Source organism: Capra hircus, chromosome 8, assembly GCF_001704415.2.
Source record: "Capra hircus breed San Clemente chromosome 8, ASM170441v1, whole genome shotgun sequence".
Lineage (NCBI taxonomy): Eukaryota > Metazoa > Chordata > Mammalia > Artiodactyla > Bovidae > Capra > Capra hircus.
In genome coordinates this window covers 42,424,522-42,568,700 of record NC_030815.1, presented here as the reverse complement: position 1 = coordinate 42,568,700, position 144,179 = coordinate 42,424,522, and the positions used below count along the sequence as shown (strand labels likewise).

Below are 144,179 nucleotides of genomic sequence, written 5' to 3'. Positions count from 1 at the left end.
TAGTGAACCAAGAGGGCGTGTGGGAGCAGCCCACAGGAAGAGGCAATTAAGGGGTACATTGTCTTTGAAGAATTTGAGAGCAATAATAACACTGACTTATCACCAAGCACCAGCAACTCTCACCAGTGCTATGGGGCAGACCATGGCCGCCTCATCGCCCTCCTTGTTACCCCACCTTCCTTACTCACAAGACTCCTGTTACGTGAGACAATAGTTTCCCTCATCATATAAGCCATTTGGAGTGTTTTTCCTGTTATTTAAAGGAAAAGACACTGAGCTAGACATGGGACAAAGTAAAGTAGCCATCAAGGAGCTCGGAATTTCATTAAGTGAGGTATGGGGTAGACAGAAGTATTTTCTGGGGTGAATGTCACACTTAAGTCAAGCACTGATACCAGCCAGCTGTATGGACAGGAAACACATTTTGAACTGTTAATCCTACAAAGCAGAGGGTTGTTGGAGGACAAGAAAAGTCTTTTCCCATGTATATGCATATTGTAGTTATTTTACCTGAATGACTCAGGGTAGAAAATAAAACACAATTTCTGAACTCAGAATGGACTTGAGGCCACATTGAATAATTCAGCAAACAAGACAAATGGGTGGCGCATCTTTGTCTCTGCTGCACACACTTGCTTTTACTTCTCCTTATCTCCCTCCCAACATCTCACCAGTTCTGTTCACTGTCAAGTAAGTTGATGACCATTCAACAAACCCCTGTGGAGAATCTAGTGGACTTCTGGCACTACACTAAACACTGGGTGAGATATCGAGATAAAACAGTCTTCCAGAAGCTCCTGCAGAGGAGGAAATGGAGCGTCAAGATTGCTAAGTGGGACTCAGAGCAAGTTTGGTCCAACTTGAATGTTCATGATCTTTCCACTTGGCTACTCAACTTCTAAGAAGCACAGAAATATCTGACTTGGTCCTTCCTTCTATGAGCTCATAGCCAAAAACCTATGCAATCTGGGAAAAAATGGGAAAAAAAGAAAGACAAATATACAAGTGACAGGTATTGCTTAGTCCTGCTAGAAGTTAAAGAAACTAGATACTGCAAGAGAAGATAAGCATAGCTGATAACAGAAACACTTATGTTTTGTCCCTGGGCAAACACTTCTGGAGGCATTTGCCTCTTAAGCCTTACTTCCTTATTAGAGCTTAACTTTAGTAAATCATATCAATATATAAATGCTATTGATTCTCTTATGGGTCACATTTACAATAAACTCTGAAAACATACATCTCCTTTAGGTTCTAATGTTTTTTTTCTTCCAATGTTGTTTTTATTTTGATAGGAACAAATTCTTACAAAAACGTTTGTAAACAGTAGAGAAGGTGAGCTTCTTTCAGGCAGGTATCTCTCCTGGTGTCTCCCAGTTTATTCCTAAGTGTACCCCATGTATTCCTTTATCATAGGACAGCAAATGCTTAAATAATAAAGTAAACCATTTTGTGTTTTTCTGGAGAGAGTAGATGAGTGAAATGGGAGTGGTATAACTGTTTACATTTATTTTATACCTAATTTTAGGCTGATTTCAGAATTTAAGTCACCCAGGATTTTTAGTTGTGCTCCTTTCCTTGACTGAGAGCATTTGTATTAAGAGAAAAACATGGTTGGGTTTGAAATTATTGTTTCACTGACTATCACAATGTTTAGAAATAAAGATTTGGTAGGAAGATAGAAGCCATTTTCTATTATCTAAGCTATTTTTATTTTCCTATTTCCATCATATATATATATATATATATATATGTTCAAGAGTTGTCTGTACTTAAAACAATCTTTACCCATTCTACTTAAAAGACAGATCTGTGCTGACCTGCACTACCCTACACAGAATCAAAAAATCTCAGAATTTAGAAGGATCATAGGAAGATTTCCCAGATTCTAAATAAATACCTAGGTATCTTTTCCAAATACCTCCAATCTTTGCTTCAAAACTTTCAATAAATAAGGTAGCCTTGTGGAGGTAAGAACAAAATTGCCTTAATAATGAGAACTAACGCATGTAAGAATTAAAGATTTTAAAATTTAAAAAATAAAAAAAATTAAAAAAAAATAAATAATAAAAAAAGTAAAATAAAAAAATTAAAAAAAAAACAAAGCAAAAAATAACTGTAAGAAAAGAGATGCTTTTAAAGTCATATAAAAGAAATTATTTTATCAAAGTCTTAAAATATATAACTGTATTCTAGTTTTCATTCTAAAATCTTCCAGAAGAGTGATGTTTTAAAAATTATTTTCCTAAAATGGTGCAAATTATATTTAATCTACAAGTTGCTAATCATTTAAAGATTTAAATGACATAATCACTAGTCTGTAGAAAAGTTGTCCCTTTTTTGTTGTTGATGACATACTAAAAAAACTAATTGCAAATAATATTGTTTAATAAACTTATTTTAGTTGAAAAAAAAATAATGAGAACTAAAAAAATTTGGGGTGTTGTTCGCTTTTGTACTCTAGGAATTGGACCCACTCTGGCAACTTTGTCCAAAAGTGATGGACTTTTAGATAGATAGGTCTTCTTATAAATCTTCTTTTTCCCAAGATAAACACGTTCATTTCCCCCTCTGCCATGATTCTGCCCTGGCCCACAAAATGGGAATTTTTGCTCTTCTACAAGTATTAAGAATTGTTTTGCTTGTTTCCTGTCCCCTCCATCTTCTTCCCAAAGAGCTGAGTAGAGCCTTATCTAATACGGGAGATTGATACAAGTCCTGAACTTCAGAGGCTGAGCCCCTGATTGACCATCTTTTCTGCAAACATGCTAGACAGATGGTATTCACCCCTGTTCCTCCTTCCATGTAATAAGACCTGAATCAGAGCCCATGCTGCCTTACAGAGGCACGGCTGAAGGGCCTTCTCCATTCTTGCTCTGTCAAGTAAGATATGACATCTGTACTTAGTACAGGTACAGGCAGGTCCACAGATGCTCCTTGACGTGAGCGAGTTCAGTGTTTGCTCCCTCAGTTCACTCCTTGCAAGCAGAGCTCTCAAAATCCAATGCTGCAGTTCCAACCCATCTCCATGAAGATAGTTTTGCCAGCAATAAAAATGATAGTTCAAGCTCCTCTGTTTGTATTTTTCAACTGCTTCCAAATTAGAAAGGAGAGGGGATGCAATTCACTTACAGAAGGAAAAAATCCAGCACGTTACTTTATACTGCATCAATCATGGTTTTTAGTTTTTTGAACATTCTCCACTTTGTCAGTCTTATCAGTCCTGAATATTCATTGGGAAGACTGATGTTGAAGCTGAAACTCCACTACTTTAGCCACCTGATGCAAAGAGCTGACTCATTTGAAAAGACCCTGATGTTGGGAAAGATTGAAGCTGGAGGAGAAGGGGGATGACAGAGGATGAGATAGTTGGATGGCATCACTGGCTCAATAGGCATAAGTTTGAGTAAACTCCTGGAGTTGGTGATGGACAGGGAGGCCTGGCATGCTTTAGTCCATGGGGTCTCAAAGAGTCAGACATGACTGAGTGACTGAACTGAACTATCAAAATAAGATTCCCAGAACTGAACAGAATATAATCAAGTGTGGATCCCCAGGCTAGAAAGTTCCTTGTGTCCTAGATACTGAAGCTTGCTGAATACTTGGGCCATAGACCCCTTAACTACACAGAGCCTGAGTACTTTATACAGACATCATATTTTACCTGCCCAGAGTTAAAAAACAGAAAATTGCTCCTCCAAAAACCCAAGGAGTTACCCCCAACTTCCCCTCTACCCCATATGGCACTTTCAAATTGGCCCCCTTTCAATCACGAAAGCCAGGCATCAGTAGGGACTTGGATTCCCCACTATAGAGACCTCCAGACAGGAAGGCTGTGAATAAGATCATCTGTTACTAAAAACTACACAAGGGAAGGAGCAGACCCTGACATTGTCTCACCTCCATTCTTTCCAGTTCCAGGTGATTGAAGGAAGGAGTTTCATTTAGTTTTCAAACTGCAGGGAACTGGCACTCTGGGAATGTTTTCTGGGCTCACTGTACCCAAGGCAGTCATCTGTATCCAGGAAGCTGATCTTTTCAGTTACTCACTTGATGAAAACATTTTGTGGAATAACTTCTCCGCTAAGTAGATTCCTTTAATGAAACAAACAAACATGTGTATGAGGTCAACGGGAAGGAATGGCTCCCTGTGATCAAGGAAAACTCCCAGGCTGTAGCTGAGCACCCTCACAGGTGGGGTGGGGCAGTGGTAGTGGGGAGTCTCTCACCTGACTTAGAGATTCCTGCCTCCATCGTCTCTACCCCTGGAAAGTTGTTCATATCGGGCCTCCCTGCTGCTGCCACAGTCAGCTCCAGAGAGGGGCCCCTTTACATAGTTGTCCTGATTTGATTCCCCCTAAAGCAGAACTGGGACCAAAGACTTGGATGCAGTTCTCTACCCAGGGAGAGTATATGAGGGCTGGCGGAGATGAGAAGAGCCAATGAAGAGAGTGTTAATGTGTGAGTTCCTTTTGAGGACACCTTGGATTCAAGCCTAGAGAATACCCTCTAGAGAGTCAAGAAACACACCTCTGAATTCACTCACCAGTCTGAAGAGCCTGGGACATTTCTCCACTGTCTCCCCTCCGCCATGGATATAGGGCTACCCTGTCAAGGAGGTGCTTCCACTGGCCATCCAGGTTGCACCTAATTGAATGGAGCAAGCTCTCTTAACATTAGAGAAAGGCCTCAGCAGCAAGGAAGGATGACACAGGAGGCTGTCAGCATGCTAGACACCATCTGCTCCAGGATCTGGCCTAGCAGATACAGGTGGAGCATCCAAGCCATCTGCTCTAACACCTCAACAGCCCAAGTGTTAGGGGAACAACCCTTTTTAGCTTTTCATTAGCCCAGATGAAAGGGACTACTATTTAAAAACCTAACCCTTCCAAATGTTCTGTGCTATATGCTTAGTTGCTCAGTTGTGTCCAACTCTTTGCAACTGTAGTCCACCGGGCTCCTCTGTCCATGGCTATTCTCCAGGAAGAATACTGAAGTGGGTTGCCATGCCCTCCTCCAAGGGATTTTCCCAACCCAGGGATCAAACCCAGGTCTCCCATATTGCAGGCAGATTCTTTACCATCTGAGCCACCAGGAAAGCCCAAGAATACTGGAGTGGGTAGCCTTTCCCCTCTCTAGGGGATCGTTCTGACCCAGGGATTGAATCCGGGTCTCCTGCAATGCAGGAGGATTCTTTACCAGTTGAGCTACCAGGGAAGATTTAATAAGAAAGAAAGGAAAGGAAAGCAGATAATGTAAGGAAACACACCAGACGAGGTCTTGAAATACTTTTGCTGATCCCCAGCAACTACACACTGTCTCCATGGATGGCACATTTTTACAGAGCCTTGCCAAACTGCCTACTGCCCTCTAAGCACCAGAGTCTGTCCCCTACTGTGGATGCACCTTACCTCCTGCCACCTGAGAATGTTCCATCAGGTTCTTGACAGCCTTGTTTTCAAGGTCAAAAGGACCATAGCAGCCTTCTTCCTTCAGTGGTTTTCTAGTCAGAGAATAAGTTGTGCATAATTTTCCCTGCAACAGTTTATGAAAGTGTAAGTCATTAACACCACGATCTCCAGTGCTCACCCCCCTGAGCTTGAATCCTGGCTCTTGACATGTTGTGTGACCTTGGGTGAGTTTGCTTAATTGCAAACCTCAGTTTCTTCATCTATAAAGCAGAGATAATGAGAGTCCAGTCCATAGGCTTGTGAGGATTTAATGACTTAATATAGAGACAATGACTAGCACATAAAAGCACCGTATAAATGTTGGTTATTATTGTTATTATTATTAGACCAGAGTTTACATACAGGGAATTATCATAATAAAGTGACCTTCCACAACAGAGACACTCTGTAAAGCTACAACTATTCAGTAGCCACATCTGCATCAAAAATTAGTACACGGTGTACATAGTAATAAGATCTTTTTAAGGGCAAGAGCATTACCTAGGCTGGAGTGAGTTGATAGGGTTCCCTCTTCCTTCTTTTGCATGTATGAATTTGGCCAAGGCTAGCAGAGTCTTTTCTTTTTAACTTTTTATTTTGTATCGGGGTATAGCCAATTAACAAACAATGTTGTGATAGTGTCAGGTGAACAGCAAAGGGACTCAGCCATCCATATACGTGGATCCATGCTTCCCCAACAGCAGAATCTTTTCTGGCCTTTTCTAACACCCTTAAGTTGGAAAGTAGATACTTGCCAGGTATAGGACTATACTTGCCATAGACAGAAATACCTGTCTTTGAACATAGCTGTCTCCTCTGTGGCTTCAGATAGCCCAAACTAGAACCTTTCTTTGAAGCTTCTCAAGGAGAGTGCTGTGAGGTCATTATTAAACACTTTCCTGGTTAGACCATGTCTTTTTCCATTCTGTCCATTTTATAGAAGTTTGTGAGCGTCTGCCTTAGAAAAAAGATAAATGCACTCAACTTCAGTGTTTTGGCTACTTGCTATAGCAAGTGTGAATGAAATGGTTTCTGGATGGTATAAGAGTTTCATCTTTTTCTGTGTCCCTTACATAGATAACTGAATAGTTAATTTATACTCGGCTAAGAATCCATCCCTTATCTTCTTTTCTCTCTGGACTTCTGTTTCTGGGAAATTACGGTAAAGGCCTAAGGAGTTGCTTCAAGTTGACAGTGAGGTCCCAAACCTTGGATCATTCTGTGTAGATGCCACCAAAGGGAGCCAACTGTGAGAATAGGACGCCTCAAATTTGTATCAACCTAAGTCCAGCCTTCTCTGTCCTGTCTCTTCTTATCACAAAACACAAATCACTCCACTTCCTCTGGTACAGAACAACTTGACCTCTACCACCCCCTGGTGGATCATCAGAGTATGCCAGGTGAGTCGATTTTGAAATCGCCACGTGGGCCCAAAAGACTTAGAGAATCAAAGACTGCCTCTGAGAAGCCTTCCACATTCTCATTCAATGTACTGATTATTTAGAGCTGAAACATAATTTGCCCCCAAATGGTGCTAGCACTTTTTGCCTTTGTATTCCAACTTATTCTATTATTCAGACGTGGCATTCTTTGTTGTAATTGCCTGGTTACTTGTCTGTTTCCCCAAATAGACTGTAAACAGTAGAAACCCCATAGCGCTAAGTGGTTTTCTTGAGGTCATGCAATCAGAAGAGAGTCCCAGTATCGAGATCAGGTTTCTCTATGCATGGTCCGCTGTGCAGCTCTGTTTTGTGTTCTGAAATAGCTCTGTCTCAGAAGGAGCATTGAGAGAGTGGAGTACCCGGGCTCTGAAGACAGAAATTCTGCTCAGGTGAGCTCAGTCACTCACCAGGCCAAGGTCCCTGAACAAGAATGGTGGTGTCTTCAGATGATGGCTGAGGCCCCTGTTCAAATCTAAATGTCCTACTTGAAAGGACTCTTATGAATTAACAGTTCAGACAGAGAAAGAGAGAGATTTATCCATTCATTCCACAAATATACATTTGTTTAACAAACATTTAATTCAGTATCTACTGCATGCCTGACTGGATGCCAGGTATGCAGGTAAACAAAAAATAATTTATGTCTTGATTTTAGTGGGTTCACCGGGCAACACCTCTTACTAACGATCATGGATAAACAGAGCACGGATCTATCATCAGCACACTATCTTTTGAAGAATTCCCTCATGGCTGTGCATGTGTACGTGTCTATGTGTGTTGGGGTAGGTGGGAGAGGGAATGCTGGTGATAACTGCCACATTCAAAATCACTGTCTCAAACTCCTGAAACCAACAAACCCAAATCAACAACAACAAGACAGGTTGGGTGCATCCAACACAGGTGTCCCCTCCCTGACAATGTGCTGTTTCCAGAATCAAGCCAGTTGTTGCTTCTGCCTAGATGCCAATAAGAGTGCCCCATTAGTGCCAATTTGTTTTTTGTAACACAGACACCTGTCACCAAAGAGCTTGACAAAATATAACCAGCTTAGTCACTGTGGATATAAACTGGGCTTAAGCTAATCAGCTCGAGGTAAACAGGAAGCCTTCAAATCCCACTGCAAACCCTCCCAGGGACCCAGCCCCTCTGCCTGTGGACAAACCTATGGTGCATTTCTGACTGATGGCAAGACACCAACTGGCAATTGATTTTTTTTTCTCTAAATGCAAGTTATCAGCCTTTCCTTCCAGTCAGCTGCAGGCTCCCCCCTGGCAGTTCAAGACTCATAGGGATAATGGATTATCTTTTCTTTTAATAGCAAACCACCTTCCGCTGAGATGGAATGAAAGTTGCTGGAGAATGAGAACAGTTTTCACCAAGAAGTCCTTTAACACTCTTTAGGAAACACCTCTAGTTCAAGTATTTAAAAAAAAAGAAAAAGGAAAAACCCTCAAAAACTCACCAGGTTTCTGCTGTGTGACTAAACCAGCTACCAGGGTTGTGCTGGTTACATCTGAATTAGCCCTGAGTGACAATCACTTTCAAATTCTTTTCCACCTCATGCCAGCGGATCTGTTCCCTGGGTGTGCAATTGTATGGGGCAGATGCCTTCCAAGGAGTTCTCAGACCCAGATTAAGAACACATAATGCATGGACAGAGGAGCTTGTCGGGCTACTCTGTAGGATTGCAAAGAATTGGACACAAATGAGCACGCACACACCACACCCACGTATAATAAGCAAATGAACAAGGAAGACATTTTTCCAAAAGCACACAGGCAGGAGACTCAGTATGTCCTATCCTTTGATAGAGGACCCATCTAGCCCATTGCATTATGAGGAGCAGAAAAGTCTGGAATCCTAACCTGCCACAGAAGGGGTTTCTTTTCTCCTCACAATGCTGTGCACTGAATGGCAGATTTCGTAACCTTCATTGTAAGGCACCTCTCATTATGAGAAACCAAGCACAGAGCCCGGCTTCTAACTGGAGTATTTATAATGAAAATGGATTATATGCATCCTGTTTGCTAAGCAATTATCCCAAGGCAGGGATTGAGTCCAGATTTTTTGCCTCGCTGCCTGAGTGGCAGGCCATGAATAGATAGACAGGTATTTGCATGCAGGGTCTCTGACCTGGAGAAAATGTCAGGAGATTGAGAGCCTACAGAGAGAGCTGTAGATGCATATTCTTTTGAAACGTGGCTGGGTTTTGCAGTCTATTCTTGGAAAAGGCAAAGAAAGGGGGAAAGAGTTTGAATTTGCTGTCGCTGTTTAAAGCTATCCTCCTGAGTCAAAGTGAGACCATTTTGCTTTTCCCACCTTAAGTTTTTCATTAACTGGGAGTGACTCTGGCCCTTACCTTCTCAAGGAGATGAAATGAGTTTTATAGAGTCGATGCCAAGTGGTGCCTTCCCTGGATGTTTTATAAAACCCAGATCTGATCCTCTTAAGATAGGCACTTTTTTATGAGAGAAGGCATTTCTCAGATGCTCTAGATCTAAATTTCCTCTCCTCCTCTTTGACTTGCTCAGCTCCTGCCAGGTGCCGACCAATGTCCTCTTTCTGATGCTAGTGTACTGTTTCAGGGCTGTGCTTCCAGGCTGAAAGGAACCCTGCGCTAGTGCACACAGTACTTTGGGATCCTGAGCAAGGATCTGCCAACACCTGTCATCTCTAGTCTCCCTTCACCCACCCTCTTCCTCCTTTATGATGAACTTGCATGCTGAGATGCATATTGAGAGATGGCAGTAAAAAAAAAATATATATATATATATATATATATATGGACAAGGACCAGAGGGTGAAGTCTTAGAAGATAGGTGGAGACTAACAGAGGCATTGCATCCCTACAGTGGGGTAGGGCCGCTCAGCTCCTAACACCTGTTTCACAAGAAATTACAGTTGCCTGGGCAATGTGTGTATGTCTTTGGTGTATCTATACAGTGGAATACTACTCAGCAATATAAAGGACTAAACTACTGATAGACACAGTAACGTTAAAGAATCGAATTCATTATTCTAAGCCAAGGAATTTAGACACAAAAAGCGCATACCAGAAAACTCTAGGGACCAAAATCTGGTCGAGTTTCCAGAACTAGGAATAGAGGGAGATGCTGACCTAACAGGTTGACACGCCATCCCAGTTTGCTTGGGACTGTCCTACTTATATAGCCCAGAAAGCCTCTATCCCCGGTAACCACTCGGTCCCAGGCAAATCAGAACAGTTGGTCACTCTGGATCTTGACAAAGAGCTAAAAGGGAAATTGCAGGGCGGTGTTGGGGCAGGGGGGAAGTTGGGAGGAGGAACTGCAGTTTTTAAAACTCCCATAACTATGCACTTACTGGTAAGTTTTACTCTGTGTAAATTATACCTTAATTAAAGGCTAGAAAAAGGTCTCCTTCTCTTCCCCTGTCCATTCTTTAGAGAGTGAGCTCTCTACATGCAAGGGTTTTGTGTCTCCCAGCATCTAGCGTTGCATCTGCTGTGGTGTAATTTGCTCACAGATTGTGTCCTGCTGTTTCTTCTCAGACGCTACCTGTCATATCACCATCGATAGATTCTTTAAACAATCCAGAGTCTCTAAACATAGGATTTTCTCCATAGAAATACATACAGTTTTCTCTATTTCCTTTGGGTTGTGATTTGATAGCCAGGCTCTTAATATGAGACAGATCTATTAAGCAGTGCTTTCTAAATACAATAAGCATAGCAAATTCCTGGAGTGCTTGTTAAAAATACATATGTAAGTTCCTGGAACTATATCTAGACCCACCAAATCTGAAGTTCCAGAAAAATAACCTAGAAATCTGTCTAGTTCACAAGAACTTATGATCAAGCATGGAAAGCCTAAAGACAGAAAACCTGGCATTGGGAAGCCTCAGTACCAGGCTTCAGGTCTGGTCACATCCTCTTCCCTGGATCCCATGTCATCCCCCTGCCAGAGTCTGTTGATGAATCACTCACCCATTAATTCCATTTGACAAAGATTTATTGAGCACCTACTCTGTGCTAGGGCTGCAATGGTAAAAATAAAGCAAACAAGTGAACACAATACATTCAACCACGGATGGATGATGTGAAGGAAATACAACAGGGTGACATGACGGTGCCTGGACCACGTACTTCTTACATAGAACAGTCAGGAAGGACGTGGTCTTCACTGATGCTGGCTCTGCCCTCAGGCAGATTTCTTGTGGGGAGCATAGTTAGAAAGCCACTGACATATGTTCCAGCCCCAGTCTTGCCATAAGCAGCTGCCGTGGACCAGCCTCAGCATCCTCATCTGTAAAACGAGGGGGTAGATCTAGACGTTGAACTCTAAAGAGGCTTCTCAGCCTGACAGTCTACGTTTCTGGAGTTTATTGTTGTAATCAAATAAGGCGAATCTGATACATATTTAATGTTATGCATAATTGTTATTGTGCTGCATGATAATTAGCTATCAATGGTAAGCAGTTCGCAAAAATGACTGTAATTAGCATTTTCTTATACACAAGCCAACCCAAGTTTTTGGAGTTTCTCACTTCTTGCTTTGTTATTCTGTAATTAGCATCAGGGTCCTCTATTCTTCTCTACTATGTGTCATTCAGTGAGAACCCATGTCCTTCTCTCTCACACACCCACACAGTGATATTGACACTTTAAATTATCAGGCTGGTTTATTATGTCTTGAGTTGTTGTTCAGTCACTCAGTCATGTTCAACTCTTTGCGACCCCATGGACTGCAGCACACCAGGCTTCCCTGTCCTTCACTATCTCCCAGAGTTTGTTCAAACTCATGTCCATTAGGTTGGTGATGCCATCCAACCATCTCATCCTCTGTCACCCTCTTCTCCTGCCCTCAATCTTTCCTAGCATCAGAATCTTTTCCAGTGAATTGGCTCTTTGCATCAGGTGGCCAAAGGATTGGAGCTTCAGCTTCAGCATCAGTCCTTCCAGTGAATATTCAGGGTTGATTTCCTTGCAGATCAAGGGACTCTCAAGAGTCTTCTTCAGCACCACAGTTAGAAAGTATCAATTCTTGGTATTCAACCTTCTCTAGGGTCCAACTCTCACATCCATACATGACTACTGGAAAAGCCATAACTTTGACTAGATGGATCTTTGTCAGCAAAGTGATGTCTCTGCTTTTTAATATGCTCTCTAAGTTCATCATAGTTTTTCTTCCAAGGAGCAAGTGTCTCTTAATTTCATGGCTGCAATCACCGTCCGCAGTGATTTTGGAGTCAAGAAATAAAGTCTGTTACTGTTTCCATTTTTTTCCCCATCTATTTGCCATGAAGTGATGGGACTGGATGCCATGATCTTAGTTTTTTGAATGTTGAGATTTAAGCCAGCTTTTTCACTCTCTTTCACATTCATCAAGAAGCTTTTTAGTTTCTCTTTGCTTTCTGCCATTAGGGTGATATCATCTGCATATCCAGAGAAGGCAATGGCACCCCACTCCAGTACTCTTGCCTGGAAAATCCCATGGATAGAGGAGCTTGGTAGGCTGCAGTCCATGGGGTCTCAAAGAGTCGGACATGACTGAGCGACTTCACTTTCACTTTTCACTTTCATGCACTGGAGAAGGAAATGGCAGCCCACTCCAGTGTTCTTGCCTGGAGAACCCCAGGGACAGCAGAGCCTGGTGGGCTGCCGTTTATGGGGTCGCACAGAGTCGGACACAACTGAAGCAACTTAGCAGCAGCAGCATCTGCATTTCTGAGATTGTTGATGTTTCTCCCTGCAATCTTTTTTTTTTTTTCAAATTTTAAAATCTTTAATTCTTACATGCATTCCCAAACATGAACCCCCCTCCCACCTCCCTCCCCATAACATCTCTCTGGGTCATCCCCATGCACCAGCTCCAAGCATGCTGTATCCTGCATCAGACATAGACTGGCGATTCAATTCTTACATGATAGTATACATGTTAGAATGTCATTCTCCCAAATCATCCCACCCTCTCCCTCTCCCTCTGAGTCCAAAAGTCCATTATACACATCTGTGTCTCTTTCCCTGTCTTGCATACAGGGTCGTCATTGCCATCTTCCTAAATTCCATATATATGTGTTAGTATACTGTATTGGTTTTTTTCTTTCTGGCTTACTTCACTCTGTATAATCGGCTCCAGTTTCATCCATCTCATCAGAACTGATTCAAATGAATTCTTTTTAACGGCTGAGTAATACTCCATTGTGTATATGTACCACAGCTTTCTTATCCATTCATCTGCTGGTGGACATCTAGGTTGTTTCCATGTCCTGGCTATTATAAACAGTGCTGCGATGAACATTGGGGTACATGTGTCTCTTTCAATTCTGGTTTCCTCGGTGTGTATGCCCAGCAGTGGGATTGCTGGGTCATAAGGTAGTTCTATTTGCAATTTTTTAAGGAATCTCCACACTGTTCTCCATAGTGGCTGTACTAGTTTGCATTCCCACCAACAGTGTAGGAGGGTTCCCTTTTCTCCACACCCTCTCCAGCATTTATTGCTTGCAGATTTTTGGATCGCAGCCATTCTGACTGGTGTGAAGTGGTACCTCATTGTGGTTTTGATTTGCATTTCTCTAATAATGAGTGATGTTGAGCATCTTTTCATGTGTTTGTTAGCCATCCGTATGTCTTCTTTGGAGAAATGTCTATTTAGTTCTTTGGCCCATTTTTTGATTGGGTCGTTTATTTTTCTGGAGTTGAGCTGCAGAAGTTGCTTGTATATTTTTGAGATTAGTTGTTTGTCAGTTGCTTCATTTGCTATTATCTTCTCCCATTCCGAAGGCTGTCTTTTCACCTCGCTTATAGTTTCCTTTGTTGTGCAAAAGCTTTTAATTTTAATTAGATCCCATTTGTTTATTTTTGCTTTTATTTCCAGAATTCTGGGAGGTGGATCATAGAGGATCCTGCTGTGATTTATGTCTGAGAGTGTTTTGCCTATGTTCTCCTCTAGGAGTTTTATAGTTTCTGATCTTACATTTAGATCTTTAATCCATTTTGAGTTTATTTTTGTGTGGGGTGTTAGAAGGTGATCTAGTTTCATTCTTTTACAAGTGGTTGACCAGTTTTCCCAGCACCACTTGTTAAAGAGATTGTCTTTACTCCATTGTATATTCTTGCCTCCTTTGTCGAAGATAAGGTGTCCATATGTGTGTGGATTTATCTCTGGGCTTTCTATTTTGTTCCATTGATCTATATGTCTGTCTTTGTGCCAGTACCATACTGTCTTGATGACTGTGGCTTTGTAGTAGAGCCTGAAGTCAGGCAAGTTGATTCCTCCAGTTCCATTCTTCTTTCTCAAGATTGCTTTGGCTATTCGAGGTTTTTTGTATTTCCATACAAATCTTGAAATTATTTGTTCTAGTTCTGTGAAAAATGTGGCTGGTAGCCCAGGGATGCAAGGATTCTTCAATATCCGCAAATCAATCAATGTAATTCACCACATTAACAAATTGAAAAATAAAAACCATACGATTATCTCAATAGATGCAGAGAAGGCCTTTGACAAAATTCAACATCCATTTATGATAAAAACTCTCCAGAAAGCAGGAATAGAAGGAACATACCTCAACATAATAAAAGCTATCTATGACAAACCCACAGCAAACATTATCCTCAATGGTGAAAAATTGAAAGCATTTCCGCTAAAGTCAGGAACAAGACAAGGGTGTCCACTTTCACCGCTACTATTCAACATAGTTCTGGAAGTTTTGGCCACAGCAATTAGAGCAGAAAAAGAAAGAAAAGGAATCCAAATTGGAAAAGAAGAAGTAAAACTCTCACTGTTTGCAGATGACATGATCCTCTACATGGAAAACCCTAAAGACTCCACCAGAAAATTACTAGAGCTAATCAATGAATATAGTAAAGTTGCAGGATATAAAATCAACACACAGAAATCCCTTGCATTCCTATACACGAATAATGAGAAAGTAGAAAAAGAAATTAAGGAAACAATTCCATTCACCATTGCAACGAAAAGAATAAAATACTTAGGAATATATCTACCTAAAGAAACTAAAGACCTATATATAGAAAACTATAAAACACTGATGAAAGAAATCAAAGAGGACACTAATAGATGGAGAAATATACCATGTTCATGGATTGGAAGAATCAATATAGTGAAAATGAGTATACTACCCAAAGCAATTTACAAATTCAATGCAATCCCTGCAATCTTGATTCCAGCTTGTGCTTCATCCAGCCCAGCATTTTGCATGATGTACTCTATGTACTCTGCATATAAGTTTGTCAATCCTGAGACTGCTGTATTACTGCTTTTCTTTCCATCATCAAGGAGCTATTCGTATAACAGCTGCTCTTGGCTCCTTCATCTGCTGTGTTGGGTGGTAGAAAGCCTAAGGACCAGAAGAAACCACAGAAGTTTAGACCATCGGAATTTTTTGGAAAGGATAGAAAAGCCAGCGGGGAAGACACTGCATGACAATGACCCCAGATCCTCTGAGATTCTGGGAGAATCAGGGAAAGTGTGAGTTTGCTTGGTCTGCCAAAACAAAATATCACAGACTAGATGGTTTAAACAACAGAAACGTATTTTCTCACGGTTCTGGAGGCTAGAAGTCAAAGGTCAAGGTGTCGGCAGGTCTGGTTTCTTCTGAGACCCCTCTTAGCTTACACATGGCACCCCCTTCTCTCTGTGTCCTCGTGTGGTCTTCCCTCTGTGTGTGCGCATTTCTAGTGTTTCTCTCTTTGTGGAAATCCCTTGTCTTATATGGACATCAGTCAGATTGATTGAGGGCCTATTCTAGAGACCTCATTTTAACTTAGTGTTTTATCGATAAATACCACCACCACCCCCAAACACTGGTACATTCTGAGGTGCCTGGGATCAGGACATCAGTATACAAATTGGGAATTAGAGGTGGGAACACAATTCAGCAATAACTGAAGGGAAATTGTGAGGAAAAAATAACTTTCCAGATAACAAGAGTTAAAAAATAACAAGAACGAGGAATTCAGTCTTTCCTTCAGGTCTGGCAATTCTCAGAGCTTCTTTTGTAAGACTCCTCTACCACAAAATCCATGCCCCCAGTTGATGACTAGAGCCTAATTCACCTTTCAGAAAATCTCCCTTTCCACAAGCAAGAATGAGAGTCTTAAATGACCTTAAAAATAATACAAGTGAGTCTATATAGAAAACAAACAGACTCACAGACACAGAAAACAAATTTATAGTCACCAAAGGGGAAAGGTTAGGAGGGAGGGATAAATTAGGAGTATAGGATTAATGGATACAGACTACTATACATAAAATAGATAAGTAGCAAGGCTTTACTGTACAGTGCTGGGAATATATTCAATATCTTATAATAATCTATAATAGAAAGTAATCTTAAAATATACACATGTATGTATGTGTGTGTATTAGTCACTCCGTCATGTCCGAGTCTTTGCAACCCCATGGACTGCAGCCCATCAGGCTCCTCTGTCCATGGAATTCTCCAGGCAAGAGCACTGGAGTGGGTTGCCATGATCTTCTCCAACACATATATGTGTGTATGTATACACACACACACGCATATATATATATAACTGAGTCATTTTGCTGTACACTTGAAACTAACACAATATTGTGAATCTTTTTAAAATACTTCAATTTTTAAAAGATTTTTTAAAAATCACAATTTAAAAATAGATCTAAATACTTGGGAAAGTGAGCCCTCGGGGTGAGCAGGAATCCCTGGCAGCATGTGAATGTCCTTCCCTGTTTTCATAAAGAGAAGGCAGAAAGCTAAGGTTGAACATGGCTGACTCTGCCATTGGTTGCACCACCCCATCAATCTTTGGTGCCAGCCAGCTCATGGCTAGATAGACAGGATGGAAAGCAGTGGCCCCAGGAGGTCAAGGATCTCATGTTCCTCCCATATGCTCTGCATTTGCATCTGGGCCCCTGCCTCCTCAAGGGCAACCTATGATGCTGAGTGTGAGATCTGAAAACAGAAACTCTAGAATGAGAGCTTCTAGCAAAGCCGTTAAAACAAGGCAGCAATGGAGGAAAGCCCCAGATCTCCCAAGACAGTTTTCAAAGGGCCACGAGCATCAACCTACACCCTTTACAGGTCACATGAATCTGCTTCACTCTCCCTGACCCTTCGCACAACATGATAGACACGAGGGTACTTTGTCATGAACAGAAACAGAAATATAAGCAAAGCAGTTTCAGAAACAGAATTGGGAAAGTATGAATATGTAATGCTAGGAAAGGATTTTACTTTAATTTGGTGTCTTAATATTATAAGCTTTTTTTCTCTTCTTTTCTTTAAATCCTTGATCTAAAAACAGGAGACCTGGGTTTCAGTTTTCCTTCTCTATTGCCATGTCAATGAACTGGTCATGTACCCCTTATGAGCGGGGTTTCTGATCATTAGCTTAAAGGAATTGGAAAGCTTGCACTCTGAGATCCCACTAGGATATTTTCTTCTGCAAATATATGTTGAAAAAACAAGAACTGATCCAAATAATTAACCGAGATAAGTTTAGTTACTGTTGTACATTTTTGGTCAGATATCTCAGTTAACTTATATGTACTGAAGTCTCATATTCTGATAAAACTTGTGATTACTCATCTATGAAATGGGGATATATTTGTCTCACTAGGTTTTCCACGGATGAAATTAAATAAAGGGTGTGAATGAGATGATGGCTGATGCACAGAAGAGGCTAAGTGTTAGTTCTTTTCTTGTTAACCCTTGGTGCCTGGTTTGGTTGATGTGCAGTAAACATTTTACAGTTTGTGAAAGCAGCCTGGAGATACCACTCCGGTAAGAACCTCATGCAAATACAGACCAAAGGGACTAAGATGGGCCAATAAGGTAGTGATGAAGTTGTCTACACTTTTTGCCATGACCCAAGATATATATATGCTTAAGCATACTTACTCAGTAAACTCAAACTCCACCTGTCATTTAAAAAATATTTGGGGCAGGACCTGGTAAGCTACAATGATGCAGATGGCCTGGGAAGGGTCAAGCTCTGGAAAAACAAGTCCAGGTGTTTATCAGTAATATTTGAAGTCCACTAGGGTATTTGAAGTCCAGCTGTGTTCAAAGGGACAGATACGAGGGTAAGATTAGCAGCAGCCTAATCATTGAGTCCTTGAGAATTTTATTAGTTATTCATTTTATCATCACAACTCTTCCAAGTGGTATTGATATTCCCACTTTTTCTAATAAAGGACTTATTGCTATAAGAGTTCAGGTATCTTGTTCAAGGTCATAGAGTTAGTGAACAGAACAGTAGTTCCTGAATTTGAACATTCAACTTCTTTTGTCCAAAGTCCTTGTAAGCTCTAGCTCAGTGTCCAGGAGCAGGCAGCCTTTTAGAAATAGTCACTGGCATTTGGGATACTGGTCAGTTGGTACTGTGTGATCAAGGCACTAATCTAGGGTCAAGACCAGACTCCAGAGTTGGATGAGGATCAGGTAAAAAACAAGTGTGTCCCTGGACAAATTACTAAGGCAGGATCTCAGACACACATCCCCTGGCAAAGGCAAGGTAGAGTTCCCCTCCACAACAGGGCATAGAAAGAATCTAGGGACAAGAAAGAACTTTATTGTGAGAGTTAAGATTAAAAAAAAAAATCTGAAGCAAATAAGTGGCCTGAATGAGTCAATGTTCCAACGTATTGGGCAGAATCTCCTCATACACTGACAGCAATATCTCCTAAAACCTACATGGAGCTGAATTTATCAAAGGATGAGAAAAGTAGACAGAGGTGAAAGGTTCCTCACTAGGAAGAGAGAAACGTTCCAAAAGAATACAGTTCTGGTTCACTGGAAGTTTGGGTGATCAGACCTGGTGTGTCTTCGAAGGATCTGAGAGATGCGCTTCTTTGCCATCTGTTGCACCCTAATAATCCCAAGAAATAAGAGCTGTGTTCCCTTCTTTGCATTAGAGAGGGCTTTCCTAAGAGCTTCAGAGAATCTTCTGTTTCTTGGCATAACACATAACTTATACTGAACCTTCTTAATGCCCATCTCAACATGGTATCCTACAAAAACTGGCATTCAAATAAGTATTGAAGAGTAATTTAAATATTTCCTGAAATCCATCAAAAGCACCAAAGAAGTATATGAAATCTTATGACATGAAAGGATCCTAAAGATCTTTAGCTGTCTTTCTCCTCAAAGTCCTACTTGTAACCATTGCAGCTTACCTCCTTCCAAATATTTTTTCTCCCTTCCTCCCAAAAAAATCCCTACCGATGGTGGATGGCAGAAAGGAGAAAGCTGTAAACAATATGCAGCATTTAATATTTTGTCCTCAACACAGAAGTTCCAAGTAAATTGTGAACAGAAAGCCAACCAGTGCTAGGAGAACCACGAGCTATTGTTTAATCACCTGGCTTTACTCTGTTCCATTTTGCCTTCAAAGTATCTCCCTCAATTTCCACCAAATAAATATATTCATTCATTTGATCAACTGAACATCTAGTAAAGTCTTGATTTTGCACGGTGCACAGTGAAGTGAGAGATATATGACAGAAGTCCTGCTCTCAAAGAACCTAGAATTAAATAGGAATGACAGAACATACCCCAAATCACTACAGTAGATTGTATGAAGTGACTGGCCCTAAAATGTGGATTAAGATTCAGGATCTTCTGGAGGATTAACTAAAACCAATCACACAGTATACTGACTTCTTACTCCTACTTCTGTTCTTAAGATATACATGGAGTCCTCTTGTTCTTTTTCTTTTCATATTTTCTAAACATATTTCTCCAGTGATATCATCTTAAAGGAAAATGAAATTAGATCAAAATGGACTTAAGTCCAGACCTGAGGGGAAAAAATGCACTAAAAGAGAAGACTAAGAACTATGTTTGTGAAAGAATGAACCATCTGACTGATAGCCTGGGGAAGATATCTAAGAACCCTTAAGAATTTTATATTATCAGTCGATCTCTCTGTTCTTGTCTCCATAATGACTAGCACCAAGATAATTTCTAGAAAATAATATGATCCTATCTTATTTAAAATGTCTTACTGGTTTTGAGATTTCCCCTTGTCCTCTGGTTATGTCTAGATGCCTTAACATGACTCAGAAGTTCATTTTTTAGTGGAAAAATTAACTTTAGTAGAAAAATGAACTTCCTGTCTCTCTAGCCACATATTGTGTCAATCATCATGTCCAGCATCTTCTCTGCTTCAGTGCTTCTTAATCATTTGTAGAAGTGGGTAACTTTTATATCCTGAGCTCACCCCATTCTTGTCTTTATTGCCTCAGACTCTAATTGCCTTTTCCCCAGTTACTCGCCTCCCAGACAATAAGCACCCTGCAAAAGTGAACTAGTTCTACCATATTCATCACTGATCCCTCAGAGCCTATCTCAGTGTCAGAAAGCAGTAAATATTTCATGAATGTTGCTTGAGTGCATAACTTAAAAACATAAGGGAATCATGACTTGTCTTGAGTTGGGTTCCTTGGAAACATTCTGAGGCAAAGATTTTCAAGCAGGAGGTTTATTGGTAGTAGCTGTAGTAGGGCTTTCCAGTGGGAGACATCGAAATGTAATGTAATATGGATCCCATAAGAAGTTCTGAAGCTGAAACAATCCTTCAGCATTTTCCCTACTAAAGGCCGAAGGACCAGATCTTTGTACCCAATTATCAAAAGTCAGCTGCCTCCAAGGAGGAAGTGTCACCTTGGGTGATTCACCCCCTTGGATAAGGGCAATTGCTACAAAAGGATTAAGTTGTGAGTCCTCGGCATCTAGCTCTCCAAGTAGCTGGTCTTGGATAGGAATTTAAACCATGAGCTGCGTCTGCTGCATTTCCTTTGCACCTGCAGCACAAGGCATGCATGCTTCAACTCCCTAAACTCTGAATGTGTCCCTCTGCCCTGAAACCCATCTAATTACAACCTCCACTGCTCAACTGCTGGTGGAGTGAGCACCAGCACCACTGCCAATCACATTCACTTATCCATTCAGTGAGTGTTTGTAGAGCGTCTACTACATGCCAGGGATTATTCAACGTATAGAGCATTCATCAGCACATAAAACAGACAAAAGGACCCTATTTTCTTTGGACTTTCATTCTAGAGAGAGACAATTAGAAAAGTAAAAAGTGGAGCAGAGTGTCATAAATACTATGGAAAAAGTAAAGCAGAAAGGGAAAATAGGGAGTGCCAAGATTTGGGGGAGGATGAGTATTTTAACAGTAAATAGAGTAGTCAGGTAAGGTCTCACTAAGAAGGTAACGAGTGAGCAAAGTCATTTAGATATTGGAGGAAAAGCTATGCAGGCAGAGAGGGTAACGAGCGCAAAAGCCCTGGAGTGAGAGCAAGCCTGAATGTGAGAAAATAACCAGAAAGCTAATGTTCCTGGGAAAGAGTAGAGAGTTAGATCCCAGTGGGAAATGAGGTCAGAGAGAAATGGGGGGAGGGGCAGGTCATAGGTCATTGTAATGACTCTGTCCTATACTGTCCATGAGTTGTGAGGCCATGAAAATTTTGAGTATAAGGATAAGAAGATAGGACTTACATTTTAAAGGATCTGAGTGAACTCTGGGAGATGGTGATGGACAGGGAGGCCTGACGTGCTGCAATTCATGGGGTCGCAAAGAATCGGACACGACTGAGCTACTGAACTGAACTGAACTGTGATTGTTGTTGGAAATAAGTATTAATATATGGGGAAAGGGAAGATACAGGAAGCCAGTTAAGAAGCTATCAACATATTCCAAATGCCAAATAGCGGGGACTTGGGCCAAGGCAATAGAAATAGAGATGTTGAGAAGTGGTTAGATTCTGGAAATATGTTGAAAGGAGAGCTGGATGGGATACAGGTTATGAGAAGAATCAAGGATTTGAGTCTTAACAACTAAAAGAATAGGGTCTCCATTTACTGAGATGAGCAAAAGAATCTCAGTGAGGGCAACAACTTTGGGGGGAGATGTTTAAGCTCAGTGTTGGCCATGTTAAGTTTAGAGATGCCTGTTGGACATCCAAATGGAGATGTTGAATATATGTGATATGCTGGGGAAAAGTCCCAGACTAGAAATAAGAATGATGAGAGCCATCAGCACACAGGTGATCTTTAAAACCCTGGGACTAGACGCAATCACCAAAAGAATGAGTGTAGAGAGAATAGGAGGTTTTTAAAGCCGGAGCCCTGGGGCATCACACACATGGCCTTGTGATGCATAGCTTCCTGCCTCATTCTCACTGTGTACCACGAGGACCTGCATTTGGATAGAAATGCATCTTCCGCCATATCCAGCATGGCTAAAAGAACTTGGGCTTGAGAATGGGATGTACCAATGCTGGAATACAGTCTCTGATACTCACTATGGTAATTGAGTTATCGGTTCTAATTCTTCACTTGCCTGTATTAGTATTATATATCCACCCCTTTACCATGGCCCTGTGGTGAGATATATGTCCTCTACTCTCTTGGGCTTGGCCTTGTGCCTTGCTTTTACCAGTGAGTTTTAGTGGTTGTGATATATGCAGAGGCTTGAATTGTGCTTGTGTGGTTGCAATTGCTCTGCCATTGGCATGAGAAGAAATACTTTGGGTACCATGGACCTCCTAGAGAAGGGCATGGCAACCCACTCCATATTCTTGCTTGGAGAATCCCATAGACAGAGGAGCCTGGTGGGTTATAGTCCATAGGGTTGCACAGTCTGACACAACTAAAGCAATTTAGCATGCATGCACCATGAACCTCAAGCCTGGGAGTCAGAGTAAGATGCCTCCTCATAGGCAAGTGAGAGATATGCTTACTGTTGTAAGCCACTGTGATTTTATATTTGCTTGTTATGCAGAAATAACTGACTGATACAATCCTGACCTGTTAATCGTGTAGTTTTGTAGTCATATTTTCTTTGCCCATAGAGGATTGAATATGTCCCCTCCTACTGAGTTGTACTGAAATTGAAGTGAAATAATGTATAGTCCTGACACAGGGCCCCAAGGATATTGATCAACTTATCCTTGGTCTCCTCCAGAGCTGATGGTCAACTTTTCCTTGCTAGCATCAGTTCTAAGAGTAGTAAGATTTTTGTCAAAAAAGTCACCTCTGCCAAATGAAGGGGGTGGGTATCCAAGTTGATTTGTCAGTTGCCTTCATCATTTAGAATTGTAACACAAGCTACAGTAATATAATTTCTTAGGTTCCCTGATAAACAACTAGAGCCATAAACGCCAGCAAATCTAGTTCCATTGTTTCTTCATGGGACCCCCTATCTTTAGAAATGCCAGTATAAGCCTGTTTCAGCATACCCCATGTCCCTTGAGAAATAGCTGGCTTTTGTTTATGATGAACCAGAATGCACGCACACGTGCACACACTGTGCAGTGCACACTGCCCTTCATCAGCTCAGGCTTTTGTTCACCAAAATAATAGGAAGTGATGGCATAAAGCCATTCTCTGAGAAATAGTTCATTACAAACAAAATCATCCAAATGCCAGGTCTTCTGCCCTCAATGACCTTCAACAAGTGAGCCCCCAAAGACTCACCTGCAGCATTCAGGGAGGCAGGAACACAACATCACCTCCAACAATGCTTACTGCCTCTCTGGCTGTCACTCGCCTTGGCTAATCCTTTTTACGCCTTTACTTTCTGAGGCTGACCTTTAATACTTGTAATCAAAATGTAAACAGTTCAACAGCTCAAGTAGCTTTCTTTGAGGCTATGGTGATGAGCTGGGTAATACTTCACCAAACATCCCCACCTTTTCAGGTAAAGCTCGAAGAGAAATTTGGACCAAGGCCTTTGTATATATCTGGACATCTAGTCTATGGAAAAATTAATCAACTATCTGGGAAAAAAGAGCTTCTTGCAGGTATGATTTCCAGTTTGCGGAAAGAGGACATATGATGAATATCCATTTCTTTTTCTTAAACCCACATAGCATGGCAAGAAGTTGAGTGTAGTCATTATTGGAATTCATCTCAGGATTAGGCTGAGGTCTTAAGGACTCACAAAAGGCCAAGATATAAGAATCAGTCCCTGCTGGGTACCACCTGAATGCCTCCTTTCCCAGCCTACATCCTGCTGAAACTCTTGATCTCAGCTGCCACACATATGTGATGAGTTAGAGGCTTTGCCACGGGCTGGAACCCCAGTGCCTGGGTTCTAGCCTTTCATGGTACATATGGCTGCCTCCTCAGAGGCCTTGTAGCTTGCTCTGGGACTGACCACAAAGAGGACATGAGTCCTGGATTCCTCCCATGTAACTCTTACTGCTCCTTCTGACTCAGTCTGACCTCTGACCTCAGCAAAGTTGACCTTTCTCCTTCCAATTATCCTAAAAGACTGCCTCTCTCCTCTAGCTGCTCTAAGAGCATTTAGTATCACCCCAACACATTTTACTTAAATAAATAAATAAATGACAGAAAAGGACAAAGTCCTGCAAGAGTCCTTTACTCTTGGTAGAAAATTCCATATGCAGATTGGATTGAGAATGGGGGAAGAAGAATAGAAATCAACATCTCAGAATATCACCCGACCCAGGTTGATTGTTTTATTTTATCTAGAACATTTGATTCCTTAAAGGAAAAACGAGAGTGGGTGGCTGAGCTGTGGACATATGGAAGTGGAGAAGAAAAACTGGATATAGAACCTGCCTCCTAAATGCAGTGTTAGAAATTGTCTTAGCCTGGGTTTTCCAGAAAGCAGAGCCCGAGCAAAGGCTTGTGCAGACAACCGCTAAGAAGGGCACTCCAGGGAAGCTTGAGTGAGGGGCAAGGAGAGGGCGAAGGGCCGCAGGAGGGCCAGTTGAGCCATGTTGAGCTGCCCACCTGAATGGACTCGGTCTCACCAGGCCATCCCTGAAGAGGCTAGATGAACTCGGTCTCAGCATCTTCCATCTTGGAGGGGAGAGAAGATGAAAAGCATTCACCACTTCCCATTGGCCAAAACTCACTCCACGGGGTGTAAGTCCTCCACAGTTCCAGCTGTGCACACCTGAAGCCAAGCACAAGACTGCAGGGTCCACATCTGGACTTTCGTGGAGAAACCCTGGTGCTGGAGCCAAGAGGCTCTCAGGTGACCCCTTTGTGGAGTTAGTTGGAACCCACAGAACTGGTCACCTCAGAGATATCTGGAACCTGAAACAGTTGAGGCCAAGACCACCTGAGGGATTGCTGAAGATGTACAGCATAGTAATGTGTGAGGGTATGCCACAAGGAACTGAGTTTTAACATATGAAGATAGCTTTATACCATATATACATGTATTTTTATATAAGCACATACAGTATATAATATTCATAAATGACATATAAATAATGTCTGACTATATAAAATGACACATTTAGAATGAACCCCAAAATATAATAAATATAGTATATAATGGGCTTCCCAGTCCGCTCAGTGGTAAAGAATCCACCTGCAAATGAGAAGGAGATTCGACTCTTGGGTTGGGAAGATCCCCTGGAAAAGGAAATGGCAGCCCACTCCAGTATTCTTGCCTGGAAAATACCATGGACAGAGGAGCCATATACTACTTTCTAAATCTAAACTAACATTGTCTTTATCAAAGTTGCCATTTATTTATTCATTCACTTGGGTTTTTTTTTTAATTGGAGTATAGTTGATATATAATGTGTTCATGTCAGGTTTACAAAAAAGTGATTCAGTCATATATGTATGTGTGCAACATGTATATTTTCTTTTTCACATCATTTTCCATGATAGGTTATTACAAGATATTGACTATAGATCCATGTGCTATTACAGTAGGACTTTGTTGTTTACTTTATGTTTAGTAGTTTGTATCTGCTAATCCCAAACCCCTAATCAATCCCCTCTCTTTCCCCTTTGGTAACCACAAATTTATTTTCTATGTCTGTTAGTCTGTTTCTGCTTTGTAAATAAGTTCATTTGTATCATCTTTTTAGATGAGACTTGTAAGTGATATTGCATGATATTTGTCTTTCTGTAACTGAATGACTTCATTTTAGTATGATAATCTCTAGGTTCATCATTCATTCATTTGTATTTGTTGGAAGTCCCTGTTCAAGGATGATGCCATCAGAAAAAATATTTGTGAAACTTCCAAAATTACCTTAAAGATCAGCATTGAATTCTTTTAGTATTTTTAACCATTTAAACTCTTTCTTTTTGTAGTTCCATTTGACTTCTTGTGAATTGCCAGAAGCAAAAATATTCAGATCAAGAAATGATGGGAAGACAACAGGAATTGTAAAGATATTAGTCAAAACGGAGATGCCATACCAAAAAAAAAAAAATGATGGGTTCCTTGTAGGATTTGGAAATAAGACTCGTATAGAAAATGCAAAAATTATTAAATGGAGTATATGCATTTTCCCTATTTTGTGTTTTGGTTGTCCTGGGTGTTCGTTGCTCTGCCTGGGTTTCCTCTAGTTACTGCGACCCGGCTCGACTCTGTGACGCAGCATGGGCTTCTCGCAGCGGTGACTTCCCTCGCTGCAGAGTCTGGGCTCCAGGCCCGAGGGCTTCAGTAGTTGCAGTACACAGGCTCAGCTGTTGCCGTGTGTGGGCTTAATTGCTCCTCAGCATGTGGCATCCTCCCAGACCAGGGATCGAACCCATGTCCTCTGCATTGGCAGGCGGACTCTTAACCACTGAACCACCCTTTTTTTGTGCATTTTAGAAAGTAGCACTTACTTATATTTTCTAAGACTCACCTCTTCTTAATGTGAGAAGCACTACTTTGGAGGAGAGAGCGAGATAAGTGCTAAGTTTCTTTCTTTGTTATCTTCCCTCTTATTCTAGGACATATCAGGAAGCTATGACAATCCTAAAAATGCTGACATTTTTCTCACTTAAGAATGATGATAGAAATAAAAGAAACTTCTTTTTCAGAAAGTATACAAGCAACTTTATAGTCTCCTTCTAAAATGGAAAATAGCTTGAATTGGAGACTCCAGATGACAGTTTATTATCTTTGCCAAAAAAATTTTTTACAGAGATAATTCACCAAAAACCTCCAAAATGTTCTAAAATTTGAAGTATAATAACAACTTTAAAAATTATATCCAGTATATTTTATGCTAACCAGTCATTCTGTTGGTCTTTTCCACAATATCAGTTATGTACTTTAAACAGTGTATTTGAGAATCTTGAAAATTATGTGATCTTATTCTACAAAGGAGGAAATGAGGGCCCAGTGAGAAGATAAATCTTAGCTAAAGTCCCTCCATTAATTAGTGACCGTGGGTGGTCCATAGTGCAAGGGTTCAACTCCTGCTCCAGGGGTTTCCTCATATACAATCCCTCACAGAGGGGAACATCAAAATAACTTAAGTATATTTTACCTATTTACATACAAATCCAGCTCAGTTTCATGGAACAATTTAGCTCTTTCTGAAGTTTGCTTACACCTGTTATCTCATGGCTCAGGCAAACAAACAAACAAAGAGTCCATTTAACCAGTCTTTTTAGATGACAACTTACTGATCATAAATTTTCACTCAGCATACCATTGGGGACCTCACCTCCAACCCTTACACTACCCACCACTCCAATAGATTCCCGAAATAGAGTATTCAAATCAGAAATATTACACCAAATACGTTTTTCACCATCTTATTACATATATGGATATATTAATATTTTATATTAAAAACAGAACATGCTCTTTTGAACCTTTGTTCACCCACTTATTCAACAACTAACAAGACCGTACTTAATGCTTCATGCTCCATTGTAATCACAATATCATAAGCATCTCTGCAAGTGAAAAAATATGGTTCTGCAATATTTCACCTGGCTGCATGATGTGATATTGCATGATTTCATTTTAACAAAGTGCTATTATTGAAGCTGATAATGATGCTGATAATCCACCATTCCATGTCTTCCTGAAGACGAAGGCATCTCTGAGAATTCTTGTCTTCTAGGTCAAAATGCTCTAACCCTCTTTGTTTTATATCCTTTATCCTTATATCCTTTAGCTTTCTTTGACCAAGTCATGAAGCAGGGTATGAAACAGCCATGAGGCCTCACCTTTTTCTAAGTGAGGAAACAGAAGCATTCATTATCTCTTCAGATGATGCCTCAACCAGAAGTCATCAAGCCCCTTTGTCGGTTCAAGTCCTGTGATAGAGTGAGCAGTAGAGAGATGAATGAGGCACAGATGCTTTACTACAGGATATCACAATTGGAAGACCGCCTTTGCTGAATTAAGACAATTCTCCAGCTGAATCAGAGCAAAGGTTAAGCTAACTTTACCAATGTCTAGTCCAGAATGTAACTCTAAGTTGTGTGTTTTACTCCTGTACAGATCTCCTGTTCAGTTTTAGGATTTGTATTAGTGATTCACTGCTGCATAACAGATTACCCTAAAACTTAGCAGCTTAAAGCATCAAAGAGTTAACATCTCACAGTTTCTTGAGTGTCAGGTATGTAGGAAAAACTTAGCTGACAATTCAGGCTGAGTCTCTACAGTTGGGGCTGTATCATACAAAGGATTGCTGGGGTTGGGAATCCCAGTTCCAGGAGGGCTCACTCATGACTGTGGGCAGGGTGTCCCATTTTCTTGCCAACTGTTGATAGGAGGCCTCCATGGCTTGCCACATGGACCTCTGCACAGGGCTCTGAGCTGGCAGCACTGCATGTTACCTGTTCTCTGCCATCCAAAGGACAAGCTCCTACTTTGGGAAAATGAATGGAAGTAAACCAGCAGTGCTGAGAGCGCTGAGTGGTCCTTCAGTGGTGTAACCCTGGGGAGTGAGACTGTCTCCTGTGGAGGAGCACTATGAGGAGCTAGCCATGTGGTACCTGAGAATTGAGGCAGAGAACAGAGATCAGCGATGGCCAGGGGCTGGCTCTAACAGAGTTTGAAGCTCTGGATCCAGTCATGCCTGAAGACCAGCATGTTATCAGTATGAATGAGATGACTGAGTGTCTAATCAGTTTGAGTTAGTTTTCTTTCTTGTTTTTTCTTTATGTGAACTCAGGTCCACAAAATTGGATTAAGCATGGTCATTGGTTCACGACAACTGTTAGTTCAAGCGTAATCCTCTTTCAATTATCTTAATAGTATAATGAATACTCACAATTCTTCACCCCAAGCGAGAATTATAATGTAATGTCAGTGTTGCGCGTTGAATTGTGTCCTCCCACAACTCATATGTCGAAGTCCTGACCCTCAGTTCCTCAGCCTGTGATTTTATTTGTAAATAGGATCATTCTAGATATAATTAGTTAAGATGAGGTCATTAGGGTGGGCTCTAATCCAAAATGACTAAGGTCCATTTAAAAAGGGGAAATCTGGACCCAGAGTCAGATTTACATAGAGGGAAGACACCCATCTAGCAGAGAAGGGAAGAGGGCTGGGCAGAGCTTTTCTCACAGTGCTTACAAGCACCAACATTGATTTTGGATTTCCTGCCTCTAGAACTGAGAGACAATAGATTTCTGTTTCTTAAGCCTCCTCATTTGTGGTACTTGATGAAGCAGCTGTGGCAAACTGATACAGTCGATCACCTGTATTTACTGATCTGCTGCCCTCTAGTCTGTCGTCCTGCCTTCCCTTTGGAATTAACATCTTCTGAACTCTGTGTGTATATACACACATATATAACTGAGCCACTGAACCAGAGGCAGCAGCTACCTGCCCGCACAATTCACATTATGCAAGAAAAATAAGCATTTATATATTTAAGTCACTCTTACGGCTTCTGTTACTGTGGTCAAAATCATTACTGATATATAGAGAGATGAGCTGGATTTTCCAGTGACGTGCATGTAAAAGGATCTGAGGGTTGCATTTTGGAGCTCCACTTGTAGAGGAGAAAAGATTTACATATTCAAATCATTAAATACAGAGTGCAGTGTCTCAACTACTTATACATAGGTAAACTGAGGCTCTGGGGAAGGAAATGGCAACCCACTCCAGTATTCTTACCAGGAGAATCCCACAGACAGAGGAGTCTGGCAGGCTATAGTCCATAGGGTCACAAAGAGGTGGGCACAACTGAAGCGACTTAGCACAGACTGAGGCTCAATGAAGGGAAGTGATGTGTCCATGGTTCTATATCTGAGAGAGACTAGCCTTGGGGAAAGAACTAATATGCACACACATTTTTTTTTTTTTTCGGATTGAAACTGGTAAATACAGACTTCTACCAAACAGGTAAATACAGGCTTCTCCCAATTCCCAGCTCTATAACTTAGATGGTGTTATTCCCCCCTTGGCTTTCAATTCACCAGACTTAGTTTTATCTCAATCTGCCTTCCACTTAGCCAAGAGCATCTCCCACAACCGCAAGTTATATATCACTTTCATTTCTCTTTTCTGTCATGAAGCGATTCTGCCGTTCTTGGATGAGAACCCTGTGAAACAGCTGTTTCCATTAAGTGCTTCTCAGGTATTTGGAGAAAATTCTAACTGCTGATGATGGCTAGATGCTAAGTATGTACTCAGACTCCCTGTTCTATTCTTTTCTTTTCCTTTTGTATTACAAATAGCCATCATCCCACAGGCAAGCTTACACTATTCTGGAGAGTGTGTTCATGGAAAATAATCTGCTGAGAAAGATGACCAAGAAATGGCACTTGGTAAAAAAAAAAAAAAAGATCTAATCACTAAAAGGATATATCTGGAATGCTCAGCTTTGTTAATGAGAGAAAAAGCACCATGCCTTTCTACATAGACTGTATATATATGTTTTTTCTAATTAAGTTCCCATTCAGTGGCCTCAACAAAGCTGCATTCTGTTGTCTCTTAACTTGGTCCCCAAAGTGCTGGCGAAAACTTTATGCTACTTAATTGCCACAGCAAAAGTGATAGAAATCATTAATAGCTCTGATAACGCAGGCATTAAGATTTGGATTACTGCTTTGGGATATTTTTTCTAATGAAACAATTGTTTACTAAACTGCAACTATTCAGTACATCACAAAGAACAAATTTCTGCATGTGGACACTTGTTGGTGCCTACACTGGGAGAGGAATTGGCAACAAGTTATGCCTCAAAAGTCTACACTATGAATTAGGGTCAATATATGCAAATATACCTTTAAGAGGGAATGGTTCCAAGCCAGTATGACTAAACTATTAGGAGGATAAAGATTTTATCAAATCCTTAGAAGTGATGTCTATCAAGAGAGGGGATGAACTGAAATGGAAGCATAGACCCAAAGAATAACACTGACAAGTATAGAATTGTCTAACCAGATCTGACCAGGAGGAGGAGTCTTATCCAATGGGCCTTCCATATTAGGATTTCACTAGCAAATGCATGAAAAGAGGTGAAGACATCAAGATAATTTACCCTGTGCCATTTATGTTCACTACCTTCTTTTTCTGATTTGATCCTCAGCAGCCAATTTCTTCTTCTTTCAATTGAAATATAGTTGGCTTACAATGTTGTGTTAATTTCTACCGTATAGCGAAGTGATTGAGTTATATAAATACATACACTCTGTTTTTTAATCCTTTTCATTATGGCTTATCACTGGATACTGAATCTAGTTCTCTGTGCTATACAGGCGTACCTTGCTGTTCATCCATTCCATACATGCTAGTTTGCATCTGCTAATTCCAAACTCCCACTCCATCCCTCTCCCTCCTCCCTCCCCCTTGGCAGCCACACATTGGTTCTTTATGTCTGTGAGCCCTCAAACGCCAACTTTGTGATAACACGGCTGCCCATGGAGATCTTGAAACATGAGGAAAATGTGCCAATGTAAATACTATAGTCCACAAGACAGGAATATTTCCAAATATAAGTTAATAAAGAAGGATTCTAATTTTCTGAGTTAGTATATCAGCATCTGTCAGCATGGTGAGGGCGAGTCTTGCTCCTGAAAATACACCTACTTTCAGTGGAAGAAAACCCAGTTGATAGACATGAGAGGCTGAAGACTGTGGCAAACTCAGCATGGTGACATCATCATGGAAGGCATCTTCAGGTGGCTATCCCCACCCCTTGTTAGTTGTCTTTTAGGTCTATCTTCAACAGAATTGGATGAGGGTGAACCAAGTTCATGGAGGTGAATCCTGGGGCTCCTATTTTCTCATGCTCAAGTCTTGCAGGACTCACATTCCTATATCAGAATAACACATTTACAGACATTAGGATCAGCCTAGAGCTTGAAATGAACATCTATTTCATCCTCTTATTTCAGTTAAGCAATCAATAGGTTTTCACCCAATACCCACCAAAAAGGAAGAATTCCCTGAAGAAAGATGTCATTTTTTTTCATTTCAGTTCCAAGTGGCCATATCAGAAAAGTTCTATGAAAGTACAAAAGACAGCAGCTTGAGGGTCTTCTGCTGAAGCCAACTGCTCTACCTTTAATTTATCAAAAGCAGTGCAGGACTGGTCAGCATTTGAAAATGGGTTCCTCAGTGCTGTGTGCACTGAGGGATGAGAAAAGGCCATGAAAGGTGGCACAGAGATAGCACTGTAGTGTAGGAGTTTGAGTGCCTGATCTTGAGTAGGGCATGACTCCATTCAGGCATGACTTCCATCCTCTCTCTTCACATTACTCCTCTCCTTTGTCAAAAACCTGAGAGGCTGAAGACAGTGGCAAACTCAACATGGTAGCAGAGCACAAAACTATGTGAGATTGAAAATCCCCTCTGGGGCTAGCAAGGGAGGAAAATACTGCCCAGAGAGAGCATTTGACTTTGGACCCTTTTGCAACATAACTCCTCAAATTCCCCAGGATGTTTGCAAGTCCTGAGATGGTTGAGCATCTGACTGGACCAGACCTCTCTAATTTGTATCCCAGCCATTCCTTAATGCCAAAGTAAAATTTCCACTTACATCTGTGGGAAGGAAGGCATTGGCTAATTTGTGTCATTTGCAGATGGTAGACACTGTCACCTGATATTTGCCTTAAGTTGAGAAAATCTCACCTCTAGCTAAAGATGTCTTCAGTGTTTTCATTCTCAGATGTTGCTATTTATGCTTGTCACTCACTAAGGATGCAGAGACTTCAAGTGACTGCATGATCACTAAACAGCACAGATCTATGGATGCCAGTGGCAGCTGGGTAAAGACCTGAGGCAACAGCAGAAGTGCTGTGAAAGGGAAAGCAAACAGACAAACAGTGAATGTGGGAGGTTAGGATGGACCAAGAAGCTTCAACAGGGAATCTTAAGAAGAGAAACCTCAGGACAGAACCTATGGAGTTGTGCCTGCAGGGTTCACCAGCAAAGTTAATAGCAACATTTTCTGTTGCAATCATGTTGCAAGATATACACCAGCACCAAACAGCAGATCCAACATCTGAGAAGCTTTGTGGGCAGAGAAATACCTACCATTTACTAACTTATCCTGCTCTACCTGAGCAAATGAAAAATTAAGCCAAGTCCAAGAATCAGTCTTTCAGCAAAGCTATACATTAGGAATTCATTTCCTTCTCAGCACTTAGAAAATAAAAGAAGGCATTGAACAGGAGGCCTCGCATTTAGACACCCATGACCCTGAGATACATTGGACTTGACTGAGACAAATGCTGCCCTGAACTGCAGAAGAACATCATGTGTATAGATACACAAACATACGTGCATGTATATGAAGAGGAACATGTGCTTAAAGAAAAAACTATTGCCCTGCGTGGAGAGAAATAATTTCTCAACATGAAAAGCAAACACCATGATGGTGAGGTTCCCTTGCAGACACGAAGCTGCTACGCTTATTCTTATAAGGATCAGACAATAAGTACAACTACCTACCATATTTTTAATAAAAAATGATTAAGATGACTGGAGGTTGGAGTTTTTGGGGATGATGCAAGCACACATTCAATGGGCCATCTGGTCAGTGGTTGCTTTCTGGTCCAAGCTGACTGCACCTAAGCTGATGGCAAGGCCTTTTACAGATTTTTCTACTGTTCATGTTATATTGAATAAGGGCCCATAATGACAAGAGCATAGGAATAATATGGAATGGGATATAATGACAGCCTTACAGATTGAAGTGGGGTGGCTTTCATTTCGCAAGGGGCAAAAACTACCCATCAGAGTCAAAGTGGATGTGGCCGATGGAAGAAAAGGGAATAGCTCCCTTGCCTGCAGGGGTCCGATGAATGGACAGAGCTGCCTTGCCGACAAACTGAATGACCCCAGATAACTTGGCAGGCCTCTGTCAGAATAATCACTAAGAGTGAGTGAAAAAAAAAATAGTACAGATTTTAATTTAGGGGGGAAATTTTATATCTAAGGAATCTGAAAAAATAAGTGATTAGGGTGTGAATATTAGCCCTTTTGTATGCATTACTTTAAAAATATACAATGAAACGTTATCAGTGCTTCCTGTGCAGACATTTTAAGGGAAAAAATGTTTTCTTCTGTCATTCTGAACTTCAGGAAGGAAAGTCCCACTCTGGAAACTTCAGTTTGGCAGGGCGGGGTGGGAGGGGTTGTTTATTTTTAATTTTAATTTGTTAATTGGCATATAGTTGATTTACAATATCATGTTAATTTCAGGTGTATATCACAGTGATTCAGACATACTGCACAGGAGTATGAATATGAAAAAATATGTATGTATGTATTCAAGCTCAAGCGTGCATCCTCAGTCATGTCTGGCTCTTTTTCGACCCGATGGACTGTAGCCCAGCAGGCTCCTCTGTTCGTGGGATTTCCCAGGCAAGAATACTAGAGTAGTTTGCCATTTCCTCCTCCAGTGGATCTTCCCGACCTAGGGATCAAACCCAAGTCTCCATGTCTCCTGCATTGCAGGAAGAGGTCCTTGTTGGATATCTGTTTTGTGTATAGTACAATAGTAGTGTGTGTCTGTTAATCTCATTGTTCTAATCTATCCCTCCCCCTATATGGGCTTTCCTGGTAGCTCAGTGGTAAAGAATCTGCCTGCAATGCAGGAGACGAAGGTTAAGATCCCCTGGAGGAGGAAGTGGCACCCACTCCAGTAATCTTGTTCAGAATAGCCCATGGGGGTCACAAAAGAATTGGACATGTCTGAGCTACTAAACAACGACAACTATTTTAATGTGCCCATGTCAATGCATGGGCTTGCTGTTTATAAAGTACATATTTGGATTTTGCCTATCTCTAATTACATGACATGAACTATTATGACCCTTATTTAAATTTGTTTCAAACTTAACAAATGACAGCTCTGGAACTTAGTACTCTCAAAGGTCTATCATAAATATCTCCTGCATTGACTGTACTCTTTTTGCCTTGATGAAAACTCCGTATTTTGGATGGCTGTCTCTAAGTGTGATCCTCAGCTAGGGAAAAAAAGATGTATGAATGGAAAGACACTTTCAGAAGTTTCCTTCTGGGAGCTGCTGCTGCTGCTAAGCGGCTTCAGTCATGTCCAACTCTGTGCGACCCCATAGATGGCAACCCACCAGTCTCCCCTGTCCCTGGGATTCTCCAGGCAAGAACGCTGGAGTGGGTTCCCACTGCCTTCTCCAGTGCAGGAAAGGGAAAAGGGAAAGGGAAGCTGCTCAGTTGTGTTCTACTCTTAGCGACCCCATGAACTGAAGCCCACCAGGCTCTTCCGTCCATGGGATTTTCTAGGCAAGAGTACTGGAGTGGGGTGCCATTGCCTTCTCCGCTTTCTGGGAGGGATGCATTCTATTCTTCAAAGATACCTAGTATTTTATAATTTGAAACATTGTAAATTACCTAATCCAACTTCTTTCTACAGATGAAGAAGCCCAGTTAGTTCAGTTCAGTTCAGTCGCTCAGTCATGTCCGACTCTTGGCGACCACATGAATTGCAGCATGCCAGGCCTCCCTGTCCATCACCAACCCCCAGAGTTCACCCAAACTCATGTCCATCGAGTCAGTGATGCCATCCAGCCATCTCATCCTCTGTCATCCCCTTCTCCTCCTGCCCCCAATCCCTCCCAGCATCAGGGTCTTTTCCAATGAGTCAACTCTTCACATGAGGTGGCCAAATTATTGGAGTTTCAGCTTTAGCATCAGTCCTTCCAAAGAAATCCCAGGACTGACTCCTTTAGAATGGACTGGTTGGATCTCCTTGCAGTCCAAGGGACTCTCAAGAGTCTTCTCCAACACCACAGTTCAAAAGCATCAATTGTTTGGCCCTCAGCTTTCTTCGTAGTCCAACTCTCACATCCATACATGACCACTGGAAAAACCATAGCCTTGCTTAGATGGACCTTTGTTTGTAAAGTAATGTCTCTGCTTTTCAATATGCTATCTAGGTTAGTCATAACTTTCCTTCCAAGGAGTAAGCGTCTTTTAATTTCATGGCTGCAGTCACCATCTGCAGTGATTTTGGAGCCCAAAAAAATAAAGTCTGACACTGTTTCCACTGTTTCCCCATCTATTTCCAATGAAGTGATGGGACCAGATGCCATGATCTTAGTTTTCTGAATGTTGAGCTTTAAGCCAACTTTTTCACTTTCCTCTTTTACTTTCATCAAGAGGCTCTTTAGTTCCTCTTCACTTTCTGCCATAAGGGTGGTGTCATCTGCATATCTGAGGTTATTGATATTTCTCCTGGCAATCTTGATTCCAGCTTGTGCTTCATCCAGCACAGCATTTCTCGTGATGTACTCTGCATATAAATTAAATAAGTAAGGTGACAGTATACAGCCTTGACGTACTCCTTTTCCTATTTGGAACCAGTCTGTTGTTCCATGTCCACTTCTAACTGTTGCTTCCTGACCTACATATAGATTTCTCAAGAGGTAGGTCAGGTGGTCTGGTATTCCCATCTCTTTCAGAATTTTCCACAGTTTATTGTGATCCACACCGTCAAAGGTTTTGGCACAGTCAACAAAGCAGAAATAGATGTTTTTCTGGAACTCTCTTGCTTTTTCCATGATCCAGCGGATGTTGTCAATTTGATCTCTGGTTCCTCTGCCTTGTCGAAAACCAGCTTGAACATCAGGAAGTTCACGGTTCATGTATTGCTGAAGACTGGCTTGGAGAATTTAGAGCATTACTTTACTAGAATGTGAGATGAGTGCAATTGTGCCGTAGTTTGAGCATTCTTTGGCATTGCCTTCCTATGGGATTGGAATGAAAACTGACCTTTTCCAGTCCTGTGGCCACTGCTGAGTTTTCCAAATGTGCTGGCATATTGAGTGCAGCACTTTCACAGCATCATCTTTCAGGATTTGAAATAGCCCAGTTAAGACACATATAAATAGGAATATCATGAGGCTACCCTTTTTCTCTGATGCAGTGTTCTTTAAAATAATGTCTTGTATCAAAGTGATACCTGATCATTAAAATAGTATAGAAGAGTTACTAATAAAAAACAATATAACCCCTATTTTGTTCCAGCCCAAGCCCAATTCTGCCACATAAAAGATCATTTTCCAAAATACTTAACTCTAAATAGCATACTAGTAACTGGATTCCTTGATTCGTTGACTTTAGAAATTATTCATTGACTTTTCCTTAAGAAAGATATGGAATTAGCTCACTTCAACTACGCTTTTTATACTTCAAAATTTTGTAGTATTTTACTATTATTCTAGTAGTATTTTATAGCACTAAAGGATACACTGGGGCATCTCATGTCTTATTTCATCAATATTCTAGCTTTTCTTGAGAATGTCCCTGCCCAAATTCCTGTCCTTCCAAACCCTAATTGCTGTCCTCAGATCCTTATTCTGTTCTATAACCATAATTATAGATGTCTTTCATATTTTCAGTGAGTTTTTAGAGATGAAATATGCAAACAATGTTTATTATTTGGCTCATGTAGAGCCAAGTATGTTCTGGGATTACATTTCCTTTCTGTGTGAATCTCAGGAAATGCCCACTATACCACACAAAGAAGGATGATCCTGGAACCTAAGTCAAATAAAATCTCTTATATGCATCAAAGTCTCAAAATCATTTTAGTTTGCTTTGTATTTTCACTATGGCTTTCCTATTAGACTACTGTTTTTTCTAGAGTTAATAATCACGTTTTCTTTTTCATTGAAGAAATACATGCTTTCTCTGTCATATTCCTTAGACTTTTCTTTCTAATGCTTGGAAATGACTCCATTCTTTTTCTTGAAGGTTCTCTTAGAGCTTGTTGACTTCTTATATAGAACAGATCAATTGCTTTCAAGGCCTATTGAAATGTCTTTCACACTATGATATCATTTCATTGGACTCTATCACTCAGTTCCCATGCCAAAAAAAAAAAAAAAAAGCAACTAGAAACCACTCTAGATAATTAAATCAGAGAGAAATTAATTTCCTCTTGAGGTAATTCATTACTAAAGAGTTGGAAAGAGAGAAGGAGTAAAAGGAAAAGGTGGTATTACCCAGAGACAGTAACTGCAGTTAAGCCACCACCAGTGTTGTGGGAACATCCAAGCCCACGCTCTCCTCTGCCACTGAGAAGCCCATAGCCTCCAATACCTTGGTGCTCTAGTAATATACACGCTACAGATGCTGTTGAAAATTCTACCAACGTGGCTGGTGCAGTCCTGTTAAAGCTACTGAGGTCACTGCCAAAATTCAAGGCCTTCTGCCTTTCTCCTATCTTTTAAGGGTGTTCACAGTTCTCTCATTGGATGAAACAAATTAGAACACAACTAACAGTGGAGTCTCAGAAAGGTAGTTTTCAGGCTCAGGCCCAGGAGCACAGAGGAGAGTCAGAAGGTCAGAGTGTAGCTGAGAGCCAGCAAGCAAAATCTGGAACAGACTTTGGATTAGTTTGTGGCTTATATCTTCCATGTTTTGGTGTAAAAGCTTCTAATTTCTCAGTAAATTCTACAGAAAGTAAACATTCTGAGTCTTTGTGAGTTGGAAAATGCTTGTACTCTGTTTTCATATTTGATTGGTAGTCTAGCTAAGTACAAAATTCTATGTTCGAAATTGTTTTCATTTAAAATTAGGAGACATCACTCCACTGTCTTCTAGAATCGGGTACTCCTCTTAAGAAGTATGTTATTCTTCATTGGAGGTTTTGTTTTTTTTAAAAAACCATTTTTTCCCCCTGAAAAAAAAAATTACTCAAAACCAATTCTTCCTCAAACTATATTTTAAGTGTATTCTCAAGAGAGATCTGCCATCACCCTGGGACTAAATCTCTCAACTGGATTATTGCAGTAGCCTCCTAACTGCAGTTTCCACTCTTGAATCCACTTCCCAAGAATATATTATCCACAGAACAGCCAAAGTTATCCTTTCAAAATAGAAACCAGTTTATGTCATCCTTCTAATTAGAATAGTTCAGTGGTTTCCTCTATCAGTTAGTTTTTGCTGCATAACAAATTACTCCAGAATTCAGTGGCCTGAAACAACAAATATTTGGATTTCTCTTGCAGTTTTGCAGGTCAGCGAGAAGTGCTTCTGGCCTGGTTGTCTGAACCTGGATGGTCAGAAATGATCTCACTCAGATATCTGGCAGTTGATAAACTAGCTGACCTAGATGGGGAGGGACAGCACTCAAGGTGAATTAGTGTATCATTGCTCCGTGTGTCCTTGCACCTTCTAGTGGGCTTGCAGCTTGCCATCTTCCCAGGGCAGTCCTGGGGTCTTGGGGTTCCCTAGGCATTGAGAGAGAGCAGGCATCAATGTAGAAATGCTCTTCGGGTTTCTGCTGGCATCACACTTACTAATGTCCCATCACCTAAAGCACACCACTTGGTGAGAGTTTCACTTCATACAATCATTGTGGTCCATGTAGATCTGCAGAATCATGTTGAAGTCAAATGCAGACAAGCATCATTCTGTCAATACGTGGATACTTCCTTAACTAGAGATTTTCTTCAGACAACTCTAATCTTCACTACTCCAGTCACCCATTACTGTCTATACTAAGTGCTAAAGCTGAAGATATGCGTATGGCTAAGACATAGTCGCTGGTTTCAGGATGCCCCTGGAGTGAGGCAGCCACATGTAAGCAATCTGTGATGAAGATAATTAAAGGAACCTACCTGTATTGAAAAAGACAAATGAGCGAACAGAGAGTGTTCATTGTGTCACATTTGATGAAAACTAGCAGACTCACACTTAGACAAACTCTGGCAAAACTTCTGAATTTTAACGATAAAGTGGAAAAACCCTCAAAGTATGAGGAAAATTAACAAAAAGAATCATCAAAGGAGAAAAATACCAGATTGGCCTAAAATTTCTCTGAAGTGTTATATACAGAATTCATGGGAGTGGCATCTATAAGTTTTGGAAAGTTGCAATCTAAGAATTTTTCCCAAATTGTCTGTCTTTTAAAAGTCCTCAGATTTAAAGGGGCCTTTCTTTTAAAAAATTACTTTATTATGCATGTTACTTAATGGAGAAATGAAATCATAGTAGGAAATCTAGAATGGAGAATTCAAGTTATAAAAAGACTTGAAAGTCATACCTTTCTATTTAGCCTATAAACTCAAGATCCTTTTGAATGATATTGACACATTGTCAGGTGGATACTAGAGCCTGGAGCAAGGATGTAGGCTGTATTTTGCTGTTATTTATTTCTACTTCCACTCTTTACTAAGGAAGAAGAAATGTTTTCTTTAGCCATATTCTTCCTGCCAACCTTCAGAGGGCATATCTTAACATAAAACAACCGGTACAGCCCATCCAAAGTGGTTAAGTCATTTATATGGTTTAGACACTGCCAAGATGATTAATGAACCATTTTTTACCTGTTGTACTAAAGCAGAATTGTGCTCATTCAGTCATTCATCCATTTATTCAGGTATCAGTTTACTCAACAGATAGTTATTTAGTGCCTCTATTTACGTCACCGTGTTACTCACCAAGAGTGAAATGGTGAAAATAACACAACTCTTTGCTTTATGCAGCTGCTGCTGCTAAGTCGCTTCAGTCGTGTCTGACTCTGTGTGACCCCACAGATGGCAGGCCACCAGGCTCCCCCGTCCCTGGGATTCTCCAGGCAAGAATACTGGAATGGGTTGCCATTTCCTTCTCCAATGCATGCATGCATGCTAAGGCGCTTCAGCCATGTCCAACTCTGTGCAACCCCGTAGACAGCAGCCCACCAGGCTCCTCTGTCCATGGGATTCTCTAGGCAAGAATACTGGAGTGGGTTGTCATTTCCTTCTCCGTCTTTGCTTTATAGCATGTATGAATATGAGTAAGATAAGAATCTTAAAGTCATTTTTATTGCTAATGATTTAATCAGCTATAGAGTTTACTTTTTTAATATATTTATTTTTAATTGAAGGGTAATTGCTTTACAGTGTTGCGTTGGTTTCTGCTATACATCAACATGAGTCAGCCATAGGTATACATATCACACATACTTAGAGCAGGAATTGGCAACCCATTCCAATATTCTTACCTGGAGAATTCCATGGACAGAGGAGCCTGGCAGGTTACAGTCCATGGGATCACAAAGAGTTGGACACAGCTGAGTGGCTGAGCACGCATACATATTAGAGCTGACATTTTAAACACATATATTGAATAACCTGAGCAATTAGAGATTTGGATTGGGAAATATTTCTATCACCAAAACTCTCTTCATACTATTTCTGCCTAAGACCTATGAATGTTTTTATGCAAAAATAAATGCATATAAAAAATAGCAGTAAGGAAACACATTAAAATATTAAAAGTGGTTAGCTCTGGGAGTGGGAAAAAGGTTTTTATTCTTTCTTTTACTTTATGAATTCACTAAATAATCTATATTCAGGCATATATTATCTTTATAGTAGTATGTCAGTAGAGGTAAATCTAGTCCCCAGTACAGGAAAAAGTAAAATTGGTGACTGTCACAAGAACAGTTATTTCTTGCTCTTATCATGATCTGGTAAGGTTCCTCCTGAAGAGGTACATTTTTTTTTCAAATATAGATTATTTAGTGATTATTATTTAGTAGAATATAGATTATTTTAGTGATTCAGAGGCCCAGATCCTCTCCATTTTGTGTCTCTGCCGTCTTCAATGTGAGGTTTATCCTAGGAGATGTGCCCGTTCTCACATTCTGGAAAGGGAAAAGATGACTCCCTGGGAGGATTGTACGGGTCACGCCTTGAAGTCACATATTTCGGTTCTTCCTACATCCCCATTGGCCAGATCTCAGTCACTTAGACATACCTAGTTTCAAAGGAATCTGGGAAGTATGGTCTAGTTGTGTACCCAGTGTGAAGGAAAAGATGCGCTAATGAGCACATCAAAGTTTTAGTCACAATCAGCTCTTCCATTTGACTCTCATTCTCACACATAGAACACACTTGTTCCTATAACAGCAACTTTGAGAGACAACTCTAAGTCCCAACCGGCCGCTGTACCCATCCCACAGCTCTGAGTCTCTGAAATAGGCACAGTCCATGCCATCTGGCTAGATGTGACTCCTGTGGTCCAGCAGTCTCTGAATTAAAAAGACAAGCCGTCTTCTCCTGCATCTCATCCCAACACACCCACTCAGTGGTGGGGCAGGGAGCAGATTAAAGCAGTCAGCAGCCCCATGGACACAATGAAGGAATGGGGACAAACGCCACTGATTTTGCCTTCTGGGAGCAACTGTCTTACCCATTGCTCCTGACTTCTGGTTCTGCCTTCTGAGAACTCCTTATTATTCGTTTTTAAAGTTGCTACTGATGAAAAAAAAAAATGCTCCTTCAGGGCTATACAGTTTTCACTGCACACTTCAAACTGGTATAAATGTCAGTGCCTGAAGGCTTTTTAAAGCCTCAGATAGAGGGATTTTTTTCAGTCCCGGTTTGTGGTTTTATTGCAATCGCCATGCCCTAGAAGACACAGTCAGCTTCTGATATATTTCTTCCATTCAATTTCCTGTATTGGTAACCACACCCAAAATTCTCTCCTTATCCTGATTTTCAGACCTGATTTATTTATTTGTTTTATCACCACCACCCCCTCTTCCTCTCTGATTTTAGTGATGACTTTCTTGAAGCTGTCTACAATTATGGTATGGGTGGGAAGTCCACACCCTCAAGCTGACCTTTGCCACGGGGCTGAGTTTTACTGGGCCTTTGTTACATAAAGGGCTTCCCTGGTGGCTCAGAGGTTAAAGCGTCTGCCTCCAATGCGGGGGACCGGGGTTCGATCCCTGCGTCGGGAAGATCCCTTGGAGAAGGAAATGGCAATCCACTCCGGTATTCTTGCCTGGAGAATCCCATGGACGGAGAAGCCTAGTAGGTTACAGTCCATGGGGTCGCAAAGAGTCAGACACGACTGAGCGACTTCACCTTCACCTTCGTTACATAAATCCTTTTCCATGCTTATCTCTTACTACTTGGGATCTAGAAGCAGCAGCTTTTCCAACCTTTAGTATCGTTAGTTTCTGGACTCTCTAATCCCTTTTATCCTGTGTGAAAAGTGCTCAATTTCATTCTGAAGTTATCTCATATTTTTAAATTGTAGTAAGATATTCATGACAAAATTTACGATCTTGTCCATTTATAAATGTATCATTCAGTGGCATTATCTTCATTTATTGTTGTATGAACATCATCATCATCTATCCACAGAACCCTTTTAATCTTTCCCTACTGAAGCCCTGTACCTATTAAAAACTAACCCCCCATTCCCCCTTTCCCCATGCATGCACACTAAGTTGCTTTAGACACGTCCAACTCTTTGTGACGTTATGGACTGTAGCCTGCCAGGCTCCTCTGTCCATGGGGATACTTCAAGCAAGAATACTGGAGTGGGTTGCCATGCTCTCCTCCAAGGGATCTTCCCGACCCGGGATCAGACCTGTGTCTCTTACGTCTCTTGCACTGGCAGGCGGTTCTTTGCCAGCTGAGCCAATCTCTGACAACCACCATTCACCTTCTGTCTCTATGAATTTGCAACTTTAGGCTGTGTGGAATTCTTTTTTATATATGTAGTCTTTCTGTAACTAGTTTCTTTCACTTAGCATAATGTCTTCAAGGTTCATCTATGTTGTAACATGAATCAGAATTTCATTCTTTTTAAGGCTATATAATATTCCACTGTGTATGCTGCTGCTGCTGCTGCTGCTGCTGCTGCTGCTGCTGCTGCTGCTGCTGCTGCTGCTGCTAAGTCGCTTCAGTCGTGTCCGACTCTGTGCGACCCCATAGACGGCAGCCCACCAGGCTCCCCCGTCCCTGGGATTCTCCAGGCAAGAACACTGGAGTGGGTTGCCATTTCCATATATACCACTTTTTGTCCATTCACCCATGGTTATCTCTTTTGGCAATAATTTGCTAAAAGTAGAAAATAAAAGCCAACATACCCCATTACACTGATTGCTGCCAGCCTCTTGGTAGCTCATAGTTTGTTCCTGCAAGTCATCACGGAAAACAGTTTTCCCAAGTGTTTTATTGCTGCATAATACCTGTTCTTTTTCAGCCTGCAGTATCAGTTACCTCACTGCTCCTCCATGACCGCTACATCAGTGACCATGTTTTAAATGTCATTATGATAGCATCCCACTGAATGATACTACTTATATCATTTCTTACAATAATTCTAATAGATAAACCCTGAACCATTGGCATATGTCTTAATTTGTGTTCTTCCAAAAGCAGAAGCCAGCAAGGACCTGAGTGCTGGCAGTTTATTTGGAAAGTGATCCCAGGAAGCAAAAATGAAAGAATTAAGAGATAGAGACAGGCAAGAATGAAAATACAATATGAAATGTATTATCAAGCCACTGCTGTGGGCTCCGTTCTACAAGAATTGTATACAGAATGCCTCCTATAACTGTCTTCCTGAAGGGTGGAGGCCAGAGCATTTATATTGACCCTCTCCTGTCCCCATTGGTTGAGGGTTGTGATATTAATACTCTTGCTTTTCCATGATGCATTTGCTTACATGCAAACCAAGTAGATTCCTGCAAGGGCAGAGAAATCTCCTGGACAAAATGTAGAAAGATGCTCAATATATATTTGAAGTGGGATATAGTCAACAAAAGTCTGTCCAAGTGTTTATGGAACTCTTCACCTCAGGGGCAGCAGAGATCACAGGTGGGCCTAGGAGATGCAAGAATGTGACAAATGGTAGCAGAAGTATACAAGTTTAAGCTCACAAACATCTCAGCCAAATTCATGTGTCACCATTAGCCCTCCTCCAAACAACAACACCCAGGTATCTGCCATACTGTAGCTCTGCCATCTTCAACACGATTGCCAAGGTCACCATGGATGTTTTTTTGTTGTTTTTTTTTTTTAACATGGACAAGAAGGAAAGGAGCCTGGAAGTTTGCCCATGGAAAGTTTTTATGGTCTAGACCTGGAAGAGGCGTCTATCATGTCCATCTATAACCCACTGAACAGAAGTCGGTCACCCAGCTACATCTCCCTTCGGCTACATCTCCCTACAAAGGAGCCTGGGAAGTACAGTCTGTTTTCAGTTCCAGAGGGACTAGAAAATGGTTTTAGTAAACCCATAGAAGCCTCCCTCTATCACAGAAAGTAAGACTGTATCTATTTCTCATCTAAGGCAATATATATTAAACATGTTAAGACTAATTTACCTAATTTACTAATGAAGCAGGGCAAAGGCTAACAGAGTTTCCCCAAAAGAATACACTGGTCATAACAAACACCCTCTTCCAACAACACAAGAGAAGACTCTACGCATGGACATCACCAGATGGTCAATGCCAAAATCAGATTGATTATAATCTTGGCAGCCAAAGATGGAGAAGCTCTACACAGTCAGCAAAAACAAGACCAGGAGCTGACTGTGTCTCAGATCATGAACTCCTTATTGCCAAATTCAGATGTAAATTGAAGAAAGTAGGGAGAACCGCTAGACCATTCAGGTATGACCTAAATCAAATCCCTACAACTATACAGTGGAAGTGACAAATAGATGCAAAGGATTAGATCTGATAGACAGAGTGCCTGAAGAACTATGGACAGAGGTTCATGACATTGTACAGGAGGCAGTGATCAAGACCATCCCCAAGAAAAGGAAATGCAAAAAGGCAAAATGCAAAAAACTGGTTGTCTGAGGAGGCCTTACAAATAGCTGAGAAAAGAAGAGAAAGGCAAAGGAGAAAAGGAAAGATATGTGAATGCAGAGTTCCAAAGAATAGCAAGGAGAGATAAGAAAGCCTTCCTCAGTGATTAAAGCAAAGAAATAGAGAAAAATAATAGAATGGGAAAGACTAGAGATGTCTTCAAGAAAATTAGAGATACCAAGGGAACACTTCATGCAAAGATGGGCACAGTAAAGGGCAAAAATGATATGGACCTAACAGAAGCAGAAGATATTAAGAAGAAGTAACAAGAATACACAGAACTATACAAAAAAGATCTTCACAGCACAGATAATCATGATGGTGTGATCACTCACACTCACCTAGAGCCAGACATCCTGGAATGTGAAGTCAAATGGGCCTTAGGAAGCATCACTATGAAAAAAGCTAGTGAAGGTGATGGAATTCCAGTTGAGCTATTTCAAATCCTAAAAGATGATGATATGAAAGTGCTGCACTTAATATGCCAGCAAATTTGGAAAACTCAGCAGTGGCCACAGGACTGGAAAAGGTCAGTTTTCATTCCAATCCCAAAGAAAGGCAATGCTCAAACTACCGCACAGTTGCACTCATCTCACATGCTAGTAAAGTAATGTTCAAAATTCTTCAAGCCAGGCTTCAACAGTACATGGACTGTGAACTTCTAGATGTTCAAGCTGCTTTTAGAAAAAGCAGAGGAATAAGAGATCAAATTGCCAACATCCACTGGATCATCGGAAAAGCAACAGAGTTCCAGAAAAACATCTGCTTTATTGACTATGCCAAAGTATTTGACTGTGTGGATCACAACAAACTGGAAAATTCTTCAAGAGATGAGAATACCAGACCACTTGACCTGCCTCTTGAGAAATCTATTCAGGTCAGGAAGCAACAGTTAGAAGTGGACATGGAACAACAGACTGGTTCCAAATAGGAAAAGGAGTACGTCAAGGCTGTATACTGTCACCTTACTTATTTAATTTATATGCAGAGTACATCACGAGAAATGCTGTGCTGGATGAAGCACAAGCTGGAAGCAAGATTGCCAGGAGAAATATCAATAACCTCAGATATGCAGATGACACCACCCTTATGGCAGAAAGTGAAGAGGAACTAAAGAGCCTCTTGATGAAAGTAAAAGAGGAAAGTGAAAAAGTTGGTTTAAAGCTCAACATTCAGAAAACAAAGATCATGGGATCCAGTCCCATCACTTCATGGGAAATAGATAGGGAAACAATGGAAACAGTGACAGACCTGATTTTGGGAGGCTCCAAAATCACTGCAGATGGTGAATGCAGCCATGAAATTAAAAGATGCTTGCTCCTTGGAAGAAAAGTTATGACCAACCTAGACAGCATATTAAAAAGCAGAGACATTCCGTTGCCGACTAAGGTCCATCTAGTCAAAGCTATGGCTTTTCCAGTAGTCATGTATGGATGTGAGAGTTGGACTATAAAGCAAGCCGAATGCCGAAGAATTGATGCTTTTGAACTGTGGTGTTGTAGAAGACTCTTGAGAATCCCTTGGACTGCAAGGAGATCCAACCAGTCCATCCTAAAGGATATCATTCTTAGGTGTTCATTGGAGGGACTGATGTTGAAGCTGAAACTCCAATACTTTGGCCACCTGATAAGAACTGACTCATTGGGAAAGACCCTGATGCTGAGAAAGATTGAAGGTGGAAGGAGAAGGGGACAACAGAGGATGAGATGGTTTATCCATCACCGACTCAATGGACATGAGTTTGAGCAGGCTCCAGGAGTTGGTGATTGACAGGGAGGCCAGACGTGCTGCAGTCCATGGGGTCACAAAGAGTCGGACACAACTGAGTAACTGAACTGAACCCTTTGACCTGGAAATTGCAGTTCTACAGGTCCTTCTCTCATGGATATTCTCCGTCAGATTCTCTGGATCTATTGTCTGCCCTTTTTCTCTTCATCATGGGCTCCCTAGCATTCTGACTTCTGTTTGGATTTGGCCACTGGAAAGCTTCAGCGGGTGGTCAGAGAACAGGAGGAGAGAAAAGTGGGAGTATATAGCTCCCTGTCAAGGCCACATGTCAGGAGTGGCTGAATTTCTCTAATGCAGGCCACAGCTCATGTTGGGAGGTCATCTCTCGCAGCTCCAGACCCCTCCACAGCTTCAGCTCTGCTTCTGTCTCTGAGTCCCATTACTGCTCCCTCTCTTGCTCCTTTGTACCTGATGCCTTGACAGCTCCCAGCTATTCACCAGCTCTTGATAGACCCCCCCTTTAATGCTGCTCACACTTGTCTAAACAGTCCTCAGTCACCCCATTTAAGTTTGCCTTCTTTTTCCTCTCTGAGGCCCAACTAATACCCCATCCTAGAAAAATAATCCTTGCAAATAAGGAACGTACAAAGATGTTCAGCACAGCCATATTTAGAATAGTCAAAGCTCTGAAACTGAATGTCTAATAATTAGGAAGAGTTGAATACATTGCAATAAATATATGATAGAAAAAATATACTAACGTGAGTTTTTAGTGTCTTTTTCTGTCTTCGACTTCAAGAACCCTGCCTGAATCCCAGGAAAGTACGGCTCAAGTCTTTTCTTCCTGTTCTCCCTCCCTCATCCTCAAATATTTTTCACCAGGATGAATTACTGAATTGAGGATGGGGGCCCCACATCTACAGTTGTGGAAAAAACAGCTTGATTTACATTGAAAGACTGGAAGAAGAAAAAATATTATACCAGTGAGGGGAATATATGGGACCAAAAAAGGGGGACAGAAGATGTGAGGAGATGAATGGGCAAAGAAGAACTTTGCCATATGTGTTTCTTTTTCTAAACACTCTTCCAAAGAAACCTGCAATAAATATCTTTGTCATTTATAATGCTCCCTGAAACTCCTGAGATCCCTGTTTCTTTCCAACTTATTGATTGCTCTCTACATGCTCCTGTGCAAAGTGAGTTCCCTGTCTTATTTTGTGTGTTTGAATCATGTCCATATTCAAGATGAGGAAACTGAAGCACAGAAAGCTTAGTTGAGTTTTTTATGCCATCCCTATGTGTTCAGGAACTTTTGTCCTTCTGATGAAATATTACATAGTAATTGTATTTTAAAAATTCTAAGAATCTGAAACCTGTAGTTTTATCTTTTAAAACTGTTCCATTCTCTGCTTGTAAAACTAAACTATCTAAAAATCTGAAAGCCTTTGTGGGAGGAAAAAAGAGAGAATAAAGAATGAAAGGGAGTATAATCAATAATCAGAGCATTCATAGATTTCATTCAGCAAATGTTTATTGGACTGAGGGAATAGCAGTGAACAAAACAAAATCCCTCCATCTGGAGAACCAACACTCTAATGGAAGAGTGACACTAACAGAAAAAGTTATGTGAAAAGTAGCAGGAAGTAGCAGGACAGAATACTATGAGGAGTAAAGCAGGGAGCGAGTGAGTGAGGGGGCTGTTTTAGATGGGGTATCTAGGGAAAGTGTGAAGTAAGATTCAAACAGAGATCCAAGGAGGCCACCTGCGAGAGAGGAATGTGATGAAGGTTAGGCCATGCTACTATCTGGGGGAAGAACATTTCAGCAAAGAAAACAGCAAGCCCATGACTCTGGAGCAAGAGCACTTGAGACATGTGGCAAATGGAAGGATTTCCTTCTTTTTTAAGGTTTAATTTTTATATGTGTGTGTGTGTGTGTGTGTAATATTAAGAGTATCAATGCTATTATTGCAAAATGTCAGCCGCTTGTTTACTCTTCTAAAAAATACAAACGATAATAAAATAAACATACCCAGTATATATTGCATGTTGTTTGTTCATTTATCTATTAGTAGACACTTAGGTTGCTTCCATATTTTGGTTACTGTGAATAACACTGCCATTAACAAGACAGTGTAGATATCTCTTTGAGATGATGATTTATTTCCCTTGGATATGTACCTAGAAGTGGGGTTGCTGGATCATATGTTAATTCTATTGTTAATTTTTTGAGGAACCTCCATACTGTTTCTCATAGAGGTGGTGCCAATTTACATTTCTACCAACAGTGCACAAGGGTTCCCTTCTCTCTACATCCTCAGCAACAATTACTATCCTTTGACTTTTTGATAATATTCATCCTGACAGGTGTGAGGTGACGTCTCATTATGGTCTTGATTTGCATTTCCCTGATAATTGGTGATGTTGAGTGTCTTTTCATCTAACAAAGTCTGTTAGCCATTTGTATGTCCTCTTTGAAAAACTGTCTACACAAGTCTTTTGCCCATTTTAAAATCTGGTGATTTGGTTGTTTGTTTTTGCTATTGATTTCTATTAATTCCTTCTATATTTAGGATATTAACCCCTTATAAGATATTCACAACAGCATGAATGAACCTGGAGGTCATTATGCCAGGTGAAATAAGCCACAGAAAGACAAATGTCACATGATCTTACTTACGTGTGAAATCTAAAACAAACTCATAGGAACAGAGAGGAGAATGGTAGCTGTCAGAGGCTGAGGGAATGGGGTTAAAGGAGAGAGAGTGGCCAGAGGGCATAAACTTTTAGTTACAAGATAAATAAATTCTAGAGACCCAATAGAGTATGGCTTCCCTGCTGGCTCAGATGGTAAAGAATCTGCCTGCAATTCAGAAGACCCAGGTTCAACCCCTGAGTCAAGAAGATCCCCAGAGGAAGAAATGGCAACCCACTCCAGTATTCTTGCCGGGTGAATTCCATGGATGGGCTATAGGCCACAGTCCATGGGGTCGCAAAGCGTCGGACATGAGTGAGCGAACAGCACACACAATATAGAGTATAGGGAATCCCTGGTGTCTCAGCAGTGAAGAATCCACCTGCAGTGCGGGAGATGCAGGCTCGGTCCTTGGGTGGGGAAGATCCCCTGGAGAAAGAAATGGCAACCCGCTCCAGTGTGCTTGCCTGGGAAATCCCATGGGCAGAGGAGTTACAGTCCAGGGCGTCACAAGAGTTGGACACACCTTAGCAGCTAAACCAACAACAACATAGACTATGGTGACTATAGTTAATAATAATGTATTGTATACTTGAAATATGCTAAGAGAATAGATCTTAAGTGTTCTCACCACACACAGTAACTAAAGGAGGTGATATATATGTTAATTAGTTTGATCTGGTAAGCATTTTACAGTGTATATGTATATCAAAAAAATCACATCATATACCTTAGATATATTACAGTTTGTAATTGTGAGAAGAAAAAAAAAGGCAAAGCAAGAGTGTGCAGGGCAGACTTGATAAGTATCAAGAGGGCAGGCTTGCTCGAGCTCAGTGAATGAGGGAAAGAGTGACACAAAGTGATCAGAGGGACAGCAAGGGGTCATATTTATGGTGCTGGAAGCCACTGTAGGAACCTTCGCCTGTACTCCACTGCAAGGGGATGCCGTTGGGTGGTTTTGGACAGGGGATTGTCTGACATTCACATTTTTCAAATGGTTCATTCCAGCTACTCTGAAGAGTACTTTTGCTTTTCTTTGTTTCTCTAATAATAAGCAAATCTTAGTTTTACAAACAATAAAATAAAGCATAGTTTATAAAGACAAAAGGCAATTATATTATATATATATAGCTGTGTAACATATTAACACAAGATTCAGTAACTGAAAACCACAGATGTTGATTATCTCTGTTTCTGTGGGTCGGGAATCCCAGAGCAGCCTGGACGAATGCCTCTGGCTGGTGCCTCTGGCTCAGGGTACCCACATGACAGGGTCCCACAGTCATGCGGACAGCAGGTGCAGTCACGTCAGGCTCACCTGGGGGAGATCTGCCTCCGAGCTGTCTCACATGGACACTGCCCAGCCTCACATCCTCCCTGCCTCTTGGCCAGAGACATCAGTTCTTCACCAAAAGAGTCACTTTCTTCCCCAGAGTGGAAATAGCCAAGAAGGAGAAAGGGTGACAGAGCGTTCCTAAGACAGAAGGCACAGTCTTTCTAGAACCCCATCTCAACAGTTATATCCCATCACTTCTGCCATGGTCTAGTCTTTAAGAGTCACTCAGTCCAGCCCACATGGGGAGGAGTTACCCAAAGGCATGAATACTGGGAAGCAGGAGAGAAGGAGACCATCATGGAGGTGCTGCTACAGTAGCCACTGTCTCCAAGCTCCTTATTTTATAGAAGCAGAAACCCATCTGGATGTCGGTCTGGACTCTACCACTCACCTTGAGGCCTCTGCAGGGTGGTTGTGATGATGCTTCTGAAAGGGCTGTGAAAACTGTCCAGCACAGGAAAATGGAAGGGCTTATTTTGCTTTTCTCAGGGGTAGCCACTCCAGATTTGTCCTGTGTTGTTCATCTGCTGTATTAATGATTTGTCTTTCATTGTGGGTTATGTACTTTTTTTTTTTTCCTAGAGTGAAAATCTTCCAGTTTGAACAGAATGGTGACAGTAGGGAGGAAGAACACCGAGTGTTAACTCATCCAAGTTCAGGACAGGCTTTCTATTTAACTTTACACCTCCCGGTAACAGAAACTCTGACCGCCCAATTTCAAAGATCTGGGTATCCCATACAGATGGGGCCAGCAGAAGGGGAAGGTCAGAGAAGAGCAGGATAGATACATTTGCCTTTGATATTTGTCTTATTTCATATTTATCCAAGTTTGATTGTAAACTTTTTGAAGGCAGAGACTTTATTAGTCTCTAAACTCTGTATTCAAGTTGTTGTTTAGTTACGAAGTCAGGTCTGACTCTTTTGTGACTCCTTGGACAGTAGCCCACCAGGTTTCTCTGCTCATGGGATTTCCCAGGCAAGAATCCTGGAGTGGGTTGCCATGTTCTTCTCCAGAGGCTCTTCCTGTCCCAGGGATCACACCTGTGTCTCCTGATTGGCAGATGGATTCCTTACCACTGAGCCAACTGGGAAGCCCCCTATATTCAGCCTGTGTGTGTGCGAGTGCTGAGTCATGCCTGACTCTTTGCAGCCCTGTGGACGGTAGCCTGCCAGGCTCCTCTGTTGTTGGGATTGTCCAGGCAAGAATACTGAAGTGGGTAGCCATTTCCTACTCCAGTGGCTCTTCCCATCTCCAGGATTGAACTCTAGTCCCCTGTGTCTCCACACTGGCAGGCAGATGCTTTAACCACTGTGCCACTTAGAAATCCTTATATTCAAGATTCACCATTAAATAATTGTCTAAAGAAAATCCTCCTCTACTGAAGGCAACTCTGTTTTAAAAACAGAAGTTACAAAGTCAACCTTAAAATTCAACCTTGCCTAAATTGTGTCATGCTGCTCCATGAAAAAAATTCCTCAGAGCAGAGCCTTTGTTCAGGATTCAAAGGCTGGACAATTTTCTAACATCTTCATGTTTGCCGTTTTCACCTTTGGATCCCCCTTCTCTTTCTGGGTGTTCCTCCCACCCCAGGTGACTACTTCATTTTCAGCCTCTTGTTCAAATATTGCTGCTGCTGCTGCTGCTGCTAAGTCGCTTCAGTTGTGTCTGACTCTGTGCGACCCCAAAGACGGCAGCCCACCAGGCTCTCCCTTCCCTGGGATTCTCCAGGCAAGAACACTGGAGTGGGTTGCCATTTTCTTCTCCAATGGATGAAAGTGAAAAGTGAAAGTGAAGTCGCTCAGTCTACTTACTCTTATATCTGTTTTTTCTTGTATTTCTCTAAGACAGATACTCATTCATACTCAAGTATTAATTTACTCTAGTATTTGCACAGATCCTGTATCTCCCCTCCTCTAATTACAGTATGGAAGGCTTTTTTTATTTTTCCTAGTTAGAGAAATTCTTAGATAGCCAGCAAGTCGCCATAGGGAGTATGGGGAAAAAAAGGAGAGCCCCAAATCAGAGGAGATCTACTTGTTTGAACCTAAAATTGAGCAAGATTTAGTCTTTTTAGGGTGAATGGATTAGGAGGGAAGTGTCAGAATGGACTGCCCATTATCTAAATCTCTTGTGAATACATTAGCATTAATTAATACATACATGAATATGTTTTACATTAATTTGTGTTGTTGAAATATATGTGAGCCGACCATCTGCCTGAGGGCATGTGGGAAGCATTCCCAGAATTCTCTCAGTAGCCCTGAACTGGAGTGTTCACCCCTGTGTTCTCTGTCCTTGTTTAGACAAGAGATGTTTCAACTCTTCAAACAACTAGGTGAAGACTTGTTTACAGGGAAGATGGTTAAGACAAGAAAATGATAGTGTCAGCGGCTGTTCTATTTAAGTCAGAGGCAAATGCTGCACACCAAATGTTTGGTGCCTACTCCAGGCTTAGCATGTACACCTATGACCTTAACTGGTACAGCTAGAAGGAGAAGAAGCTACAGTTATTGATTGATTCTGTAGGCTCAGATGCTTGACACACATTATTTCATTGAGTCCTCCACACAGGCCCTGAATTAGATCATTTTTACAGAGGAGAAAAGCGAGGCCCAGAGAGCTTAGTATGTCCAAGGTCATAGAACCAGGGTTAGAGTACAGGTGTGTCTCCTCCAGGCTCTGCTTTTGGAGAATGCCTATCAGCTAGCTCCAGCATAAAGAGACCCTGAGATTGAAAAGGCCACATCCTCAGAAGTCATTTCTTGGAGTAAGAAAGGGAGGCAAAAAACAGGCAGAGGCTGGGAAGAAGACAGACAGGAAGGGGCCAGAAGGGGGAAAAGCAGAAGACCAGAAATAAAGAATATTCGGGGAAAAGAAGTGAGCTTCAGGAAAAGAATAGGGAGAAGTGACTACAGAATAGGAGTGAAGTTGCCTGTGTTTCAAGACAGAAACAATAAAAAAACAATGTTCTTAGTATGGAACAACAGAAAATTCAGTTGTTATTTTCAAACTATCAAAAGAAGTAATGACTACAGGTGGGAAAAGAAGGAGGTGATGTTTGTTCAATGTCTTCTGTCGGGGCTTCTGCTAATCCATGGATTTGGGGAAGGTTAGAAAAAGACATCTTCTCTCGCTGGAGGTAGCTGCATGGGCACCGGCTTGCTGAGTTGGTTCTGTCTTCAGGGCCCCCTCATTCTCTCATGTGGGGAACAGCCTGCAGAAATGTGCAAGCTGGCTCCACCTGCTGTGTGCTAGGGCCTTGACATGCATTATCACATTATTATATACTACAATTATTGCCGTGTTGTGGGTCAGGAATCTGAGGCCCAGAGGAATAAATATCATACCATACAGACCAGACACATACACGTGCACACACACATACACGCCCGAATATCCCACAGTCACCCAGAAAGTGAATTCACTAAAGTAATATAATTGCAAGTAATTTGAAAACTCAATCAATAATTAGGTAATCTACTAGCTGACTTAAAAACCCTGAAATTGTGTGAGCTTCGGGTTAGGGTTGATGAGGGGATGGACTGATTTTCCTACAATTATCTTGCGTACATCTTCCTCTGTGTGACAGCTTCACCATCACACCTTAGCAGTTGCAAAAGGCCCAGCTGTAACCACACAGCTGAAAGCATGTCTCCTAGTAGTTCCCACTGTGTAAGAAGAAAACCTGTTTTCCAGGAGCTCCTAGCAAATGTATCCTCCTCTTTTCTAATTGGCCCATATTAGATCATATTTTATTGTTAAACCTATGATCGTGGACAAGGGTAGGGTTATGGTAGTAACACACGCCTGATCTACATAGCTAATATGTAGAACCTGATGGAGCATCAGTTTCACCAAAAGGTCTAACTTCTAAGAAGTTATATACCAGTATGAAAATCAGAGTCATTATCAAAAGGAGGAATGGGTACTTGGACGAGCACCCATGTGTAAGAAGGAAGGGCATCATTTGTCCACCATAGTAAGTGAAGTAGCTTATGTTATCACTTAATTATTTTCACCCCTTCTGTCTCTTCATGGGAGAAGTCTACCTTCTGGTCTCCACTGAACCTGGGCTTAAGGATGTGACTTAACCTTCCTTGCCCTTGACTTCGAGTTTTGTCATGTGACTTGCTTTGGCCAATGGAATGTTAGCAGATATTACCTGAGCACAGTTGGGTCTATCCTCTTGCACTCCACCATCACTGTATGAACATAAACCTGGTAGAGGTCCAAGAAGAAAACAGACCAGACCTGGACATAATCCATAGCTTGGAGGCCAACCCAGAGAGGAGGCCCAGCCTAAGTCAGCTGATACCTAGCTGATCTAGGCCTATGAGCAAAAAAGAACAATTGTGTCAAGCTGCTGAATCTCAGAGTATTTTTGTGTGCAGCATCACGGTGCCAAGGAGTGACCAGTCTGGTTACTGAGTCCAATCTGGCGATGCTCTTTCCTTACATGAGAGCATAGAGCATGGCTCCATCCATTTTTTCCCCCTCTTCCTGGCTGCAGTCGAGCCTGGGTCTCAGCTGAAAATGAAGGCTGCGGCGTTATTCTCTATTTGCAGCCTCACAAAAACATCTGAGAGAGTCGGCAGCAGCTTTTGAAGGTCCTTCTAGAGAGCTAGCTAGCTATCACACCACGTTAGCTGGTCAGCTTCATAAGGCGGAACCACACAGCAGCCATCACTTCCAAACCCTGCCAAGTGAAACCTTGCAATATTGAGATGGCTGCACCTCAAACTGTCATGTGATTTCTGTATCAGAGGAATTTTAGGAACAGATGGTGAGCACAGACGACAGTGACGGTTGTACTCTGCATACGGGGCAAAGGGGAACGAGTGAGCAAGGGGGTGAGAATCCAGCAAATTCTGGAGGAAGGTTTGTGGAGGGGGGAGAGAATTGCTGGGAGCTTGTCTTCTGCCCGCAAACCACAGGTTGTAAGAAGTTGGGAAAGAAAAAACCCCAATAGGCAGTGACAGGGGGATGAGCTTTATGAAAAGAGAGGTTTTGCTTCTAAAGCAAGAAGATTTGAGGTTTCAGCAGTTTCTCCAAACAACAACAACAACAACAACAACAACAACAACACACACACGCACCAGAAAAACAGGCAGCAAAATTAATCAATTCACCTGAACTTGACCTTTAGGCTGGTGGATTTGCTGCTTGAGGACTTATGCAGCATCAGAAGAGCTGAAGATGGAGCGAATGTGGAGGAACTGGACTCCAATAAATAGCCCCATCCACCCCACATCCACTGCACCACCAGCTCCCCCCGAACCCCCCTTGAGTTTTGAAAGATGGGGCGGGGGGTGGTTTCTGTGGACGTCTCAGATGGCTGATCCCCTAATTCTATCATGAAATGTATTTCCCCTGGAGCTGGTATTTATCGTGGAATCCTGGCACGGCTCCTGAAATGTTGCATCTGCACCACTACACTGAGGTTCCTTGTAGTTCATTAATATGCAAGAGGGGCTGTGAAATCCTCCCTGTTTCTGACAGGAGTTCTTACATGCCTTTCTGGAATGCTTCATCTCTGAAGTGGTCTGGCACTGAGACTTTGCTTGTCTTCTTTTAATCAGCTCCATCTTGTCACTACGTAAAGAGTTAAACAAAAAAAAGAAAAGAAGAAGCTTTCTGAAAATCTTGGGAAGATGCAGGGCATCTTTCTTTCCTTTCTCATTTTTTTTGTCATCCCCCATCCCCTCCATGAACACATCAAAGTAAGGAGTGACATGCAGTGCCCCGGAGCTCTTAGCAACATGCTTTTAGGTTTGGAAAATTTCATTTTCTACCTTATGGTGATTACATGAGGAAAGATGAAATGCTGGCTTTGAGGTTTATTTGGGAAAGAGATGTAATAAATGTTGTGGCTTCCCACTGAATGGAACAAATCCATTCTGGTCATGGGGGGATATTAAAAATTACATGTTGTGTGTGCATGTACACAGTCTATGTGACTTCAGTGGCATTTGTGGCCCTAGATGCTGAGCCAGGAGACCTTGTGTGGCTTCTTTCAGAAAATGCTGAATAAAGTTTTTCATTTTATCCAGCTCTGAATGCATTTGATTCCAAACGAAAATGAGTTCCCACCCTGTTTGAACCATAGCAATTGCCTTCAAACCAGTCCCCCACCCACACCGACACACCCACACACCCACCCACCCACCCACCCACCCATAGGATACATAGGGATTAACAGTTTACAGAGTCCCCTTAGCTGAAACCAAAAAGTGTGCCAGCCTGTGGAAGGATTGATCTAATGTCCCTTTTACAGAAAGTTGGTTTTTTCAAACATTGAAGTAGGGCTGAGGACAGTCATGTTTTCCTCTATCATGGGGTTTTGGTGTGTTTTTTTTTTTTTTTTTTGGTCACTGTGTTTTTGCTCTTGCCTGGGGAACTTCTCTATTAGCTAGGAGCTGAATAGAAAATGATAAGCTCATCTTGCCCAGGAAACAGAGCCAGCAAGGCAGGGAAATATCCTCGTGGTTTCACCCCTGTGCTCCTTAGTAGGAAAGGATAGTAGAAAGAAATGGAGCATTCACCAAGTAAGCCATTCTCCCGCACACAGAAGCAGGCAGTCTCAGGCTCTATTCAGAGCTCTCACATCACACATGCTGCTCTTTGTTCAGCTCACAGCTGGACCACACAGGTTGTAAAATGCAGGATTTGCACAAGCTTCGCCCATCAGCTCTGGCAGGCCACCCTCCATATAGAGTCGATCAGCAACCGCCCCCAGGGTCAAGTTCTTCAGCCTCTCTTGATCACGGTACTTATTTGGGTTTGGAGCAGAACCATGAAATTTTTGCTTTGGCTGAAGAAAGAGGAGAGACCCTGATCCCTTCTCATAAATAATCTAAACCCTGTCTATTCAATGTCAGTTCAAATCCCTGTTTACTCTCCCTCTTAAGGAAATAAGAAGTTGCTTGGTTTGAATGCTTACTATGTGTTCTCAGATGGATTCCCTGTCCTTATTCTGATCAGCTCTATATTTAAAGGGAGAAGACAACTTGTAGACATTTTAAAATATTTAATTATTAAGTTTTTGTTACTCCCCACACTCCATCTGGAGAAGGAAATGGCAACCCACTCCAGTATTCTTGCCTGGAAAATCCCATGGACAGAGGAGTCTGGGGACTACAGTCCATGGTATGGCAAAAGTGTTGCACATGACTTAGCAACTGAACAACAGCACTCCATCTGAGGCAGGTACTATGATTATTCCTACCTTACCAAGGAGAAAAGTACACTTCTTCCTCTGAGTCTGTACAGTTACCCCAAGGGCACTGATGGAGCGGGAGCTCAGGTTCAAATCCAGTGCATCTGACTCCAGAGCCCAAGCCGTCAATCACCGTGCTATACCACCCCCTGCTGGTGGAAGGTTCTTATGGGGCCCCCCACGGTCTAGTCCCCTCTTTGGCACAGGTGCTGCAATTTCTGTTTATAAATTCATTTTCTTCACAAGCCTTTGGTGTCTTCTGAAGCAGTTATGTTCAGATACGCTCAATACATGTTTGTTGAATGACTTCGAAAATAAACTAGTAGGCACAGCACATCAGAGAATTTAATGAAGGGTGAATGGAGAGTAAGATTGAGGATGAGAAACAGAATAAACACTCGTATGAAAAGAAGAGATGAAAAGAGGCAGGGAGCTATACTCTATTGAAGGAAATGAAAAAGATTTGAGGCAGATGTGATGACTTCCCCGTGGATTTTGTGATCAAGGTTGGTAAAGTTACTGTAAAGGCAGGGAGAGTGTGTCCACCAGTTGGAATGTCTGTTGATCTTCTTGGTTTAGAAGAAAAGGCCATGGAATGGGCTATCTTTCTGTGTCTACTTCTCACTAGTTAAGCAAGTAAGGAGTAAATCAGCGCAAGTTATTTGCCTTCTTTGGGCTTCCATTTCTTAGTGGGTCATTGTAAGAAAGTGGGATTAAAAACTTCCTGTAACCTTGCAGAAAAAAGCAGGGGTGGATAATTATATTACCGAGTGATTTCAAGCATTTTACAAACATGACAATGTGAATAACAGTTATTGTTATCAGTAATAAAAAGAATGCAACAATGAGTGCTTCTTATGAACCAGACATTTAACGTACATGTGGCTGTCTACTTTTATGAAGGCAGAGATGCTGGTTCAAGATATTGCATAATGTGCTCAAGCTCACTCAGCTGATAAGTGGCTGATCTGGGATTTGAATTCAGACCAGTCTGACTCTGAAGCCCACAGGAAGGTACCTCAGGGACCCAGTGTCACGAGACTCCTCCTTAGCAGATGTCACCTCAGAGGAACCTGCCATCATTTTGACTCAAAAAGCCCTACTGACTGCCCCTCCCCTGCGTGCATGACTGGCCTGCCCAATGCTGACAGTCCCCTGGGAAAAGCCCCGCAGGGGTCCCCTTGAACTGTCACCCACCAACCACCACTGCCTCCCCAGCAGCAGCCGCGCCTGCTGGTGTCTTCAACCAGTAGCAGACTGAGGCAGAAGGAGCAAACCGTTCCCTAGAAACCAACCCTTTCCGCTCCTTTTCCCAGAGACCTTGAAGCCAAATCCCTTAGTTAATTCAGGGAAAGCGTCATGTGACTCCACCGTCTCCAAGGCTGTCACTTGCCCATTCACTCACTACTTACTGGCAAAAAATCCTTCTGTCTGGATGCCATCGAGTCTTCTTCCTTCAGTGTCTCTGTCTACTCCATGCCAGATTTAAAATTTGCTTCCATTATTGTATCAAAACAATCAATAGAAATTCGATACAAAACATAGGAGTTTTTAAATGAACCATCCTTTGCTCTTTACAGTTAAAAAAACTCTTTAAAGACTACTAATGACCATAGTCCTTTAAAAATAGTTTAATCATCTACATATATGTACGTATATGAATTCATAAATGTCATGTGTATATATGTGTATACCTGCATGGTAAATTAAGTGCCAATATCTACAAGCAGATATATAGCTTAATAGCATACACGCGCACACACACACACACAGGGTTTATCTTATTGGTTTTTTTTTTTTTTAGCAGGTCTTTTTTCTTTTTTTCTTTTAAATTAATTTGTCTTAATTGGATAATAATTACCATATAATATTGTGACGGTTTTTGCCATATATTGACATGAAAAGTCCTATCTTATTAGGTTCTTTAAAATATTTATTCATTTATTTGGCTGTGCCAGGTCTTAGTCGTGGCACATGGGATCTTTATTTGCAGTATGGTGGATCTAGTTCCCTGCTGCTGCTGCTGCTAAGTCGCTTCAGTCGTGTCCGACTCTGTGCGACCCCATAGGTGGCAGCCCACTAGGCTCCCCCGTCCCTGGGATTGTCCAGGCAAGAACACTGGAGTGGGTTGCCATTTCCTTCTCCCATGCATGAAAGTGAAAAGTGAAAGTGAAATCGCTCAGTTGCGTCCAACTCTTCGCGACCCCATGAACCCTGACCAGGGATCAAACCCAGGCCCCCTGCATTGGGATGAAAAGTCTTAGCCACTGGACCACCAGGGAAATCCCTGTCTTATTTTTTTTGAGGGATGGAACCTGGGCCATTCACTTGCTTATTTGCTCTCAGATGAATTCCCTGCACTTGTTCTACCCTACTATGTTTCAAAGAGGGTGATAACCTACAAGTATTTTTAAATATTTATTTTTAAAATATTAAGATGTTCATGTGTGCCTTATACCTATGCTGTTATAGACGTTGAGCCTAGAACTACAACAACAAAAACTAGGGATCTAATCTTGGGATATGAGGTTTAAAGGAGCTTAATCATATTAACCATATCCACAACCAATCCTGGTAAGTTTACCTTTAAAGTAAACAGGTCTTCCCTGGTGGCTCAGATGGTAAAGCATCTGCCTGCAATGTGGAAGATCCAGGTTTGATCCCTGGGTGGGGAAGATCCCTTGGAGAAGGAAATGGCAACCCACTCTACTATTTCTTACAAGGAGAATTCCACTGACAAAGGAGCCTGGCAGGCTATAGTCCATGGGGTCACAAAGAGTCGGACACAACTGAGCAATTAACATTTTAACTTTTTCAAAGTAAACATTAAGTTTATACCTATTAGACAAGTTTGAAAAGCATAACTAGTCTGCAGAACCAATGGGAGCCCATATTACATAGAATCCAATCGGGCAAGTAGAACTCCCGGGTTCATTCGGTAAAGGGGATTTAATATGACAAAAAGACAAAAGAAAAATATGTCTCTTTAAAAAGACAAAGGAGCAAACAGGCGACTGGAAATTGGAAACTTTAAGAAGGTACTCTCATCCTGCAGCTAGGCAGACAAAGACAGGAACCCACAGTGGCGGCTGCTCTCAGGCAACTGGGGCCCACTGGAAGGGTGGCCTGCTGACTGTGGAGCCCCAGAGGGGGCACAGCAGTGGCCAAAGGTGCTACCAGAAGAAGAGAAAGAGAAGGGAAAAATACCCTTACTTCTCCCCTCCTTGTATCCTCCAGCCAGGTCTCCAGCTAGGCCCTTCTACTGAACAAGCCTAAATAAAATCAAGATGCCCAAAGGATGCATTACACAAGGATCAGCACTCTGAAGTACAGGGCAGGGCTGGCAAGTTGATGCAGGATAGGCCTGAGCCAATGGAAAATGACTGACCCTGATTTCATTGTTCAAAAACCAATTAAGACCTTTCTTAATAACTGAGATCTGTATCTAGAACTTGATTCTGGCATATATGTGGTATAAGTACATTGCCTGTATTTCGGTTGCTGTCCCTGTGATTTTTCAGTGCCTTCCTCAGGAGGCAGCACATTGAACTCAGGACTTAGCAAGCATGTGGCTGGCTTTGACTCATGAAATATGAGCAGAAGTAATCCACGCTGCATCTGCCCAAAAGCTGCAAGAACCATCCAGCTTTCTTTCCCTCTGCCATAGACCTGTGATTCCCCTGATTAGATCATGGGCCATGTCATTTATTATCCAAGTTGGGACACTATTTATTATGCTTTTTTTCAAATTCACAGTTGAACCCCATTGCTTTAAATGGAGAGGTGCTCCACCTGAAAAGATATCTGGAGTTTGAAAGAAAACATTGTGCATAGTCCTTAATTATACAACTAAATTACTGTCTAAAAAGTTTGTCTCGTGCTTCCCATTGTCTTAGGCAAATAGGAGAGTGTTCGATGGAGTGTTAACTGCAAAATGGTGAAGACCTCAGAATATAGACTCCCCAAGTTCATACAATTAACCCTAGCTTTGAGATGAGTAAACATTAACAGAACTTGGATATTTCCTAGAAGTGATGTTAAAAATTAAAGAGAACAGTTCTGGTCATGTTACTCCCTTGCTTATAAACCTCCCCTGTCTCCCTTCCGTATGCAAGCTTCCAGAAGATAAAAACCAGACTCCTTGGCTTGGCATAAAATCTGACCCCAATTTATCTGCCTAGCTCTGTTTCTGCCCAACACACCACATATTCCAGAAGCTTAACTTTTCAGTAGTATTAAGTTGTCATTGTCAAACGCCAAACCTTTTACATCCTACCCCTCTATGCCTATAGTTCCTCTCCACCCCAATTTCTCTGTCCCTCTTTTGGTAAGATCCTGTTCACCTCTCAGATCCAGGCTCAAATGCCCCCTTCTGTGAAGGCGTCCTAAGTGGACACTCCCCACGCTGCCCTCTGCAGTTCTCACCGCATCTGCTGTTGGAATTCCTTTCTCTGCTTCATCGTAGCTCCCCTGGGACTGTGTCCTCTTCATCTTTATACATCAAGCATCTATTATGGCGCCTTGTGCATTCTAGGTCCTCTCTAAACACCTGCTGAATAAATGAGAAAATAAATAAATGAAGAATTCCCTATTTACCTTCACCTGCTACTCAGAAATCAGGAGATTCTCTGGAATCTTTTATGAATTCCAGACACCTAGTGTTAAACTCCAGGTATTCGCATGCATGCCTAATCACGCCCAACTCTTTAAGACCCCACAAACTGTAGACTGCCAGGCTTCTCTGTCCATGGGATTCTCTAGGCAAGAATACTGGAGTGGGTTGCTCTTTCCTTCTCCAGGAGGGTGTCCTGATCCAGGGATCGAACCCAGATCTCCTGCATTGGCAGGCAGATTCTTTACTGTCTGAGCCACCAGGGAAGCCCTCCAGGTAATTACCTATTGCTAATTACAGATACCGTACTTTCTGATGGTACATAGAGTTGAGTTTGATGTGTTTCATTTCGAGTGCTTAGAGTCAATTAAATTTGGAGCTGAAAAGAATCAGAGCTTGGCCAACGCCCTTCAGAGAAAGATGAGATGTGTCAGGCAAAAAAACATGGAGTTAGCGGTCCCACAACTAAACCAGTATTCTTTTTCTTTTGTTATACTTGAAACTGTGTTTAGGGGAAGGTTGATCATATCAATATTCACAAAAGAGGATATATAAAGAGAAAGTAAAATGTTTGGAAAATTAGTCATACTTGATGGTAAATAAAGCAAATCAAATTGTGGTAGTATCATTTTACACCTACGAAAGTTTTTTAAAATGATACAATCCAAGACTGCAATGGAATTAGATTCTTATATACTTCTGAAGGCATCGTAAATTGGTACAATCTTTTTGGAATGTAATAAGGAAAAACAGAACAAGTTATAATGTTTACACTGTTTTGATTCTATCTAAAATACCAGGAATTTATTCCATGGAGTAGTTTTGCAATACTGACAAACTCTAAGTGTTAATACTTAGTGCAACACTACCTAGTGAGGACAACCTCAGTATCCAACAGGCTGGGATGGCATGCTAAAGCTATGGAAAATTTTTCTGTCATTAAACATTGTAATTATGCAGCTTACACACACACATGGAAAATATATAACACAAATTGGATATAGTAGAAATCAAAATAATATGTGCTTTAGAATAGCAACTTTATAAAAGCATTCTTATAGAAAGGCATCATAAGGCAATTTTTATGAGTTGTGATAGGATAGGATTATGGTTTTTCTATTTTTATCCACCTTTTGTAATGTTGCTATGACATATTTTTTCTAATAAGAAGCAGGTGGAAAGTAAATATACTCACCAGTGGGAATTGGAAGAATTCAAAGGGACTTGATGAGGCAGGTGAATCATGTGTGTTTTTGCACCTAGCATCCCTTACCTGCAGTGGTGGAAATGGAAAGTGAAGTCAGGAAGTGTGGCCTCTGTAGGAAATCTTTTCAATTTGCAGGAAATAGGAGATGAGGAGAAACTTACAGAGGAAATCTCCCTTGACTTTGCTAAGAAGAGAGAATACGATTTGATCAATGCTGCCTTAGCATCTAAGCCAGAGCACTGGTTTCTTGGACCTCTGTTGTCTGCTCATCAAGTCAACCATTTCTCAAAACACCACTAAGTGCCAGGCGCTGATCCTTTGATAGGTCACATATTTAATTCAGTGACTGTCCATTATAATTCAGTGATGCGCTTCCTATCATGTTTTCTGTATGTCATGAGACAAGATTCTGGGACACAAGGCCTGTCTACAAAATCTTTCTGTGAGTCAAACCATTGGACAAGGACACTGAAGTCCTTACAAGGAGGTGTCCTCATTACCCAAAGATGCTGGAAAGGAGCTCAAATCACATGTTTGCCTGCCACAGACCAAACCCTCTATTAGGCCCTTCACATGTGTTATCTCCGTAAATCATAAGGAGAGATGGGTGGATAGCACAGCCCCTGTTCAACCCCAAAGCTCAAACAGAAAGTCACAAGGTATTCCTCGGCAAAGCCCGAAGCTATCAGAGGCTTAGGACGTTCCCTGCATTTGAACTTTCTTGTCTTTATTTTCAGAGGAGGAGTTAATGGCTTGAGGGGAAAGCACTGCCTGTGTAGGACTGTTAGACAGATGGCAAGATGTGCCATATTCTTGCCACTGGTCACTCAAGACTAGGAGCTTTGCTCCCCAGTGTTGTGACAACCAAAAATGTCCTACACTTCCAAACCCTCCCTGGAGAGGGAGGGGGCTGCCTCTACTTCAGAAACACTAAGCAATCCATATTCATTCCACCCATATATGTTTATCAAGTGCATGGAGAAGTCCATGCCAGGCACTCTGCTGGCAGACAGGCGTTCATTGGGGAAGAATGACATTTAAAGCGGTGCCATAAAATGAGAGGAATGCGACAACAGACCAAGTGCCGTGAGCACAGAGAGGAAAATGCATCTAACTGCCTCGAGCATCCAGGCCAAGTTTTGTGACCTGTCACCAGGAAGGGACTCCAAGGAGAGTCCAGATCTGCTGTTCCAAGACCCCCATTCCTAGACTCCATCCGAATCTTAAGTATTATTTCATTTCAGGCTCCTTATTTTCTTGAAGAATTAATTTCTTCCCATGAAAAATGGAAATCATACTAAGGTCTGTCCTGCCCACCTCGCAGAGCTGAATCAGAAGGAAGCCCTGTGGCACACTGTGCATGTTAGTCTTATAGCAGGGCTTCGAGTCTGAGCAGAATTTGTCTTCTTGGCTGGGAATCAGGCATGTCTGGAAATGTCCAGTGACTTGGTAAGGCAGGCAGCCTACTGGCATCTATTTTTAAGAAGTTGGTTACTTTGGATTTTCATCTGAGCCCTGTGAGGAGAGAAGTTGTTTGCAGAGATTGAAGAGACTTGTCAAAAGGGGCTCTGTGAGACATAGGGCTCAAGCGATGCTACCAGGTAACCAGATAACAAAGTGAAAGGGACTTTTCTAGCAGTCTAGTGGTTAAGATTCCATCTTCCAATGCAAGAGGCACGGGTTCAAAACCTGGTCAAAACCTGGAACTAATATCCCACATGCTGTGCGACCCCCTCCCCACCCCAACAAAAAGTGAGGCCTAGAGCTGGGGGCGGGAAGGTGGGCAGGAAACCCTCAGTCCATCTCTCCCCCAGACGCAGCACATCCTTGCTCCATGAGGACTGCTGAGTCCCCAGTTCTGCCCTGGCCTGACTATGGATGCCAAGACCCTCACTGGCACTGGTAACAGTAAGGAGATGCCTGCTTTTGAATGGTTTCACAGACAGGAGACATCAACCAGCAGGTCTGGGGCAAGTGATGACAAGGGAACTGACTGGTAGACATAGATGAGTTAACCCCCACATACCTTCAACATATTCACTGACATTTGACACCAAATGAGGGTATTAACCAATCTGACTTATTGGTATTCATGTGACCTCACTGGTACCCATAGGCTAGGAAAACTCAGATTATGGTTATTTACCACAGTAATAACACACGTCTCCCAGACAGTAGGAGATTTAGTGTCTGTCCAAAGGCCAGCCCAGACCTGAGGGAAGCCATGAACAGGAAGATTTGACGTGGAAGCATACCGCCATGCAACATGAGTTTGGCATTGTTCTTCCTCTCAGTAAACAGGGTACCAAAAAAAGCAATTTTCCCAAAGCCACCTCATCTTAGTAAAAGCGAAGTGACTGTGGGGTGTTTATTGAAAGTGGTGGAGCCTGGAAATCAGTACTTGACTCTTGATACCATAAAGTTTTATGAACCCAGTCATTTCTGGTCAGCTCATAATGCTAATGGGCTGAAGGGTGAAGTTTCACTTCCTAGGGCCTCCCCAGGTATTATAAGACCTAACACTTGGTAGATTGCTCTCAGGCTGATTGGGCGATTAAAACAGTCCCCCCTTTCCCACTGTGAACTCACATTTCCTACTGTGGCAGTCTGTATTTTCCCAAGAGGGTGAAAACAACATCTCCCATCCGCCTGCTCTTTTTACAGTACAACTAGACATTCCTCCAGGAGAAGGCAACGGCACCCCACTCCAGCACTCTTGCCTGGGAAATCCCATGGATGGAGGAGCCTGATGGGCTGCAGTCCATGGGGTTGTGAAGAGCTGGACACGACTGAGCGACTTCACTTTCACTTTTCACTTTCATGCACTGGAGAAGGAAATGGCAACCCATTCCAGTGTTCTTGCCTGGAGAATCCCAGGGATGGGGGAGCCTGGTGGGCTGCCATCTATGGGGTCGCACAGAGTCGGACACGACTGAAGTGACTTAGCAGCAGCAGCAGCAGACATTCCTCCAATAGAGTGATAGGGTCCCTGACCCCTCCCCTTGAGTCTGGATGAACCTTTCTGTGATTGGCTGAAATAATGAAGCGGAGCTCTGTGACTTCTGAGGTTAGAGCACCGAATTACCCTGCGCTTCTGCCCAGTTCTCTTAGAACCCAGCCCCCCAGTTCTGAAGAAGCCCAAGCAGGCTGTAGAGAGAATCCTATGGAAAGAACCAAGGCTCCCAGCTCCAAGTCGCAGTGGAGCCTGCAGACAATGGCCAGCACCGATTAGCCAGCCATATGAGTGAGGAAGCCTGAGAATGTGTCCTCCAGATTATGTCGTCACTGTTTCTTGACGAGGCAGACACACTGTTGTTAGCTCCATCCCAGTTGCTCACAATAAGCCCCGCCTTCCGTCTGAGCTATTTTGTTTTATTATAACATTGGATTCTTTGCCTTCTAAATCCTTCTGGTTTTTGCTTTAGAATTTGTCTCATCACCAAAGATTCATTTTGGTTGGTTAATCCCGGCCCTTCTTGAGAGAAAATTGCAGAACTTGAGAAACACATTACTTTTAATACCTATATTGCAAACAACTTTTAAAAATTATCAGAGACATTCAGAGTTGTGCTTTTCTCTAAAAGTGCCACACTGTAGGACTGGAAGATGACCCCTTAAGCTGACCTGATGTGTTCTGTTGGGGGAGATAGAAGAGGGATGGGGTTTTTTAAAGTTATCATTCACGTCCCCTTTTCTTTCCACCTTTTTAAATGTAATCCTCAGAAAGCCATGTCCTTGTCTTGCTCTTATTTAAAACAGAGACTCCTCTCATCAATTTCCCCAATTTTCACTTTGTAAAGTAGGACCAAAAGAAAAAAAAAAAAAAAACTAAGGACCACTGTTACATTAATTTCACTTCTTTTTACCTCATTTCAAAACCAAGTTATTCTTCCTGTGGCATTTCTACCAGCCATTTTCTTCTGCAACCTGTGGGTTTCCTGCAGAGAGAGGACAATGGGCAAGTTAAGTGAGAGAGATGATTTACAAGGCTTTTTTTCCTTTTGCTCTAATTTACAAGAAAATCATCTTTGCATGGATGACAGGCTAAAGCCCACATCACTAAGGGATTCATTGTGATGGAGGAGAAAAGAATAAACAGAATAATATTTCATATTAGTAATGCCAAATATATTTGATGGTTATAGTTCACTTATGCCTTGCATATTAGTAAAAATGCCTTTTTTTAACTGAAAGAATTTATTTCAGACAGCACTTCCATTCTTTTGTGTTAATTTGTATCTCTTTCACCTAGGATTATGTTAGACTGCATAACATAGAAAACCAAAATAAAAGAGGTCAGAAACCACAAAGACCTATTCTTTCATGTAAAAGGCAGCCAGAACTGAGCAGTCCAGGGCTGGTAGGACAGCACTATAAAGACACCAGGACTCAAGACTTCTTCCGTCTCTGCTTTATCATTCTTAGCTCATAGTTTCCATCCTCAAGCTGACTGCTGGTGTGCCCGGCATCTTATCTGGGATCCTGAAAATCAAAGGAGGAAAACAGAATGGAAAATCCATAGGGTACCCATCTGAGTCACCTCCCTTTAACAGGCATCCCTGGAAATTCCATACAATGGACTGCTTACATCTCAGTGGCCAGAATGTAATCACATGACCACCTGTAGCTTCAAAGAAAGCTGGGAAAACATGAGCACCGCAGCATATAGAGAGACCTTTCCCTTCTCCAAGCTCCTCCAATGTTTCTTCTACTCTACCTGATCTAATACCCAAATATAGCTTTCTTCTATTCTTCTTCTTCCAGGAGCAAGCAGAGTTCTTCACTAGAATTGCAAGCACCTTGGGATAACTTCCACATCCCTTTTATTGCACCCTTTACAGTTCCTGAGATAAGGCTAGAACGTATTGCCACACCCCCAAACTGTAGAATTTCTGTTTCTCACTAAAGAAAGAGAATGAATTTCCGATTGATAACCAGCAGTCCAGATGTAATATAAAAAAATGCATACTACCTCATTCATCCTGTATGTTACATTTCAGCTTTATATAGTTGAATAAATATTTTTGGATTGCCTCCTCTGTTCCAGTTCCAAATCAAGCACTGTGAAGAGTGTCATAAAATTATGTCACATAGTAATTGATTCCCCTCAAGGAGCTTACAACTTTATATGGAGCTCTGTTTCCTCATGAAACACAGAAGAGAGCCATCATCACGTCTTATTACAGCATACAGTGCGGATAAGAGGCTTTGGAGGAAAATGGAGAAGGGAGGAACCTCTAAAGCCTGTGATGTTAATGTTTTTCTGAAGAAGGTACTAATAGAGCCTGCACCAGGAACGGAAAATATGGTGGACACATGTGATATCACCTTGGCTGTACCCCCTGGTTAAGCTGTTCTGGGTGTGTCTGTGAGCTGGGTTCTGCTGACTCAGTATTTGAATCAGTAGACTGAGTAAAGCAGCTTGCCCTCCCCAATGAGGGCAGGCCTCATCCAGTCCTTAGAAGGCCTGAATAGAACAAAAAGACTGAGAAAGAGAATTCTCTCTGCTTAACTGTCTTCAAGCTAGGACACCAGGCCTCGCCTGCCTTTGGGTTCAAACTCCAACTGTAGCTTACACCACCCCTCTCCTGGTTCTCAGGCCCCTTAACTTGGACTGGAAGTATCCTGTTAGCACTTCTGAGTCTCCAGCTTGCCGACTATATAGATCTTGAAACTTGTTGGTCTTCATAAGCACATTCTCTGAAGAATCCTGACTAATACAACAAGCATGCAACAAAACTTTTAGCACACTGAGTATCATCTAAGTCTTAAAACACGGACAAGCACAAGAATACAGAGATGAAAGATACAGCTCTGTTCCTGAGTTAACATATGGACCACTCATGGGGGAGAGGAGAGAAGGCAGCCCGTGATGATACCGTGTGAAAGTGCTCGATAGAAGGATGCCCAAGGTGCCGGGGGAACTCTGGGAGAGAAGGGGAGGGAGTCTCTAGGTGACAGAGAATGTGTCTCAGAAAACTTCCCAAAGAAAGGCTTCAGCCATGTGGGGCTGTGTAGGGTACACTTGATCAAGTATGTCTCTTTTTTTTGTCTGTACCGGGTCTTAGTTGCAACACATGGAATCTGTAGTTGCAGCATGCAAACTCTTAATTTCTGCATGTGGGATCTAGTTCCCTGACCAGGGATCAAACCTGAGCCCCCTGCATTGGGAGTGCAGAGTCTTAGCCACTGGATCACCAGGAAAGTCCCAAGGAGCATGTTTTGGATTTTGTTTTGTTGGAGAGACTTGCATGTTTTTAAAGACTGGGAAGAAAGTGCTGATAGAGATTCAAAGTGTTAGGAGGAGGGACAGAGGGTGATAGAGAAGACAGGTAGAGAAGGGATTCAGAGCTTGTGGAAAGAGCTGAGCCCACGTCCAGAATGGGTAATGCTGATCAGGCATAGAAAGCTCAGAGTTAAAGGACCTCTCTAGGTTCCTCTGATTTAGCAAGCCTAGACCTCCAGTGTGGAAAAGGAGGCATAGAATCTGAGATTTAAGGGGAAAAACTCATTTAGAATAAAGACATGGATGTGTCATCAGATCATGACCTCAGGAAGCTCTCCCAGTGGCAGGACCCAGGAGAGGATCACAAGGGCCCACGTTGCCTCCATTTCCTCTCTATTCCTCTTCTTCTTTTAATATTTATTTATTCATTTTTGGCTGTGCTGGGTCTTTGTTGCTGCGTGCAGGCTTTTCTCTAGTCCCAGAGAGTGGGGGCTTCTCATTGTGATGGCTTCTCCTGTTGCAGAGCATGGGCTTCAGTAGTTGCAGCTCAGGGGCTCATTAGCTGTGGCTCACAGGCCCTAGAGCATGGGCTCAGTAGTTGTGGTGCATGGGATTACTTGCCCATGGCAAGTGGAATCTTCCTGGACCAGGGATCGAACCTGTGTCCCCTGCATTGGCAGGCGGATTCTTATCCACTGTATCACCAGGGAAGGTCCTCCTCTGTATTCTTGCCTATTATGTCTCCGCTCTGCTCTCTGCTCAGTTTCTGACTGTTTCCTCTCTCCCCTCTTGTACATAACTCACTAACTTTTTTGTAGACTCACAGACCCAGTGAGTTTCCCCTTATCATCCAGTTGTGTGATTTGTCAACCATTTGTCCACCACTGACCTGAGTGGTATAATCTGTTCTGGACCCTGGATGCTGAGGCCAACCACCTGGGCTCCCCAGCCCCCTCCCCCACTCCAAGTCCATGAATGCTGATGTCCTTGGAAGTCCCAAAGCAGATATGGGAGTTCCTACTCGCTCTTGAACCTGCCCATGCAGCTTCTCTTCCCAGTTGCTTCTGCAGGTCCAGGACAACTGAGAAGGTAAGAAGGGTCACAAAGGAATTCAAAATATTCTGTTGACATACAGTTTCAGTCTGAGCTGGTGTGATTTGTGTGATTTGAAATAAATGCAATAACAGCACCATTTATTTCCAACTCTCCAGTAGGATTATTAACTTTTTCTTCCAAAGATAAACTTGATTACATTACTTATTTATACTATGTACATTGCATTAGCAGTAAAAAATGCATCAGAGTAAAATATGGTTTTTTTAAGTGGTGTTTTCTTATCCGCTGCTAATAACAGCTTAGATTATTAAAAAGGAAGAATTTTAAATTTACAATCACCTTCAGGTCTTAGTACTGCTTGTTTACTTTTACACAGTTTGCGAAACTTGACAGACAATCTAGAAATATCATCTCTGCTCACTTTCAATTCCTCAAATTCCTCATTTTTATCCCAGTGCTGTTCTTTAGTGCTCAGGTCTATGACATATCAGGATAGGCAGGGTGATATACAAGAAAAAATGGGAGCTTTTGGAGCTGTATACATTGTATTTATGAAGCTTACAAGCCCAGTGTGCTTTTTACGAGTTGAGGACTGGAATTATATCATTAAAGAGAAATTCACATTTCAGTGGTTTTAATTTGTAAATACAATGACAAATTTGCTTAAGTGAAGTGATTGCACTTTGGTGCAAATTGGGGGATTTCTGCTGCCTTTCCAATTTTGCACAGGCATCCCCCCCAACCACACACACTCACTGTTGGTGCCCTTCTCCGGTTCTCTAACTTGGCCACCAGGAAGCATTCCTTCAGGATTCTGTTTTTGGACCTAACTGGGTGTTCACTGTGAACCAGGCACTGTGCTCTGTGACCACATTTAATTTGGACAACAATCTGATGAGACAGGTATTACTATTTTCTGCATTTTACAGAGGAGCAAGGTGAGACTTAGATGAGCTAAATTAAGGATATTCACCGAATAAGCTAGAGGTCAAAATGATATGTCTGACTCTAAGACAACACTCCTAGCCATGGTCCCAACACTACCTGGCGTATAGATCAGCTCCAGAACTAGGAATAGCACCTACATAGTAGATGTCATCTCTAAAGGAAGAAGAAGAGATCGAGGTTAGAGAAAATCCCACATCCCCAGCAGGTAAATCATTCAGTGTTACAGTCCTTCAGCCTTTACCCTCTCCGGGCTCTGTCTCCTTTCTTGCTGGAGAGTGTGACACATGGGCCCCACTAGTCCTGAGGGATGCAGCCCTCTTGTTGGGCTGGTAAGAGAGCCCCAGGTGCTCAATTTCATTCATGTGAACTTGGCAATTAATTGGGGCTTCCCAGGCACAGGAACCAGAGATCAAATTGCTAACATCCATTGGATCATCAAAAGAGCAAGAGAGTTCCAGAAAAACATCTACTTCTGTGTTATTGACTACGCCAAAGCTTTTGACTGTGTGGATCACAACAAACTGGAAAATTCCTCAAGAGATGAAAATTCTTCAAGCAGACCACCTGACCTGCCTCCTGAGAAATCTGTATGCAGGTCAAGAAGCAACAGTTAGAACTGGACATGGAACAACAGACTGGTTCCAAATCAGGAAAGGAGTATGTCAAGGCTGTATATTGTCACCCTGCATATTTAACTTATATACAGAGTACATTATGAGAAATACTGGACTGGATGAAGCACAAGCTAGAATCAAGATTGCTAGGAGAAATATCAATAAACTCAGATATGCGGATGACACCATACTTATGGCAGAAAGCAAAGAACTAAAAAACCTCCTGATGAAAGTGAAAGAAAAGAGTGAAAAAGTTGGTTTAAAACTCAACATTCAGAAAACTAAGATCATGGCATCTGGTCCCGTCACTTCATGGCAGATAGATGGGGAAACAATGGAAACAGTGGCAGACTATTTTGGGGGGGCTCCAAAATCACTGCAGATGGTGACTGCAGGCATGAAATTAGAAGACACTTGCTCCTTAGAAGAAAAGTTACGACCAACCTAGACAGCATATTAAAAAGCAGAGATATTACTTCGCCAACAAAGGTCTGTCTAGTCAAAGCTATGGCTTTTCCAGTAGTCATGTATGGATGTGAGAGTTGGACTATAAAGAAAGCTGAGTGCTGAAGAACTGATGCTTTTGAACTGGTGTTCAAGAAGACTCTTGAGAGTCTCTTGGACTGCAAGGAGATCCAACCTGTCCATCCTAAAGGTAATCAACCCTGAATATTCATTGGAAGGACTGATGCTGAAGCTGAAACTCCAGTACTGTGGCCACTTGATGCAAAGAACTGACTCATTTGAAAAGACCCTGATGCTGGGAAAGATTAAAGGCAGGAAGAGAAGGGGATGACCGCGGATGAAATGGTTGGATGGCATCACCAACTCAATGGACATGAGTTTGAGTAAGCTCTGGGAGTTGGTGATGGATGGGGAAGCCTGGCATGCTGCAGTCCATGGAGTCACAAAGAGTCAGACATGACTGAGCAACTTAACTGAACTGAAGGTGGTGCTAGTGGTAAGATGCAGGTTCATTCCTGGGTCGGGAAGATCCCCTGGAGTAGGAAAAGGCAACCCTCTCCAGTATCCTTGCCTGTGAAATCCTATGGACAGAAGACCCTGGTGGGCTACAGTTCGCAGGGTCTCAAAGAGATGGATATGACTGGGCACGTGCACAGACACACAGACACACACACACACACACACACACACACACACTCTTCCCTGTTCCTTTTCCTTTCACAAAGTGCTAGTGTATATGATCTCATTCAAATCTCCCAACAATCCTGATGAAAATGAGATGAATCAGAGATTCAAGCAGTAGGCTCAAGTCAACAGAGTATTTATTTGTGACACAAGGAGAATTTGATGACAAATCCACCTTATCTGCGTTAGTTCCAGTTCTTAGCTATGATGGTTCCTCCCTGAGTGTGTGTGTGTGTGTGTTAGTTTTGGCCACACTACACAGCATGTGGGATCTTATTTCCCTGACCAGAGATCAAACCCAGCTCCCCCAGTGGGTTCTAACCACTGAAAGCACAGAATCCTAACCACTAGACCTCCAGGGAATTCCCTTTCATTTATTTATTTATTTTTCACCCTGAGTGTTTGAATGAAACATGAATAGAATACGAAATGAGTGCTTCTTTATGTGATCATGACACCCCCTAGCTTGGAAGTTTCTTAGGGCTGCCATCACTGATGATGTCTACAATGACAGCTGCAGGCATCCTTCACCACCACCTTAGTCACACTGCTACTGAACCAAACCCAAGCACAGTAAAGCCAACCTGCTGACTTTTGGGTTGTGGTGAAGGAAAGTGTAGCATTTATTAGGCATGAAACAAGGAGTCCAGGTAGCTGAAAGGTTTTTTAAAATGTCATAAGGGAAGGGGTTGTGAGGTGTGTGATCAGCCCATGGACATTTTTCTGATTGGTTGGCAGTGAGATAACTGGGAGTCAGCATCATCAACCTTCTTGTTCTGACCAGTCTGGGGTCCGCATACTTGTGGGCAGCATACAGCTAGCTTCTTTCACTTGGTGTGGGTTTCAGTATCTGCAAAACAGTTCAGAGGACATGGCTCAGAGTATTATTTACAGCCCTTGAAGAGGAACTAAAAGTCCTTGACCTTGTTCATGGTTAAACCTCAAAGGTGGCAGATTGGGGAACCTCCCTGGTAAGAGCCTGATTTCCCAGTTTCACCAAAATTGAAAACTGAGATCTTTTTTTTCCTCTACCGAAAGAGCATGGCTACACCGCCCCATCTCTGCAGTGTCTTTACAAGGGTCTTCAAAAGAACACAGTCTGCTTGGATCATGTCTTCACCATAGCTTGTGATGGCAATTGTGTTTCTTTACCCATCCCTTCAAAGTGAAAGTGAAAGAAAGTGAAGTTGCTCAGTCGTGTCCGACTCTTTGTGACCCCATGGATTGTAGCCTACCATGCTCCTCCATCCATGGGATTTTCCAGGCAAGAGTACTGGAGTGGGTTGCCATTTCCTTCTCCACGAGATCTTCCCAACCCAGGGATTGAACCTGGGTCTCCTGCATTGTAGTCAGATGCTTTACCATCTGAGCCACCGGGGAAAGCTATCAATTCAAAGGCCATGTATAAATCTTATAAAACCTATGATTAGACATAGAACGCCCGACATAGAATGCCTAGCTGCCTCATTTTTTTTTTTTTCTTCCTGGTTTTAAAGAAGCTAGTATTTCAGGTGGAAAGGAAAGAATTAGAAAACACATCCCCTCCCATATCCTTAGGGAAGTGGGTAAGTAGAGAATCTCAGGAAATTTCCTTGAGGCGCCTCCTGATGTGAGCAGAATGATGGGGACCATTTTCTCTTTCTTAAAGGTGCACAATGAAGATATATCTTTGGATTGAACCATGTACCACTGAACAATGTCCCACTGCTAAGCAGAATTGAAGGGTGAATTAGGATGAATTTCCTTTCTTCTTCCAAGTCCATGAAAGTATTCTCTATCCAAGTTAATAAATATTTCAAGTATGGTAATGGTATTATCTATGGGACAAAACCCAAAGCTGAGCCTCCCTCAAGGAGCTTCAGGTCTTTTGGAGAGAGTCATCCAATCCCCAGACTCTACCACAGTATTTACTTAAATTATGGCTCAAAGAGGGATAGAAGCAAAGTGTTGAAATTGGTCATAGACAGAAGTTTTTGAGGACAAATGGAAAATGCTTCATGGATGAGGAATCTTTTAACCATTCCATGTTGTTGTTTTTGTTCAGTCACTCAGTTGTGTCCAACTCTTTGTGACCCCATGGACTACAGCACACCAGGCTTCCCTCTCCTTTACTATCTTTCTGAGTTTGCTCAAACTCATTTCCAGTGAGCCAGTGATGCCATCCAACCATCTCATCCTCTGTTGCCCGCTTCTCTTCCTGTCCTCAATCTTTCCCAGCATCAAGGTCTTTTCCGATGAGTTGGCTCTTCGCATCAGGTGACCAAAGTATTGGAGCTTCAGTATCAGTCCTTCCAATGAATATTCAGGGTTGGTATCCTTTAAGATTGACTGGTTTGATCTCTTTGCAGGCTAAGGGACTCTCAAGAGTCTTCTCCAGCACCACATTATGAAAGCATCAATTTTTTGGTGCTCAGCCTTCTTTACAGTCCAACTCTCACATCCATACATGACTACTGGAAGAGCCATAGCTTTGACTATACGGACCTTTTTCAGCAAAGTGATATCTCTGTTTTTTAACATGCTGTCAAGGTTTGTCATAGCTTTTCTTCCAAGAAGCAAGCATCTTTTAATTTCCATGACTGACAAGGAAATGAGCTCACCAATCTCATTAACCCTCATAGTTTAAGTGAAAGTAGTGAAAATGTTAGTTGCTCAGTCATGTCCTACTCTTTGTGACCCCATGGATTGTAGCCCACCAGGTTCCTCTCTCCATAGGATTCTCCAGGCAAGAATACTGGAGTGGGTTGCCATGCCCTTTTGCAGGGGCTCTTCCTGACCCCAGGATCAAATCCAGGTCTCCTGCATTGCAGACAGATTCTTTACCATCTCAGCCACCTGGGCAGAAGCATTGATCCTCATAACTTCTTATCAAGTAGTTTAGAGCCTGCACCATTTCACAGAGGTGTGCAATAGTGAAGGAAATAGAAAGAGAACAGGAAGGAACCAAGTGTGCAATAACAATATACAGCATTAAGTGAATGCCTACAAAATGTGAGAAGCTCCCCATATAGCACTTAATTTAATCCATGAAAACCTGCCTGGCCCCACTGTACCCTTGAAGAAACTAAGGCTCAATAATGTTAAGTCATCTGCCCAAAGTCACAGAGTTCCTAATTATCAGAGCCAGGATTTGAAGCTAAGTCTGTCTTTTCTGGCTTTGGCTTTTTTCTATTTTACTATACTGCCTTTTAAAAAATCATATAAAAGGCAAATAAATGATTGATGTCATTCTTCCTCAAGGACATGAAAGGAATGTACAAACAGCACAGTCACTTTCTGTAGTAAAATCTTTTAATTATGACCCAAATCACAGCACTGCCGTGCTAAGCTGATTGTGAGCTCACCTGAAGTCAAAGCACTTCACAGCAAGTTCAGTGGCAACAATTCAGCTCTTTTTCTATTAGCAAATAGAGAACCCTGGGAAAGTAGTTTTATCCAACTTAGACCAAAATGTTGTAGAGTGAGACATTTACAAGGATGCCAGCAGGAGGGGGAAAGAAAAGGGAAAGGCAGAGTTTGCAATTTATTGTCTTAGAACTTCATTTGGGAAGATACTGTCATTAGCTTTTCAGAATAAAGGACACCCCTTTTGAGGACTGTTTCAGGGAATAGGTGCAAGGAGTATAAAGCCCTGAATGAACAGGCTAGCAGTATTGTGTGGCTGGAAGCATCTATCCATCTTGATGGGTTCAGAACCCATTCTACAGCCCAAAAGGAAGAGTCCATATTTCAGACCACACTCATGAGTCAACAATATAAGTAATGTGATAACTCATCTCATCTGTTCCCAATATAGGTGATGGATTCTATCATTACTTTCAATGATGTATTTACCCTCCATCATTTTTATTTATTTTTTTAATATAAATGTATTTATTTTAATTAGAGGTGAATTACTTTATAATATTGTATTGGTTTTGCCATACATTGACATGAATCCTCCACGGGTGTACCTGTGTTCCCCATCCTGAGCCCCTCTCCCACCTCCCTCCCCATCCCATCCCTCTGGGTCATCCCCGTGCACCAGCCCTGAGCACTCTGTATCATGCATTGAACCTGGACTGGCAATCCATTTCACATATGATAATATACATGTTTCAATGCCATTCTCCCAAATAGCCCCACCCTCACCCTCCGAATCTTTGAGCATTGTCAGTATTTACAAAATACTTTGAACCATCTGACCCAAAATATCCTCAGCTTTTCTTCTTTTAAAGTCTCCAAATCAGGAAACAGCATCACAAAGCTTCAGTTTATTATACCTTGTTATTCTTTTGTATTACCTTGCCCATTCTTTTATATGAGATGTGTGTGTGGAGCATAAATGATAAATTCTAAAAATTACCATTGGAACTGAGCAACAGCTTCCTCAGTTCCACCTGTGCTCCTCAGTAGATGACAGAGGAGACTGTGCTTAAAGATTCCAAGTGAAAGAATCTTCCAGCTCTTAGAAGAGGGGGACACAAGGGTGATGAAAGAGGGATGCCCTGGAAGATCTCCCAGGAGATCCAATAAAACACTGCGTGTAAATTAAGTTCAGTATTGCACTAAGTCTCTCTTAACAGCAATATATCCCATTTTGAATTAATTTCTCTGTAACAACATGACAGCCAACTTCATCACATGTAGAAGCAAGAAAAATTCACCAGGACTATGAAATTCATTGATTTATTTCTTCAGGGTGTCCTGAGAACCCTTTGCTCATTACTATCCTCCCTGTTCTGAGGATGGCTCAGCAATAATGAATCTGCCTGCAACGCAGGAGAGGCAGGAGACAAGGGTTTGACCCCTGGGTTGGGGAGATCCCCTGGAGGAGGAAATGGCAACCCACTCCAGTATTCTTGCCTGGAAAATTCTGTGGACGGAGGAGCCTGGTGGGCTACAGTCCATGGGGTCACAATGAGTCAGATATGATTGAGCAGCTGAGCACAGAGCACACATCCTCCTCATTTCTGAGCAATGAAAATGGAGTATTGAGCAAAGGATAATTTAGTCCCCAAGGTTCATAGTTAATTTGTTAATCATGCATATTTGTCACTAATATGAGTATAGCTTCCACCTCTCTCTGTTATAGATCATTTCTTCACTCAAAAAAATGTTGTAAGTATGCCTTTGGGCCCAAAACAATAAGTATATCCCATAAGTCTAGCAAGAAATACCAGGCATGCTAGGTCATTTTCACTGAAATCTCAATATATAACTGAAAGAAATTTGACTTCTGGTGTTGTCTCTTTAAGGAGAATGGAAAAATATGGTGAGTTACTATACATAGTAGGGTAAATATCAAAAGATAGAGGCTAAAATTTTAATGAAAATTGTTAGAGTTTGTGCCATAGGCAGTTTAGTGAATATATTCTGTGTATCAGGCTCATGTTTTAGAAGCATGTTGTTTTCAGTCACCACGTTGTGTCCGGCTCTTTGCAGCCCCATGGACTGCAGCATTCCAGGCTTCCCTGTCCTTCAGTACCTCCTGGAGTTCATGTCCATTGAGTCGGTGATGTAGATGGCTAATTAATTTTTTCATTTCAAAAAGGAGGAGGCTAGAGAACAGGGTCCCAGTGACTGACAGGGTTCTTCAAAGTCTGAAAGACATGAGAAGAATGCAAAGATAACCCTCTAGTTTTCAGGGAGCACTGCCATGTTTTGTTACTATAATCTCATCTCAGCAAAGGGCACGCTCAGCATCCAGTGAGTGTGTTATTTAACCCCTTAGGAAAAATGGGAGCCAAACGGCTCCTCTAAGGAGGACTCAGGAGCAGAAACTCTGACCGTGTGGACTGCACAATTGTGCCCATGAAATCTGGGACAAGATAAATATCAGGGGGGCTGAGGTCAGCTCTCAGAGGCAGAGACAGGTATGTAGCAGGAATGTTCAAAATAGTCTTTGAAGCAAGATGGTCTGTCTGTTTATCTATTCCCTCCAGGTTTTTAAATCTGCAGTTCCATGTCCCTCCTGCCCAGGGCTGGAGGACAGTAGGCAAAGGGCAGAAGCCAGACAGACTCTTCCCGAAGGAGACGACCAAGTTCAGACCATGGCGTTCTGAGTTTGGGAGTCAGGCGGGCCATGATCTTTTGGAAAGGTGACTTTCAATGTGCAATCATAACCATGATGTTTGCTCAGAAGTAGCTGGCCTGTACTGGCACCCTGGAGCAGCCACAGGTTCAAAGAGTAATACAGGTATTTCCATGAAGCCAGGTGCTGACATGCATCATCTTCATAATGACTGTGTTTCTCATCCCCTTCATTTCCATGGGCCAGGCATAAAGTGCCAGGGAAGCAACTACCTGTGTGTGCTTCTATTTACTCGAGTTTACAGCTCTCATACAATACTGATTAATCCTCCCTTCTCCATGACACTGAGGCAGTTGCATTCTAATGCCATCTTTATTATTGTTTGGCAGATCCCATACTACTGCATACAGAAATAGTGTAAATCATGGAACTAGTGTTTGAGGTCCATAAAATGCAAGGTTATGAATATTTCATTACTATACATTTTATTTCCCTGTCTATTCTGCATCTCCCAAAATGTTGTTTGTTTATTTATTGGCTCGCTGTTCACCAGGAATACTTAATTCTTAATATAAGCTAGGACCGGATCACTAACCCCAGCCGTGTGGTCTGAGCTACCTTTGAAAGTAACGATAGATAGGTTTTGTGTTTGCTTTCCTTTTCACATCTTTTTTCCAACACAACACCACACTTGACTGTCAGGTGACCTCTCTAACAGGAGTTTTAGCCCCTGTGTCATAATTGCATTGATTTGCAAGCTCCACAGATTGACTCACAAACATACCTCCTGTGAACCCTGGCCACATATTTAAATTTTTCTCAATGCCCCATTGTATCCCTCATTGGCTGAAGTAAGCAGTTAGATCTTGGCAGTGAAAGACACATTGTCCAAGTGCAGTTAGCTTCACTCCCCGTGCTGGTCCACGTGGTTTGTATGAATCAGCTGGTCCTGCAAGAGATGCAGCCATTATCACCTGCTTCTGAATTTTCCTTTGACCACAAAATTCATATTAGTAAATAGCCAGAGGGATTCAGTCTTAGCAAAAATCAGAGCCTGAATGCTCGGCATTCAGGTGCTAACTTCTCTCCCACCATAGGGCATAGTAGATATTAATACAACTCTTTGGTACAGGCTGCAAAATATATAAAATATCATAATTATATCTGCAATTCAGCAATGAAACAATTTTCCCCCTTTCTTCACTGTCATCAGCATAATAGCAGCCTATGGGATTTGTATTTTCTGGCTGTGAGCTCTTTTATGGGCTGTCGGACAAAAAAAAAAAAAAAAAAAAAAAACTAGCTGGTTAATTTCACAGCTCTGAGAAGGCCTCATGACAGAAATACTGCTTTTAATGTTATTGTCTCTTTCTAGCTTGTAATCCACTCTCTTTGGGTGGAGAGGCTTCGGTGCTGGTGCAGCACCACTTACTTGTGTTTTTATGATAAACCTCTGTGCTCCCTCCTTGCTCGCCCCTCCCATCTGGATGAGGACATAATTAACCGGTTTTCAGGATCATGCTATATTGTCTGTCAGGAGGGGGTTAGTCAGAGGGGAATGAAGTCAGAAGGAGGCATGTCTCCAAGGTTTCTCTTGGAGACATAAAAGAACATAAGAAAGATTGCATCCTGGGTGAATCTTCACATCCCGTTTATTTTGCTAGCCAAGACAAATATCACAGCTCATATCTAACATTTGAAAAGCAGGGCCAAATAAAATGATGGATTAATAAGTCCAAGGACAGAATAATAGAAGGAAAATATATTATAGAGAATGATGCCTGTGTCAATCTGAAAGGAACAAAAAAAAAAAGCTGAAATAGAAATGGGGGAGTGGTGTAGGAAGTGTACCATAGCAACCTTAAAAAAAAATCCCTCCTGGAGTTATGCTAAATATTAATTAATGTTACCCAAGACCCCTATGGTACTATTACTTCAAAAGCATGTATCTTTAGACCATTTGAGATTCATTTTGTTATAACCTAGACTGTGAGCATCATGGATTGAACACTGGCCTAAATATTCCCTATATAATTATTGGTAATAATATTCCATGCACATTTATATCCCCCATCATCATCTCTGATGAGGCTAATCCAGTACTTTCTGCATGAACTGTTATAATACCCAAAGCAGCAGGATGGCATATTATCAAGCTTGGGTTTACCGATGGAAAACCTAATATAACGGAGTTCATTTCTAGAAAACAGTGTTGGGATGGCATTTGTTAGAATCAGCCGTACAGACAGACCCCTGGACCACTCTCGGAGGCGACTCACTGAAGTGACCACTTTTCAGCACAGTGTCCAGTCAGTCCCAGAAAGCCATTCTCAATACAGTTCTACAGAACTCAGAAAATATTCTGTAGTCGCGATGCGCTCTTTAATGAGAGGTGAGGTGATCTGAATTCTCTTCTCATCTCAGCCACAGACACTTGTGTAGTCGTGTTCTGCTGGCCTTTCTGTGACTCGATTTCATAAATGGTAAAAGGTGGAAAAGAGCCTTTCTATATTAAAGGAAACCCGTTAGGAATGAATAGGATTTTTAAATCTGCAAGTTGCCTAGAAATCCCTGGAGACAAATAGTTTCTCTATTGTATTTTTTGAAAAGTGAACAGACCAATAGTTTCACAAGCAACAAATCATTACTTAAACAGAATTGTTCAAGATGTCCTGTAAAAGGAATTAATTGAAGAGAAAGCCCAGAAGTCACAAAAAAGGGCTCAATTGTAAAATAGAAAAGCTGTCATAGATGTTAGACCCTTCTTGAACTCTAAGATTATAATGAGGACACCATCATTGTGCCCACATTTAAGGGGGGGGGGAACCATAGCATCTGAAAATTCAAATTTACAAACCAGATCAATTAACGGGTGATTATTCACACTATAAAAGGATTTATCACTTTACAAATGGATTCCCTGCAGGGTTCCATTTTAATAACTAAGCTTTCTCCACATTAGGACTCACTGCCAATTAAAAGTCAATCAGAAGCAAAGATAAAGCATCTCTGAAATTAAAATGTATGTCAATGGGAAATCATCAGAGTTATAAAAATTCACATTATGTATAACTTGGCCAGGACGCAGAATTTTTTTCAGAAGCCTTTATTGAGCATCTACTGCAAACTCAGTCGGTCCCAAAGAGTCATTGCCAAGAGATCTCAAAAGGTGGAATGAATGGTCCCCATCTTGGTGTGAAGAGGTTCTATCAGCATTTCTGAGGGGAAGAGACAATGCTTTCTTGTGGAAGTAGATCCTACTGTCACTTCCCTGTCATTAACTGTCAAGGAGGCATCTCTGTCATTGTGTAACCACAAAAACTCCTTGTATATTCCCAACATCTTTTGTTGGGAAAACAAATGAAACTGACACCACTATAGAGGACCTTTGTGATGATCAGAAAGTCTGCTTGACTCCTAGGATGTTAGTGCTAGAGGACATCAGAGAGGCCAGGTAACTCAGCTCTTTCTTTTGCATAAGAGAGATATTGAGGCAAAATGAAATAAAGTAGCAAGTCTTCCAGTGGCCACTCCAAGAATCTTTCTATCAAATCCCCTTGTAGGAAGTGAGGACACTGAAGGTCTACTGTCTAAACTCAACATTTCTCTATGTCAAATTCTGTCCGTATTTTGCCACGTTTTCCCTCTATATCTCTGTCCTTTTCTCTCATTTTCAGAAAAGAAGTCTTCTTATTCTCCATCAGTTTCAGCTTCCATTTCTTCCCTGAAACCTCTCTTCCCAATGGCTTTGCTTCTTCCAACGGTAGGATTTTAGAACAGGAAGGGTGATAAGCAGAAATCTGGCCCAATGATTACAATGGCTTTGTGGACAAAGTTCTCTAACAAAACAAGGAAAGTCTTCTGCTGGGGACTTAAAGAGGGAAGAAGGTTTGGAGCTGCTGTAATGGGTTTGATAGGGTGTAAACAACAAGATGAATTAAACAGATTCTTCTTTATTGTGCTTGGTTCTGTTATGGTCCAGCTGATGAGATTACACAAAACCTTCACTGACCTAACCAGCATATTTTTATTATTTTCTGCAGCAACTTGCAGCAGTCTAAGGATATGAGGAGAGAAAGACCCCTTGGAAGTCATTCATAACCAGTCAATGATACAATATAAGAAGAATGGGGGATCTGGATTTGATAGCAAACATATCTTTGGAATGGCTGACTGCAAGGTCTATCCCAGAGAGGCAACATGATTCAACAGGCAACCTGGATCCTCCAACCCGGAAAACTTCAAGGAGCCAGAAGGCATTTGACAGTCTGGCTCTGGCGGTGAGAGAATGGAAGAAATGGAAGTGGCGTTTCCAAGGGAAAGGTCAGAATCAGTTCTCAAATATGTTATTAGTTTTTGCATAACAGTTTGTTGTCTCTGGTATGGGCAGCTGGTATGGTTAAGGGCGAGTGGAAACCAAGTTATTAGCAGAAATGTTAAAGCCTCTAAAAATGGTATGGAAAGAAAGAATGAGACAGGTGCTGAAGTCATTTTTATAGAGTAAATGGAAGTGAATTTGAAAAGAATGACTCAAATTTCCATTAAAATGCCTCTGGGACAAAAGATTACAAGAAGATATGCAACAATTCTCAAATGCCTTCATATTAGTAGAATGCATTTGGGAAACCTAAAATAAGGCTTCATTTACTCACTAAATTCATGTTGATATCATTATTATTCAATCAATATTTTGGATACAGTGGGCATAGTATAAACAAGGGGAATATCAACCGTGTGTCAGACACTATGCTAAGCACTGCTTTCCAGTTGGGAATAAACAAGTACCTGTCTTAAGGTATTTACAGCCCAATGAAGGAGGTTTAACAACATGCAATCTCGGTGGACCATAGTAGGTACTAACGGAGGTGTCTGCTCATAGAAGGATTGCCTAAGCCCAGTCAATAGCATCAAGGAAGGCTTCCTAGATGAGGCAACATCTAAGCTGAGACTTGAAAGATAATACGAGTCAAAGAAGTGGCAGATGATACTGATAGGTATTCACAAAGGAAACAGCAGGAGTAAAGGCTCAGGAGCAAAAAGGAGTAGGAGGAGCTGGAGGGATGTAGCTGACAGGAAGTTGGGTTGGGAGCAGAGCAGTTGTTTAGTCACTAAGTCGTGTCTGACTCTTTTGCAACCCCCTGGACTGTAGCCTGCCAGGCCCCTCTGTCCATGGGCTTTCCTGAACAAGAATACTGGAGTGGGTTGTCATTTCCTTCTCCAGGGGATCTTGCTGACCCAGGGATCTTCTGCAGGGGCAGGCAGATTCTTGAAGCAGTAGGAGGCACTAAATGTGCAAGGATCTCTTATCACTCTGTTAGCTAGTTAGAATAGGGAAACAGGGTCCAAGAGGGCTGTCAGAGGAAGCTTCTAGGAAAAAAAAAAAAAAAAAAACCTGCAAGAAGGGGAAGTCATGGACTAAGTGGGAACCTCTGGCAGGTAAGCATCCCCCCTCCCTAATTGGTCTTGGGTGTAACCAACCAAGCGTACATTGGTACAATCTCCTATTTGCAGAGGGCATAACCAATCAGGCCCCAGGAACCTGCTCAAGGGAGGGAATAAGGAATATGAAAAAGGGAAGCCAAAATAGGATAGGGCCACTCCTGCAGGGGGTGATCTGCTCTCATGCCTCGGGAGTGTATTGCTTGCTGCATGCCCAATAAATCTTGCCTGCTTGAGCTATAACTGGTCTTTCATTTCAGTTCTTTGCTACCATGAGACAACAACCAAGGGAGAAGAACCGACCTGACCACTCTAAGGAGTTGTCATTTCATCCTGAGACCATAGGAAGCATATGAAGAACTTTTTACACAGGATGAATGATCAGACCTGCATTTTAGAAAGCTCCTTCTTGTTGCTGTTTGGCGAGTGCATTAGTCTGAAGAGATGGACATGGATATAAGAAGTCCTGTTACACTAAGTCATTATACCAGTGAAGGAAAGGTAAGGTGGGAAGATAACACCCAAGACTTTCTGACTTAATGAACGAGAAGGGCAGTGGCCCAAATCTCTCACATTTGAGCAGTTGGTTTAGGTGAAGGGAATAGGAAGATAATAGTCCCATTTTTGGCATTTTGAGTTTGAGATGTGAGTGGAATATGCAAGTGATCCTGGTCAGTTGGCAGTTGCAATATCAGACTCCACGAGCCCCGGGCTGCAGATGGAGATGTTGTTCCTTCCTATAACTGAAGTCCCAAGGCAGGGGGGAATCCACCAGAGATGATGAGAAGCGGGGGTGGCTGGGAGCTTGAGAAACTCCACATGTCACCATCATTGCTATAATTCAGATACAAGATTATGCTGTCCCAGCAATCTAAAAGATCATAGCCACGGGAGCAAAAGGATATGAGTAGGTTTTTGGAAATGTTATAGAGGTGATTCCAAACTTAACATTTGTGAAGCCCCAGGATGTCTTTCATTGCAGCAAATGCTTGGTTGACCCAAATGCTTTAGAAAGTCATTTTGTTGTGGTTGGCAGGCTACAGTCCATAGGGTCACAAAGAGTCGGACATGACCAAAATGACTTAGCATGCACACACACACAAATCCACTTCAGGTGCCCCAAAACAGAAGACCCTGCTAGTGACTGGCAGCCTTCCCTGCTGCCACTGCACAAGGGAATTTTCAGCAATGCATAGTCATTTAGGCCCTGAGATTAAATTCTTGAAGTGTAAACTAGTCTTGAAGGTACAAGCTGTAATCAGATGGATAATTTATAGCAAAGACAAGATATTCATTGACACCCCAGTATCTCCATCTAATTCAGTAATTGGCTGTTCCTACTTGTCCTCTATTTGGCTAAAAATCTGGTTCACTCAGGCTTTTAAACAGCCCTAGAGGAGGGCCTTGGAGAAGGCGATGGCACCCCACTCCAGTACTCTTGCCTGGAAAATCCCACGGATGGAGGAGCCTGGTGGGCTACAGTCCATGGGGTCTCACAGAGTCAGACACGACTGAAGCGACTTCACTTTCACTTTTCCCTTTCATGCACTGGAGAAGGAAATGGCAACCCACTCCAGTGTTCTTGCCTGGAGAATTCCAGGGACGGGGTAGCCTAGTGGGCTGCCGTCTGTGGGGTCGCACAGAGTCAGACACGACTGAAGCGACTTAGCAGCAGTAGAGGAGGGCTATGCATTTTGGAAAACCAGAAGATGTTCTTTCAATGTGCTGAGAAAGACACCACACACATAACTTTCTAAAATCCAGTTTACTGAATCCCTCTTCCCTGGGTTCCACTCAGTACCTCATTAGCAACTCTGCTTTTTCTGAAGTATTTTCTCAGTCTGGAGAATGGCAGTTTCCCATTCTCAAGTCACTCCTAAGTGGCGCGACTCTGGTACGTGATGTAGCTCTATTATTCCCTGTCTCTACCTGAACTCACTCACTTTCATGTTCTGCCTGCAGGCCCTATACAAGTAGCTTTCTTTCTTTCAATATTTACTGAGAAATTATTCCTTAGCAGGTATTGTTATAGGTACCATAAGTATATTAATGAATATCATACTTACAAAAATATTTTGAAATAAATGCTTTTATAACATGCATTTGATAAATTTGGAAACAGATTAGAATAGATAAGTTAAACAAGGTCACACAACCAGGAAGTGGCAACAAATATTCATATATGGCCCTAAAGATTACACTCTTAACTACTACACAAATAGATGTTCCTTTTGTTTTGGGTCTTCTGTTTCTGTTTTTTGACTCTCTGGCCTCTGATGCTCTTTTCTCAAAAATCTACAAACAATAAATGCCTGAGAGGATGTGGAGAAAAGGGAACCCTCTTGCACTGTTGGTGGGAATGTTAATTGATACAACCACTATGGAGAACAGTATAGAGGTTCCTTAAAAAACTAAAAATAGAGCTACCGTATGACCCAGAAATCCCATTATTGGGCATATATCCTGAGAAAGCCATAATTCAAAAAGACACATGTGCCCCAAAGTTCATCACAGTACCATTTACAATAGCCAAAACATGGAAGCAACCTAGATATCCATCAACAGATGAATGGGAAAAGAAGAAATGGTACATATATACAATGGCATATTTATTACTCAGCCATAAAAAGGAACGGAATTGGGTCATTTGTAGTGATAACTAGCTTTCTTTACTCTCCAACCCTGCCTCCACTTTCAACTACTAACTCACTCCAAGCTCCCAAAACATGTATAAATTTTAAGATCAGCGTTTTTAAAGCTTTGCCTCTTCATTTGATAGCAACTTGGGCTAACAGAGTTCTCAGTTTTCTCATCCATAAAATGGGAATGATATATGGTTACAACAGTACTTGACACATGATTATGGCTCAGTAAATCTTAACTATCATTCTTACCATGACTGGAGTTGAAGTCCCAGCTCCAAAACTCAGTAATAAAAAGAAAGATACCTTCTCTCTGAGCCTGGGTGTTCTCATTTGAAAAAAATGGAGATTACCATGCCTGCCTATCTCCTAAAGTTAAGAAAATCCAATGGAAGACAGTAAGTAAAATTACCTTGCATGTTACAAGAATCTATGGAAGTATTACCCTTTTTACATTTTCTTTTAAGGTAGTACCTTACTTAAGTGTCATCGCTAGAAAAACAACAATAATTGTGTAGAAGCCTAGCTGAGGCTATAGAAAATGTAAGAAATAGAAAATCTGACTTACAATTTTGTCACATAGCTGCCTTTGATAACATATTTGAAGGAGACTCAAAGATTCTCTAACTTTTATTTGAGGTTAAATTCTTCCCAAAGCTGCATACCTGAACCATGAATACTTAGTTCTCAGTAAAGATATCTTCTCTGAATTATTTATTAATACAAGGCTATTACACTTAAGAATCTAAGAAATGGCCGTGTGAAGCAAGTTCTGCCTCATTTATAAAGTTCCCATTGAAAACATTTGTCCATTCTTCTGCTCAGCATTTCTAAGGATCTACACAATAAATACCAGCAAAAACTTAATACGGAGACTCACTTCAGTGCCTTTTTATGTACATTTACAATTCTGCCTATGATACAATGAGCACAATGCATCCTAGTTCCTACCCTGGTTTATTAAGGGGATTGCACATGGCCTGGAACTGGCCAGCTGACAAGGATTCAGGTCAAATGGGGACAAGCTGCTCATTTCCCCCTCTTACAGACTGTCTCTTCCTTGACTTGGCACGTCACTCTTGTCGTCTGCTGACTCATGACTTCTGCTTGTGACTAACCTGGCCCAGGTACTGCCTCATGATCTCTTTCTGGCCTCACCTCACTAACTGGACAAATTCTTTCTTTCCTGCAGTTCAAATCCCTGAGGGAAGGTATGTGATTGCCTCAGCCGAGCACTGGCATGTCTGTTTAGGAAGAGTCTTTCGTGCAGGCCCCTCTCATCTGCTGGCAAGCTGGAGACGGCCACCTGGAAGAGGGGGGAGCCATTCTTAGTTCAGCCAGGACAGGACGGAGCTGCTGATCCACAACGTGCTGTCCGGGCAACTTCCCTGACTGAGGTTTGCTCTTTTATCTTTCTTTGTACTTTTGTTTATTTTTTTCTCAGTGCACAGGAAATTTATGGTGTTGACGTCTAAGCCTTCTCTGGAATAAGTGTTTTTTTAAAAAAAATAAATTGATATAATACATTGTCTTAGAAACCTTTTAGAGCAGGCACTAAACCAACCTTACAACTTGTTTCTCTTTCTAAAAAAATAAAAGGAAAACCTAGTTATTTGAGGGTTTGTTTTTTACAGATTCTAATTAGTTGAGATTTTATTAATGAAAGGCCCCTCTGGCATATTCCCTGAAGGATGGAGTACCTCTGTTTGCCAATGTTAGTGGTACAAAGTTGGACAATACCTTGTCTGTGCACTTCCTGTTTCCAAAGTCAGATCTTACAGGACCTGAGCATTTGGGTATGTGTGGTGGTATGCCGTAAGCTTGGGCCAGTTCTCATGAGTTGGTTGTTATACTTTCAAGAATTTTGTGAGTTGCTTTTTAAACACAGCCATTGTTCAAATTCAGTTCAATCAACTCATAATTATATAACTTTTATTAAAAACATAGGTAGTAAATATTCAAAACCCATCACTTTCTTATTAGTTTACTACAATATCTCTCTTTTAAAAAACATTTTGTGGTACTTATTTTATTTTTAAAATTTACTTGTTTATTTTTGGCCACACTGGGTCTTCATTGCTGCACGCAGGCTTTCTCTAGTTGTGGCCAGCAGGGGCTACTCTCTAGTTGCAGAGAATGGGCATCTCATTGTGGTGGCTTCTCTTGTTCTGGAACGTGGACTCAGGTGCTCTGCAGCATGAGGAATCCTCCCAGACTAGGGATTGGACCTGTGTCCCCCGCATCAGCAGGCAGATTCTTTAACCACTGGGCCGCCAGGGAAGTCCCTACTGCCTTGTCTCTGCTTCTGAGGTCAGTATCGCCTCTTGTACCCGTGTGGTTGAAATACTGTATAATCGTGTTTCCCTGCAAGTCTCTTTCAAATCCATGTGCAGAGACATCACACTGGCAAGTTGGAATCCCAGATAGTAGGAGTGTTTACACCATAGAAATGGACGCATGCTACAAATCCACCCTTTGCCGCCACCCCACCCTCTTCCTGGAGATCCCGTTATTAGAAGTTTGCCGCCACATCACCGTATGTCTGTTTTACCAGTTGAAAGCAAAACTTTTAAATATGCTCAAGCTTGCAACAATCTTGAGGTTGGATAAAAGAATACTTTTTTAAAAAAATTGGAAACCCATCACTGTAAACCTGGGTCACCTATCAATCCATTATATTTGTTCTCCAGCAACACAAGCAGTGAAGCCTTTTAGGTCACCTCTTTCATTTAACATCTTTTCTCTAACCTAGAAAATGTCAGAATGCTTTATTTTTTTTTTGGAGAGGCTTGTTTAAGTTCTCTGAAGCTTATACACATAAGCCCATACGTTATGGGCCTGTACAAAATGCCCAACTGAGAATAGTGATATCTTCACCTAATGATGGAGTTTAAGCTTCTTGAAACAATTGCAACTTAACATTTAAATGCAGATATTTTGCTGTCTTGTTCACTACACATTTTCTTGAATCCAAATGAAGACGTATAACTTTTTACTCTCCATTTTTGATTCATGGTGACCTCATTAACCGGCCAGCAAATTCATCCTAATTATAAACCTTTGCGACATTGCTGCATTAATAGGATGTGGAAGAGGCTTACTGATGGAATATCTTGTTCCTATATTTTGCCACTTAAGAAACTGCCAAAATAGTTGAATGTTTCAAATTCTTTGATGAAACAAATGGACAGAGTGACAGCAAAAGGGAAAAAAAAATACATATGCCCTAATCACTGCTAGAACATGTAGGTGCTTGGGGCTGAGGGAGGGGGAAGCTCATGAGACTGGCAAACAGGCAAGGTGGGCCTGCCGTCGGGTTGATTTGTATGATGAGCTGAGGCGTTTCCCAGGCAAACCTTGTCCGAATGGAACAGAGAACCAAACACGAGCTCAGTCAGGAATAGAGCCAGAGACAGGTGATCAGGAATACATCGGAGCATCTGTCACTTGGAGGAGCTCCTGGCGTAGTCCTTCACCCTGTGTCTGAGTCCAGAGACGAGCTGGGATAATATACGTGAAAATGGTAGGGCTGCTCCGGAGAGCCATCCTAAGGTGTTAAAGCACATGCATTACTGCGTTGGGAACCTCTAGTGTAACAGAAATCTAAAGAGAAGAAAAGCACCAATGCCCCCAACTCACAGCAGGATTCTGAACAGTTGCAGCATCTCACGGGTACTTAATTGGGTATTGGTGGAGGAAGACCCCTGGGGGTAGTAAGCAGCCAAAGCAGCAACAGCTCGGCCCATCCAGGGCCAAGTCCCTCGGTCAGGCGTGTGGGATGGGCAAAGATGTATGGATATCTAGTGGAGGAGGCAGAGATAGGACATGGCCCACACACCAAGCACAGGGCATGGAGAGTCTTATCAGAAGAACAGAAATGAAGGTGATGCACAGTAACTAATTTGACTTATCTCTTTTTAAAAGCCTTTTATTGGCTTGGAGCATAGCCAGTTAACAGTGTGATAGTTTCAGGTGCACAGCAGAGGGGCTCAACCGTGCATATACATGTATCCATTCTCCCCCGAGGGCTTTCTTGACAGCTCACTGGGCAAAGAATCCACCTGCAGTGTGGGAGACATAGGGACGCAGATTTGATTCCTGGGTCAGGAAGATCCCCTGGAGGAGGGCATGGCCACCCAGTCCAGTATTCTTGCCTGGAGAATCCCATAGAAGAAGGAGCCTGGCGAGCTACAGTCCAAAGGGTCGCAAAGAGTCAGACATGACTGAGCGAGTAGACATGCATGCAATCTCCCCAAACCCCCTCCCATCCAGGCTTCCACATAACATTGAGTCGAGTTCCCTGTGCTACACAGTAGATCCTTGTTGTTATCCATTTGAAGTCTAGCAGTGTGTACATGTCCATCCCAGACTCCCTAATTATCTCTTACCCCATACTTCCCCACTGGTAACCATAAATTCATTCTGTAAGTCTGTTTGTATTCCGTAAATCAGTTCATTTGTATCATTTCTTTTTAGATTCTGCATATAAGGGTATCATATGATATTTTTCCTTCTCTGACTTACACTCAGCTTGACTAATCTGACTTATGTCTGAATTCACTGAACGTACTACCTAAGATTCTGAGAAACTTAGCGGGAGGGGAAGAACTTGCAGAGGCCTAGAGTTTTGCATTAGTGAGTGCTGACAAGAGCTTATAAGAAAGAGTTGCATCTTTTCCTGTCTTTGGAAGGAGATTCCTGATGCAGATTTAACTGACACAAGGCCAAGAGCACATTCTCATCACGCTGTGAGAAAGTCGATGCCGTGATATGCCATGGCGGTACATATCAAAATGTTCATGGGCCATGCTGGTCATTGGGTTACTTCCTCAAAGAAAAGTAATTGGATAATTTCAGTGGAGTTTCTGAAGGAATCTGACTATGCTCCCCGTTCTAGCTGTGGGGGCCTCAAGAGCACCCACTTTCTGAGTTGAGGTGTCCCTTGAAGATCTCTTTCACTGGAGAATTTGGGTACCACCTTGGGTACTTGAAGTAGGAGCCGCCTCGGCTCCTTAAATGATAAACTCTTTTAAGAGACATGTGCATGGTCTGTGTTCTCCCTAGGAATTAGTGAGCCCGTTGGGAAAACAAAGGCAATGGAAACTCTCAGCTGGCTCCCAGAGGAAACAATTAGGATGCAGAAATAAACCACTCCTCCCAGCACCTGTCAGAGCCGCACAGACAGTGTCATTGTGCAGATTACAAAAAGCAGCCTCTCTTGAGCAGCTGAGTTGCAAGGAGACATACCTCCTTCAGGCTGGCAGGCCCTCACTGGGGCACAGCTTGCCAGGCAGGCACCAGGCCCCATCCCGGCCTGCCTTTGTTCATTGCACAAAATGCACAATCCTGTGATCCAGCCCACCAGGACATGACATGCGGTGAGAGGGGAGTTCATGGAATACACCTCGTATTGAGAACCAGGAGTGAATCTAGAAGGATGTGCTTTTGGAGATCTGAGCCAGAGGCTTCGCTTGAACTGAAACATGCAGAAGGTGTGGCTGGAGCCATCGCCTGGGGGATTAGCCCTTCCATCTGGCCAGACAGTATACAGATAGCATTGTTCTGCAACCCCAAAGAGCTGCCATAAAGGACACAGGAGACCCAGAAAAGAACTTTTTAGAACCAGAAAATGTCATCTCCATGACTGAAAAAAATTATTGCAGGCTTGGAATAGAATCTGAAATTGATGGAGATCGTCTCCTCACAAGAGAGGCACAAAGATCTGCAGGTATCCTGGCCATAAACTGCTCCAGGGACCTAAGCAAGGGGAAAGCTCATGCATTGCTGGGCTCCTCCATGACAGTGACCTTGGCAGTGAACCAGGAGGAGATGGAGACTTTGACAGAGATGACATAGATGCACCGGGATTGGGACAGGAGAAATTGAGACAGTTATGTCCTCCATTGGGGATCTGCCATGTCTGGCATATGGGAAGATTGGAAAGAACGGGCTTATCAAACATATTTGAGTAACTCCAAAGATGGGGTGAATCTAGGGGAACAGAGAGCTGGACACCAAGCATCTGCAGTTAGAGGAGAGGGATAGTTCTGAGAACAGAGGGCTGACCCCCGTTGCATTTGGTCTCCTGGCTAGAACCCCATGCGCAGGTGATGTGGGAGTTTAAAGATGGCAGTGGAGGGAATGGAAGTTGGTGGCATTGTCAATAGGACTTGAAAGGACCATCACTGAACTGGAAAACAAAGTAACCATGTTTGTGAGCCCCTAAACAGGGCAGTGTCACAAAAGGCAGCATTCTCTCCTACTTTGTAGAAATCCCTGGCGGTTGGGGCATCTTGGGGGTGCTGTGGAGGTGTAGCCCACTGGTGCCTTTTGAAGATGCCAGTGCTATCGCAAGGCAATGAAGGGGCCATACCCCGCAGAGGTGACCCCAAACCTGGGGACGTGGTGGGGCCAGCAAAGGGGGCCATTCCCATAGAAGCAGCCCCAACTGTAGGAGGAAGAGGATCACAGAGTCGCAAGGTGGTGGGGGTTTATTTGTGAGCATACGTGACCATGGATTTCCAGAGTTGACCACACAGGAAGGCGGGGACTTTGCAGGGACCTGGAATCCAGCATTCACAAGCTACGGCGAGAACCAGCAAGCCCAAGCGAGCATAGACCTTGCTTCTGAGAAAACACATTTGTTCTCTGACAGTTGGGAGAACAGGCAAAAGCTATTGTATCCATCATCAGAAATGGTTTCCAATACCTAAAAAGCGCGTATTATCTTTTTGAGCTCAAACTCTAAAATCTAAAAATACTCAGCCTGCTTAAATAAAAGTGCATCGCTCCGCTCACCAACAGCCCTCAGTCCTCACTGGCCTTGTTTGTCCCCAAACCTGCCAAGCTTGCTCTTACCTGAGGGATTCTGCATTTGCTGCTTCCTCTCTCTGGAATGTTCTCCCTCCAGGCTTTGCAAAGTTGGCTCCTTCTTGTCATTCAGATCTCAGCTTAAATTCCTTTTCTTCAGAGAGGCTTTCCCTGACTATACAGTTTTTCAGCCCATCTCTCCACCCACAGACACTCTTTCACACTATGTAGTTTTATGTTTTAATGACATTTATCATTAGCTAAAATTACCTTGTTTGATTTTTTTAAGTTACTTGTCTATTGCCTGTCTCTTCTCCAACAAAAATGTAAGTATCCAAAAATCCAAGCTATTTGTCTGTCTTATTCCTAGCTGCATTCCCTAGCATATAGTAAGTACTCCTTAAGAATGTGTTGAATCAATTAATTTTAAACATTCATTGGCAATTTCTCTGCATTGAGGGGAACTGCTCCCTATATGTCAACATGGAAAAAACAGTATCTCTAGACTCTTTATCTTGCTCATTTTCCAGGTAAATGAGAACCAGGAAAACTTCTGCTTTGAACTTAGTATATAATCTTGATTTGTTTGTGTTGACAGATCATTTTCAAATTCATGTCTTTAACATCTTTGTACACTGACACTTTTCGCATATCAATACGCAAACGTTCATTTTGCTAGAGCATCAGATGTCTCCACTGTTCAGAATTTGCCTCTTCTAACCCAGTGCTGCTGAAACAACACATCACTAAAGAGAATTCGTGATCTATTAGCAATGCATAGGATAACCTTTGACTCCATTAGGAACACTAAAACCATCTGTGTATTTTGAGGAAACTCTGATCTTTTGAGGAAACCTGTGCTTGCCTTAAGAAATATTTGTAACCGGAGATTCAGTTTCAGACAGAATTCAAGTTCCTCTCTTGTGTTTTAGCAACTTTGCATACCCACTGGGATCACGTCTCATATTTTCCAAGTCCTTTTAGGTGGCTAGTCTGACACCAAACGAGCTTCTAAGACACACTGCTGAATCATCTTCACTGGAAAGTTTTAAGAATAGAATAGGTAACTGCCTACATTAGATATGTTGTCACAGCACTTAGAAGCTAGGGAAAGAAGCCAGTGCACCCCTGAGATTTGCTCTAGCAAGCAAATCTACCTTTGGAAAATAATTAGTCTTCCAAAACTGTCAAGTTTTGCTCTTAACAAGTAAAATAATCTTGAGGGGGAAAAGACTGTATGAATCAATATTAGGGGTTGTCCATACATATTTTTTTTCCATTAAGCATATAGTGGAGGGATATTTTGAAAGGATGTTTAAGACCAAAAAAAGACCACTGACTTTTGGGGATATTTCCTGTTGCGTTTGGCACTTTAAAAATTTTTGCTCTTTTTTCCTTTTTTATGTTAATCATCCCCTAGTAACTAGCATGGGGTATTTGTGAAATTCATTTGCTCCCATTTTGTTGTATTGTCCAACAGATTGTTTCTAGTACCTTCTGATGTGTGGCAGCTGTGTTTTAACAATTCCAAGTGTACCATATGAAAGTAATCAAAGACATTAACACACTAGTGTCTGCAGCTATGGAGGTATTTCCTGAATGTGGTACTGCTGGGCTGTACAAAGTTGTATGTGAATTACTTTTTCTTTTAGCATGTTGAAGTGTTATCTAAATATATGTAGAATCATCACATGTTTGTGTTTGTACCCCTGTCTTTATGGCGTAGCTATCGACAAGGAAGAGCATACTAAAATCTGTAGTGGAGAACCATTTTTACAGAGCATAGAGTATATAACATGTTAATCTGTGCAAAGTGGTCTCTCAGATTCCCAGAGGAGGAAAAAGTTAAAGTTTAGTGTTTCCTCTGATACAGTGTACCCTGGGTAGAGTGGTAATGGCTAAGTACCTAGCATCCTAATATAAGCAGTTACTGGGAAATGTTGTGCATACAGGATTTTATTACAGTAAGACTGCACTGTACTTAGAGTAAATATCCCTGGATCCCCTCCAAAGCTGGGAGAGTGGGGTTGGCTTACAGAATCTGCTCATTTAGCAATTGTACATCACAATAAATGAAGGATTTGAAAAAAAAGGGTTGTGTTGTTTATCATAAAAGGTGAAGAGAGGTGGCCTGAAGAAAGTATACTCTCAAAGTAGTGTTTGTCAAGAAAACAATACAGTTGCACGGTCTTGAAAGATGATACAATGCTATGTGTTGTATTGCCTCCCTGGCTGCCATTTGTGTATCTTACGCAAGCGAGGGATCCAAGGATGAAGCTTAAAAATTAAGGCTCCAAATGTGGCAGCAGCTGTCATCAGTCATATTTTAAGATTTGAGTCTAGCTTTTTACAGATCCAATGTCACACAACACTTTTGCAATCTTTATCAAAAAACATAAACTCATTCATTATTTGACCATGTATTGCAGCATTTCAGTGGACATAAATGTTATAGATAGAGGTAAGGATACAGATACAGACTTCGAGAGAATGAGCCACCTTTCATTTTAGAGTATCAAGTTCACTGTCCTGGCTAGATGAAGTAATCTTCTGAAGCATGCTTTAAGTAAGGGGTTCTAGGACTCTGCAGCCAAGAGTCTGCACTTACTTGACATTCCATTTCTCCCCAGTGACCCCTAGTAACAGAGCCGCACTGTGTCTGGCCCATGCAGGACTTTCACTCTTAATTAAAATAGTGACACCAAAAGCTTTTAATGATTCCCCAAATGCTATTATAAGGCACAGGGTAAATGTTAGAGCAGGGGCCCATCTTGGGGGAATAAGTAAAATTTGGAAAGAACATTTTCCGCACCGCTTCATCCACTGCCTTCCTTTGGCCTCCCACTGGATCTCACTGGGCACTAGGCCACATCCGACCTTAACTCCTTGCTGGAGGGATCTCTTTGGAACATCAAACACCAGAAGAGCATATTTTCCCAACCAGAAAAGGAAAACGGTTCAAACTTTCAAGCTCTCTGTCTCGAATTTCTGGATTTCTCCTGAATCTAATTGTCTTCCTTCTTTACCCAGATAAATATGGGAAAACCATGAAAGAAAGTATCCCCTCCCCAACAGTACCTTGGAAAGCTTTCACATTATCAATCATAAATGGAGTCTGCGTTTAATGAGCATTTCCCTGGTGGCTCAGATGATAAAGAATCTGCCTGCAATGCAGGAAACCCAGGTTCAGTCCCTGGGTTGGGAGGATCAGGGAATGGCAACCCACTCCAGTATGCTTGCCTGGAGAATTCCATGGACAGACCACAGGGCAGATGTGACTGAGCAGATACCACCAGCAGCAGCAAATGACAATACTGATTTCTTTCTTTAAAAAAAAAAAAAAATCTATCTAAGTAAATATCTATTTGACCACACCAGGTCTTAGTTGCAGCACATGAGATCTTTAGTTGGGGGATATGATGAACGCTTGGTTATGGCATGTGGGATCTAATTCCCTGACCAGGGATTGAACCTGGGCCCCCTACATTCAGAGGGGGCTTAGAGTCTTAGCCACTGGACCACCAGGGAAGTCCCTCAAGATTTATCTTTCACCTAGACTGAATCCTTGTCCTTAGAGGTGTTCATGAATGTGGTCTACTAGAGACATGGAGATGAATCTCTGGGTAGACAGACAGATGTTGCTTTAAGAGGGAAGAGTTAAGGCTTGCCCTGCAATACAGAACCCTTGCCACTTAACCTCTCTCATTTCTGAGCCTTCACTTTGCCTGTTCTTCTCAAACAAAGAAAATTAAAAACAGTTCCTGAAAAGCTGCCATTTGGATCCACACTCTCTTTTGAGGAGGCTTAGAACGTGCAAGGTACAAGGCTATGCGGGAAAGAGGCACAAAATGAAAAACTCAAGCACCTCTTCCCCCAATAGCTCACTAGCCAGTGGGAAGGCTGGGCGTGTAAGGGAAGGGAACTTGAGCTGGCAGGAAAGCTCGGGAAAGGCCCTGAGGTGGCCCATATACAAGGCAGAAACTTTGTGGCGTGCTTGGAAACAACAGAATTGCTTGATGTGGCTGAAGATTAATCCACATGGAAGAATAGTGGGAGGAGAGATAGAAGAGGGGCTAGGCATGGGAATAAGGGTCACATGACAGCCTTGATCCAGACAGTGGGGGTTTCAAGGCCAGGCTAAGGTCTGACATCGCATCCTAAGCAGTAGAGGGCTGCTGGAGAATGGAGAGACAGCAACCAATGTGATCCAGTCTCTCACTTTCCTGTTAACTGCTGAGGAGGTCTTCCGTTTAGAAACTCAAGATTATTCAGGGTAGCTTCAACAGCACCACCAACATCCCTCAAATCTTGTGAGAAAACGATGGTTTTGAAACTAACAAAGTTACATCAGAAGAATAGATATATCTATCTATATCTTTCTAGCTCTCTGTCTACAGAGAGGTAGAATCCCTTCGCTGTACACCTGAACTAACACAACACTGAAAATTAACTATACTTAATTGGTTAAAACTATACTATACTTTAAATTGGTTAACTATACTTTAAATGGTTAAAAATTTATGACAGAGAAGGCAGAAATTATACTGAAAACTTATATTTTCCACCTCTAGATGCTGTGTTATAGTCTTGGTTGATCCTAGAACAATTACAAAACAGAAAAGGCTTGTCTTGGTGTGTTTGATACCCAACCCACCTCCATCCCACCTCCATGCCCTGAATCTCCGTGTATTCTCTTCCATCCCAAGCGTGGCAGAAGGAAGAGTGAGCGCTCCACCCTCACCTCGCTTAACGCTTTAATGAAAGTGTGGGGCAGGGAACTACATACCATTAATGTTAGGTTAAGTGGATGACTTCTTTTGGGTGTGATTCCTGAGGGACAGGTTTAAATTTTCTTGCTTTTCCTTCTTTCACCAATGCAAGCTCCATCTGATCATTTACCCTTGAAATTCCTAGGGACCAAAGTCCTTGTGGTGCCAGGGTGGGACTTCAAATCACGACAAACAGCCCATGTAGAGAAAAACCTGTGCAAACTGATATTAAAATGTAAATAATCAATAGTGTAGAACAGTGTATCCATCAGGTTCTCTGCAGGAAATAGATGGCATGCTCAAATTAGGATCATTTCATGATAATTTAATAAAGTGTTTGTTGAGAGAGTTGAGAGGAAGCCACAAGGGTTAGTGCAGCACCCTGGGATAATGTAAGCACCAGTCCTGGGCCTGAGGAAGGAGGGTTAGCAACCCTTCCTGAGACCCATGGTGAGAGTGTCACACAGAGAGGGCTGTCGTGACACAAGCTCGACCTTTAGATATGGACACCACAGGCCCAAGGTGACTGCGGAGAGACAGTCAGGGGTATGTATACCCTGATCTCACTTTGTTCCGTCCCTTCCGTCTGTCTCCAGGGCCCCCCAGTGGCTGACCTCAACCAGTGCAAGGGAGTCCATTGATAAAAGTTCTTACAAGTCAGCTTTTCTGCGCAGAGTAGGATAGAAAGTGCAGAGTACGTTTGGATGGGTGAATGGCACACCCAGCACTAGGAGGGAGGGAAAAAGAAAAAGTGAAAGCAACAAGCTTGGGGTGAGGGTGGGAAATGTTGAAGAAGGAAAGACCGAAGCTTATTTTTCCAGAGCATTGACCTTGTTCTTACATGCACATACACACACCCTTTTCAAAATTCAATAAACAGTATTGGGACGCCCTTATTTCTTCTAAACTCAAAGGAAGACATTTTCAGTCACCCCTCATTCCACAAGATGGACATCCTTCTTTCTGGGAGAAAAACAAGCTCATTCAAATCTAGACACTAATGAGACTGTAAAGCGTGGACACAATTCACTCACTGTGGGGTGTACAGACAATCTTATTTTTATTAGCCGGTTGGGAGTACATGTGAAGAACAGAAGCTAGAACAAAATATTTCTTCCCCCTTCCTGTAAGACTGCCTTTCAGGGCGTCCACAGTGAGCTCGGATGGAAACCTGCCAGTACCTGGAGTCTCTCCAACATTCCTCTTCTCCCTTTTCCCCCCAGTCCTTCCCCCAAGCAAGGGTCTACTTCTCTAAGTCAGACTTTTGCCGACCTTCATCCTTGGCTCGGTCCCAGGGAGGCATTTAGAAATTTCTGTTCAGTACTTCTTTAATTTTCCCCAGAAGTAGGATAAGATTCTTGTGCTTGAAGTCTCTGCAAGAGGAAACCATCTCTTGCTAATGATGAACATGACCTTGAGGCATTATTGTTCTAAAAGGGCCTCTTCCCTCCTGCACACAACTCACTCCTCACCTGTACTTCCATCCCTACCTCTCCCCCAAAAGTATTAAGAGGCAGAAGGAACCTGAAACCTTGTTTTGTCACAGTACCTTTGCTGCTGCTGCTGCTAAGTCGCTTCAGTCGTGTCTAACTCTGTGTGACCCCATAGACGGCAGCCCACCAGGCTCCTCCATGCCTGGGATTCTCCAGGCAAGAACACTGGAGTGGGTTGCCATTTCCTTCTCCAATGCATAAAAGTGAAAAGTGAAAGTGAAGTCACTCAGTCGTGTCTGACTCTTTGCAACCCCATGGACTGCAGCCTTCCAGTCTCTTCCATCCATGGGGTTTTCCAGGCAAGAGTACTAGAGTGGGCTGCCGTTGCCTTCTCCACACAGTACCTTTAGGGGATTCTTTTTTCTTTTTTATCTTCCTGGCTGTCATTCCCAGGAAGCTCTTCTGCCATACACTCTTTTTTAAAATTTATTTTTAATTGAATGATAACTGCTTTACAATACTGTATTGATTTCTGCCATAGATCAACATGAATCGACCATAGGTATACAAATGTTCCCTCCCTCTTGAACCTCTCTCCCACCTCCCACCCCTTCCTACTCCTTTAGGTTGTTCCAGAACCCTGGGTTGAGTTCCCTAAGTCATATAACAAATTTCCATTGAGGGGATTCTCTTTTCTGATGGTAATCAGACAATGGATTCCTTGGTTGATTTGACTGGTTTCATAAAATATGTGCATTTTTCTTGCGTGCTACTAAATTATCTTTTCCTTCCTAAGCCTGTTGCTTCCCAGGCGGTGCAGTGGTAAGGGATCTGCTTGCCCGTGCAGGAGATGCAGGCGATGTGGGTTTGACCCCTGAGTCAGGAAGATCCCCTGGAGTAGGAAATGGCAACCCACACCGGTATTCTTGCCTGGGAAATTCCATGAACAGAGGATCCTGGCAGGCTACCGTCCATGGGGTCTCAAAGAGTCAGATGTGACTGAGCACACAGAGAATAAATAGCTGCATATGACTATGCAAAAAAATGTGGTGGCTTGAAACAACAATATGTTAACGACCACAATTTTATGGGTTGTCTGGGCGCTTCCCACTCAAGATATCTCAGACTGTCATTCGAAGACTCCACTGGACTGGCCATCCAAGATGGCACTCTCACATGGGTGGATGCTGATGCTGGCTGTTGGCGAGAGATGAGCTGGGGCCTTTGACTAGAACACCTGTCTGCAGCCTTTTAAGAAATGTGGCTTTCATTTCTCACAGCATGACAGCTAGTTTCTGAGAGGGAATGTCTCAGGGTGAGCTTTCTAAGAGACCCAAGCAGAGGGTTTTTTATATCCTGAGATGTGTCAGAAGTTCCAGCATGGCTCTTCCACCTCAAACCTGTCCCACAGATCACTCATATCCAGGCGGAAAGGAATTAGACTCTGCCACCCACTTGATAGGAGGAGCACCATGCATCTACAGAGAGGGAAGGAACTGAGGATGGTCACAGTTGGAAACGAGTACACAATTTCATCTCTTCTTTGCATTTTCCTTGCATTATAAATCATTTGTGTCGTCACCGTCTTCCCTGGTGGCTCAGATGGTAAAGAATCCGTCTGCAGTGAGGGAGACCTGGGTTTGATCCCTGGGTCAGTAAGATCCCCTGGAGAAGGAAATGGCAACCCATTCCAATATTCTTGCCTGGGAAAAGTCCCATGGGCTGAGGAGCCTGGTGGGCTACAGCCCAAGGGGTCACAAAGAGTCAGACGTGACTGAGTGGCTAACATTTCGCTTTGTGCTATCACTGTCCGGCAGTGTGCTTATTATTATAGCGGGAAGAGCACTGAATTCAGAGTGAGATGGCCAAGCCAACAGTTCCAAATCCAAAGCAGAGCTGGGCTCTGAGGCGCCTTCGCATCCTTCTCTAACTCGTGGACCCTCGGGCATTTCCATGCCTTCTACTCCTACTCCAGAAGAGTGCAGAGTTAAAAAGAACTGATCTGCAGTTGTCTCATCTCCATTTTAGATTCTCCTACCCACTAGTAGATTAGAGGAGGGGGAGTGAGCTGGCAAATGTACGTCAAGAATTCAGGAGTGAGCAGAATAGGGCCAAACAAAAATGACCCATCTTCTACCATCACAAGAGCTGGAAGACAAGTGGGTCTCTCCTCCTTCAGTGGCAGATCGGTTCCCCTGCTCTCCAAAGGGCATCCTCTGGAAGGTGTGAACCGGTCAACCTGTACTAATCCCAGATCTGTCGCATACTACCTGTGTAATCTTGGGCTAGTCACCTTCCAATTTTCTTACTATAAAATGAGGATAGGTATTTCAGAGGTTCTAGATGATCAAGGTATATGAGGTGTATGAAAATGCCATAAATAGTAAAGCCTTGCTGCTGCTGCTAAGTTGCTTCAATTGTGTCCAACCCTGTGCGACCCCAAAGATGGCAGCCCACCAGGCTCCTCCGTCCCTGGGGTTCTCCAGGCAAGAACACTGGAGTGGGTTGCCATTTCCTTCTCCAATGCATGGATGCATGCTAAGTCGCTTCAGTCGTGTCCGACTCTATGCGACCCTATGGACAGCAGCCCACCAGGCTCCTCTGTCCACAGGATTCTCCAGGCAAGAATACTGGAGTGGGTTGCCATTTCCTTCTCCAATAGTAAAGCCTTAGGTCCAGGTAAAGTACCTCTAACAGAGTTGCCTATATCAAGGCAGACTTCCTCTGTGAAGGGCCAGATTGCAAATATTTTTGGTTTAATGGGCTTGGTGGTCTCTGTTGCAACTGTTCAATTCAGCAGTTGTAATGAATGTGAAACCAGCCTTTGATGCACATAGAGATGACCATACTAAGTAAAGTAGGGGAGACAGACAAATATCATGTTGTCTCTTATACATGGAATCTAGAAAATGAACATACTTACAAAACAGAAATAGACTCACAGACTTAGAAGATAGACATATGGTAACCAAAGGGGAAATGTGGTGGGGGGAGTGGGCAGATGAATTAGAAGGTTGGGATTAACATAAACATACACACTAATGTATATAAAATAAATAATCAAGCAGGGCCTACATGTATAACTGAGTCACTTTGATGTACACTTGAAGCTAACACAACATTGTAAATCACCTATAAACTCCAGTATAAAATAAAAATTTTTGAAAAGGATGCCAAAAAATGGTAATAAATGAGTGTGGCCAGATATGGCCCATAAGCCATAGTTTGCCAACCTCTGTTCTAATTTATAGTTTCACCTCGGAAAAGAAAAAGTTGGGCCAAGTAAGCTTTTCATATGTCTATACTTTAAGTTCAGACACTGAACAAGGTGAATTACAAATGTAAAGAAATGGAAAGACACGATTTGATGCTAGCCATTGACACCTGATTTCCTCCTAGAAAAAGAAGAGTAAGAAAAAGTACCCTAACAAGTACCTGAAAATAAAGCGTGAGAATGTGGGACCTTGGGCATGAAGCCATCAGGTGTCTGAGAGAAGAGGAGTATTCCAGACAGGATATGACAGTGGGAGTCTACATGATTCTCAGTGTAGCCTGGCCCTGTGGATCCCCAAATCCTCAGGAGGGTGATTTAACTCATAAAATGTTTAGAGTGAATGATTTGGGTTTTATTTTTCTTTTTGTTGTTTTAGAAACCAGTGAAGAGATTGAGGCCTCATATCTGGTTCATTTGGAGCAGACCCTCAGTATTGTGGGATCTTAGAGCATAAAGGCAAAGAAAATCATGAAAAAGTAAGTTCTAGAAATACTTAGAAATCACAAGGAGGCCTACTGGGCTGTCACAAACCATGGAAATGGGGTGTAGAATCATTTAGCCAGATGTCCAGAGGGCATGGGCCCCAGCTGGGGTCTCTGGCAGAGACATGCGTATATCATGATGTAAATAACAATGATTACAGCAGTCTTACAAAACCTGCCGAATACTTTCTAATGAAATGGTAATTAAAGTTCTTTAAAGGTCACTAACCTCCCCATTTCACTGATTATGAAAAAAAATTTTTTAAGAAAAATTGTAAGTTATGGGCAGTTTTACCTAGCTTTAAATGAAGGTTTATCCAAATTTTACCTTTCTGGCATGAAACTGTTTTTCTTAGGTGATCAGTCCTTTTTGTGAAAAGCTTTCTCATAGATCATATTCCCTGGGACCAGAGTGCCAAACAGCCCAGTGCCAATTTTGGTTTAACAAAAAATTAGAAGTTAGCAATCAATACTGAGCACTTGAAGAAAGAATGTTCATAATAATACAAGACTCCAGATAACCCTCCTTAGAACTGTGACACGTAACTGTGTGTGTCGACGTCTCTGAGAATAAATGGTGCTCGGGGTGTCATGGTCAGCTCTGTGCCCACACAGTCTGGCACATACTTGGCACATTGTGTTTAATCTTTGGCTGTAAGACGGAAGTGAGCCACTGCTAACGGTGACCAAAGAAAGCATTTCAGAATGTCTTTAGTATATAAGAAAGGCACTGTGAGAGAGGAGAAAGACTTCTTATTAGGAAATGAGTGATCTGAATTTAAGTATTAATCCTGCTACTTCTTACTTCTGTATCCAGAGTTCCCACCAGATTTTGAAGAACCTCAATTTCATCATCCACATGATGGTAATCATACCAACCCTATCATTCATCGCCTGACTGCTGTGAGAATTGAATGGGAAAAGGTAAGTAAATAAAGCTTTGAAAATTGATATAAAAATGCAAGTTCTTTTAAACTGCTACTTGGAATGATATTGAAACTAATTGTTAGGTATTTAAAATGTATTTGCAGGTTTTACTTAGCAGGATTCAAGCATGAATCTACTTAGAATGTGTGTATTTCAATGTATCACTAGTATATATCAACCATAATACTGTCTTTGCTTACAATTCCTTCTCCCAATATTACCAAAGTCTGCAAATGAATGGAGTGACAACAAATGGCAAATTGTGCCTTGCATGGTCAACACCATTTGTTGTCTCCCCAAGAGCCATCCATCCTTTCTCCTATCTCAATTAATAGAGCCCAAGATTCATTCATATATCTGTATGTAGACACACATTGTTAGCCCCCCATTTCAGGGATAAACATTAAGTTTTCAAAGCCAATCAGAATAACCCCATTTCTTTTGCCAGTAACTGATTAAGTGAAGGGCATGTAGCTCAATTAGGATTGTTGAATGCATAATAATAAAAACTTACTGAGCACTTATTGTATGCCAGGCACTTTTTAAAGTACTTTATTAATGCTAATTCCAACAACAGACCCTATGAGGTAAGTTGTATGAGTATATAAGTTTTGAAGTTCAGTAAACTGAGAGCTAGAGAGGCTTGCTGCTAAGTTGCTTCAGTCGTGTCCGACTCTGTGCGACCCCACAGACGGCAGCCCACTGGGCTCTGCCATCCCTGGGATTCTCCAGGCAAGAACACTGTAGTGGGTTGCCATTTCCTTCTCCAATGCATGAAAGGGAAAAGTGAAAGTGAAGTCGCTCAGTCGTGTTCAACTCTTAGCGACTCCATGGACTGCAGCCCACCAGGCCCCTCCGTCCATGGGATTTTCCAGGCAAGAGTACTGGAGTGGGGTGCCATTGCCTTCTCTGAGAGAGGCTTAAGGAAGTATAAAATTAGAACTAGAATACAAACCCAGACTGGGTAGCTCATTATCCATGCTCTTTGCTATTTGTGTGATACTGAGGTGGGAGTCTCCTGATAGTTTTCTCCTGATAGTTTCCAGGATGCATGGAAAAGGTATCCTCAGTAAAAACAAAAAGATGCTAAATGGGGCATGTCCTGCATCCTTCTGCTAGACATCTAATGATTGCGTGTGATGCCCGGAGTACTGGCAGCCATACTGTGACAGTGAGGTAGCTAAGCAGATACACTAAGAACGGCAGAGTAAAAAGATGGAAAAAATCCTGGGTCTTTGATATTGTGTTGAAACACTGATTTTACAAACTCTGAAACTTGCCTACTTGAGCAATTCTTATTCGATAAAATATTTTCATCTTTGTTGAAACAGTTTTGACTTGGAGTCATCTATTACTTGCAGCTTAACACATGCCTTCTGAATTAACACAGACATGCTGTTAGGTGTGGTATGTCCAACCAAAGTGATTGACTTGCCTTTGAAGTAGTAGCTTACTGTCACTGGAAATATGTTAAGGATGCTGAAAGGAAATTACCACTTTGGAAGAATAGGTTAGACAAATTGATCCAAGATGTCTTCCAATTCTAGGTTGCTGATTTCGATGAAATTCTGTTTTTTCTCTAACAAGCAGAGTTAGTAAGATGAAAAGTATTAAAATATAATTGAACAACTTTTGGGGGAAAATGTAAATATTTAGAAGATAAAAGAAGAAAAAGTAAATTACTGGAAATGCAGACGGATCCTGTGGTTCAGTCAAAGGAATAAAATAAAAAGTAACTTGGAGATTCAGGATAAGCCAAACTTAATTTGGGGACTTGCTTCCTTAGTTACATTCTTAAAAATTAAGCAAACAAAATTCCTAGTTCTACATCAGCTACCTACGCGCTTCTCTTTTCCTTTTGCCTCTGGCTTCTAGAAGAACATGAGGCCTCTTTCCTAATTTCTCTCAAAATCCTTGTTACTTGCCTTCTACTCCCCCACTGAACTGGAACTCCTCAAGCAGTGGTCACTAATAATTGCTTAGCTTGCAAATCCTAGGTGGGTTTTCAGCTCTTGACTCATCCAACTTCTTTGTTGTGTTTGGCCTCAACTTTCACTTCTTGCTTCACCTTTCATCATCTCTCTCTGAATAACCTCACTGTCTCCCATTTACACAGGCCCATTCTATTTCACCAGCCCAGAGTTTTCTCTCAACTGGAAACTTCCTATTTACAACTGTCTGTTTAGACTTCTGTATATGCCCAGGAAACAGGAGTCATCTTGGTTCCTCTGTCTCTCTCTGCCTTCACATTTCTTACATATCTTGTCAATTCAAACACCAAAACATATGCTTCATTTGTCTCTGATCCATTTCTATTGCCCAACTCCAGAGCTTTGTCTCTCATCTAGGCTTCCAAATGGCCTGCCCTCAAAATTCCATGCAGACCACCAGCATAATAAATCTGAAGTACAGGACTGCTGGCACTTTTTCACTTTGGATGCTTCCTCATTGGTTTAGGTGATTATTACCGTCGGAGTAACACCCATTTTTCTTAAGGCATCGCTGCAACTGGCCCCATTCACTGGCTTAGCCTCAGCTCCAGCTATTCCCTTCATGTACCCTGTGGATTACTTTTGTGAGATGGCCTGCTTTTCCATCTCTGTGCTGTGCATTCATGCTGTTTTTTTGAGTGAATTCTTTCCAACTACCATTCCTTGACCTGGCAAACATATTATATCTCAAGGTGTACCTCGGATTACACTTCTTCCTTATTTATCTTACCCACCAGAAGTCTTTAAGCTTTCTATCTGTTTCTATAAACATGCCACCACCCAAGCATGCTTGGGAAAAGCAGAAGCTACCTGGATAATGCAACGTGTCATCACCCCAGGCTTCATGGAAGTGCCCAAAGCCTGAGGACCTAATTGCAGCTTAGCTAATGTGTCCTTTTCTATACATCTTTTGATCTGAGACCAGAGAGCTGGCATTCAGTCTCTCTGCCATTCATGGTAGGGGGAAAATGATTATTCTACAAAGAAACAAACTTATCCCAGTCTCATATTCCTGTAAATGGCATAATCAATGGAACAACTATGTTAAGATTGTTTTCTAAGAAAAAGTTGTGGCCCAACAATTTTATACCTAACACATTTTTTGAATGTGTGTATAAGAATCTCAGAAATCTGAGGGATAAAATTAAAATGTCACCCATATGTCTGTCCTGAAAAGTTCAAGAGAAGAAATGAGACTAGAAGAACTCAGGACTTGAAAAGTTTAGTCATCAAGGAAAAATGATAATCCAGAATTATAAGTTTTTAACCAAAATTGAACACAAATATTAAATTATTTTGATAGAGAAGATGAATTAAAATATTGATTTAATAACATTGATCTGACTATAAAGCCACAGAAGACAAAACAAAACAAAAGACTAAGTTATTCACATTAGCTTTATGATTAAGCATTTTATGAAGTTCTGACCAATGCATTTAGAAATGCATGAGAAAAACAAATGGGGCACAAATGAGAAAATTATTATGGCACTCTTAAATGTTATTATTTATGTGAAAAACCCCAAAGAATCATTCCAATAAAGCTTAGTAAGCTTTATGTGAAATAAATGTACATGTTAAGTATACAAACTCCAGGAGTTTTTCCTGTGTATCAGCAATAACTGATTAGAAAATGTAATAGAGAAATAAACTATAGTAGCTATAACACTTGGAGGTAAAAGTTGAAGAAAAGATAGTTCCTTACTAGAGGGTATAATTCCCAAAAGCAAAGGTAATACTAGGCATGCAAAAGTCAGTCACACACACAAAAAATCATTAATAACAGTAAAGAAAGAATTACATATAGGAGCTAACAACAACAACAAAAATCTACCCAAAAGGAAACTATTTCCAGAAGACTGTCAACTTCTCGGAGAAGGCAATGGCTTCTACAGAAGAAGATGACTATAATAAATGGAGAAACAGAAAAACTTAGCCTTAGAAAAAATGTCAACACCGCCTCAAATAATCCTTAAACTTAATGAAATACGATCATTCTCAATACATTTTTTTTTTTCTGAAACTTCATGATGATGTAAGGCTCACATAAAACCAAAACAAAACAACAAACAAAAAATTTTGAGAGATTAGATTAATGATAGGTGGCTTGGCACTAAGCTATCAAAATGTGTTACAAATCTACAGTAATCAAAATAATATGGCACTGATGTTATCTTCTAACTCTGATTTTTTTTTTCTTTTCTTCTTTCCCTACTGTAATCTTGACCTGCTCAAAAGCCTCCTTTTCTATGAAACTTTCGTGGACTACCCAACCTGGAAGTCATTTCCCGTAACACAGCTGCCCTTCTTTTTGGTCACTGATATCATATTCTTGGCTATATAGCAAACTTTTACATGCCTTTTCTCCCACAAAGTTTACATTCCTTTGTTTTTATCATCTTTGTCCTAATATGTTTTTACCTACAAGATGCAAAAAGTAGTTTTCAGTAACAGTAATGGTAGAGAGCAATGTGAGATTTAATAATACAATGATGCCATAGCTTCAAGATTAGATCTGAGGCCTACCGAGAGCAGCAGTACCTAGGAACTTAGAAATGCAGGATTGCAGGCCCCACCCAGATATATGGAATCCAAAGCTGCATTTTAACATGATCCTAAGGTGATTTATGTGCACATTAAATTTTGAGGTGCACTGCCCTAAAGAATTTCATGGAATAAAAAATTTCATAACTCTTCTGAAGCAATCAAACATAGTTGGCTATCTTCCTGTGCTACAAGCAAATAGAATTATTCAAATCTTACACTTCCTTGATAGGCAAAAATTTAGTGACACCATAAAGTGCATGAGAAATGTGAATTTAGAGACTAGGATAAAACTAAAGATAAAAGCAGACTCAAGGGGCATGTACAGGGACATTATGAAAAGAATGCCTTTTCACTTCTCCTGTGTATTAGTCACTCAGTTGTGTCCGACTCTTTGCAACCCCACGGACCACAACCCACCAAGCTCCTCAGTCCATGGAATTCTCCAGGAGAGAATACTAAAGTGGGTTGCCATTTCCTTCTCCATTCATTTCTCCTATCAGTTCAGTTCAGTCGCTCAGTCGTGTCCAACTCTTTGCGACCCCATGAATCGCAGCACGCCAGGCCTCCCTGTCCATCACCAACTCCCGGAGTTCACTCAGACTCACATCCATTGAGTCCGTGATGCCATCCAGCCATCTCATCCTTGGTTGTCCCCTTCTCCTCCTGCCCACAATCCCTCCCAGCATCAGAGTCTTTTCCAATGAGTCAACTCTTGGCATGAGGTGGCCAAAGTACTGGAGCTTCAGCTTCAGCATCATTCCTTTCAAAGAAATCCCAGGGTTGATTTCCTTCAGCATGGACTGGTTGGATCTCCTTGCAGTGACTCTCAAGAGTCTTCTCCAACACCACAGTTCAAAAGCATCAATTCTTCGGCACTCAGCCTTCTTCACAGTCCAACTCTCACATCCATACATGACCACAGGAAAAACCATAGCCTTGACTAGACGGACCTTAGTCAGCAAAGTAATGTCTCTGCTTTTGAATATGCTATCTAGGTTGGTCATAACTTTTCTTCCAAGGAGTAATCATCTTTTAATTTCATGGCTGCAGTCACCATCTGCAGTAATTTTGGAGCCCAAGAAAATAAAGTCTGACACTGTTTCTACTGTTTCCCCATCTATTTCCCATGAAGTGATGGGACCGGATGCCATGATCTTCGTTTTCTGAATGTTGACCTTTAAGCCAACTTTTTCACTCTCCTCTTTCACTTTCATCAAGAGGCTTTTTAGCTCTTCTTCACTTTCTGCCATAAGGGTGGTGTCATCTGCATATCTGAGGTTATTGATATTTCTCCCGGCAATCTTGATTCCAGCTTGTGTTTCTTCCAGTCCAGCTTTTCTCATGATGTATTCTGCATACAAGTTAAATAAGCAGGGTGACAATATACAGCCTTGATGTCTCCTTTTCCTATTTGGAACCAGTCTGTTGTTCCATGTCCACTTCTAACTGTTGCTTCCTGACCTGCATACAGATTTCTCAAGAGGCAGGTTAAGTGGTCTTGTATTCCCATCTCTTTCAGAATTTTCCACAGTTTATTGTGATCCACACAGTCAAAGGCTTTGGCATAGTCAATAAAGCAGAAATAGCTGTTTTTCTGGAACTCTCTTGCTTTTTCCATGATCCAGCGGATGTTGTCAATTTGATCTCTGGTTCCTCTGCCTTGTCTAAAACCAGCTTGAACTTCAGGGAGTTCACAGTTCACATATATTCTTTGCAGCCAAAGATGGAGAAGCTCTATACAGTCAACAAAAACAAGACCAGGAGCTGACTGTGGCTCAGATCATGAACTCTTTATTACCAAATTCAGACTCAAATTAAAGAAAGTAGGGAAAACCGCTAGACCATTCAGATATGACTTAAATCAAATCCCTTATGATTATACAGTGGAAGTGAGAAATAGATTTAAGGGACTAGGACTGATAGATAGAGTGCCTGATGAACTATGGAATGAGGTTCGTGACATTGTACAGGAGACAGGGATCAAGACCATCCCCACGGAAAAGAAATGGAAAAAAGCAAAAAGCTGTCTAAGGAGGCCTTACAAATAGCTGTGAAAAGAAGAGAGGCAAAAAGCAAAGGAGAAAAGGAAACATATAAGCATCTGAATGCAGAGTTCCAAAGAATAGCAAGAAGAGATAAGAAAGCCTTCTTCAGCGATCAATGCAAAGTAATAGAGGAAAACAACAGAATGGGAAAGACTAGACATTTCTTCAAGAAAATTAGAGATACCAAGGGAACATTTCATGCCAAGATGGGCTTGATAAAGGACAGAAATGGTATGGACCTAACAGAAGCAGAAGATATTAAGAAGAGGTGGCAAGAATACACGGAAGAACTGTATAGAAAAGATCTTCATGACCCAGATAATCATGATGATGTGATCACTCATCTAGAGCCAGACATCTTGGAATGTGAAGTCAAGTGGGCCTTAGAAACATCACTACGAACAAAGCTAGTGGAGGTGATGGAATTCCAGTTGAGCTGTTTCAAATCCTGAAAGATGATGCTGTGAAAGTGCTGCACTCAATATGCCAGCAAATTTGGAAAACTCAGCAGTGGCCACAGGACTGGAAAAGGTCAGTTTTCATTCCAATTCCAAAGAAAGGCAATGCCAAAGAATGCTCAAACTACCGCACAATTGGACTCATCTCACAGGCTAGTAAAGTGATTTCTCCTATAGGGCTTTCTAATTTCTCTAAGTCTGATCTCCCTACTAAAATATTTCTTTATTATCACTTGCTTCATCTACATTTCTAACCTGGGCAACCTAAATCTCACCTCCAACTAATTATCTTCTTAAACAAAACTAATTCTCCCCTATGAGGTCCCCACTGTATCAACCTAAGCCACAGCCCCCAGATCATCCACTAGAAGCTGAGTCCCCAGCAGCAAAGAGTATAGCTGCCTGGTTCACTTTTTATATCTGTAGACAACAGAACAGGACCAAATATACAGCAAGCTTTCAGCAATTGAGCAGTCAACAGATGAGTCTAAGCGAAACAAATTGGATAACCTTTATTAGTCCAGGTCCTTCCACCTAGAATAATACTTGGAATGATTTACAATCAGTGACCACATCTCCTTGGAACAGAGCTTATTTTCCCTTGTAAGTTCCTTTTCATCTAATTTCATTGTATCACTACCATCATCATCACCACCACCTGGACTGCCATTCTGAGAAACCCGCCCTGCCTCCTTTCTCTGGTTCTCTTATCTATCTCCAAGCAACCTTTTTACAGTCTTCTCTTACCCAAAGTATTAAATCCAAACATTTTACACTGGCATTGAATTTTTTGAGTCCAAACCCCAGTTTCTTTGGACTTTGTTTCATGACTTCCCAAAGGAAACCTTCCTTTTTAGCCAAGATGATCTACTCATGCTTCTTTAGGGTGCATTTCCTGCTGGGATCTATTTTCCTCAAATAAAATGTCTTTCCCTATCATATTTACCTATCAAAGTCTACCCATTCCTCAGGACATTGCTCATTCCATTGTCTCAGTGAAACCTAGTACCTGACCACTCTAATCCAGGATTCATAATGGACTCATTCTGGGGTATCAGTGATCTCTCCTCCGTACTCTCATAATGGGTATCGCTTATAATGCCCATCACTTACTATGCGTATTCCTTTGAATGTAAATCCTTCTGCATATATGTGGCACATATGGGTAAATAAAGAGAACAGGTTAAGGTGGCCTGAAATTAAAGCCTGTGTTTACCACATAGTAGCATTGGGAATGTCCTTCCCCTCTCTGGGTCTCAGTGTCTCCATCTGTAAGAGTGCCTACTTTGCAGGACTGAGATATAAACATAAATCACATACTTTAAAATCCACTTAGCAGGGTGTCTGGAACACAAAGAGTATTCAACAATATCTCTTCCCAGAACCCCTTCCTTACAGTTAAAGCTATCTTATATTTTTTATGGAAGATGCCCTAAAGAAGGAAATGGCAAACCGCTTCAGTATTCTTGCCTGGAAATTCCATGGACAGAGGAGCCTGAAGGGCTGCAGTCTATGGGGCACTGAAGAGTCGAACATGACTGAGTGACTAACACTTCGCTATTGAGTTGGCCAAAACATTCATTCAAGCTTTTTTGTAAAATGTTATGTGTGCACGTGTGCTAATTCACTTCAGTCATGTCTGACTCCTTGAAACCCTATGGACCATATAGCCCACCAGGCTTCTCTGTCCATGGCCTTCTCCGAGCACGAATGGAGTGGGTTGCCTTGCCCTCCTCCAGGGGATCTTTCTGACCCAGGGATCAAACCCATGTCTCTTACGTCTCCTGCATTGGCAGGCAGGTTTGTTTGTTTGTTTGTTTGTTTGTTTGTTTTTTACCACTAGTGCCACCTGGGAAGCCCCATAAGATGTTATGGAAAACCCCAAAACTTTTGGCCAACCCAATGTTTCAGGACATCAAAATACTTATTTATTCATTGGTGAGTTGACAAACGTTATTCATAGGTATCAATACAGACTTTCCACTGGAGGATTTCAGGAGTAAAATTTTCTATTCCTTTTGGACCAGACACTAAATACTCCTCTATAATAGAAAAGCATTAGGGAATATGTGAAAGAGAAAGAGAATATGATTGGCGTCCTGTCTTAGATTACTTACTCTGTTGGATAACATATCTTGTAAGGGAGTTTGTTTTTGCCATTACAACTATCCTGAGAAAGGGAGTATGTTTTAAAGCAACTGCCCTGTGTAGCCTTGGGTGAGGCTTAACCTCTGTAAGTCTCTATCCTCGTTTAATGCTGAGAATTGACCTGATGACCCTTGTTGTCCCTTGGATACTCTGAGGACAGAGTTACTTTGCTGTAGAATACCGAGATTACATTATCTCCTTTATCTTTCATCTGTGAAGCAACACTAAGAAACAGCCTTCATTTAAATAACAAATCTTTATAAGATTTATTTCACTTTATAGAAGAACAATGCTACCGACAATTCTACCAATTTAAGATAATAGGTTGTAATTCAATTATTATTAAACCCCTAAATTTCCATAGTCATTCTGCAAAAGTATGATGCCTTATATTTACCAGTAAGTGATGACAATGCTTAGTCTGACTTACTTAGGGAAAAGGCAAATTATTATGTACTGTTTGAGCAACTTACTCAAAATTAACTATTAGTGTAGAGGTCAATATAAAGACAGCCCATGGATTTCCTAATTCCTATTTCTTAATTTTACTAAACGCTGCATGTAATCTTTGAGTCTGAATTAGAATTGTTTTAATATGACAGTTATCAAATATGGCAGGGTTCGAGTGGAATACTATCACTTTTTACCCAGCAGTACAAAAAAATATTCCATTGGTCTTATGCATGCCCTGACCTGACAGATGATACTGTGCTTAAAATTCACACACACACACACACACACACACACACACACACACACACACTTCAGCAAATTAACATCTGTGCTCTAGATGACACAATATATGAGGGTGTGTTATACTTGCCTTTGTGTAGATCAGTTGGTATTTAGGGGTGGAGAGAAATCCATTGATATTTATTTCCCATCAACCTAATTTCTTTGTTTAAGAGTCTGTGAAAGGCCAGCTTAAGGTCACCCTGTGGCCATAGGTTTCCATTCGGCAACCTGTGGGTGGGAGCTGCCGTCACCTGTCGAACCCTAAGTCCCCAGGCTTCAGCTGGGACCTGCTGAACAAGCTGCAGAGAATGTGTGGGCCTTCACAGAGTCTGCAGCCCCCAAGTTCACTAGCACTGTTTCAGGAGCTGGGCATCCCATTGACCCAGAAACCTTGGCCACTGTCTTCTCAGGAAAGGCTGGATCTTCCTTTCTCATCTCCTCTGTCTCTGGAAGAATTCAGGCATGACTTCATAGTGGAGATCAGGGCCATATGCTCTGCCTACACTGGACTCCCTGGGCCGGCATCTGCCCACTGGGGGCTGCCTTAGTATGGCGCAAGGTGACAGCGTCCATGTGACACAGGAACACTGCAGGGCACCTGTGTCACAGAGCCAGGGGCATGTCGGATGCCCCTGTGAGAGACTGGGGGTCTGCCCTGGGATTGCTCTCTCCCCCATCAGAAGTTCTCAGCAAGCTGCTCACACAGGGTTCTAGGTGTTGATAGTAATCAGTGGATGAGCCTCTTTTGGCAACAGCCAACCTCAGGGCAGCACAGGGGCTGGTACTCTTAGGGGATGAGGCCTGACATCAGCTGTGTCTATCTGCAAATCAAGGCAGGTACTGCCCAAATGGGTTTACAGGAATTTGAGGGTACTCTTCTTCTTTATCCGAAAGACACAGGGCTTTATCTGAAAGACACATTGGAAAGGGTTTCCTTTTTAAGGGCAGCATGGAAAGGCTTTTATTTGTTTTCACTCACTTTACTTGAACCAGACTCCTAGCAGGTATGAATGAAACCTGAGGTCAAGGACCAGACACATCTGTTAGACTTGGACCATGTGCCCTCAGCCTCATGACAAAAGCTGGTTATAAAGGCTAGAAGCACCCCTACATTCATGAGACCCTTGCCCGTCAGGGTGTACATTTATCTTAGAACCAACCAGGATACTTTTTGAATAGATAAAAATACTGTCTCTGTTGCTAGAGATGCCTGGATCAGAATGCAGGAAAGAGGAGTACAGTCCATCTTATATCATTCCCCTCTTCAGTGAAGGATCAGATCATCAGTGTGCTTAAGGAAACAGTGACTCAGCAAATTTCTCTCTCCTATCCTGTGCTGTGGATGGTGACTGCAGCCATGAAATTAAAAGACATTTGCTCCTTGGAAGGAAAGCAATGACAAACCCAGACAGCATCTTAAAAAGCAGAGACATCGTTGTGCTGACGAAGGTCCATGTAGTCAAAGCTGTGGTTTTTCCAGTAGTCATGCATGGACATGAGAGTTGGACCATAAAGAAGGCTGAGTCCTCAAGAATTGATGCTTTCAAATTGTGGTGCTGAAGAAGACTCTTGAGAGTCCTTGGACTGCAGGGATATCAAACCAGTCAATCCTAAAGGAAAAAAACCCTGAATATCCATTGGAAGGAATGATGCTGAAGCTGAAGCTCCAAGACTTTGGCCACCTGATGCGAAGAGCTGACTCATTGGAAAAGACCCTGATGCTGGGAAAGATTGAAGGCAGGAGGAGAAGGGAACAACAGAGGACGAGATGCTTGGATGATATCACCAATTCAACGGACATGAATCTGAGCAGACTCCAGGACATAGTGAAGGACAGAAGAGCCTGGAGTGCTGAAGTCCATGGGGTCACAAAGAATTGGACACAGCTCAGTGACAGAACAAGAACATCCTGTGCTGGGCACAGGGGCAATGATGAAAGAGGGACGGGGAAGACTTCAGCCTCATCACAGGTGCTAGCCCGCCTCTGGTCAGCATTCTCTCCCCCTCATCACCCTCTTTGTTCTGCTGAAGTTATCACACTGGATCAGTAGATCCCAAAGTTATGTGTGACCATTCCTTGGGCTGGACACTCATCTGGCCAAAGAAACCAACAGGCTAGGAAATCCAGCTGGGCCTGGTTGTATTTTGCCCGCTTCTGTTACAGCATATGGTGCATTCACTTGAAGTGAGTGACAGAGCTATTTAATGTTACAGTTTGTTTGTCTGATGCCCCCACCCAAATACCACACAGAGTGTCATGTGCTAACACAAAAAGACATTGGCAAACAGTCTCAACTTGGTTAACAATTCATGAATTATAAGAGGAACACTTTCAAATTGGATTTGAATGCCACAGTTCCCAGGATGGCAGAAAAGGCTGGAAGCATTTGGAGATATACATGGGCTTCCCTGGTGGCTCAGGTGGTAAAGAATCCACCTGCAATGCAGGAGACCTGGGTTCAATCCCTGGGTTGGGAAGATCCCTTGGAGGAGGGAATGGCTACCCATTCCAGTATTCTTTCCTGGAGAATTCCATGGACAGAGGAACCTGGTGGGCTACAGCATAGCATCGCAAAGGGTTTGACATGACTGAGTGGCTTTGAATTTAATACCCCTTAATAAGCTCCATCATCTTATTCAGGAAGAAATGGAGGCAGAAAGATGAAGTGACCCCCCTCCCACAAGGACTCAGACAGCCACATAGGACAAGGACTAGAGCTAGAACCTTTAGCCCCCACCAGCCTTCCAACCCTGGGCTTTTCCAGCCCAAGCTGTTGCCATATATTCCATTTTACTGCAGCTTCAAAAATCTGGCCCCTCAAAACCTTTCCTGGAATTGGACTTCTGAGCCTAAAAAGGTTTAATGTATGCTTTTGGGAAGGGAGAGCCACAAGCTTTCTAAGTGGTTTGATCCAGTTCGCCAATATTTACACCATAGGATAATCTGCATTGACTTCATAAATAATGTAAATTCCTCCAAAGTGAGTTAACCGTGAACTACGTGGTCTTTGGAAAAAAAAAAAAAATCCACGTTACGCCACCACCCTGGCAGAGTTAACACCACCATGGAGGACCGAAGGTAACCCTGGGTTGTAGTCACCACTATTGACTGTCCTAAGTATGACTATTTTTAAAATACTGTACGCCTCGTTAAGCTGTGCTCTGAAAATGAGAAATTTGCTTTAACTGCATTGTTTTGAATTGCTGAGAGAAGAATCTATCAACCACAAGGTGCCCTGCTGCTGAACTCAGCCAAAAAGCTGTTAATAACTCCAGCAGATGTTTCAGCTTTTGAGGCCAATAGACTGCCTCCCTCCCTCCCCACCCTCCCCTTTGCAGAATGCGATGCCAATAGGACTGAACTCCGCTGTCTGTGGTTGCCGCCACCGCGGCTGCTGCTGGGGCCAGTGGTCCTGCTGCTGCTGAGGAATGATTCTTTCAACAACCAGTGGCGACAGAACCTCAGCCCTTTAAGGTCAGAACATTGTTGCTTTTTACCATCAGAAGTCTAAATCTTTGGAGGTGGAAATGAAGGGAGGGCGCAGAATTGGTATTCCTGGTTGGTTTTGCCTGCCTTCATGGCCAGTCGTCTTGTTTGGCTTGTTGTGGTTTCTCCCAGCCCTAAATGTCCGTCTGTCAGACTCATCAGCATGTTGGCTTGCTGGGTGGAGGGTCACTTATACACAAGGGTCCCTCTGGTCCTGGAGAGAGGACGTTGGGTCGGCAGCTTTATGAAGGAGGCCTCAATGTGTTGCTCAGTTTTGTGGGCTTGTCTGTCTGATACATGAGGCTCATGAAGCCCTGACCTGAGCAGTCCTGCAATATTAGGGGTGTATATTATAAATACAGCTGCATCCCTGTGAAATAGGTAGAATACGAGGGCATACAGGGCCCCCACAGGCCCAGGTGGGGATGTGTCAACATCTCTGGACCGAGATAAACCTGACATCTTAACCTGAAACCAAATGTATGTTCCAAGGCATTCCAAATGAGAAGAAATGGGAAAATAAGAGGAAAGGGAAGATCATATCCCTCCCCTCCCCCTGTCTCTCCCCCACAACCACCGCCACCTCCCACTCACTTATTTGAAAGAAAGTGCTTTAAGGCACCCCAGTGGCAGCAGGGTGACCAAGAAAACACAGGTGCACCACATTTCCGGAATATCACATTGGGAAGGAACTCATCTGAACTGCACGTCTACACATATCATCACACAGAGAATTGCCGTTTCCAAGAGGGGAAGAATTGAGAGGCAGAATTAAGTTCATAAATATTTTGTTTCCTTATTTTGGTGTAACACAAAGGCAGACTATCCAAGACTCTGTGGACCTCTGCTGTCAGCTTCAACATTTGCCAACCACAGTAATTCAGCCCCAAAATCTCTGCTCTGTGCCGTACTGGCTATAAAAGGAAGTACTTTTTCCCTGGTGCCACTGTCGCCATACTGTTCCCACCTTCTCAGCACTGTGTACTTCTCTTTCTCAGGAAAAGCTCAGGAATATGATTTAAGGCTTAAAAAAAAACTGGACAAAGTAATAGATTCCGCTGTGACTTGGTCTACATCCTTTTCGGTACGCTTGCAGAGTGCTCATTAATGTGAATGGAATTTGCACATACGTATTGAAGGGAAAGCATTGTTGCCCACGCCTATCTATTCTTTATTTTCTTATCAGACCAAGCTCAACACTGTACAACTGGGAGTCCAATGGCATCTTTTTTTTTTTTAAATTCTGAAGCATAAGTAACTCAGGTTAAAAATTATTCACTTTGAAATGTGGTGTTCCCACCAGCAAATGAGATGAGCATGCCTGCTTAGACAACTATGATTCCAAGAAGCCAATACCAGAGAAGGACTCTTTAGTAAAATAAGCAACCAATGTGGTAATAAGATAGGCTAAAAGAAAAACACAAAAAACTCCCTACTGAATCAGTAGAAAATACATTCTCATTATTTTTTTTTTAAATTCCGTATTACTCTACCCATATGCATCTCCAGAGGGGTGAAAACACAAGATGAGGAAAAGAGAGTTGAAAATAATCATGGTTGAGTTGAGATTCAGACCTGCCAGCAGTGAATATTGGTAAAAGGCCTTACTTAGCTATATGGAGATGTCTGAGGCCCATTTAAATCCAGGCCATATACTTCACTAGGTCTTGAACTTTACCTGGACTCTTCCACTGCAAGAGATGATTTCCAAGCTATTTTGTTCTTGATTATTTCCAGTCCAAGTAAAATGGACAAAAAAAAAAAAAAAAAGATGTTTCGATACTATTTCCATGATGGATGTTCATGACCAAAATAACTCTACCATCTGATGTATTTCACAGTTTTAAGTTAAAACAGACCTGGTATAATATGCTTGTACATCTGGCTCAGGTGCTTCGGTTGCCATATGTTTGTGAAATAATCCAAGGAGATGTTACAATTGCACGTTCCCCTTGGGACCTGAATAAAATGTGCCCACAAAGAGTTACCTAATTATTCATTCCTGCCAGCAACATCCTTGCCTAATAATAAGGGGGTGCTTAAAATGAGACAATAGTGCTTTCAATCTTGAGAGATGTCAGTGCCACTTATTGTTTCAAAAACAGAAAATCTTTCACATTTTTTTAAAATAAGAAAAAATATCCTTGGCCTTTAAAGCAAATAAAATACTCTGCAGGTGGTATATTTGGTATTCTTATGGGAGCAAATTCTGTCATGCTGATCAAGGGAAGCCTTCCCCCAAAATCTCTGGCTGAAAGCCCATGTAGCCCCAATGGAAATTAGTGACCCCATGATTGATGGTCCCTAAGAAATGACTGCTCAGGTAACACTACATGTTTATGGAAAACTTTATAATTGGCAAATTGTTTTCATATATATTGCCATATTTAATTCTTACAGCAACCTTCTAAAACATACAAGGCATAACATTTGATCTTGCCAGCTGATGTACCCATTCTTCATAGCGCTAATTAGCCAGAAAGGTGAGCATCTTTTTAAACCTTAAAAAAAAATCTTTTAGTCTCAACCAATGAGCACTAGTGCCATAATGCTTAGTTCTCACTTTAGGCCATTGACGATCTGCCTTCTTTCCTCTTTTCCTGCTACTTACAATCCTTTTATTCCATGACTCTCTCTTTTTTTTTTTTTTTTTTTAATGATTCTCTTTTGATTCAAAATGAAAATTTTCAGTTTTTTAAGGGTTAAAAAAAAGGAGAGGAAATTAGTTTAATAATTAAAATACAGGCTGCCCATGAAGATATAAATTTTAATGTAGGCTAGGACAAAGTTCAAATAAATAAATCATGCTCTAGACCTAGCTTAGTCCACCATTAAACCAATTTTAAAAATGTGGCAAAGATGAGGATATCAACCAGTGATCCTCTATTAGTGTGTTAATTGTATATTGACTGAAGTCACAAATTATGTGGAGAATTGTATTTCCACAGCATTAGGCTAAAAGACCCTACATAGCCAGATTAGGTTAGAGGTTCTTTTTCCCTAAAGTGTAAACCTCAGAGTCAAATAGGATACAAGGATGAGAGCTAGGGAGGAGATTGGCCTCAGGTTACCCAGTTTGTAAATGGATATCAATGCCCAGACATCTACCTTCAACATGCTGGTTCAAAACAACAGTTTGTTTGTATGTTTATTGAAGTACAGTTGACATACAATGTTATATTACTTTCAAGTATACAACATGATTTGATGTTTTTATGGATTATACTTCACTTAAGATTGTCATAAAATATCAGTTGTATTCCCTGTCCTGTATATTACATCCTTGCATCTTATTTATTTTATAGTTATCTATACCTCTTAATCCTCCACCCCTATCTTGTCCTTCTCCTTGCCTCTCTCCCTACTGGTTACTTGCTTGTTCTCTATAACCATGAGTCTGTTTCTCTTTTGTTATAGTCAAGGTATGGAAGCACCTAAAGATCCATAACAGATGGATGGAGAAAGAAGATAATTTAAATGGATGCAATGAAACATTACTCAGTCAGAAAAAAAGAATAAAATTTACCAATTGCAACAATCTGGATGAACCTGGAGGGTACGCTTGTTCTTATTTTACTTATTCTTAGTGAAATAAGCCATACAGAGAAAAACAAATACTGTTTGGTTTTGGTTATATATGGAATTGAAAAAAGAAAACAAAAGAATATAACAAAATCTTAACAAATTTTGATTGCTCAATATGTGATTTTTTTTCTGTATGTATATTCCCCATGAGAAGAGACAATTACTGTAAGGAAGTGACTGACCTAACCGTTAGTCTCTTATTGGGGTGAGGGAAATTTTTAAAAAAGTTTGTAGACGAAGTGTTCGTTTTGCTGAAAAACAAAACTCCACAAAATCATCCTTGTTCATATATCCTGAGAGCAGAAGGAGAAGGCTGCAATAGTTTAAAAAGGTCTGTGCATTCTTGGCCTCAGTCTACGATGAATCTTAGACGAGTGTCTGCAGAGTCCGTGAGACTTGAGGGCTCTATTATCAGAAGCTGAAACCCATCGTCTTTTTTTGTTTAAATTGAAGTGTAGTTGATGTACCATACTGTGCCAGTCTCTGCTGTACCGTGAAATGACTCAGTTTTACATATGTATACATTCTTTTTTTTAAATACTCTTCCATTATGGTTTATCCCGGGAGACTGGAGATAGTCCCCTGTGCTGTAGAGGGAAACCTATTGTTTATTAACTCTAAATATTAAAGTGAATAGTTTGCATCTACCAACCCCCAATTCCCAGTCCGTCTCCCACCCTCCTCCCCTTCCCTTGGCAACCACCAGTTTGTGAGTTTGTTTCTGTTTTGTAGATAGCTTCATTTATCCCATGTTTTAGATACCATATATAAGTGTATCATATGGTATTGTCTTTCTCTTTCTGACTTCCTTCACTTAGTATGATAATCTCTAGTTGCATTCGTGTTGCTACAAATGGCACTATTTCATTGTTCTGTATGGCTCAGCAGCATTCCATTGCATATATGTGCCTTCTTTATCCATTCTCCTGCTAATGAACATTTAGGTTGTTTACACTGAAACCCATCTTCTTGAAGGATAGCGTCTCAGCAGAGCATATGCACAGACCTCATCCAATCCCTTTTCCAACACCTACTTCAGCTAAGTCACTGAAGTAGTTAGACATGGTCAACGATATTCACAGCCACGATCTAAAGTTCTTAAAAATAAATACATGTCCTAGTGGTGGTTTGGCAAATGCATTCCTATTATAGCATAAGTTGTGGTCAAGGTACATCCCAGTCTGTCTCAAGTTGTTTGTGTTAACCAAGTGGGTGCGTGCATGGATGCTCAGTCGCTTCAGGCCTGTCCAACTCTTTGTGACCCCGTGGACTGTAGCCCACTAGGCTCCTCTCTCCATAGGATTCTCCAGGCAAGAATACTGGAGTGGGTTGCCATGCCCTCCTCCAGGGGATCTTCCCAACCCAGGGACTGAACCCGCATCTCCTGCATTGAAGGAGGTTCTTTACCCACTGAGTCACCTGGGAAGCCCAACCAAGTGCATATTCCTAATTTTAATTTTTGCAGGGCATGCTTTGAGACTCCCTAGGCAAATTTTTTCTCATTCATTGAAATGATATAGTTTTCAAAAATGTATACATTTTCTTCTTTAACTAAATATTTGTTGAGTACCTACTAGTATACTACATGCTATGCATACAAAGTTGAGAAAGCAAGTTCTCAAGATATTTGAACAAGCGAAGCATCAGACTTGCGAATAGGCAAATACAATGAGATTTGGGTGATCCACAAAGATGAATGGCAGATTAGGATAACACATTTAAATCTTTCCTGGAAAACTTCCCAGAGGAAGAAGAAACATGAATACGTGTTTTCCAGACAGACCAAAGATTTTAAAGTGTATGCTGTGAGTCATGAGAGGCCAATGATCAACTGCAAGCAAAGGAGTAACATAATCAAATTTTTGTCTTTGAACTCTGAGGCTACTACAAAGAAGAATTGGAAATGGGAATTTCTGGAAACTGAGCAAATGTCATGAGATGTATTGCAGTAGTTAAGGGACTTGATGGACCTATTCAAGTAGACTGGTGGTCCCACTAGAGATGAGAGCTACAATAGGAGAAAAATAAATTTTAAAATGCATTATTTTGGAATGTGAGAAAGGAGTCAAAGGCTTCCAGACTATTGGCCTGGGTACTAGAGAAAGGGTCTAGAATTCATTAATACACAAAATAAAGGAGAGAATGCAGGTTTTGTGAAGTAACAGGGATGAGCATGAAAAGAGGAGCATGTTCAGTTCTGCATGTACTGTGGAATGTCCAGGTGGAATGATTTAGAAAACAGTTTAGAGGAGAACAAGATGGCAGAGGAGTAGGTGGATGTGGAGCCCATCTCTCTCCATGGATACATCAGGAATACATCTTCAGACGCAAATGTATACAGAACACCAGCTGAGGGGGCCAGGAGTACCTGACCAGTGGAAAAGAATATATAGACCCATGCAAAACTCGGTACGATGAAGGAACTAGGGCAAAAAGTAGGAGTGTTAGTAGCATTGGACCTGCCCTCAGTGGGTGGGGGAACTGAAGCAGGGGTCCGATCCCCACATCGGGGCACTGACTGAGTTAGAGGAGAAACATTTAAGGCTGAGAGTGAAACAGCTGATCTGTGGCAGCCTAAATGGAGTGAGAATCAGACAGTCCTTGCCGCAGCCATACATACCCCCGACAGGGACGCAGATCCTCTGGAAGGCACAGCAGCTGGGAGCTGGAGTTAGGGAGCAATCCCAGGGCGAGCGCTGCTGTTGACTGTGAAGAGAGGAATCGAGGGGATGTGAGGGAGGGGATTGTTGTGCAAAATGCCTGTGGAGGAAAGCCAGGCAGCCATGGAAGCAAGGCAATATTGCTGAGTCACGCATAGGGGATGGAGCCATCACCATAGCCTCTCTCCCCCAACACGCCAGCATTGGCAGCTAAACAATAGAGAGGTTGGCCCATCAAACACCTGATGCACCGAACTACAGAGTAGGACCCCATCCAGGATGCCCCTTTAAGTGCCTGGCGTGCCAATCTACAGAGTAGGACCCAGCCAGGGGGGACCCTCTATGTGCCTGACGCACCGAACAACAGAGAAAGGCCCCAGGCAAGGGAGCCCCCTAAGTGCCTGAACGGGCAGTGCTATAGAGAAAGACTGACCAAAGAGGCCTTTTGATCGCCAGCTACAAGAGGCTCAAAAAAAAACTCTGATAGGGCCATAACTCCTGTGGCGGAGGCAGTCTGTGTCCCTGCACACTTGGCACTGCCAGGGTCCCTGCAAGCCAAGCAGCTGCACCACCTTCATGCTCAACTCTCACTGGGGCAGTGCTGACACAGGCAAAAAACTAGTGTTGAGCCTACGCAGGCAGGGTCACTTTGGCCGTGTCCAGCTCTTTATGACCCTGCGGACTGTGGCCTGCCAGGCTTCTCTGTCAGGGAGGGGGGTGTTCTCCAAGATACTGGAGCTTATTGGCCAATACTGGCTGCCATACCCTTCTAGAGCACTATATTTCCTGCTGCCCTAGCCAACTCCCCTGAGTACCAGGTGCTGCCAGAACCCCTGCGACCCAAGCAGCTGCACCACCTTCACACCTGGCCCTCACAGGGGCAAACCCAAGTCCTCCAGGGCAGCCTCAGGAGCAAACCCCAGTGGACGACCCACATGCAGAGGTGGAGATAAAACCACAATTGAAACCCAGGGGCAGTGTGACTAAGGAAGAAGACCCAAAGCCTTTCCACCAGCTGTACATAGCTGTGGATTAAATCCACACAATCAACTAGGTAGATTCTGTGTCTATGGAATATATAAAAGGCCATTGAGAACGCCCACAAAAGAAAACGCACTAGCTGTGATAGCTGTGGACATTGGACGCAAGAACACACAGAAGTAGGACCAGATTAGAATCTGAGCTGCCCCACAGCAGGTCCAGAGATCAGCGCAATGTTGGAGGGCATCCTAGGGAGGCGAGGTGGACTGTGACTCCCAGCGAGGGAAAGGACTCTGACAGCAGTGACTCAAGAAAAGCATTTATTATTCTTTTGTTTTGACTGCTTCTGTAGATCCTTTTTTTTCCCTTTTATCTACCCCCTCTGATGAGTTGTCGATTTTATTGGCACTATGAAATCGAATTAAGCTTTTGAGCTTTTTTTCTCTTTTTTTCTCAGTCACATTGTTTTATTGTTGTTATAAACCTCTGCCTCTACATTAGGCTTTTGCAGTTCTGAGGAGTTTTCTTTTTTCCTTTTCTCCCATATTCTTTCTTCTGCCTTTTTTTCTTTTCTCTTTTTTATAATTTTAACTTATAATTTTTTAAAACCTATTATATTTTTCTACATTTATTCCTTTGTTTGCATTTCCTACTGTCCTTTTCCCCTTGCAGTTAATCTTTAATGCATATGATTCTTCTTCATCTACCTCTGTTTAACTTTGTATATTTATTCTTTCTTTCTTTTCTTTCTTTCCTTTCCTCTCAACGTATTTCTTAATTTTGTTTTCATTTCTTTATTCCCCGCTTGGCACCTTGCTTTAGTTTTGTTTTCCAATTTGTGGTTTAGTTTTGTTCTTAACTGGTAAATATAATTTTTGATTTCCTTTGTTTGCCAGCTCAATCTACTGTATTTTATTTTTGTTGGACTATTTTGACTTTGCTCATGGGTGTATATGTATATATGTATATTCCATTGTTTTAATTATTAGTTGCCTGATTTTGTAACTGCCATTTTTCTGGGGTTCATCTTTGGTTTCTCATTTTTGGATATTTGCTTTACTCTCCCTTAATGCCATAACAAACCACTTGTGGAATCTTCGTTCCTGACCAGAGATCAAGCCCTGAGCCTTTGGAGAGGGAGCAGTGACTCCAAGACCCTAGACTACCAGAGAACTGACCTAGGGAGTATCAGATAGTGAGAACTCACACAAAGGAAACCACTTGAATACAAAACTCAGCATCACCCAACCACCAGTAGCACCCCGTGCAGGACACCTCATCTAAACAACAAACAAAACAAAAACACACACCCAATCATCAGCAGACAGGTGTACCACCTTACTCAGCCTTCCCCATCAGAGGAAAAGCAAGCAAACAAACAAAAACTTGGCACAAATCTCACCCTATATGAAACTTACACAAACCACTGGACCAACCTTAAGAGGGCAGAAACCAAAAGGAAGACAGAACTCAACCTTAAAGCTTGGGAAAAGGAGACCTCAAACACAAGTTTAAAAAAAAAAATAGTAAAAAGGTAGAGAAATACTATACAAATGAAGGAACAAACTGGAAACACAGAAGTACAAATAAATGAAGAGGAAATAGGCAAAGTACCTGAAAAAGAATTCAGAATAATGATGGTAAAGATGGCCAAAACCCTTGAAAACAAAATGGAGAAAATACAAGAATCAATTTAAAAAGACCTAGAAGAATTAGACTAACCCTTCAGAGACAACACAATTACTGAAATTAAAAATACTCTAGAAGGAATCAGTAGCAGAATATCTGAAGCAGAAGAACAAATCAGTGAGCTGGAAGATAAAATGATAGAAATAACTTCTGAAGAGCAGGCTAAAGTAAAAAGGATGAACAGAACTGGGGATAGTCTCAGAGACCTCTGGGACCATATCAAATGCACCAACATTCAAATTATAGGGGTCCCAGAAGAAGAAGAGAAAAAGAAAGGGTATGAGAACATTTTTGAAGAGATTATAGTTGAAAATTTCCCTAACATGGAAAAGGAAATAGTTCATCAAATCCAAGAGGCACAAAGAGTCCCATTCAAGATAAACCCAAGGAGAAAAATGCCAAGACACTTACTAATGAAACTAACAAAGACTAAACACAAAGAAAGAATATTAAAAGCAGAAAGGGAAAAGGAACCAGTAATATACAAGGGAAACCCATAGGCTTAACAGCTGATCTTTCACTGGAAACTCTGCAGGCCAGAAGGGAATGACAGGATATATTTAAAGTATTGAAAGGGAAAATCTACAACAAAGATTACCATACCCAGCAAGGATCTCACTTAAAAGTGATGGAGTAGTAAAAAGCTTTTCAGACAAGCAAAAGTTAAGAGAATTCAGTACCACCAAACCAGCCTTACAACAAATGTTAAACAGACTTATATAGTCAAGAAATACAAGAGAAGAAAACAGATCTACAAAATCAACCCCAAACAATTAAGAAAATGGCAATAGGAACATATCTATCAATAATTACTTTAAATGAAAATGGATTAAATGCTCCAACCAAAAGACACAAAGCTGAATGGATACAAAAACAAAGCCCATATATATGCTGTCTACAAGAAACCCACTTCAGACCTAAAGACACATATAGATTGAAAATGGGAGGATAGAAAAATATATTCCATGCAAACGGGAAGCAAAAGAAAGCTGGACTAGCAATCCTCATATCAGACAAAATAGACCTTAAAATAAAGAAATAAGGAAGAACACTACATAATGATCAAGGGATCAATCCAAGAGGAAGAAATAACAATTGTAAATATCTATGCACCCAACATAGGAGCACCTCAATACATAAGACAAACACTGACAGACATAAAAGGAGAAACTGACAGTAACACAATAATAGTAGGAGACTTTACACCCACTCACACCAATGGACAGATTATCAAAACAAAATTAATAAGGAAACACAAGTCTTAAATGATACATTTGATGAGATGGATCTCATTGATATCTTCAGGATATTCCCTCCAAATGTGGAAGAATATGTCTCTTTCTCAAGCACACATGGAACGTTCTCCAGGATAGACCATATCTTGGGTCACAGATCAAGCCTCAGTAAATTTAAGAAAATTGAAATCATATCAAGCATCTTCTCAGACCACAATGCTATGAGACTAGATATCAATTACAAGGAAAAAAAGGTGTAAGAAACTCAAACACATGGAGACTAAACAACACATTTCTAAATAACCAACAGGTTCCTGAAGAAATCAAAAGGGAAATTAAAAAAAAAAAAACTCTAGAAACAAATGACAATGAAAACACAACAACTCAAACCCTATGGGATGCAGCAAAAGCAGTTCTAAGAGGGAAGTTTATAGCAATACAGTCCTACCTCAAGAAAAACATGGAATAGATAACCTAACATTACAGCTAAAACAATTGGAAAAAGAAGAACAAAAAACCCCAAAATTAGTAGAAGGGAAGAAATCATAAAGATTCAAGAAGAAATAAAAAGAAATGAAAGAAACAATAGTAAAGATTAATAAAACTAAAAGCTTTGTTCTTTGAGAAGATAAACAAAACTGACAAGTCTTTAGCCAGACTCATCAAGAGAAAATGAGAGAAGAGTCAAATCAACAAAATTAGAAATTAAAAAGGAGAGGTTACAACAGACAATGCAGAAATACAAAGGATTATAAGAGACTATTTTGAACAACTATATGGCAATAAAATGCATAACCTGGAAGAAACAGACGGATTCTTATAAAAGTTCAGTCTTCCAAGACTGAACCAGAAAGAAGTAGAAATTATGAACAACCCAATTACAAGCACTGAAATGGAAGCTGTGATCAAAAATCTCCCAAAAACAAAAGCCCAGGACCAGATGGCTTCACAGGAGAATTCAATCAAACATTTAGAGAAGAGCTAATGCATATCCTTCTAAAACTCTCAAAAAATTGCAGAAGGAGGAACACTTACAAACTCATTCCATGAGACCACCATCACCCCGATACCAAAACCAGACAAAGACAACACAAAAAAAGAGAAAACTACAGGCCAATATCACTGACGAACATAGATGCAAAAATCCTCAACAATTTTAGCAAAATTTTAGCAAACAGAATTCAGCAACACATCAAAAAGCTCATATACCATGATCAAGTTGGGTTTATTCCAGGAAAGCAAGAATTCTTAAATATACACAAATCTTGTATACACAAATAATATGATATGCCATATTAACAAATTGAAAGATCAAAACCATATGATAATCATAATAAATGCAGAAAAAGCCTTTGACAAAATTCAGCACCATTTATCATTAAAACTCTTACAAATTTTAATCTACTTTTGAACCTGCTGGACTGGAAGAAACACAAGCTGGAATCAAGATTGCCGGGAGAAATATCAATAACCACAGATATGCAGATGACACCACTCTTATGGCGGAAAGTGAAGAGGAACTAAAAAGCCTCTTGATAAAAGTGAAAGAGGAGAGTGAAAAAGTTGGCTTAAAGCTCAACATTCAGGAAACGAAGATCATGGCATCCAGTCCCATCACTTCATGGGAAACAGATGGGGAAACAGTGGAAACAGTGTCAGGCTTTATTTTGGGGGGCTCCAAAATCACTGCAGATAGTGACTGCAGCCATGAAATTAAAAGACGCTTACTCCTTGGAAGAAAAATTATGACCAACCTAGATAGCATATTCAAAAGCAGAGACATTACTTGGCCGACTATGATCTGTCTAGTCAAGGCTATAGTTTTTCCTGTGGTCATGTATGGATGTGAGAGTTGGACTGTGAAGAAGGCTGAGCGCCGAAGAATTGATGATTTTGAACTGTGGTGTTGGAGAAGACTCTTGAGAGTCCCTTGGACTGCAAGGAGATCAGCCCTGGGATTTCTTTGGAAGGAATGATGCTAACGCTGAAACTTCAGTTACTTTGGCCACCTCATGCGAAGAGTTGACTCATTGGAAAAGACTCTGATGCTGGGAGGGATTGTGGGCAGGAGGAGAAGGGGACGACAGAGGATGAGATTGCTGGATGGCATCACCGACTCGATGGATGTGAGTCTGAGTGAACTCCGGGAGTTGGTGATGGACAGGGAGGCCTGGCATGCTGCAATTCATAGGGTCGCAAAGAGTTGGACACAACTGAGCGACTGAACTGAACTGAACCTGCCTCGACATAGTAAAGGCCATATATGATAAGCCTACAGCAAACATTATTCTCAGTGGTGAGAAAGTAAAATCATTCCCCCTAAGATCAGGAACAAGACAAGGATGTCTGCTTTCACTGCTATTGTTCAACATAGTTCTGAAAGTCCTAGCTACAGCAATCAGAGAAGAAAAAGAAATAAAAGGAATCCAGATCAGAAAAGAAGAAATAAAGCTCTCGTTGTTTGCAGATGACATGATACGGTACACAGAAAATCCTAAAGATAGTATCAGAAAATTGCTAGAGTTAATCAGTGAATTTAGCAAAGTTGCAGGATACAAAATCAATACACAGAAATCACTTGCATTTCTATATGCTAACAATGAAAAATCAGAAAGAGAAACTAAGGAATCAATCACATTCACCATTGCAACAAAAAGAATTAAATATCTAGGAATAAACTTACCTAAGGAGACAAAAAACTGTACACAGAAAATTATAAGACACTGATGAAAGAAATCAAAGAGGACATAAACAGAGAGAGAGATAGTCCATGTTCCTGGGTAGGAAGAATCAATATAGTGAGAATGACTATACTTTCACATGCAATCTATAGATTCAATGCAATCCCTATCAAATTACCAATGGCGTTTTTCACAGAACTAGAACAAAACATTTCACAATTCATATGGAAACACAAAAGACCCCGAATAGCCAAAGAATAGCCATTCTTCCTGAGAAAGAAGATTGGAGCTGGAGGAATCAATCTTCCTGACTTCAGGTTATACTACAAAGCTACAGTCATCAAGACGGCACGGTACGGGCACAGAAACAGAAATATAGGCCAGTGGAACAAGATAGAAGCAGAGAAATAAACCCATGCACCTATGGGTACCTTATTTTTTACAAAGAAGTCAAGAATATACAATGAAGTAAAGACAGCCTCTTCATAAATGGTGCTGGGAAAACTGGACAGCTACATGTAAAAGAATGAAATTAGAACACTTCCTAACACCATACACAAAGAGAAATTCAAAATGGATTAAAGACCTAAATTTAAGACGAGAAACTATAAATCTCTTAGAGAAAAACATAGGCAGAACACTCGATGACATAAATCAAAGCAAGATCCTCTATGACCCGCCTCCTAGAGTAATGGAAATAAAAACAAAAGTAAACAAGTGGGACCTAAGTAAACTTAAAAGCTTTTGCACAGCAACAGAAACTATAAGCAAGGTGAAAAGACAACCCTCAGGATGGGAGAAAATAATAACAAATGAAACAACTGACAAAGGATTAATTTCCAAAATATGCAAGCACTCATACAACTCAACACCAGAAAAACAACCCAATCAAAAAGTGGGAAAAAGACCTAAACAGACATTTCTCCAAAGAAGACATATAGATGGCTACCAAACACGTGAAAATATGTTCAGCATTGCTCATTATTAGAGAAATGCAAATCAAAACCACAATGAGATATCACCTCACACAGATCAGAATGACCATCATCAAAAAGTCTACAAAAAATAAATGCTGGAGAGAGTGTGGAGAAAAGGGAACACTCTTGCGCTGTTGTTGGGAATGTAAATCGATATAGCCACTATGGAAGACAGTGTGGAGATTCCTTAAAAAACTAGGAATAAAACCATCATTTGACCCACCAATCCCACTCCTAGGCATATAACCTGAGGAAACCAGGTTTGAAAAAGACACATGTATCCCATTGTTCATTGCAGCACTATTTACAATAGCTAGAACTTGGAAGCAACCTAGATGCCCATCAACAGATGAATGGATAAAGAAGTTGTGGTACATATACACAATGGAATATTACTCAGCCACAAAAAGGAATGCATTTGAGTCAGTTCTGATGAGGTGGATGAACCTAGAACCTATTATACAGAGTGAAGAGAGTCAGAAAGAGGAAGATAACTATCTTATTCTAATGCACATATACAGAATCTAGAAAAATGGCACTGAAGAACTTATTTACAGGACAGCAGTGAAGAAACAGACATAGGGAACAGACTTATGGAGGTGGGGAGAGGGGAGGAGAGGGTGAGATGAATGGAAAGAGTAACACGGAAACTTACATTACCATATGTAAAATGGAGAGTCAATGGGGATTTGCTGTATGGCTCAGGAAACTCAAACAGGGGCTTTGTATCAGTCTAGAGGGGTGGCATGGGGAGGGAGATGGGAGAGAGTTTCAAAAGGGAGGGGATAAATGTATCCCTATGGCTGATTCATGTCGAGGTTCAACAGAAAACAACAAAATTCTGTAAAGAAATTATCCTTCAATTAAAAAGTAAATTAAAAAGAAAACAATTTGGAGACTTGGAACTACGGCTCAGAATCGAGACTTAAATGAAAAACATTGTTAGGGACAAGATGCCCCCAAAATTGACTAAAGTGAGAAAACAAAATACTGATATTTAAGGAGTGGCAGAGAGAGAGAAACCAATCAAGACACCAGAAAAGAGCCACCAATGGAGAGGTAAATCAGGAGAAAGAGAGAGAAACGCCATGGGAGACAAAACCAGAGCTTTCAAGAATATAAATTCCAGCAGAACAAGCCACGTGAATTGAGCACTGACTGTGCTTCGTCTGTTGGGTGAGTAAGTACACAGGAGTATCTCAGTGCAGGGGTATGGGGAGAGCCAGGTTAGAGTGGAGAAAAGACCACGAGACCATCCAGGTATCACCTAAATCAAATCTCTTATGATTATACAGTGGAAGTGAGAAATAGATTTAAGGGCCTAGATCTCATAGATAGAGTGCCTGATGAACTATGGATGGAGGTTCATGACATTGTCCAGGAGGCAGGGATCAAGACCATCCCCATGGAAAAGAAATGCAAAAAAGCAAAATGGCTGTGTGAGGAGGCCTTACAAATAGCTGTGAAAAGAAGAGAAGTGAAAAGCAAAGGAGAAGAGGAAAGATATAAGCATCTGAATGCAGAGTTCCAAAGAATAGCAAGGAGAGATAAGAAAGCCTTCTTCAGTGATCAACGCAGAGAAATAGAGGAAGACAACAGAACAGAAAAGACTAGAGATCTCTTCAAGAAAATTAGAGACACCAAGGGAACATTTCATGCAAAGTTGAGCTCGATAAAGGACAGAAACTGTATGGACCTAACAGAAGCAGAAGATATTAAGAAGAGGCGGAAGAACTCTATAAAACATTTATACAGAAGAACTGTATAAAAAAGATCTTCACGACCAAGATAATCATGATGGTGTGATCACTCACCTAGAGCCAGACATCCTGGAATGTGAAGTCAAGTCGGCCTTAGAAAGCATCACTACAAACAAAGCTAGTGGAGGTGATGGAATTCCAGTTGAGCTATTTCAAATCCTGAAAGATGATGCTGTGAAAGTGCTGCACTCAATATGCCAGCACATTTGGAAAACTCAGCAGTGGCCACAGGACGGGAAAAGGTCAGTTTTCATTCCAATTCCAAAGAAAGGCAATGCCAAAGATTCTTCAAACTACTGCACAATTGCACTCATCTCAAATGGTAGTAAAGCAATGCTCAAAATTCTCCAAGCCAGGCTTCAGCAATACATGAACCGTGAACTTCCTGATGTTCAAGCTGGTTTTAGAAAAGGCAGAGGAACCAGAGATCAAATTGCCAACATCCGCTGGATCATGGAAAAAGCAAGAGAGTTCCAGAAAAACATCTATTTCTGCTTTATTGACTATGCCAAAGGCTTTGACTGTGTGGATCACAATAAACTGTGGAAAATTCTGAAAGAGATGGGAATACCAGACCACCTGACCTACCTCTTGAGAAACCTATATGCAGGTTAGGAAGCAACAGTTAGAAGTGGACGTGGAACAACAGACTGGTTCCAAATAGGAAAAGGAGTACATCAAAGCTGTATAGTGTCACCCTGCTTATTTAACTTGTATGCAGAATACATCATGAGAAATGCTGGGCTGGAAGAAGCACAAGCTGGAATCAAGATTGCCAGGAGAAATATCAATAACCTCAGATATGCAGATGACACCACCCTTTTGGCACATAGTGAAGAGGAACTAAAAAGCCTCTTGATGAAAGTGAAAGTGGAGAGTGAAAAAGTTGGCTTAAAGCTCAACATTCAGAAAACGAAGATCGTGGCATCTGGTCCCATCACTTCATGGGAAACAGATGGGGAAACAGTGGAAACAGTGTCAGACTTTATTTTTGGGGGTTCCAAAATCACTGCAGATGGTGATTGCAGCCATGAAATTAAAAGATGCTTACTCGTTGGAAGGAAAGTTATAACCAACCTAGATAGCATATTCAAAAGCAAAGACATTACTTTACCAACAAAGTTCCGTCTAGTCAAGGCTATGTTTTTTCCTGTGGTCATGTATGGATGTGAGAGTTGGACCATAAAGAAAGCTGAGCACTGAAGAATTGATGCTTTTGAACTGTGGTGTTGGAGAAGACTCTTGAGAGTCCCTTGGACTGCAAGGAGATCCAACCAGTCCATTCTAAAGGAGATCAGCCCTGGGATTTCTTTGGAAGGAATGATGCTAAAGCTGAAACTCCAATTCTTTGGCCACCTCATGCAAAGAGTTGACTCATTGGAAAAGACTCTGATGCTGGGAGGGATTGGGGGCAGGAGGAGAAAGGGATGACAGAGGATGAGATGGCTGGGTGGTGTCACCGACTCGATGAACATGAGTTTAAGTGAACTCTGGTAGTCGGTGATGGACAGGGAGGCCTGGCCTGCTGTGATTCATAGGGTCACAAAGAGTCGGACATGACTGAGTGACTGAACTGACTAACTGATGTGGAGTCAGAGAGAGTAAGTGTAGGTTGTACTTTGTAAAAGAATAGCTGTTAAAGAAAGAAGCATGGAGATGCTTTTTGAAAAGTGGCCATTAAATAGCTTTTGGGTTTTTTTCTTGTTTTCTGAATGAGAGAAACGACCATATCTTTATGCTGAAGTGAATAACCAGTACAACACTGAAGGGAAAAAAAGGATGTGACTGATAAAGCAGATTTCCTAGAGAGGCAGTGTGGAATAATATCCACTGCACCAGTGGATGGGGCTGCCTTTGATAAGAAAACTGGTTTTTACTAGAGATGAAGTCAAAGACAAAAAAGGGATGAATGCAGATGTGGGTGGGCTTATGGGGAAATGGGAGAAAAAAGCCACTCTTGGTAGCTGCTCATCCCTACCTTAGAAACAAGGTCATCCCGAAGAGAGAAGATTGAAAGCTCTGAAGAGTGGTGAAGGTTTGGTATTGCAGTTCGGGGAAATGGGAGAAGCACGTGTAATAGGACTGCTGAGTAACATTGCGGGAACAACTGAGATTAGTTTTAGTCCAGATTTATAGCCTCCGTTCTATATGGTTGTGATTTTTCTTTTTCCTCCAGCGAAGCAATGCTCAAGAAATGTTTACAGCTGAGGAGGCACCGAGGGGATTGCCTGAAGGACACGAAGTCCATCCATCTCTCCAGATAGTTTGGATTATTTCTCAAGATCAAGGTAAACCATCCAAATTAAATGGTTGAACTTTATTATTCTGGTCCTCCTTCTTCACTTTTCTAAGTTGCATTTTGGTCTCAGGCCTCAGTTTCCTTGGAGGGATCCAATGACAGACAGGCATAGGCCAGTCTTTATTGTGAGCACTACAGGGGCTGTGAAGAAAGGGCAACCTCTAACCCATTCATGTTCCACTCATGAGGGCGCAAAGAGTCATTTCCTTTAAGCCCAAATGCCAGGGAACATCTGGGTTTTATACCAGGTTAATCTGGTATAAAGCTAGGCACAGTCCAGAGCCTGGTCTTCACTTTGGAATACTTGGGTTCACATGTAGAATTCATCATCTGTTAGCTGGTTGACTTTGAGCCTCTTAACTTCTCTGTGCCTCAGTTTCCTTGTCTGTAACATAACAAAATATTTATTCCTACTTCATAAGGCTACAGTGAGAATTAAGTGAGATAGTCAACGTAAAAGCGCTTAGCACAGTGGCGAATCATTAAAATCCTCAATGCTTATTAGCCAGCTTTGTTGCTGTTATTATTATTATCTTCCAAATGTTCTTTTCAGGCTTTGTGTTTTGTCTTTATCCTCGGTGTGACATGTATTTGTATGCACTCATTTACCTCTGGTCTCCACTTAATTTTTTTCCCCTTTTTTCCATTACCCATACTTCACTTATTTATTATCTGATATCTACCTATCACAGTTTTGGAATGAGGCGGAACCTAGGAAAGTGAATTCAAGGAGGTCTTAACCCAGTCAACAACTGTAAAGACTATTCTGTCCATTTTTACCCCTGTTGTAGTATATATTTCAGAGATGAGAAAAAGGATTTAGAACTTTCTTTTCACACATTTGCATCCAGAAATGCAAGTTTCTTTGAAGTCCATTTCGCCTGATATTTACTTTTTTTTTTTTTTCAATCATTCTTGTTCAGTGCCTAAAGGGACTTCACCCTAATTCAATATCAGCTCAAATATTCCTCATTATAAATAAACAACATATTATTGTATTTGCAGAGGAGGGTGGATTACTATAGTGATGGAAGTGGTTACAGTTTGAGGAAGGATGAGGGCTGGACTTAGTGCATCTCTGCTTCTTACTAGCTCTTTTTGCCATTGGAACTCTGGCCTTGGTTCTTTCATCTGCTAAGTAAAGTTTACTGTTTTGATCTCATAGTGTGGTTGTGAGAAATAAAAAAGGCACACAGCAAAAATTAGCTAAGTCTGCATCTAGTACAAGAAGTGACAACATTCAAATACCCATTGAAACCTGTACCTGAAAAATCGGACCAAGAATTCAATAATTCTTAAATATGTTTGAAAGGCAACCTGAGCATATTTTCCTTATCAAACTTTAGCACTTGAAATACATATACTAACCCTTGAGGACTATTCAGTCAAAAGTCAAAAACTTTACTTAGTTTTAAAAATATTCAAGAAGTTTCATCTTGGTGTTAGTATATCAGCTTAGTCTATAATGTCATCAGGGAAACATGGGAAATATCCCAGATCCAGTTCTTTGCTTTCAGCTAAATAAGTTATCTGTGAAACCCCTGATATACAAATGTATCTCTTGGCTGTTAATAGCTTCGTTTTTGTTTCATTTTTCTTATTGTTCCTGTTGCTGTTTTTGTTGTTACAAGGGCCAGTTAAGTACCACACATGAGAAGCAGCTTTTGTTTTGTTTTCACTCAGGTTATGTGGGCATGGGATGGTTTATCCCAGGTGTTGATATCAAAAGGAGAGCAAAAGGGTTTAAGGCCAGTTCTCTAAAGAAATATGAGGACCCACCTCCCTGTCCCCCTTCCCTCTCTCAAGGCCAGAGTTGAAAACCAGAGGGCGTGTGTTGGCGGGCTACTCCCACCATCACCGACCATCCCCAAGAAAGCAGTGTCGGAAGCACAAAAAGAGCCCACGTACAATGGTTAGTCTTCAAAGGGGCTCATTTGTTATATTGCTCAGAGCCCCACAGAGTTGCTGCAAGCTTATAACCGCCACTAATTTCAAAGGGAGCTCTGAACTTGCATACGCTCCGCGAGGCTCGGCGCAGGATGAGAAACAGCCTGAGTGGCTTGAAGCCGTGTTCAGACATTTTTTAATGTTCGTCAATGTCTTTGGCACCATCACTTTCACATAGAAACCACTTACCTCCTGCTGCAAAGTGTGAAATAAAGCCATTTTCAAGCCTGGGTAGGGGATAGTCTGGAAATTGGGCTAAATCTTAAAACCACATGAAGACTGAAAATAGGATTCACAAGCTGGAGCTCAGCTCCCACTAACCCACTTCCAAGGTCAGGTCACCATGGCACCCTGCTCGGTTAGATACTGTCAGTGCCACCTTTGAAGGGTTAAGGCAGTAAACTGTGGTTGTCTCAGGAGCTACCAAACTAAAGGCCCATCTCCAAGGCGTCCCAGGATCGCTGGTCCCCAGAAGAGGAGAGAAGCATTATTTCAGTCCGCGCTTTGTCAGGACCCAACTGGCACATCCCTGGGGAAATTCAAGTTAGGAACTGGCATTTCTTGCCACAGTGCTCGGCCTCAGGAGGTGCTGTAAGTGGCCTCTTGGTCCAGAAGGTTTGTAGGAGACAGATTCGGATCCATCAGAGGTCTTCCCCTGATCACTTGCATAGCGACCAGCTCTTCCCCAGTTGTTTCTGTGGCTCCCTAGTCACTAAGGCAAGGAGAAAGAGATCACTTAGGGACTCAGAAATGACCTTGTACACTCCAGGAAACTCTGCGACAGGCAGTTCTCCCAGGAGCCTCTGGACGAGTCTCCATGAGCACCCTGTTGTTAGGATAAAGAAAAAAAGGTGTCCTTTTGGTTCACTGTTCAATGAATATTCATTAAGTCTTGGACAGTGGATTGGATGTTATCTTTTAGTAAGAAAGAGAAAGTTATTTATTTGGAAGAAAAGGAGTTAAATAATGGGACATGAGATGTGGTTTTTAGAAATCCAGAGATGCCCTCGATAAGTTTAAAAATGCAACCTCTTCTCTAAAGTTCATAAGAAAGTGTTGCTAGGCATTTATATACTCACACGCTCACTCTTTAATCACTGCTTTAACTGGTGCTTACTGAGTACCTGCTCCGTGTAGATACAGTTCCACTTGTTGGGGTCATCAGGGGACAAAGCAGATGAAAGTCCCCTCAGCTGGTGTCCAAGCGGCAAACACATGCTGTTTGTTCAGTCACTAAGTCGTGTCTGACTCTGCCACCCTATAGACTGCAGCCAACCAGGCTTCCCTAGGATAACAAAATAAGTAAGAAAACTTTTAAGTTCATGTTCTTCACACAGTGAAAGCTGTTCACTTACATGTAAGATCTGTGGCCTTAAATGAAACCTAAAAGTAATGTTTTTTAACCAAAAAAAAAAAAAAAAATTCTCTCTGTTTCTGTCTCTCCTCAAGAGGCCTGTGAGTAGATGTAGCCATATATAGACAGATGAGGCACCACAAGTAGTTTCTAGAAACGTATCAAGTCATATCTATCCACAGTGGCATCCCTAAATGTCCCCATCATCAGTGTAAACACCTTTGAGTAATCTGTCTTCACTTACTGCTCTCCTTAAATACTCATGCAAAATGCCAGCAGGCTGTCTCCCTTCTTTCTGTTGCATCTTCTTATCACTAAAAGGAGACAGCCACCTCTACCCCTAAAACACAGTACACTTGTATATTTTTCCCTCTCATCCTCCTTCCCTTTATCTCTTCTTTTCTTCCTATAGGACCTATGTTGTGCCAGACATGGTACACTCCATAGGCCTCATCTTAACCACACTAAAAAAAAAAAAAACCTAAATCTTAATATGGTTGCTTTTAGAAACACTGAAAAGAACTACTACATAGAATGGAAAGACGTGAAAGATTTCTCATAGAATATATGAGTAATGCCACTGCCAATGGTACTACTGTACCTGAGAGTTTACAAGTCCTTTTTAAAGATATGTCATTGTTGTTGTTTAGTCTCTTAAGTCGTGTCCAACTCCAACTCTGCAACCCCATGGACTGTGGCCCGCTAGATTCCTCTGTCCACGGGATTTTCCAATCAAGAATACTGGAGTGGGTTTGCTTTTTCTTCTCCAGGGTATCTCCCCAACCCAGGGATTGAACCCACATCTTCCATTTGACAAATAGATTCTTTACCACTGAGCCACCTGGCAAGCCCATAACATATCATATAGCCCTCTAAACTTTTGCTTCTCAAAGTGTGGTCCCCAGAGCGGGAGCATCAGCATCTCCCAGAAGTTGCTAGAAATGTAAAATCCCATGCTCTGCCCCCAACCTACTGGACCAGACTCTGCATTTTAACTAGACCCTCAGGTGTATTTTATACACTTGAAAGTTTGAGGATCTCTACTCTAAATAGTCCCTGTGAGGAAATAGAAAATCTCATTGCCTGTTTTACAGGTAACAAAACAAAACAACGAAAACTAGGGGTTAGAGATTTTGACTAGTGAGTAGGTAACCAAATGTTGCAAGCAAGAGAGTTCCAGAAAAACATCTATTTCTGCTTTATTGACTACGCCAAAGCCTTTGACTGTATGGATCATAATAAACTGCGGAAAATTCTTCAAGAGATGGGAATACCAGACCACCTAACCTGCCTCTTGAGAAACCTGTATGCAGTGGAAGCAACAGTGAGAATTGGACATGGACATGGAACAGCAGACTGGTTTCAAATAGGAAAAGGAGTACGTCAAGGCTGTATATCGTCATCCTGCTTATTTAACTTATATGCAGAGTACATCATGAGAAACGCTGGGCTGGATAAAGCACAAGCTGGAATCAAGATTGCTGGGAGAAATATCAATAACCTCAGATATGCAGATGACACCACCCTTATGACAAAAAGTGAAGGTGAACTAAAGAGCCTCTTGATGAAAGTGAAAGAGGAGAGTGAAAAAGTTGGCTTAAAGTTCAACATTCAGAAAACTAAGATCCTGTCCCATCACTTCATGGTAAATAAATGGGGAAACAGTGGAAACAATGGCTGACTTTATTTTTGGGGGCTCCAAAATCACTGCAGATGGTGACTGCAACCATGAAATTAGAAGATGCTTACTCTTTGGAAGGAAAGCTATGACCAACCTCGATAGCATATTCAAATACTTTGCCAACAAAGGTCCATCTAGTCAAGGCTATGGTTTTTCCTGTGGTCATGTATGGATGTGAAAGTTGGACTATAAAGAAAGCTGAGCACCAAAGAATTGATGCTTTTGAACTGTGGTGTTGGAGAAGACTCTTGAGAGTCCCTTGGACTGCAAGGAGGTCTAACCCGTCCATCCTAAAAGAGATCAGTCCTGTGTATTCATTGGAAGGCTTGATGCTGAAGCTGACATTCCAATACTTTGGCCACCTGATGAGAAGAACTGACTCATTTGAAAAGACCTTGATGCTGGGAAAGATTGAGGGCAGGAGGAGAAGGGGACGACAGAGGATAAGATGGTTGGATAACATCACCGACTCAATGGACATGAGTGTGGGTGGACTCCAGGAGTTGGTGATGGACAGGAAGGCCTGGCATGCTGCTGTTCATGGAGTCACAAAGAGTCGGACATGACTGAGCAACTGAACTGAACGGAACCAAATGTGGAGTCAAGGACCACTATTCTTTCCATAACACTGCACCCCCTATTTGAAGGATCTGTTGCATACCTCTATTTGGATTTGCCATCACCCAGCTCAGCATTTCATAGAAGGATCTGCACAATAATTATAGCCTAATGGTGGCAAGTAGGCCAATGCTAATCTGCTTCTTGATGATATATTCCTCATGTAGGATGGTCTTGCTGCTTCTCATCTGAGAGTTCTAAGGTTAATGACAAGAAAAATTTGCATATTTAGAATTTTTCTAGTTTTCTCCAGTTCCTCACCAAAGAAGAACTGGATAAAAATTTTTGAGGTTTCTGATGTCAATTTCCTTTCCCCAGCTGGCTCTTGAGTGTTTTATCTGATCATCTTGGAAGAAAGGGGAAAGACAGCCATCATATAGCAAGCATTTCCTGGGTACACAGCTCAGTGCTCTTTATGTGTTATTTCAGAATTCTCAGAGAGACCCATGGGTTGACTCAGTTGCCCTATTTCACAGAGGCAGAAGATGAGACTCAAAGGTGACACCCGTGGCAATCCTGGGGATCAAGCCCGATTCTGTCCTACCGTGCTGGCCTCTTCCTAGAAGGAAGTCTTGTGTGAATGAGTATGGACGGTGACCCAAGGTGGGGGCAGGCTCTCATTCTGTGTTCAGTCGCTCAGTCATGTCCGACTCTCTGTGACCCCATGGGCTGTAGCCGCCAGGCTCCTCTGTCCATGGGATTCTCCAGGCAAGAGTACTGGAGTGGGGTGCCATTTCCTTCTCCACAGGCTCTCATCACCTTCTGTCTTTGGTCACCACGGATGAAACAGCAGGTACCCATTTCCTAAACAAGAAAAGCAGGTTCCAATTTTCCCCTGCTTTTAAGGGTGAAGTTAACTAACTGAAATGAAATCAAAACAGAGAAGAATCCACTAGAGGGATGCAAGCTAAATATGCAAAACTTCCCCAAAAGAACTCAAAAGCCAGCACAATAGTGTTGCTGGGGTTATATACTTGAAAACATCCTTATCAACACCATACATGTTGGCTAAAATCCAGACATATGATCTAAGCAAGTCCCTCTATATGAGTCACTTTT

At 41.8% G+C, this 144,179-nt stretch overlaps 1 long non-coding RNA gene across 1 annotated transcript; it reads left to right on the top strand.

The window, feature by feature from the left end:
* LOC106502399 lies at positions 89,696-123,203 on the top strand. The gene is made up of 4 exons (XR_001295968.2): positions 89,696-89,944; positions 105,210-105,309; positions 106,133-106,239; positions 123,071-123,203. It is a non-coding gene; the product is annotated as an uncharacterized LOC106502399 (long non-coding RNA).